This window comes from Monomorium pharaonis, chromosome 4, assembly GCF_013373865.1.
Source record: "Monomorium pharaonis isolate MP-MQ-018 chromosome 4, ASM1337386v2, whole genome shotgun sequence".
In the NCBI taxonomy this organism is placed as follows: domain Eukaryota; kingdom Metazoa; phylum Arthropoda; class Insecta; order Hymenoptera; family Formicidae; genus Monomorium; species Monomorium pharaonis.
Genome location: NC_050470.1, coordinates 15,117,017 through 15,257,139, shown reverse-complemented (window position 1 = coordinate 15,257,139; position 140,123 = coordinate 15,117,017). Strand labels below are relative to the sequence as shown.

The following is a 140,123-nucleotide window of genomic DNA, read 5'->3' as shown; positions in this document are numbered from 1 at the left end:
TTTGAAATTTGAACTTAGAATATTTCCGCAATTTTTGAACATAGATATTTTTCGGAGATTCGGACTTAGGATTTTTCCGCGATTCAAGACTTAGAAGTTTTTCGCAGATTCGGACTTAGAATATTTCTTTTACGAATTCAAGGTGGCAACTTCCCCCTTTTCAATATTAATTCGAGTTTTTTTTAATTTTATTCTAGAATCGGTACTGCGACTGTTGCGAGCGTTGCGCGTACGCAATTACTTTTCAAAGCGAAACCAACACTTATAAAAGTGCGAGTTTCTCGTTATTTAAATAACCTTTTTTTTTCATTATTAAAGATGAAGTAGTAATATTTAACTTAAGTTTTTTTTTTCTTTTCTTTCTTTCTCTTTTTGTTTGCGTCGCGAATCTACATGTGGCTAACATAATCGGTGATGTTTCGATCTTTTTTATCTTCTTTCACAGACGGTGTGGCAGATGAACCAGAGCGTAGAGCTGCGTTTTCGCAAGGAGCGCGGCAGCCCCCGTCCCCCGCTGAGCGAGCGCTTTGCAGCCAAAGGCCCCCCTTGCACCCCCCACCCGTGTGTGTGTGTGTGTGTGTGTGTGTGTGTGTGTGTGCGCGCGCGCGCGCGCGCAAAGCATTCACTGCACCACATGGGTTTGCGACTTTCCACGCTAAACGATTAGCAAGACCCCTACGCAAGGTGGAACTCCTATATATAAATCACATATGTAAAGCTATTAAAAAATCATATGTTGTTACTAGAAATCATATGTTGGGACTGCTCGAATTTGGACATTTAACATAAGAAAAGTTAATAGATTGTTTAATTCAGCATTATATCTTGGCATTTACAATTACATGTAGTGAATGTGGTAATGACATTACCATCAATAAAGTAACATTGATGTATCGATGTCAAAAACAATACTATGTAAAGAATGTGCACAAAAAACTTGTCTTTAAACAGTGCTGGTACTTGGTTCTTCCTGGCTTCTTGGTGTTGTTTGTTCCAGGTTAGTAGATAATGGAGAATATAATTCTCCAATGATATCAAAAAAGGTTTCAATGCGCTCTAAGCGGCTATAAGCCAGAGATGGGTAGCAGCAAATACTTTTGTCTTCAAATTACACATTCAATTACATATTACTTTTATAATTTGTAATTGAAATCCATTTAATTATCCATTATTTTCAGCATTTGTAATTAAGTTCCATTTAATTACTCATTATTTTGAGCATTTGTAATGGATGTCCAAAGTAATTAAATTACACTATTGTAATGTAATTACATTTGTGTGATTTAATTACATTTGCGTGATTTAATTACATTTGTGTAATTTAATTATATTTGTGTAATTTAATTACATTTGTGTAATTTAATTACATCTGTGTAATTTAATTACATTTTAATTTTTATTCGAATTGAGTTAACGACAAAGAAAACGTGAGAGTGTACATACTGTACATACTGCAAAAATAATATATTGTGTATCTAGCGGAGAAAGCGACATTTTTTAGACGATCGTGAAGTTTGCCTTCTGCTTGGGCGGCAATCATACGAGTCTGAAAGAAAAGCTTTCTCCCATGCATAAGATATTTTTCATAAGTTATGAACTTATGTTAACTCAATTCGAATAAAAATTAAAATGTAATTAAATTACACATACAGACGTAATTAAATTACACAAATGTAATTAAATTACACAAATGTAATTAAATTACACAAATGTATAAATAAATTACACAAATGTAATTACATTACAATAGTGTAATTTAATTACTTTGAACATCCATTACAAATGTTCAAACAAATTAGTAATTCAATGGTGTTTAATTACAAATGTTCAAAGTAATGTGTAATTAAATCACATTTAATTATTCATTGTTTTGAGCATTTGTAATTTGGTAATAGTCAATTACAAATTCGCCCATCTCTGCTATAAGCGCGTTTGAAGAGAAATTTGCACGAATATCTAAGAACATCGTCCTCTCTAGTTCCATATCTTAGAATATTGCCTCGAACTTCTCTCCAAACCCGCTCAATATGGCTGCGTGTGCGCTCCTGTAAATTGTAAAATGTATTAGTACAATCAATAATGAAAATATAATAATAATAAATGATAAAACAAACGTACATAACGATTGTATACAATTAAATTTATTTTAATAATTTGAAACATTTCTCACCAATATCAGGATCAACAAGGTTGTAGGAGTGATTAATTATCAGATGTTGAAAGCTCTCATTGTTCAAACAATTATAGGACTTCCAACAATCTGACACGATGATAGTCCCTGGCAGTATCCACTCCTTGATACATGCCAAGAGTGTTTTTTCAGTGCAATCCTCTACTGGAACTATGAAAACCTTTTTTGTATCGCTCTTATATCTTTCAAATATCCAATGACCTTTTATGAGTCGACTACAGTTGTACTTTCTTGTTCCAAGTTTGGCTTCATTAATTTCTACAGTGTGTCCTGGGCCACCAAGTTTCTCACTATTTTTTTCAGTCCAGAATACACAGACTTATAAATAAAAAAGTTACGATTTTATACACTTTATATATTATTACTTTTAAAATACACAATATTTTTATAAAAATATTAAAAAGTAATTACTTCTCTGCAGAAATTGAACCAATCTACAACCGTGGCCGATGCAACACCAGTTTCTGATTGTGTGTCATCTTGATGTGGATGCCTTAGCATTAAAAAATAAGCAACAATTTTGCATGTTGTGGCCACGTCAAGTGGCCACCAACTTTGCATTTTTTTTTAAACTGCACCGTTTTGTGACACGTTTTTTTGTGCACATTCTTTATATAGTATTGTTTTTAACATCGATACATTAATGTTTCTTTATTGATGGTAATATCATTACCACTACACGTAATTGTAGATACCAAGACATGATGCTGGATTAAAAAATCTATTAACTTTTCGTTATCGTGTGTTAAATAACCGAAATCGAGCAGTCCCAACATGTTGCGTTGTGATTTGTAGCAACAATGGTAGTAACAATAACATCCTTGCTCATTTATTTTAGTGGCTGTTTAAATTTTGCGCATTCGAATGTAATAAAAAGTAATTAAAAGACAGAGAAGTCCCATCTTACTAATCTTTTCAGTATTTATTATTTTTAGTATATGTAGACTCATTTATTTAGTAAGACGAAGATTTAACATGTATATTCATTATTAGGTACCATTAGAATACAAGGGAATCATTACAAGTGCACACACATTTGAAATTCGCGCATTTTTTGCATGGCTTGTATTAGACAAAAGTATTGTTCCTTTTGTCCGTTCTGGGTCTATTTTGGAACAAACCCAAGCAGACGTATCTTTGGGTTAAGATAAAGGACCTCCGGAAGTGGATCGTAGAACAGGAAGTTAACTACTCATTGTGCCCTGAGCGACTCTGAAGTGAACTAGAGACCATTTGGATCGTTATAAAAAGAACACGACATTTGTTTCTTGATGTATGTTAATTATATTATGAGTTCTTCATCCTTATCATCATCATCATCATCATCCGATTCATCGGAATCTATCGGTCAGGAAATGTTTTTCGATTCTTTTTCGTCTTTTGAAGACGAAAATAACAGACATTGTATAAAAAATTTTTGAAGCTGTCTGTTACGGAAGAACGTTCAGATTGTGGATGTAAACAAAATAATGTAATTATGCATTGTGAAAGCGTGGGGGAGGGGGCATGAAGTAAAGTCACCGATGAATTATTTTTCTCCTAAATTTCATTATTCTTGATTATGGTAATCACGAAGGAGATTTTGAAAAGTACGCGAGCTACCCGGTGTCTCATGACACGAGTCGCATGGACTCGTGGCCGTCAAGCCCCTTATAATCAACGACCTCGTGAGTAGTATAGGGGAAGCCATGGGGCGTCAAAACAAACCTCCACTCCTCACCCTTACAGCGGGGGGTGTCTTCCCCCCTGTCCTCCCTGACTGGGGCAGCCATGGTGCATCAAAACAAACCCGAACTCCTTCCTCGGACTGATGTCAAACCTAACCCCCACTCTTCCTTCGACTGGTGTCAAACCTTGCAGCCGCCAGCAGGAGCCGACGCTGCACCGATCCGAGACCTCCGAATCAACGTGGCGAGGATAGACGAGGCGCCTAAACAAACGTTGACACCGAAGCCGACGCCGACACCGAGGCCGACACCGACGCCGAGGACAACGCCGACGCCGACGTCGAGGACGACGCCGACGCCGAGTCCGACGCCCGACTCGGACATATCAACACAACCAGCAAGCCAGGCACCGACGGTCGAGCCGTGGGAGGATGACTCACCGGTTCCGCCGACTCAGCCGGCAGCTCAGTTCGATGGAGGGGACGAGGGGGATCCCGACGTACTAGGATCCCAGTATCCTATTACGTCACACTGTGACTCACTAGAAACTAAACTCTGTGCGCGCAAAGACGATAAACCGTGCAGTGTAATTTTAAGTTTAGATACGTAAGATTAATTATTAAGTATAGATATATATATATATATCTATAGTGTGTGTGTTATGATACATAGATTAAGTCACATAAACATATTTTATATTGTATTAAGTATACTCGCAGCGGCGAGACCGCGTAGCATTATTATTGCGTTAAATTCGCGTTAGATTTATTAATAATAGTATATTCATTGATTGTGTTTGCAGCGGCAAAGACCGCATATTATATTTAACGTTAGCAGTAAAGTCACATTATATATTGTGATAATATTTTCAGTATTCATTATATTTACTTTGTTATAGCGGCAAGACCGCATATATGGTTTGTTTAACATTAAATTCACTTTTCTTGTAATAATAGATACTAATCTTAAGCTTGTTCATAACGGCAAGACCGTACCATTTCATATTATATGTATTTAATCATATTCTCTTAATATTTAGTATTAGATATGCGTTAGCGGCAAATCCGCATAAGTTTTGTAAAGATTATTATATTCATACGAAGTTTGTTACTGCAACAGCGAAAACCGCGTCATATATATATATATATTTTATAAAGGTTTATATGCTCATGTTAATTAATGTTCATATTTTTGTATACGACAAGCGTCGTGATAGTAAGCGGCGCATTTCGAGCGCAACAGCGCGTATATTATATTCATTTATTTGTGCGTGCAAATAAACGCGTTAAAGCCCGATTAAAACATTCTATCCGTGATACGCTGAGCCGTGCGAGCATGCGTGAGAGAGAGAGAGAGTGAGCGGCGTGCGTGCATGCATAATTAATTATAAGTTCACATTTGCAGTAAACGGCAATGCCGTAAATAAAGTTTTATTGAATTATATATTATATCTTATTTGTCACGTTCCGAAAAACGTCACTAGTAAACTCCTGTACTCTTCCTAGATAGAGACAGACATAGCCGAGGACCGCGAGCGGCATAAGACCCATGAGGATCAGGCAGCCGGCGTTTTGACAGATTGAGGTTAGGTTGCCCATGGTCATACATACGCGATACGATTATCATGTACGCGAGACGCATAGATCGCGAGATAACGCTCGAGATTCCCCAGACAGTAGTCCTCTACTTTAATATCCGATGGTGGAATACAATTTACCACCTGTTTATAACAATAACAATATCGGAAGGACCGGAGGGAATCGCGACCGTTCTCTGGCAGGTTTACGACGCTACCACAAGCGAACCGGAACGTTTCACGTAACCAACGCATAATTCTGCGTTAATCAATATTATACATTAATTATTAAGTGACGCTTAAGGCGCGTTCACTTCATAAGTGACACAGGTCCCTGGTTTCGTTTAACGCGCATATCGCTTGACGCGAGCGCATGTTCTTTCATTATTTTATGTTGTTTAATGCCAATTTGGGCGATACATTTAATTTAAACGATAATTAATCGTTTTCGGACCTTAAGCCGTAAAGGCAGTCCGTGTGAACGGACCTGTGCCACCAATAGCGTTGCGGCATTACTCGCTCGACGCTGTGGATTTCTAACGCAGTGCGCATGCGGTGCCACAGCATCCGAGCGAGAACGAGAGTGAGTACGAGTGAGATACCATTCGATGCTCACCGATTGGCGACAGACTACAGCCTGACAACAACAAGCCAATCGGGGTGCACCGAGTGGTAGGGATGCATGGGAACAAGCGGCTCAGCGTCCCGACGCTAAAAAAGTCTGCAACGAGACGTCTTGGGAGACGGACGTGCGTGCGTGTTCGTTTTCCCGCGCGTTCTTGTTAACGTATAATTACGTGTCTAGTGCATAGGCAGTAACGGGCGGGACTAATTATTGTACGCGATACCACCCGCGAGCCTTGCCAGCAGATTCTTTCCGCGCTGTAATTAATCGCGAGCGCGTAATAAAATCGCGAGGTCTACGTGCGCTGTGCGAGAGGCGACGCGTGGACAAGTGAATCGCGACACACGCGTGGGCGATTAGAAGCCGCAGTGTGAGTGTGTGCGCGAATGTATCAATAAATCGAGTTGTGTGAAAACCCTGAAGCCTTTAATTATTCGTGCGACCCAAAATTCCCATCCTGGGCGAGCATTCGTTAGTGGCGGGAGATTGCGTCATCCGACGCGCACCACATAGCGAGACGTCCCAGAGGATTCTATCAACGCGGGGGTCCCAGCCAAGTCTGAGCGGACGTAAACAACGAGGACTTCCGCATTCCAAAGCCGTGTAGGCGTATCACATCATCCGGCCGATAAGACGAGAGGGCCGTGACCACACCCTGGCGGCGGGGCTGTACACCGACCTGGCGACCGTGTAAAGTAAGGAATCTTCGGAAATATTAAGATTCTCTAAGAATTTATATATTCTGTGAGCATGTTCGGTCACAACCTAACCCCCCTTTCCCCCGTCTGGATCTGGTGGGGAAGACTAGACGCTGTGACGTCACGAATTTGAACGACGCGTTTTGATTGGCACCCCATGGCTGCCCCGAGCCTTGAATGAGTACCCTGAGTTTGTGTCTTCACGATTTTGAACGGAGGGTTATGATTGGATACTCCATGGCTGCCCCGAGTCTTGATTGGCACTCCATGGCTGCCCCGAGCCTTGATTGGCTGCCCTGAGTATACTACTGGATTTTGAATAGGAAAAGCAGATCTTAGTGCCGAGCGTTTTACCCAGCGGGGGTGCGGTTCGGCCAGGTACGAGTTTTTGTAAACGGATCAATAGGTTTATAGGTCAAGTATACTATGTAAGTGCGAGAGAGAGAACTTTTTGCTATTATGTAGTGATACCTAAGGTAAAAACAGATGTGAGTATAATTTTTGACTCGGATATAGGAAAGAGTTATATATTATAGAGTGGAAGCGAGAAAGAAATAGACATTGCTTAAAATTACAAATAAAATATTTATTAATATAGCTTACTTTCTAGGAATACAAAATTGTACATGGCAGCACGCTTAAGGTTTTACACATTTTTTTATTTCTTTACACGAAAAAATTTTATTAAATATTTTTATTATTTGTCTGTCGTTGAGCTCACAATCGGAAGAAAATAAATTGAGAAACCGATTAAGATTATAACCACGAGACATAAAATATAGAAAAACACAGCAGTATTACCCGCAAATTTGTGAGAGTAATCCTTGTAGAGGCACGGTGTTCCATCGGTACTTCGCTGAGTTTCGTCGCAGTCGTAGGAGGAATCTGGAGTCCAAGGGTGGTAATCCGTAGCTATCGAAATATGTTCCTATTCCGCGTTCATCATAAAATGCGACCCAATGTTCGCCAGGTTGATTGTGATTGTCTGTGTTAGCGACGATTGCTGTCGATCTCGTCCACACCCTTGGTAGTCCGTCTGCAGGATAGACATACTTGGCATTCAGTTGTCGCAACGCACGTAAAATTTCCAGTAAATTCATACGAAGGCAACGACCGGGAGAGTGGAATCGTTTGCGTAATTTCTGGATTCTCTTTAGCCGTGCGTTCGTTTTCTTTCTCTTCATCTGTTGTCGGATCTTCGAGTTTTACTTCTACGTTTTATACGATTTCTTCTTCTTCTTCCTCTTTTTCTTCGTCGACGACGACGTCGTTAGTCGAGAGACTGGCGTGACTCGAGTTTCGGCTGGATGGCTCGTTTAAACAACGTTTTAATTTGTGAGCGTTACGTAACGCACAATGAAATTTTGCGTTAGCTCGAAGTCCGTGATGAGTACAGCGGTGACCGTACTCGTCGACATCAGGCAAATATTTGTATGCCGGAGAATCTGCTTCCAGATTATATATGTTTCTGGAGAGAAGATCACGCAAGTAACTTGCTTTTTCATGGCCTCTGGTAAAGATGCAGCGAGCCCAGCGGGTAATGTCACGTAGTTGGCTTACAAAAAACTTGGGATTAGCTTCACCGTCGAACCACTCGATACCGTGGTAATTCTGTGAAAGCCAATTGTTTTCACGTCTTGAACTTTCGGGTAATTCTTCAAACGAGAAAGGAGGCAGTGTAATCCAATGGCCGATGATTGGTGCGTCGAATGCGACAACTGCGATCTCTTTAGGAATAAATTTTCCCTCGCTATCCCGAAAGCCTTGGATGTTAATAACTATGTCCATGGTTATAGTCAACAGCTTGCTTGCTTCACTCTTTTTGTCGATGTGGCTGTCTTCGTGTCTCGTAGGAAACTGATTTTGAAACTGATCTTCTTGGTATGATTTTAAAAATATCAGCGAAAAAGTGCGTTGTTAGCGTTGGTGGGGTTAATTGATGATAGTACTGCTGAAGGTAGTGGTGGTGGTGGTGGCGAGGTTATAATTTTTTTCACACGATTTTACCGATTATCAGACATAAAGTCTAGCCGGAAAAGTCGACGATAATTTGACGAGAAGAGTCGATTTCTAGAACATTATCAAATTCGGCATAAACGATACAGTTAACAGACGTGAATAATGCCCTTGCGAATCGTACTTCTAATCGTAGACTGCCATGTTTTACGAGATTCCAATGTCCGGCACAATTTGCGGATAAATCGGGAGTGAGATCGAAAGCGAAAAGTGTATATCCATCGGCATAATCGTTTCTACTTATAGAATTACCCTCGTTCAAAAAGTGAATGCCAGTTCCGGAAAAGAGCGTATAATAGGCTTCGACGTAAAGCGGTTCGTCTTTCGAGAAGTTCGGCTGTAGCGGTCTACTAGGAATTTGTACACCGTCGACGTATAGCGAAAAGAAATTTATATCGTAGTTTTTGAAATTAAACGGATTTAATTTTTTATCTCCGTTAAACGCTCTGTTATCTACAAACCGACAATTACGCGTTTCGGTAGTTGACCGAGGATCACGTTATCTATCGATTCTCCTACGAACTCGGAGTGTATCGTGAACGTTTTAACCTCTACTCTCGTTAGAGGATACTTGGCAGTTGTCTTACTCAACATTTTAGCGTGAGCGAGTAATACACCGGGGCTTACTTTTGCTCTTCTTACGAGTAAACTAGCGTCTAAAATACGAATTTTTGACGTGGAACTAGATTCCATTAGACAGAAAGAATCTTTCGAGCGTACGAGCCTCATTCTAACTTCTACTCCGTTAATTAAAAATTTATCCCGATTAAAAACATCGCAGTGAAGATGACCTAAGAGATTTAACTCCTGTTCTGCCTGAATATAACGCGCTCGTCTCACGAGAGCGTTATTTGTTGTCGCGGAATCTACGTGAGTGTCCATGAGACCGGGCGTATCCATGTCCCATAGACACGTTGTCAGATGAGAGGATTTTGCGGGAGAAGCATAGTTTAATAGTGCCTCGATGTATGCACAATACGCGTAAGCGTTGTTTGGAGGTGACAGGAGTTTCTGATTAAAATATACGTCAATTTGATTGAACATGGAATGTAACAAATGATTTACAGGGCCTACTTTGAGTATGAAGTCACTGGGTGTCGTATCTTTCTCCCCACCGGCGAGAGGAGTGGTTTCTACGCGTAGCCGAATACTTAACATGGTATGCGTGAGATCTAAGTAATCTTCCCCGTGACCGGGTATGACAAATTTTATAGGTGCATCGTTGGCGAGTGATGTCACAGGCTTGTAATAAATACATTGCGAACTCTCTATGCTGGTTTGAGTGGGAGGTAATGAGAAGAGATCAAGTTCACTCTTTAAGCACTCGCTGGAATGAGTGTGAAGAAAAGACATGTTTATTTCTCGCGCAGAGTTTTGACGTCAATTAAGAGAATATATCGGATACTCCACGCTTCTTACTAACACGACGACGACGATTCGTAGTGGAAGTCTTTTTATTTTTGCCTCTTACCGAACTTTTTTTTCGTCAATCTTTTAACCGTTTTTTTCTTCCGCCTACTGTTTTTTTGTTTTCTTTTTGCTTGTCCGACGTTTACGCGATGCCGACTTTGTTGCCGCGAAGCGACCAGTGTGACTAACGAAGGGGAACTGAAGCGGCAGCTTTTTCGACGATATTTTATATCCCGATCCCTTCATTAGATTTTTAATTTTTTCTTCTGCTTTTCTTTTGAGATTTCCTCGAGATTCTTTGAATCGATTTCTGAGTGCCTCCTTCAAAGGAGTATTATTTTCAACGTCGTCTATCACGTTAATACCTGCACGTAAAGCTTCTTTACCGATCGCACGTACACCTTTATTCAAGTAAGGAAGTGCCTTTCTGAATAATCCACCGAGAAAACTCCCGATTCCGTGTCCGCGCTAATATGGCGAACCGACGAAAACTCGTGGTATCCCTCCCCCACGACCGTCTGCTGAATTATAATATTCTTCCTCCTCTGGTATTATATTAATGACTTATTAATTTTTACTTTTAACGTTCAAGTTACTGATAACGTCTAAAGTGCAACGTCACCGTTAATTGAAATGGATTACGTTCCGGATTGAAATGGTATACTTTGCGACGTAGCTTTCCTTCGGGAACCATCAGGTCCGAGGGGCTACGTCCAATTAACAATAATAATTTCTTTAACAGTTCGCGGGTAACGCTTCCTCGCGGTAAACGAAATCGGTAACTTTCGAAAACGGTAGCCTGTTTGAACAATAACTCCAAAATGCTCTAATTTTCTGGGCGCCAGGCGCGGATTTCCGCGCCACACAACAATTAACGATAAGTCGGTAGCCAGATAGGAAGCGTTACTAATGCCGATAGCTCTTTTCTCGACGGGGTAGAGGGGCGTGGTTCTTTAGTGTACAGGAGGGGGGGTGGAGAGCTCGTATCGAGGCAGGTCGTAGAAGAGAATCGGTACACAATTGTCAATTAAATATCAAATTTGAAAATATATTTTGTTAAAGATTAAGGAGTATGGTGTCAACGAAAATCGTGGATCTTACTCCACTTAATAAAATTTCGTAAATTCACAGAGATGCGGTTAAGACGGAAGCCGGAAGTCGGCACAAAGAGAATGCGGAAACTTTAGATTTACTTTACGAGGCGGGAGGCCGTCGAGGCTCTCCGCTCGTCAATCACAACAATTATAATATGTTCGAGATCGGTATTCGCGGTAATAAAGAACGCAATTATTAATTGCGTTACAAAATGACTGTCGGTGTCGGCTTTGTCCGAGAGGGATGTACTTAATAACTAAATATTCGGGCCGGTCGGTCCGATCTTTCGTGCGGCCACGAGACTCTACTTTGTATTCCTCAACACTAATAAATAAACAACAGCAAAAACGGTATTGGATTCGGGATCACCGGTAACACGACAAGAAACGATATCCCTTATCCGGTCTCGCACGAAAGTCGACCGCCTTACCGAATCTTACTGAATTCCGCGTGGCTGCCGAGTGATGGCCTTACAAAAATCTCAAAATCCTCGTCCGCCGAAGTCGATAGTACGGAGCTGGTCCTCTGTGATACGCCTTATCGCACTGTCTACCGAACAGTGAGGAGCCCCTGTCCCGCGCCGGCCGGCTCGAGCCGTCGCGCATGCGCGGACGCTCTTCGATTCCCAATAGATGGATCCACGTGACTCGCGTGATCCTCGATCCAGCGCCGCGCTGCTTCATCTCTCGAAATGTCCATGATGAGCGCGTGCTCCATAAGTGCGATCCCTTTTGCCGCGCCGTTTCGGTTGGTCCGGCTGGCCAGGCCGCGACCAATCCGACCTTGGTAGCTGGCGGTTGACATGGCTGTGGCCGCTCTTCCGGTCTGCAGCCCGGTGGCGCGTGCCCACGGCGTGATCCTTGCCGGGAGTCGTCGTGCCTCCGTGCTGTAATTCGGCGCGGTCGGTACTCTTGGCTCAGGGACGGCAACGCGCTGCGGGGCCCGACGCACGGCTCGGCGGGGAAACTCCTTGAGGGGCGCTCCTTCCACTGTCGATTGTTCCCAGCAGAATTCCCACGACGGCTGCTCCTCAGTCGCCCTTGGCACACTCTTTAGATGAGCCCGCACTCGGCGCCCTTACTTTAAATGATTGGCAACAACAATCGGAAAACGGTATCGCGGAAGCTAAAAATCAAAAGAAAATAAAATAACAGAGCCGTATCCCCCTCGGCTCAGCGAGGAGTCGCCCCCGACCGACCCCCTCGGTCAGTCTTATGCCCTTGGGACGCGCGCGCCGGACGCGCCACGTCACAACTTTTACCAAGTGCGTCTTTTATATCTATTTCGATCGTACGAAAATTCGTTTTTCGTAAAGGTATGTAATGAAGGAGAAAAATATGTCGTCTGATTCGCACCGTACGTGTAATTAAACGCCTCCAATGGTATCGGAACTATTCGAAGAAGAAGTGACTTGACATCACCGGTTATGTAAGGTTCGTAAATATCGCAATAAACGAACGTTTTATCGGAGATTCCTCATATCAGACTATGAGGTTCTTTACTCCAGAAAGCCAAATCAGGTTTACTAATGATAAGAAATTTTGCTGTATAGAAATCTTTTGTGGAATTAGGTTTCAATGCCGTGAGCTCTGTGTAAAAATATCCATTCTTGGAAAGCAGCATGTTTCCGCAACCGAATATTTTCAAAAGATTGTCGGAAACGTTTAAATAATGATTTTTTCACATTTGTTTGCACATTGGAGGCTGATAAAAGTTTTAAATCCTTCCTCTGTACAAGCTTTAAAATGAAAATGCGAGCCGGCCTTTCTACACGCGGAATTAATTGTGGAATAAAGTTCGTTGATATCTTTGTAAATACCATTTGGTATTACAGCTTCAGTCGATGTTAACTTAATGTCTTTCTTGTCTTTGTCCTTCGGATCAATATCGACGAATTTGAGGGTGTTTTCCCCGTGATTTATATGGAGGAAAGTATTAGGAAATTGAATCTCACTAAGCCCGACTTCCCATTCGCCATGCAAAGATAAAGTCTGTGGTAATTGTGTGGTGAAAGATGACGTCTTATTATGCGGAAAATGACGCATGCTGCTATTGCTCGGAAGAACGATGTAAAATTGGTCCTCACGCATCTTAAAGAGTGATTAAATTCGAAGCGGGTATCCAACTGTCGAACTTACTGGGATAACCACGCCAGTGAACCAGCACCTGCTTATTTTTCCCGTAGCCTCTACTTTTTATTACTCGATCGACGATAAACTCGTCCTCCCGCAAATTCTTCTGAGTGGCACCCGTTTGGCCACGTCAATATTGGCCACGGTCCCAATTGGCCACGTCAATATTGACCACGTCAATATTGACCACGTCAATATTGGCCACGTCATTATTGACCACAATCCCGATTGACCACGGGGTGGATTGGCCACGTCATTATTGGCCACGCGTCATTATTGACCACGTCAATATTGGCCACGTCATTATTGACCACAATCCCGATTGACCACGGGGTGGATTGGCCACGTCATTATTGGCCACGTCATTATTGGCCACGCGTCATTATTGACCACGTCAATATTAATCAATTTTTTTGCTTAGCGTGGAAAGTTGCAAACCCATGTGGTGGAGAGAAATGCTTTGCACACACACACACACACACACACACACACACACACACACACACACACACACACACACACGGGGGGGGGTTGCAAGGGGGGCCTTCGGCCCCCCCTCCCGCACCCACCCCGTCCAAGTCGCAAACCCATATCCAGTAATGACGTGGGCAATAGTGACGCGTGGTCAATAATGACGCGTGGGCAATAATGACGTGGTCAATATTGACGCGTGGCCAATATTGACGTGGTCATTATTGACGTGGGCAATATTGACGTGGTCAATAATGACGCGTGGCCAATAATGACGTGGCCAATAATAACGCGTGGCCAATAAAGACGCGTGGGCAATAATGACGTGGGCAATAATGACGCGTGGGCAATAATGACGTGGGCAATAATGACGCGTGGGCAATAATGACGTGGGCAATAATGACGCGTGGCCAATATTGACGTGGCCATTATTGACGTGGGCAATATCACGCGTGGCCAATATTGACGTGGCCAATATTGACGTGGTCAATAATGACGCGTGGCCAATAATGACGTGGCCAATCCACCCCGTGGTCAATCGTGATCGTGGTCAATAATGACGTGGCCAATATTGACGTGGTCAATATTGACGTGGCCAATATTGACGTGGCCAATCGGGACCGTGGCCAATATTGACGTGAGCAAACGGGTCGCTCCCATTCTTCTCGACTCGAGCTAATTCCTGTTCATAAAAAATACCGTCTATGACTTCACCCGCTAAATCACTCAGTTCGTATACGCGAGGTTTTCGCCACTCGAGAACACGGTGAATACGAAATATCTTTTTGCTCCAACCTGCCTCGTATCCTTTCTCGAAGGTAGCTTTTGCTCTACTGACGCGAATGAGATCTCCAACGCGGTATTTAGCTTTACGACTTTGATTTTTAACGTTCCATCGACGAAATATTTTTTCATGCGATTCGTGCGTTTTCTCTCGTCACGATCGTCGGTTGCATTTTGATGGAAGAATGACGGGTATGGTTGTACGCACAAACGATATCTTGCAAAACGTCAATGTAACGTCGTGTATTTTTATGCGTAAAGTACTGCCACATTCTCTCCTTCAACGACCTATTAAAACGTTCAACGATCGCGGCCTTGATGTCGGAATTACGCGTTACTCGAAAACGGATATCGTTTTCTTTCAAAAACTTTTGCACTGTTTGCGCGACAAATTCTTTGCCTTTGTCCGTTTGCAGGTATACGAGTGAGCGTCCTTCGCTTCTCGAGAGTACACGTTGAAAAGCTTTTATTATGCTATTGCTCGTTTCGTCCCGCTACGGCTCTACCCAGACAAATTTACTGAGCACATCGATAATCACGAGTAGATAAGAATATCCGTCATTGTAACTTTTGAGATTCCGCAGTTCGATCAAATCGGCTTCCCACACGTCGATATTTGTTACATTGTAATGCAGACGTGGAAACTTTCGCCGCAAAGGTCTGTGTAGCGTGTACACGTCTTGTGATTGGAGCCAGCGCGTGACTTCGTTACGCGAAAAATCTGGTTTAACAGCACGTGTTAGATTATCTACAGCGGAATAACCCGCGTAATGCGTCGGATCGTAATAGATTTTTTCAAGTTCTGACATTATTGCTTCTTCACCGTACTCCAATTGAGTAAGCGCCTTTTTGGAGGCAAACGTGTTATATTAGGCGTGGAACTCGCAAAAGACTGTGATCTCACGTTTATTGAAGATCCGTAGACTGCTTTTAATAATTCTTTATTTCCCACCAGTGCCGTACATGTATTTAAGCTACGCAGTAATCGGACGAACTGATCTCTTCCCGTTGCTTTCACGGTTTTTTTTTCACGCACCGCGTCGTTTATCAGTTCGGTTATATCGGAATCTTTCACGACGTTGCCGTCTATAGTCACGATACTCTTCTCGTTCCAATTTAATCTGTCGGGTACCGCTTCGTCTTGCAAATGACGCATTAGCATACGAGCTTGTGTGCGATAAGTTTTCGGGACCGTTTCCACTATTTTTTCGACACTTTTTAACACATGAATATTACGAATTACTTTTCGGGTTTTTTCCTTTACAGTATCTATGTCACTAGTCCGGGGATGTTTGCCGGAAATTGGCGAAGTTTCGTGAAATACGATTTGTTGAGATTTAACTTGTGACTGCGAACATGAAGTCACGCTTTGTATGCGTGAAAGCGGCTCGCTGTTTCCTTGCAGGGAGGGGAGAATTTGAGAAGGAAGAATTTACCGGTCCCTGAGTAAAATCAGTATAGAACAATTTGTCGAGAACAACGTTAGCCTAGCTGAGCCGCTACTGAACAAATTAATTTAAGTTATTAAGTTGTGAGACGGGAAAAACCCAGTATTAATAATATAAGTTTATAGTAATAATTATAGTGTCATTAACAAATTTTATGTAACTTGACCAGCTTCGCGTGGAGCTTCAGATCGCTACTCGCAGCGCTCTGAATAATGTACACCTAAATAAACCAGCACAATTATCTACAAAGTTAACGTCTAACATAATGGTCCTTCGAGCCGGATAGAGTGCGCGATTGGAAAGGCGGTCGTGATAAATCGCAGGTACGAATATACGCTGGTCAAGCTTACGAAACTCATAAGCAACTGTATTCAACAATCATTAACGATTTTTTACGATTATTCACGAGTAAAATCAGACAATTAACCAATTATCAATTTACAATTTCGAATCGCGCCGTTGGGGTGTTGTTATCGGTTGACTTCCGATCATCGTCGAATGGCGTGATACGCGTTGAGCGGTCTGTCCTTGGCTCCCTTGCGCTCTCAATATAAGCAAGAGAAAAATTACCGAGTGAAGCGAGTGATACAGTACAGTCAACTTCAAACTTCAAAATGAGTATGGAAAAACTCCGGAAGCAGCGAAGTTTGCTGAAGGGAAAAATGACTACCATCAGAAACTTCATCATCAAGGCCACGACTGAGACAGCGCCCGAGGAGGTCACAGCACGTCTTCAGGCTGTGGAAGAAATATACACAAGATTCCAGGGAATATCAGAGCAAATCCTGACCATTGACGAGGCCGATCCTGCTGATCAGGCCGAAGACAATGAATTCGATGAACGATATTACAGCACTAAAGCAGCCTTAGCACAATTATTGGACAAGCTCAAGCCACGGTCGGGGGAACCGTCGGTCAGCGGCACACGCGGTTCAGCAGGCGATACAAAAATAATGCAAATCTTGGAACAACAAGCAAATCTAATACAAAAATTAGCTGAGCGTAATGACAATGAAACGCTGGCGCGCACACTGGAGCATCAAGGTCAATTGCTGGAAAGAGTGAACACGCAGTCAAGCACGTCCGTACGAGAAGCTCATGTAAAATTACCAACAATGAAATTACCAACATTCGATGGAAATATAGAGGAGTGGAAGAGATACTCCGACACATTCAAGACACTGATTCATGACAGCGAGTTATCCGACGTGCAGAAACATCAATATCTTGTCGGATCATTGAGCGGTTCAGCGGCTAAGATTATTGAGTTCATCGAAATCTCTGGAGACAATTATTTCATTGACTGGGAATTATTAAGGGAACGATACGACGACAAAAAGGGTATCAAGAAACGACACATGCAATGCTTACTAAACGAGCTACCTAAAATAAGGCAAGAATCGGCGGACACGATACAGGAATTGGTGGATCACGTGCAAAAACATTTGCGAGTATTGCAAGCAATGAAGCTTCCCACAGACCAATGGGGAGATATAATAATTTTTCTCATCGAGAAGAACTTGGACAGCACGACTAGAAGACGCTGGGAAGAACATATTGAGGATAAGGAAAACATAACGACAAGTACAATGATGGAATTTCTTCGGCGGCATAGCCAGCTGTTGCGACGGGCGGCTGATGATAGCGAGACTGGCACGTCAAGAAACAGTGTCGGCAAGGACAATTCAGACAAACAGCGAACAACAAGCACGAAGGTACGAAACAATGCGGCACTGGCAACAACAACGCGGGAAGGAAGATGTTATCTTTGTCAAGGACAGCATCTCATTTACGGTTGTGCGGGTTTCTTGAATTTGTCTGTCGAGGATCGAATCAAGGAAATCAAGCGGTTGCGACTTTGTCTGAATTGCCTGCGACCGGATCATTTCTCTAGACATTGCAGGTCCAGTTCCTGTAGGGAATGCGGCGAGCGGCACAATACGCTATGTCACATAAAGAGACGACCACTCGGTTCATCGGCGGAGTTGACGAGGAGTTCATCAGAGGATTCGAGCGAGGCATCCGTTGGTGCCACGCTTTGCTCGATGGCGAGTACCGAGGGCAGGTTGAGGACGATCGACCTTAGATCATCTGAAGGTGCATACCATCAGCGTGTTAAGGACCAGCGTAAGCGTATCTTAATGGCAACGGCCATCGTGAATGTTGCAACGGCGAGCGGCGATCTTAAATTGCGAGTACTATTAGATAGCGCGAGCGAGCTCAATTTTGTCACGTCTGCAGCATGCAGGAGATTGAATTTGAATTTAGATAACATTCAAGAACATATCAGTGGGTTGAGCGATATGAAATGTACGATAAATCACGGTTGTAGACTTTCAATCAATTCGCGAATGTCAAATTTCAATTTAAATTTATATTGTTTAGTAGTTCCTCAAGTGACTAAGAATCTGCCGTCGTTCTCAATCCAATCATCAAAGCTATTAATTCCTGAAAATCTTAAATTAGCTGATCCGTTATTTTTCAAGCCGGGTTAGATCGATGCACTTATTGGTGGCGAATTCTTTTTGCAGTTGTTAGACCACGGGAGAATTGAGCTCGGTAACGGTTTGCCGATTTTGCAGAGCACAAAGTTCGGATGGATTATCGCGGGCTCAGTACCATCACATTTGATCGTCAGTCGTGCGACCGATCGTCCGTTGCCGAGCAATCAAGGGTGTTTATTAATTCAGCAGGAATCGATCGAGGATACGATAAAAAGATTTTGGGAATTGGAAGAATACCGCGATAACAAGAAGCGATTATCTAGGGAAGAAGAAAGCTGTGAAAATCATTTCATAAACACAACAAGTCGAGACGCGTTGTCCGGACGGTTTGTCGTGCGACTGCCCTTTCGTGAAAACAAGCGTCTGTTGGGTCGATCGAGAGACATCGCAGTGAAACGATTAGAGTATTTAGAACGTAAATTTCAGAGAAATCCAGAATTTCGCGATCGATATGCCGAGTTTATGCGCGAATACGTTAACTTAAATCACATGTCTATTTGTGAAACCGACAATGCTTCGAACGCAGTATATTTACCGCATCACGGCGTGGTGCGCGAGTCAAGTCTAACAACAAAACTACGAGTGGTATTCGACGCATCCGCAAAAACCACTTCCGGTATTTCGCTAAATGACACATTAATGGTAGGAGCAACCTTACAGGATAGCATAATTGACATTGTTATGCGTTTTCGTCTGCCGGCCGTCGCAATTACCGCAGATTTACAAAAAATGTATCGGCAAATATTGTTACATTCAAATGATCGCGACTATCAAAGAATTTTATGGCGTTTTTCTCCGAGCGACCCGATAGGCGAATACAGACTAAATACAGTTACCTATGGTCAGGCATGCGCGCCATTCTTGGCTGTTCGTTGCGTGCAGCAGTTAGCGAGGGACGAAGGTGCTCAATTCAGCAATGCATCAGGAGTATTATTGAATGATCTATACATTGATGATATCATAACGGGAGTCGATTGCGAAAATCAAGCGGTAGAGCTAGTTGCACAGCTTGAGGCATTGCTGAATAAGGGAGGATTTAGGCCTCACAAATGGCGTACAAATAGCGAAAAATTACTACGAGACTTGCGAGCGAACAATCGAGCGGAGGAGTCGTCAGCGCTAGCGATCGAGTCGGGCACTATAAAGACGTTAGGATTAAATTGGTGTCCGAAGGCGGACATGTTTCAATTTTCAATGGATTTTGTGAAGAGTCCCGTTTCAACTAAGCGTGAGGTTCTCTCAACGATTTCAAGATTGTTTGATCCGCTTGGGATGGTCGGTCCTATATTGACTCGAGCAAAACTAATTATGCAGGAAACGTGGGTGTCGGATTTGGACTGGGACGAACCATTGACAGACAATCTTCGTAAGGCATGGGATGCGTATGTGGAGGATGTGCGTGGGGTCGGTTCGATCCGCGTACCGCGCAGAGTCATTCAATGCCCCAATGCGATGCGCTTCTGTTTACATGCATTTTGCGACGCGTCAATGAAAGCTTATGGAGCTTGCATTTACTTGCAGTCGAGCGATGGCAACGGTGGATCGAGTTCCCTTTTGTTATGTTCAAAATCGCGTGTGGCACCGGTCAAAAGTAAGACCATTACATTACCGAGGCTCGAATTGTGTGGCGCTGTTGTCCTGGTTAGATTGCTTCAGGGCGTGAAACGAGCCATCAAGATCAAGCTCGACGAAGTGCATGCATGGAGCGACTCTACGATAGCTCTTGCGTGGATCGCCGGCGATCCGTCGCGTCAAAAAACATTCGTTTCCAATCGAACAGCCGAAATACAGTCGGTTCTTCGGCCCGAGTATTGGCATCACGTCGACGGAGGTGAAAATCCCGCGGATCTAATTTCAAGAGGTACTGACTTGACGACTTTAAGACAGAGTAAAATTTGGTGGGAGGGCCCGAATTGGCTGTCGCGTTTTGCGGATTGTAAACGGCGAGAAGCACAGTCGCTAAGTCTTACCAATGAGGATGAAGAATTTATCCAGTCGGAACAGAAGTTGGTTAATCGAGTTTTCGTGAGCACCGGCGATGAAACTTCCGTCATGGATTCCTTGCTAAGAGGTCACTCTTCCTTATCTAAGGTCGAACGAGTCTTGGCATGGATAGTTAGATTCGGACGCAACGCGCGATTGAAGCATGATAAACGTAAGTTTGGACACATCTCCACAGCCGAGATTCGTGACGCGCACCTGTTGTTAATTATAGCAATACAAAAAACTCATTTTGCCGACGCGACGGCTAAATTAGTAGCGAGAAAGCCAATTACAACTAGTAGCAATTTACTATCGCTTAGTCCCTTTGTGGATGAAAGGGGAGTCCTCAGGGTGGGCGGTAGGATTCAGAATTCACAGTTACCATTTGAAACTAAACATCCAATTGTTTTACCGTCGAATAATAAATTTACGCAAATGTTATTTGAGAGAGAACACCGAAGATTGATGCATATAGGTCCACAAGCATTGTTATATTCGATTCGAGAGAAGTATTGGCCACTCAAGGGAAAAAACATCGCAAGGGGGATTGTACATAATTGCATAACTTGCTCCCGCAATAAACCAAGGCTGTTATCGCAAGTTATGGGACAATTGCCCGCGGACCGAGTAACGCCAAAACGACCGTTTTTTGTAATCGGAGTAGATTTTGCCGGGCCTATTACAACGCTACTCAATCGCGGCCGTGGAAGAAAAACGAACAAATCTTATATCTCACTATTTGTATGCTTTACAACCAAAGCAATACATCTCGAGGCGGTCAGCGATCTTAGTTCGGCGTCCTTTGTAGCCGCTTTGAGACGTTTTGCCGGACGTCGGGGTTACCCTCAGCGGATCTATTGTGATAACGCAACAAATTTCGTCGGGGCGAAAGGCGAGCTTACCGAGATGTATCAGTTAGTCGAAAAGGAAAATCGTGAAATAATGGATGAATTTTGCATTCCGAATAATGTGGATTGGAATTTTATTCCTCCGTCATCTCCTCACATGGGAGGACTATGGGAGGCCGGCGTGAAGTCGTGCAAATTTCACTTAAAGCGTGTCATCGGAGAAAGTTTATTAACGTTCGAGGAGTTAAGTACAGCATTAACACAGGTTGAGGCATGTTTGAATTCGCGTCCGATTTGCCGGATGCCATCGACAGCCGCGGATCTTCAACCTCTTACACCAGGACATTTTTTGATAGGTGGTCCGCTGGTTGCTCTTCCGGACATCGACGTGACCGATGTGCCAATTAACCGACTCGATCGCTGGCAGGCGGTTCAGAGAATTGCGCAAGATTTTTGGAAACGGTGGAGTAGAGAGTATTTAACCTCTCTGCAGGGTAAGACTAAATGGACTAGCGAGCGAAATAATTTGTTAATCAATGATATTGTTATGATTCAAGATAACAACGCGCCACCATTAAGATGGAAATTAGGAAGGGTTATAGAAACCCATAAGGGAACTGACAATAAAGTGCGTGTCGTAACTCTGAAAACAGCAAATGGAACCTGTAAGCGATCCATCAACAAATTGTGTAAACTTCCTGTATCCGACGCGGCAATGCATCCATGCCTATCATAAAATTGTAAGGATTAATTGTCATTAATGGTGGGCGGGATGTTGAGATTTAACTTGTGACTGCGAACATGAAGTCACGCTTTGTATGCGTGAAAGCGGCTCGCTGTTTCCTTGCAGGGAGGGGAGAATTTGAGAAGGAAGAATTTACCGGTCCCTGAGTAAAATCAGTATAGAACAATTTGTCGAGAACAACGTTAGCCTAGCTGAGCCGCTACTGAACAAATTAATTTAAGTTATTAAGTTGTGAGACGGGAAAAACCCAGTATTAATAATATAAGTTTATAGTAATAATTATAGTGTCATTAACAAATTTTATGTAACTTGACCAGCTTCGCGTGGAGCTTCAGATCGCTACTCGCAGCGCTCTGAATAATGTACACCTAAATAAACCAGCACAATTATCTACAAAGTTAACGTCTAACACGATTGTTGAATCGTCGTCGTCGTCGTAATCATTGTCGTCGTCGTTGTCGTCAGCGTCACCCTCGTCTCCTTCTTCAGCTCGCGTATCGTTGCTAGTGGTTTCATCCGCACTCCGAACGGCTTTTCGCTTGCGCGCTACTCGGATAAGATGAAGATACCGCCAAAGTGCCTCCTTGTACATTTTCCATCTTTTATCCATGTTGCGTGGCCATGACGAATTAAGCACGCGATTCATCTCCGCATCGAGCCGAGTCAACGGAGTTCCAGGGGTTCGTACAGAATTATTATCTCCGGTGATGTTTCCTGAACTTTGCGAATTCTCCATTGGTTCCACTGACAGTTGCTGTTGCTGTTGCTGTTGCATTCTCTTGAGATTTTCCGTAGAAATCAAGACCATTTTTTTGGCTCTTTCCATCGCTCTGTGATTTTACTCTCCGATAAAATGAGATAATAAAGCTGATAATATGGGGACGATAATATAGGGTAAAAATCCTCCTTGTTGTAACAATAGCTTTCTTTTAGACTTCCAGTTACCGCGTTTTTTTGCGATACGTCGTAGAGTCGTTTTATATTTCGATAGTCGTTCTTTTTCGCGTCGTTCGAGTGGGACGTTATCGTTGAAAGTATTAAAAACGCATTCGTGGATACAGCGAATAAATTTTTCGTCCGCGGTTCGAAGAAAAGCTGCCCGTTGGTTTTTGTTCAGATGACACACGGCCTCGAGAAGACAGACGTTTCTCTTTCCGATCGAACGTCTGGCAATTTTCGTTGCACTATTTGTACAAACGTTACGCTTCTCCTTCATCGCGTGCGTGCGTGCGAGTTACACGACTGACACGCGCCAGCACCGTTACGCGGTTTTTATACGCTTCCGTTGGAAAACGTTCTACGCGATACGTATACGTAATGTCGCGTATCGTTGGGAAAGATGCACGTCCGGAATCGATAACTGTCAGGAGTCGATTGTTTCAAATCGAACAGCAAATATCCGTGCGGTTTTGACGTGGCGTCGTAGTATGCCTCTTCAACAAACTTTGGGTCGTTGGGATAAACCTGTCGTGCTAAATGTTGAATTTACGCGCGATCGCGAGGGTTTTTGAAAACCACGATGTAATTAGCGTTGAGAGATATGTCACGTTGTCCGCGTCCCTAATGGAAGAGATTTTGCGAGATGAGAATGACGCTGAGATTTTTGTGATGATTGCTCTTGGTAAAAAGATCTACGATCACGTCACTCAACGACGATTCTCTCATAAGATCGTCAATTATGATCAGTTTCAGGATAAGCGGATCGTTCGAGTAATCCTCCGGGCGTGGTAATCCCTCGCGAAATTCAATTATATTTTTCTTCCTCGCTGCAACGTTGTTTAGCGCGTTCTCTTCTTTTACACTCGTGTCGTATTGTAATTGACGATAAGCCTCTTGCCACTCCGTGTAATAAAACAAAACTCGTTCGAAACGTACGTCTGACATGTGCGACAAATACCGGAGAAAAGTTTTCACAAAAATCGTTTTCCCACAACCAGTGAGACCGCAAACGATCGACGTCCAAAGATGTTTCCAGCGCACGTCCATTTCGCGTAATGAGCGGTTTGATTTTCTTACGTGACTTTAAAAAGAAAAATAAAATGTAGGAATGATAATTTTCTCTTTTTAAAAATAAGTAAATTAAGTTTTTTAAAAGTTAGAGATAATTTCATCAGCGGGGGGGGGGGGCGGCGGCGGCGGCAACACGCTCGTGTCAGCGTACCCCCCGCGTATGCTAGCCGAAACAAAGACACCGCGGCCGACGAAATTAGCTGATTCGGGCCATGGTGCAGCGCGTACGTACATAAGCTTATCCGTGTCGCTATGTTCGCTTTTACGTATGCGCGGCATCGCTGCTAACAAACCGATTGGCGATGACGCTAAAAAGGATAAAGGCAGGGAAAATTTTTATTTATTTATTTATAAGTAAAATTTGTTTATTTTATAAATTTACTTAAAATGAAAAATTAGAAAGTCACAAAATGCTGGAATGTTTTTACAATCTCGGTTTTAGGCAGATTGGCTCGTTGGCCGAATTTCCCCCAGAAAGAATTTAAGCAAAGCTTAGCAACCGAACGAAGACCAGGATTTCGAGCGATGTTATTTTTTTCGAGAACGATACCCTCGGTTTTTTCATACTTCCTCAGGTATCGTTCCTTAGCCACGTCGTCGTCCTGACATTCGCTCGGCCACCCGCTCGCTTCTTGCTTTAATTGTAAAAAACAATTTATATATTCGGCAAACAAGCCACCCTGCCGGTTACCGGGATCGTATTTCGTGACTTTGTATTGCCAAATCTCGCTCACCTCCGTCACGAAATAACCCTTCTCGACAGCCTTGCGCAATTCGCAGGATACCCATGTACCCGCGAATTCACGTTCGGAGGGAGAATCGTGAGTGCAGTGCGTTTTCGAAAAGGTTTCGCAGCAGCTACGGCATAAACCGAATATCAATTTACCGTTAACGCAGAACGGGAGCACCGGATGATAAAGATTGCGCGATGGGAGTACTTTACAGCGGACAAGACCCTCTACATTGTCGAAATTAAAATTTGGTGCTGTCCCGATTAATCTGTCACATTCTTCTCCGATATAAATATCGGCATGACAATCGGGAAAGCACCGGTTTTTAATACGAAAGGGTACAAAGAACATATGTCAACGTAACGCATTTTCTCTGTACCCTTAACTTCGTAAAGGGTCGCGATGTTCTCCGTACGTCCGCCGTAAAACGCGTCACATGGATTGAGAGGTGCGTGTTTCAATATAGCGTGATTTTCTAAAAACGTGTTAATTTCCGAATTTTCTCGCACCTCTCGATCAAAGTCGCACTCCCACTTTTCGGTTACGCGGTACTCTAACCTTTGAAGACGCTACATCCTCGCGAGAATACGTTCGTAACGCGTGTCGATGGTGTCTTCGGGATTCGTGGATAAAAGCGGACGATCGCGATTAACGCGAAAGCAAGTTGGACATCCATGCCAAAAACAGCCGTGAAACTGTAATACGTAACGTCGCGTCTCGTTATCAGTCACTGTTTCGTAATATCCGTCAACTTTCGCGCCTGCAATTTGTTGTTCCTTGTCCCGCGTGAATAATCTGATATCCTAATCCGCGTTCCATCCACACGAGCCATCTCAGAGCTTTCTGCGATGACTTGTCCGCGTTCCTGTATCCCTTCGTCGGAATCACGCCTATTTCACCCTCGCGTAAAAAGTTTTTGCGAAAAACTTTCATACATGTGGATGCGATAGTCGTGCATTCCTCGAAGGGACACACGTTGCCACGTTCTAAAAAGATTTTACGGAATTCCATGCAGGCGCGACGGAGAATGATTACGTCGTTACGGCAGTAGCGAACAATTTCGCGTTGGAAATCAAAGATGTAACCTTCGTTAGTCATCTTTGAATGCCAAGCTAAAAATTGTTCGCGTTCTTCCGGTTTTATTTGGTCGGGACAAAAATATCGAATGTCGGGTAATGGTCCGACATATGTCTGGTTTTCGACTCTATTAAAAAGGTGTGGAAATATGCCTTTATCCGACGTATCCCTTAACCCGAAAGCTTTGGGTAAATCGGATAAGCGCATGGGCATGTAATTTACACTGTCTATAAATTTAATACGCCCAAGTATTATCGCGATTATTTTTGTCCCGTTCAAAATCAACTCGGGTTTTTCAGTCATTTAAGTTCTTTCTATTATGTGTTTTAATATAAATTGCTCGTCGAATGCTTTCGCGTTATGCGCGATACAGATGATCCTTTTGAAACATTTTGTCGGGCGTGTTACGAAATCGACAAATTGTTTCACAAGATCATCCCGAAACACAAATTCACGTATCCCGCATCAACGACATCACGCCTCGTCTTGTCGCGTTTCGAAATCGTAAAACACAAACGCGACGCGACCTTTGTTCGCACGTTCGACATTATTTTTATTACATATATCTTCTAGTCGTTCATCCGTACTCGTCTCCTCGCCAGGATTTTCGATTACGAATTTGCGGCGAAGAGGATGCATGTAACAACGACGGTTTGTCGACTGTAGCGAACAACACGTCTTACAATATGCCTCATCGCATTTGTGCTCAGATCCCGATTTTACAAACCGTCCGCATCCGTCGCAAATCTTAACGGAATCACAGACGGAGGCGCACGATTTGCCGTCATACGAGTTGCTTTTGCGATGACGATTGTAGCAGCTTTCTCCGAAAAAACTGCGTTTACATTTTCCACATTTGACGAGCGCCACATCGAGATTTTCGCAATGCGTCGCTGCGTAGCACCGTGGACATTTTTTCGCGCAACAATGCCCCTTATCCGGACGATAGCCTACGTTACACGCGACGCAATACCCTCCGCGCAAACCGGCTGCAACTTTCAAGCACAATATCGGGTTATAGTGACGCAAACGCTTATAGTACATAATGTTAAGGCGAAACGAGGATTCGCGTCCTAATTCGCCGAGTATCGTGGTGCCGTCGTACAACGGTTTCTCGCCACGTCCGAAAGTACTGAAATTATATATCACGATCGCAATATTTTCAGTGGAAAAACCGTTGGAAGCGATCAATCTCAGGAATTCCGCAACCCTCTTCAGGGACTACGACACCGGCGTTACGTGTTAATTCCATCGCTAATTCCCGCTGTAACGCCGATGTCCTACATCTTACGGAATTCCACAGTCTATGTAAATCTCCCTCGCGCACATTTCCCCGTTGGTAACGTATCCATGATAGCACCAAAGCGCGAGGGAGACACAGATTATCGTTGTTATTAATTTGGAGAATTAATCGCTTCGCGACGTCTTCGCGCGTCAATTTATTTGATGAGCGTCCCTTACCTACCTGGACCGCGACACTAAGGGCGCTCACCGAAAAATTTTGCGCCACGTCCATTCCGCCGGCACTTTGCGCTACCAAACTCACGAGGCGCCATATGTCCTCGGGAGTTAAGTCTCGCGCCGGTCGGAATGATAAGCCGGCCGGTCCATGAGTAAGCTCCGCCGAATAAAATGTTAGACCGACGTAATTGGTTGGAGCACTCGAGCGTATAACGTACGCCTGTACCTCGCGGAACGCGTTTTCTATCCATCGTAACGAGTTCGCGCCGTCAGGAATCGGTCGTATTTTAAAAGACACTTCCCTCCCAAGCGTCCTAAAATTCCTAAAACGCCGAGAATTTTCCGCTTTAACTCTATATACTTAAATTCCGGTTGGCGATGTTGCTGCTGCTGCCGATGTTGTAGTTGTTGTTGCGACGGCTGCACAAGGATATCGTCGGAATCTTCATCCACCTCTTCCTCTGCTTCATTAGCACTTAGAGTGCCCTCGTCTTCGTCGACAGTTTGCACAACACCGCCGCCAGTTTGGACTGAATAATAAAATATTGTAAATTTTTTTATATTAATTTATTTCTTCTAATTTCAAAACTTTTTACTGCTACGCCAGGAAAATATCATACCAAGGTAACGTACCTGTAAGTAAGGTAGCGTGTAGGCTTCTGCGCATCTTCATGTGCACTTACACAAACCGGTGGGAGGCCTACGACTTCCCATCGGTACAAAGAAGGGCAGGCAGCATGACCTCCAACTAGAGACTCATCAATAAGCTCTTCACAACACAATCCATTGTAGTGCATATGTGCAATGATGGGACCTTATTATTAGAAAGTATAAATATATTTAGCAAGCTCAAACCTGTGTGTATCACACCTTGAAAGTGCATTACATAATTTTCTCTGCCTTGACTAAACCTACCCATAGTATCTGTTGAGAATAATATATGTGTCGTGACATTTGCCAAGTTGTTATTTAATGTACTTGTGGGACCCATATGGCTGTCTAATCTGTGTATAGATGTACCTCCTGTAATTCTTCCTGCTACCTTTCTAAGATCAGATTCAAGTACATCAGTTCTAGAACTAATTAAAGCTGATAAGAAAACAGCTAAGCTGCTTTGAGGATCTACACACCAATCTGACAGTATAATTGCTCTTTCAGCTGCTTTAAATGGTCTGGCTGTTGTAGGAACAGAATAGATTTTCCCTGTGACTTTTTCTCTAGTTCTGGACCCAATGTAAGGAGGTAAAGGTCCTCTAGTAGACATGCTTTGTATAGCATCCAGAGTTAATGGAGTAAATAAACAGAACTCCTGCTCTCCAGAGCAGTGCTCATGGGAGTTGCTCATACACATAGACAATTGGAACTGATGACAGGGATGAGGAATAGTAACTCCATCTAAAGATGTTGATCCAATTAGGCCTGCCCAGGAGTTTTGTCTTAGATCTTTTGCTAATAGTGTCGGACACACCAGTTTGGTGTCCATGTCAACTTCTGATCTTACACTGGTATACATGTTTTTTAGGTAAGACAACATACTAATATCTATATCTGATACCTGAATTGACATTCCTCTTCCTGTTGTATAATCTAAAGGATCCCACTCATCTTCTATTGATGTTGTTTTCCTCTGTTCTTCTCTGAGGATAGCATGAATTGTTCTAGTGTTTGAGAACTTGGCTAAAAAGGACAATCTAGAGCAAGTTGGAGTCAATCTAAATATTTCATGTAATAATCTAGGCTGTAATGGTCTAAATTGTAATAAGAAATGAAAGACTTCCTTATCATCATCTTGACTTGTATTAGGGAAAAGTGCTTTCAAGTCAGAGTTCTTGGTATATGATTGTACTAATATTTCTAATTTTCTCCTGTATCTAGATGACACAAGAGGATAGGAGGATATATTTGTAGAGCAAGGATTGGACACAAGAAGCTCAGGATCTGCATCTCCAATTGGGTATTTTCTTGATTGTAGGTAAAGATATATTCTTTTAGCCATAGAGTTAGTCTTGGATAACAGATGGAGGTATGTAGTATAAGTTGTTAGAGAATCAGGATGACCTCTATACAAATAATTCAGTATGTTTTGCATGGGAATACCACCTGTATCACCAGAACCAAGGAGTAAGAATGTTAAAGCATTTTCCCCTTCAATCCAATCCCATAATTCTTTTGGGTTATTCTGTCTTGTTAATAGGGAATATCTTGCACCATTAATGAAATTGAGTAAAGATAACATATTAGCAAGAATGCAAGGTATAACAGGAGAATGAGTTTTCTGAGCTGTGCTGAGTCCTGCAGAGTGCAAAGTTAGGGTATTTGAGAACAATGAAGGGAGTGATGTATTGACTTCTGCTAAAGCCCTAGAGATTTTCTTGCTGCCTTGACTTAGTTGAGCACCATTAAGTGTCATTTCCTTTCCATAAATTGTTAATACTGATGATACCAGAGATTCTTCTTTTTTAAGGACTAATCCAATACTTGATACAACTTCATCTAATGTATCTGTGAATAACTTAATGTGCTGTTTGATTTCCTTTGAGTGTACTTTAATATAATCTGCATTCGACAAATCATCATTCTTTTCTCTTGGAATGAATATCTTACAAATCTGATTATCAGCTTGCCCTACAATTTGTGATTTATCCCAGTCTTGTGCTCAACTAACAATAATAATGCAATGGTTATGATTGTCCACTTTTTTTGTCTTAGACCATCCCATCCTCCAAGATGATCATACCATAGTGTTTCACACTCCTCTGGGAGTCCATGTTGATTTTTAGTTCCTATTATACTTGAGGGAGGCAATAATGATGATGACAATACCATGAGGCACTGACTAAAATATTCATGAGTAAAAGTATATGTTCCTGGAACACCCATTATGGAGTCTAGAAATTTGAAGCCATCAATAGTGGACATTTGGCTCCAATGAATGTTCCATGATTTAAAATCAATCATCACATAAAATGGAATATATAGTACCTCACCTGTTTGCTCTGTAAATTTATACATTCTTTTAGATAGTTCTGATTCAGACATTGTTATTGTTTGTTGAGGGAAGTAAGGAAACACATTTTTAGCTATGTTTTTTTTAGTAACTGCAAAGTACATTCGGATTTCCAATACAAGCATAGCAAATAATCTTGGTTTTATTTTGAGTTTTCTCTCCTTAGAGTGTAGTATTACTATAAACCAACTTGGAGGGATAAGCCTTTTCCTAATTTTAATTATAATTTCTTCAATGTTCATGCTTTCTATTTCTAAGATTGCCCTTAATAATCTCCTGCTTTGTTTAGGTTTCTTAGGAAAATAACCTAGTATAGTAGGATTGAACAGGAACCTAAAGTCATCTCTGTAAGGAGCAATAGCTTTAGCATCAATCAGTTCTGTATAATCTAAATGATAGTCAAATTCCATTTCTTTGCTAAATTCCAAATCAAACCAATCTTGTAGTCCAATACTTGATTGGTACAAATTTAAATGACGTGCATGAGTCTTAGCCATTGTTTTCAATGTCTTGTTTTTAATTTGAGAACAATTAGCTATTGCTGGCCATCTTCCATGCTTCTGAATAAAAGAGATCACATATTGTCTTTTTAAACACCCTATGGATTCTATTATGATGTTGAGGGAGGGTACAGGCCGGAACTTACTTATTAATTTTGTCTTCTCACATGCTCCTTCTTCATCAACAGTTGGATGACCCCAATGTCTATTCAACCCATGAAGTTCTGAATACTGATCAGGAGTCAAGTGTAATGATTTTATATACCTATACATGTCACCTACAAATTGAAATCCTGATGTATCCATATCTTCAAGTACAGGTGTTATATATTCCTTTCCACCATCATAAGGATCATAGTCTTCAACTAAAGAGCCAAGTATAATAGGTTCCCAGTTTTTTATTCCATCATAGATGGCATTGCCGAATGATACAAATTCTTTATCAAAAATCATATAACATTGCTCTATATAGGAGGGTGGTACTTTGCTTGTATAGTTAGTAGGGAGCAAGTGGTGATAAATCAACACGTTAGATCGGGCCCAGATAGTGTCAGATATCATCATTACTTGGTCATAAGAGTAAGAATACCAAACATTTTTGATAAAACATAATAGGAATTTCCCTGATACATAATATTTTGAAATAGTACCAATTGATTTACCATGAGGTTTCCAGACCCCTGGAGTAAGAAGTAATGCTTGCATTTGTGATCGGACATCTTCCCAAACAATTGATATGGAAACCAATCTCATTATATAATTATCACTAACTAAGGAAGGAACATTTAAATCTGGGATTAATTGTCTGAGACATTGTAGAACCACTTTTTGAGACACTTCCAAGGCTGATGGAAGATGTTTTTTAACCCATTCTAATACATGTGTTCTAGGATTATATATTTCTGATAAAATAATTCCATACTGATCTTCAGAATGAATATTAATGATCTCTCTTGGTATAGGGCATGAGTTTAAATAAGGTCTCAAGTAGACGGGACACTTGTTAAAAGATGATCTAAATGCATATTTTCTTTCATCGCCTCGGATAGCTGATTGTAAGTGATCTGTAGGCTTTTGCGCATCTTCATGTGCACTTACACAAACCGGTGGGAAGCCTACGACTTCCCATCGGTACGAAGAAGGGCAGGCAGCAATTAATTTAACACTCACGAGTTGTAACAAAACGATAACTCTTTAATGTAGCGTTACGCGGCAGGAGTACAAAAATTGCGACTATTCTTAATGGCGGGCCGAGCGTAGGCACGGGCGCTGAGCTACACGAGAGAGGAAACTCTCTAGTCGCCACACACTCCCCCCCGAGTGTAAACGATATACAACGACGCAGCGTGTTGAAATCGCTAAGTCCACGGCTTATGCGCCAACAGTCTTAAGCATAAAATCACAATAAGTATTGCGCTGACGGGGGTATACAAAACTTCGTAAACTAACGCTGCTTAGGACTAAAAGTAAATACAGATTAATACTAAATGTAGTACATGAAGAACGGTCGTTGCCGGAACAGTAATTACAATGGTTCACGGGACGTGATCTTAAAAGTTAATGCAAACTGTTTAAATTAAAACAAATAATGCTGAATAAACTTATTTATCTACATTAACTTGTACTTTTTTCTTTGGTCCGGAGTAGGTTTTAAGACATACTTGGGGGTTCGCAGGTAACGAAGGCTTAACTAATTGGTCGTTCGCAGTAGGCTCGCTCGACGTAGGAACTTCATCGGTATCTGCAGGTAGCAGGTGTGCAGGCTTGAGACGCTCTACGGAGACAGAGACCGCTCTGCCGTTCACTTCTACGGAGTAGACTTTGTCAGACGTTCGTTCGAGGACCTTGAAGGGGCCGGTGTAAGGCCGCTCCAAAGGCCTCTTTACGTTGTCCTTACGAATGAAAACGTGCGAGCAAATCGAAAGCTCTTTAAAGCAAAATGCACGCTTCTTATGATGGTGCGCGACCGGAACAGGCTTAACCCGACGCATGTGCTGTCGGAAATCGTTAACAAATTATTCAGGATCCGGTGTGAAATCCTCTTGGAGAAAGAATTCCCCGGGGACTCGCAGAACCGTGCCGTAGAGAAATTCGGCTGGAGAAACCTTGGTGTCTAAACGTACGTGAGTACGCAGACCGAGCAACACAGTAGGTAGAACGTCCGTCCACTGAGGTGAGTCATGGCACATGATGGCCGCTTTCAAGGAACGGTGCCAACGTTCAATGATGCCGTTGGAAGCAGGGTGGTAAGCCGCTGTGCGGATGCGTCTGCAACCAATCAACCTAAGCAAGGATGAGAATAGTTGGGATTCAAATTGAGAACCCTGGTCGGTAGTCAGTATACGGGGTGCGCCAAAACGCGCGATCCAATTCTCATAGAAGACCTTTGCCACGGTCTGGGCGGTAATATCCGCGATGGGAATGGCCTCTGGCCAACGCGAAAACCGGTCGATGATAGTTAAACAGTAACTAAACCCTCTACTTGCTTGCAATGGACCAACAATATCCACATGGACATGGTCGAAACGCCCGTCCGGAGCGGCGAACTGCGCGGGTTCGAGCTTGACGTGTCGAGACACCTTGCACTGCTGACAGTTGTGACGTGACGCGTCGGGTCGCGTTCGTCACAAGGGCGTAAGCCCGACCGAGGGGGTCGATTTGGGGCTCCTCCTCGTTGAGCCAAGGGGGACGCGACTTTGTTTTACGTTTGTTTCTTTCTTTTTTAGTTTCCGCGTTACCGGGTCAGATTGTTTAGAGTATTTAGGACTAAGGCGCCGAGTGAAGGCTTAATCTTATTGTACCACGAACGGAGGAGGAGCAGCCATCGGGGGAAAAGTATCGCGAGCAGTCGATAGTAGGAGAGGTGCCCCGCGCAGAGTTTCCCCGCCGAGCCGTGCACCGAGCCCGGCTGATTATTACCGCCCTGAGCCGCCAGGATACCGCCGCCGTGAGGATACCGTGGCAGAAATGATACCGCATAGCAACAGGAAAGATTCTTGAGAGGAATCACGCCGAGGGCACGCCACCGGCCTGCGGACCGGGGGAGTTACCGCCAAACTGTAAACGGCCCGCCACGCAGATCGATTCGGCCACGGCATGGCCAGCCGGGCCAACCGAAAATGGCAGAGCTATAGCACTCTCCCCGGCGGAAGTCGTCACGCACGGACCACGAGGCAAGTGGATAGGCGATGCGGCGCAGCATGGGATCGAGGCGTGCGGATCGACCGAAAATCGAAGCACGCGCATGCGCGGCGGCTCGAGCCGGCCGGCGTGGGACCGGGGCTCCTCACTGTTCGGCAAGCCGTGACTGCGTGCACTTGGCAGAGGACGAGCCCCAGATACCGCGACAGTTACCGAAGAATTCAGGGACCAGGACTCCGTTCAATATTGTAAGGCCAGCACTCGGCAGCCATCGATAAGTAAGGTTCGGAAAAGGCGGTCAACCCTCGTGCGGGACCGGATACCGGATACCGTTTCCTCGGAGAACATCGGTCATCCGAATCCGATATTATTAGTGATATTAGTGTGTAAAGTAACTCAAAGAAAGAGTAGAGTTTTGTGGCCGCACGAGGGCTCGGACCGACCGGCCCCGAATAATTGATACCGTGAGTACGTCCCTCTCGGACTACGCCGGAGCCGACAGTCATAGGATTAGAATCTTTGTTACCGCGAATCGGTTCCGCAATCATTTATTTTGTCTTTGTTGGAGCGGAGAGCCTCGTCGGCCTCCCGCCGCGTATTATCAATTTTGTCTTTTCCACATTTTTGTGTCCAAAGTTCGTTTCCGTCTTTATCACAATAAAATCCATGAATTAATCGTGTGCAGACGCATTGAGTAAGCTCCTTGCAGCATTGTTACCGTTGTCAATCAGTAAAAAAATATAAAATATTCTTTTATTGTTTAATAAGTGAGTACCGAATCTTTATACGACCTGCCTCGATCCGACATCTCCACGCCTTCCGTCTCAAAAGAACCACGCCACTCTATCGTCTTGCGAGAAAGAGCTGCCGGCATTTGTAACGCTTTCCAGTTGGTTACCGTATTATAGTTGATTATTGTGTGGCGCGAGAAGTCGCGCCTGGCGCCCAACAATTTAGCGTATTGGGAAGTTACCGTTCTTGCAAGCTACCGCTATCGTATCGAGGGCAACCTCGATCGATATTGGGGGATACCGTATACAAGATACCGCTATCGTGTCGAGAGTAATCTCGCCCGATATTTGGGGGATACCGTCTATGAGTTACCGTTCTCGCTTCGAGAGCAAGTCTCGAGCGAGTGGGGGATACCGTATGTAAGCTGCTGATACCGTATCGAGAGCATTCTCGAGAAATATTGAGACTACCGTTCTAATAAACTATCGCATCTAACTGGAAGAGCGTTACTCGTTACCGCGTATACTGAGATTCCCGTTTAATTGAGCGTAGCCCCCTCGGACCTGGCGTTCCCGAGGGCAAGCGACGTTGCACAGTCAATACAATTGTTCGCCCATTGAGCGACGTCACGATGCAGGTAAGGCCAAATGTATCGTTGCCGGATGACGCGATCCGTTACTTTAGCGCTAGGATGCGCGGGGTTATGAAAAAGATCGAAAACCTCTCTCCGAAGAGATACCGGAATGTAGGGACGAATAGCGTTTCCAGACAATTCGCAGTAGAGCTCTGTGTTGGAGGAACCCCAGATGAGTTTCTTTAATTTGAGGGACGAGGAACCGGAATTCAACAGATGCTTGAGTTCGTCGTCGTCTTTCTGCCGGGCAGCCAGGTCGACTAACTCGAATTCAACAGGGAGGCGGAGAGCTTCGATACGCGAAAGGCTATCAGCGACCACGTTGTCTGAACCCGCAAGGTACTCGATGGAGGTAGTGAACTGAGCTATAAAAGATAACTGACGCGCTTGCCTCGGGGAGGCTTTATCTGACCGTTGACTAAAAGCGTAAACTAAAGGCTTGTGATCAGTAAGGACCTTAAACTCTCGAGGGAGTGCCGAAAAAATTTAATGGATTCATAGATCGCGGTAAGCTCGCGGTCGTAAGCGCTATAGTTTCTCTGCGCTGAAGTGAACTTTCTGGAAAAGAAAGCTAGAGGTTTCCACCCAGCTGAAGAACTCTGTTCGAGGACGGCTCCCATAGAAAAATCAGAAGCGTCTGATACTAAACGTGTGTCAGCGGACGCGTCAGGGTGAGCCAATAACGCGGCGTTAGCCAGAGCTGTCTTTGTTGCAACGAACGCGGTTTCGGCCTCAGGAGTCCAAACAATCTCGCGTTTGTCGTTTTTGCGAGAATCGATAAGATAGGTGTGTAGGGGTGCCTGGACGCGAGCTGCGTGCGGTAGGCTACGCCTGTAAAAATTGACGGCGCCCAAAAAACGTCGTAATTCAGCCACCGTTTGGGGCTTAGGGAAATTGCTGATTGCGGCCACTTTCTCCGGAGAAGGCTTGATCCCCTCCTTATCAACAAGATGGCCTAAAAACGTTATCTGTTGGACACCTAAAATACATTTAGAAGGGTTAACAACTAAACCAAACTCTTTAAGTCTTTGAAAAACAATACGTAGATGCTCCCTATGCTCCTCCTCAGAAGAGGAAGCAATAAGAATATCATCGATATATACAAAGGCGAATTCTAAATCCCTCAAAGCGTGATGGATATAACGCTGGAATGTTTGCGCGGCGTTCCGCAACCCGAAAGTCATGCTAACGAATTCGAATAAACCGAACGGCGTTATCACGGCTGTTTTAGGAACGTCGGACTTGGCCACCGGAATCTGATGATAAGCCTTGAACAAATCGAGGGACGAGAAAATGTTCTTTTTGAACAAGTTGGCGGAAAAATCATGCAAATACGGAATAGGGTATTTATCCGGTATGGTCATAGCGTTAAGGCGACGATAGTCACCACAGAGACGCCATTCTCCGCTCTTCTTACGAACTAGATGAGCCGGGCTGGCCCACGGGCTACTGGATGGCCTACAAATGCCTAGTTCCATGAGCCTTTTAATTTCCGTCTTAGCTGCCTTAAGTTTGTCGGGGGGTAGCCGACGAGGACGCTCCGCAGTGGGAGGACCGGAAGTAATAATGTGATGTTCGACATCGCATGCGACGGGTGAAACCGACTGCGCGGAACCGGTGACTTCAGGGAAGTCCGAAAGAATATCCGCGAACCTGGACTGCCTGTCTACCATGGAGATTTTTATCACAGGCACGTTGATCACACGACCGGAAGTCGAGAGAGAGGTGACACCGTCTACAAGCTGACGCCGATGCAAGTCTACTATCAGCTTGTAATGTGTCAACACATCCGCACCAAGGATTGCAAACGGCACGTTAGCGACGCGAAAAGTCCAGACAATGGGCCGACGCAAACCCAAATCCAAGGTGAGACGGCGTTCACCAAACGTGTCGATTTTCGTGTTATTAGCTGCGAACAGCTTGAGCTCGGAAGGAGCCTGTCTATCGCGAGGAGTCGCGGGGAGAATAAATATCTCCGCACCAGTATCGACTAGAAAACGTCGACCGGTAGCTTTATCGTAAACGTGGAGACGGCTCTGCGTCAACCCTTCGTCCCGGACCGTCTCCGCGCGGGAAGGGTGTTTTAGTTTACCGAACTCGACTCGTTTTCCCAAGAGCAGGGTTTACGGCACGATGTTGCCTTCTAGCCGTATTTACGATGTATAAAACAATAGCCTGACCGCTTGTCAGACGTAAGTGAATCATCGCCCTTTTTCTTAAAACTACTACGCTTGCGCGATGTAGAGCGATCTCTACGCAACTTAGCCACCGTGCTGCTCAGAGACTGAAGCTGCTTGGTAAGTTTTTCCAGCTTTTCATCCATGCTAAGTGGGGCGGTAGAATTTCCGCGATTTCGCCCTTTGGGTGGTGCGACCTTGGCGACTGCCATTATGTTGCTTGCTCCTGCTTCAGAAGCCCCTACGAATTTATCGGCCATTACCGCTAATCTATTGAGGTCAGTGACCTCGGAAACCATTAAAACGGCTCGACAAGATGCCGGTAGCTGGTCCAGGAAGACCGTTCGCAAGACCTCCTCTGAGCAACCGGAGTCCAAGGCACGCAGGCGGGTTAAAACTAGCGACGGTTTTCCGCAGGTCGAAACCTGACCTTTAATTAACTGACGCAAGCGCGATTCCGCCGAGCTACCGTATGTAACAATTAATCGAGCTTTCATCAGCTCATAAACATCCACGGGGCGCGGCTCCGCCGTCAACAAATCTTGCACGGTCTGAAGCGCTTCCATATCCAATTTCTCGGCGATAAAATCCGCTTTCGTAATTGAATTTCTAATTCCCGCGTTCCGGAGGGTTATTTCCGCCTGAACGAACCAAATTGCCGGATTATCGCGACAGAAATTCGCTATCTTTGGTTGTCGATATAACGCCGCGACGTTCCCAGGCGCCGCGACGTCGACGGCCCGTTGGACATCTTGCGCGTTCCGAAGACGAGTGATCTCGTCGCGAAGCGAGGCGAGCTCGGCCTGCACCGCTCGCTCTTCGTCGATCGACATTATAATTACGTCGCTGTGATTACTCTACGTGGGGATCGACGCTAACCCTACGATACACGGCAAGCGAGTGTCAAATGACGTATGCGTGAAACGACGCAACGCCGCGCGAATAAAAACAAACGCAGCTGACTTCACCTACCCCAGGACGCACACGGGTGGCACCGCGCCACCGCGCGTGGTGACAAAAACAAACAAAAAAATAATGGACGCGCGAAGAAGAAAAACTGACGCTCGCCGGGCGTGCACCACGCGCGTGGTAACAAGACAATGGCCGCGCGAGAGAAAAGAAAAACTAAATGACGATCGCCGACCGTTGAACCGCGCGCGTGGTAACAAGGATATGGGTATGAAATACCGGGAGGTGACGAAACGGCGTCCAGCGGTGGTCGACGCTGCGAGGATGACGTCTAGCCGGGAAGATGGTCGTAGAGGCAGCGGCCCAGACTGCCTCTGCGCCGCATCGGTCGACGTTGGCGTGGCCAGAGTTCCCACGATGCGAAGACGCGCCTCGCGCGCGACCGTCGGAGGACGGATTTCAGGAGATGCCGAAGACGTGCTTCGCGCACGACCGTCGGAGGACGGATTTCAGGAGATGCCGAAGGCGTGCTTCGCGCACGACCGTCGGTGGACGGCTTTCTCGGGACGCCGAAGACGTGCTTCGCGCACGACCGTCGGAGGACGGATTTCGTAATGATGAGGCGTGCGGTCAACCTGCTGTGGTGGTAGCTCCGCCAACGGCAGGATAGATTTGAGATCCGCTCGGCCGGTGTCGTTTCCCGCGCCGAGATGGACTCGTCCGGCGTCTTAATTTTGCTCCTGATGAAACCGCTGCTGCGCTGCGTCCGTGATCGAGGTGATCACGTCGGGGTCACCAGTGTAGGCTTCTGCGCATCTTCATGTGCACTTACACAAACCGGTGGGAGGCCTACGACTTCCCATTGGTACGAAGAAGGGCAGGCAGCAATTAATTTAACACTCACGAGTTGTAACAAAACGATAACTCTTTAATGTAGCGTTACGCGGCAGGAGTACAATAATTGCGACTATTCGTAATGGCGGGCCGAGCGGATCTGACTGGCGGCGGAAGACTACAGCGCCGCGTAGGCACGGGCGCTGAGCTACACGAGAGAGGAAACTCTCTAGTCGCCACACAGGGGGAAGTGTGTGGCGACTAGAGAGTTTCCTCTCTCGTGTAGCTCAGCGCCCGTGCCTACGCGGCGCTGTAGTCTTCCGCCGCCAGTCAGATCCGCTCGGCCCGCCATTACGAATAGTCGCAATTATTGTACTCCTGCCGCGTAACGCTACATTAAAGAGTTATCGTTTTGTTACAACTCGTGAGTGTTAAATTAATTGCTGCCTGCCCTTCTTCGTACCAATGGGAAGTCGTAGGCCTCCCACCGGTTTGTGTAAGTGCACATGAAGATGCGCAGAAGCCTACACTGGTGACCCCGACGTGATCACCTCGATCACGGACGCAGCGCAGCAGCGGTTTCATCAGGAGCAAAATTAAGACGCCGGACGAGTCCATCTCGGCGCGGGAAACGACACCGGCCGAGCGGATCTCAAATCTATCCTGCCGTTGGCGGAGCTACCACCACAGCAGGTTGACCGCACGCCTCATCATTACGAAATCCGTCCTCCGACGGTCGTGCGCGAAGCACGTCTTCGGCGTCCCGAGAAAGCCGTCCACCGACGGTCGTGCGCGAAGCACGCCTTCGGCATCTCCTGAAATCCGTCCTCCGACGGTCGTGCGCGAAGCACGTCTTCGGCATCTCCTGAAATCCGTCCTCCGACGGTCGCGCGCGAGGCGCGTCTTCGCATCGTGGGAACTCTGGCCACGCCAACGTCGACCGATGCGGCGCAGAGGCAGTCTGGGCCGCTGCCTCTACGACCATCTTCCCGGCTAGACGTCATCCTCGCAGCGTCGACCACCGCTGGACGCCGTTTCGTCACCTCCCGGTATTTCATACCCATATCCTTGTTACCACGCGCGCGGTTCAACGGTCGGCGATCGTCATTTAGTTTTTCTTTTCTCTCGCGCGGCCATTGTCTTGTTACCACGCGCGTGGTGCACGCCCGGCGAGCGTCAGTTTTTCTTCTTCGCGCGTCCATTATTTTTTTGTTTGTTTTTGTCACCACGCGCGGTGGCGCGGTGCCACCCGTGTGCGTCCTGGGGTAGGTGAAGTCAGCTGCGTTTGTTTTTATTCGCGCGGCGTTGCGTCGTTTCACGCATACGTCATTTGACACTCGCTTGCCGTGTATCGTAGGGTTAGCGTCGATCCCCACGTAGAGTAATCACAGCGACGTAATTATAATGTCGATCGACGAAGAGCGAGCGGTGCAGGCCGAGCTCGCCTCGCTTCGCGACGAGATCACTCGTCTTCGGAACGCGCAAGATGTCCAACGGGCCGTCGACGTCGCGGCGCCTGGGAACGTCGCGGCGTTATATCGACAACCAAAGATAGCGAATTTCTGTCGCGATAATCCGGCAATTTGGTTCGTTCAGGCGGAAATAACCCTCCGGAACGCGGGAATTAGAAATTCAATTACGAAAGCGGATTTTATCGCCGAGAAATTGGATATGGAAGCGCTTCAGACCGTGCAAGATTTGTTGACGGCGGAGCCGCGCCCCGTGGATGTTTATGAGCTGATGAAAGCTCGATTAATTGTTACATACGGTAGCTCGGCGGAATCGCGCTTGCGTCAGTTAATTAAAGGTCAGGTTTCGACCTGCGGAAAACCGTCGCTAGTTTTAACCCGCCTGCGTGCCTTGGACTCCGGTTGCTCAGAGGAGGTCTTGCGAACGGTCTTCCTGGACCAGCTACCGGCATCTTGTCGAGCCGTTTTAATGGTTTCCGAGGTCACTGACCTCAATAGATTAGCGGTAATGGCCGATAAATTCGTAGGGGCTTCTGAAGCAGGAGCAAGCAACATAATGGCAGTCGCCAAGGTCGCACCACCCAAAGGGCGAAATCGCGGAAATTCTACCGCCCCACTTAGCATGGATGAAAAGCTGGAAAAACTTACCAAGCAGCTTCAGTCTCTGAGCAGCACGGTGGCTAAGTTGCGTAGAGATCGCTCTACATCGCGCAAGCGTAGTAGTTTTAAGAAAAAGGGCGATGATTCACTTACGTCTGACAAGCGGTCAGGCTATTGTTTTATACATCGTAAATACGGCTAGAAGGCAACATCGTGCCGTAAACCCTGCTCTTGGGAAAACGAGTCGAGTTCGGTAAACTAAAACACCCTTCCCGCGCGGAGACGGTCCGGGACGAAGGGTTGACGCAGAGCCGTCTCCACGTTTACGATAAAGCTACCGGTCGACGTTTTCTAGTCGATACTGGTGCGGAGATATTTATTCTCCCCGCGACTCCTCGCGATAGACAGGCTCCTTCCGAGCTCAAGCTGTTCGCAGCTAATAACACGAAAATCGACACGTTTGGTGAACGCCGTCTCACCTTGGATTTGGGTTTGCGTCGGCCCATTGTCTGGACTTTTCGCGTCGCTAACGTGCCGTTTGCAATCCTTGGTGCGGATGTGTTGACACATTACAAGCTGATAGTAGACTTGCATCGGCGTCAGCTTGTAGACGGTGTCACCTCTCTCTCGACTTCCGGTCGTGTGATCAACGTGCCTGTGATAAAAATCTCCATGGTAGACAGGCAGTCCAGGTTCGCGGATATTCTTTCGGACTTCCCTGAAGTCACCGGTTCCGCGCAGTCGGTTTCACCCGTCGCATGCGATGTCGAACATCACATTATTACTTCCGGTCCTCCCACTGCGGAGCGTCCTCGTCGGCTACCCCCCGACAAACTTAAGGCAGCTAAGACGGAAATTAAAAGGCTCATGGAACTAGGCATTTGTAGGCCATCCAGTAGCCCGTGGGCCAGCCCGGCTCATCTAGTTCGTAAGAAGAGCGGAGAATGGCGTCTCTGTGGTGACTATCGTCGCCTTAACGCTATGACCATACCGGATAAATACCCTATTCCGTATTTGCATGATTTTTCCGCCAACTTGTTCAAAAAGAACATTTTCTCGTCCCTCGATTTGTTCAAGGCTTATCATCAGATTCCGGTGGCCAAGTCCGACGTTCCTAAAACAGCCGTGATAACGCCGTTCGGTTTATTCGAATTCGTTAGCATGACTTTCGGGTTGCGGAACGCCGCGCAAACATTCCAGCGTTATATCCATCACGCTTTGAGGGATTTAGAATTCGCCTTTGTATATATCGATGATATTCTTATTGCTTCCTCTTCTGAGGAGGAGCATAGGGAGCATCTACGTATTGTTTTTCAAAGACTTAAAGAGTTTGGTTTAGTTGTTAACCCTTCTAAATGTATTTTAGGTGTCCAACAGATAACGTTTTTAGGCCATCTTGTTGATAAGGAGGGGATCAAGCCTTCTCCGGAGAAAGTGGCCGCAATCAGCAATTTCCCTAAGCCCCAAACGGTGGCTGAATTACGACGTTTTTTGGGCGCCGTCAATTTTTACAGGCGTAGCCTACCGCACGCAGCTCGCGTCCAGGCACCCCTACACACCTATCTTATCGATTCTCGCAAAAACGACAAACGCGAGATTGTTTGGACTCCTGAGGCCGAAACCGCGTTCGTTGCAACAAAGACAGCTCTGGCTAACGCCGCGTTATTGGCTCACCCTGACGCGTCCGCTGACACACGTTTAGTATCAGACGCTTCTGATTTTTCTATGGGAGCCGTCCTCGAACAGAGTTCTTCAGCTGGGTGGAAACCTCTAGCTTTCTTTTCCAGAAAGTTCACTTCAGCGCAGAGAAACTATAGCGCTTACGACCGCGAGCTTACCGCGATCTATGAATCCATTAAATTTTTTCGGCACTCCCTCGAGAGTTTAAGGTCCTTACTGATCACAAGCCTTTAGTTTACGCTTTTAGTCAACGGTCAGATAAAGCCTCCCCGAGGCAAGCGCGTCAGTTATCTTTTATAGCTCAGTTCACTACCTCCATCGAGTACCTTGCGGGTTCAGACAACGTGGTCGCTGATAGCCTTTCGCGTATCGAAGCTCTCCGCCTCCCTGTTGAATTCGAGTTAGTCGACCTGGCTGCCCGGCAGAAAGACGACGACGAACTCAAGCATCTGTTGAATTCCGGTTCCTCGTCCCTCAAATTAAAGAAACTCATCTGGGGTTCCTCCAACACAGAGCTCTACTGCGAATTGTCTGGAAACGCTATTCGTCCCTACATTCCGGTATCTCTTCGGAGAGAGGTTTTCGATCTTTTTCATAACCCCGCGCATCCTAGCGCTAAAGTAACGGATCGCGTCATCCGGCAACGATACATTTGGCCTTACCTGCATCGTGACGTCGCTCAATGGGCGAACAATTGTATTGACTGTGCAACGTCGCTTGCCCTCGGGAACGCCAGGTCCGAGGGGGCTACGCTCAATTAAACGGGAATCTCAGTATACGCGGTAACGAGTAACGCTCTTCCAGTTAGATGCGATAGTTTATTAGAACGGTAGTCTCAATATTTCTCGAGAATGCTCTCGATACGGTATCAGCAGCTTACATACGGTATCCCCCACTCGCTCGAGACTTGCTCTCGAAGCGAGAACGGTAACTCATAGACGGTATCCCCCAAATATCGGGCGAGATTACTCTCGACACGATAGCGGTATCTTGTATACGGTATCCCCCAATATCGATCGAGGTTGCCCTCGATACGATAGCGGTAGCTTGCAAGAACGGTAACTTCCCAATACGCTAAATTGTTGGGCGCCAGGCGCGACTTCTCGCGCCACACAATAATCAACTATAATACGGTAACCAACTGGAAAGCGTTACAAATGCCGGCAGCTCTTTCTCGCAAGACGATAGAGTGGCGTGGTTCTTTTGAGACGGAAGGCGTGGAGATGTCGGATCGAGGCAGGTCGTATAAAGATTCGGTACTCACTTATTAAACAATAAAAGAATATTTTATATTTTTTTACTGATTGACAACGGTAACAATGCTGCAAGGAGCTTACTCAATGCGTCTGCACACGATTAATTCATGGATTTTATTGTGATAAAGACGGAAACGAACTTTGGACACAAAAATGTGGAAAAGACAAAATTGATAATACGCGGCGGGAGGCCGACGAGGCTCTCCGCTCCAACAAAGACAAAATAAATGATTGCGGAACCGATTCGCGGTAACAAAGATTCTAATCCTATGACTGTCGGCTCCGGCGTAGTCCGAGAGGGACGTACTCACGGTATCAATTATTCGGGGCCGGTCGGTCCGAGCCCTCGTGCGGCCACAAAACTCTACTCTTTCTTTGAGTTACTTTACACACTAATATCACTAATAATATCGGATTCGGATGACCGATGTTCTCCGAGGAAACGGTATCCGGTATCCGGTCCCGCACGAGGGTTGACCGCCTTTTCCGAACCTTACTTATCGATGGCTGCCGAGTGCTGGCCTTACAATATTGAACGGAGTCCTGGTCCCTGAATTCTTCGGTAACTGTCGCGGTATCTGGGGCTCGTCCTCTGCCAAGTGCACGCAGTCACGGCTTGCCGAACAGTGAGGAGCCCCGGTCCCACGCCGGCCGGCTCGAGCCGCCGCGCATGCGCGTGCTTCGATTTTCGGTCGATCCGCACGCCTCGATCCCATGCTGCGCCGCATCGCCTATCCACTTGCCTCGTGGTCCGTGCGTGACGACTTCCGCCGGGGAGAGTGCTATAGCTCTGCCATTTTCGGTTGGCCCGGCTGGCCATGCCGTGGCCGAATCGATCTGCGTGGCGGGCCGTTTACAGTTTGGCGGTAACTCCCCCGGTCCGCAGGCCGGTGGCGTGCCCTCGGCGTGATTCCTCTCAAGAATCTTTCCTGTTGCTATGCGGTATCATTTCTGCCACGGTATCCTCACGGCGGCGGTATCCTGGCGGCTCAGGGCGGTAATAATCAGCCGGGCTCGGTGCACGGCTCGGCGGGGAAACTCTGCGCGGGGCACCTCTCCTACTATCGACTGCTCGCGATACTTTTCCCCCGATGGCTGCTCCTCCTCCGTTCGTGGTACAATAAGATTAAGCCTTCACTCGGCGCCTTAGTCCTAAATACTCTAAACAATCTGACCCGGTAACGCGGAAACTAAAAAAGAAAGAAACAAACGTAAAACAAAGTCGCGTCCCCCTTGGCTCAACGAGGAGGAGCCCTAAATCGACCCCCTCGGTCGGGCTTACGCCCTTGTGACGAACGCGACCCGACGCGTCACGTCACAACTGTCAGCAGTGCAAGGTGTCTCGACACGTCAAGCTCGAACCCGCGCAGTTCGCCGCTCCGGACGGGCGTTTCGACCATGTCCATGTGGATATTGTTGGTCCATTGCAAGCAAGTAGAGGGTTTAGTTACTGTTTAACTATCATCGACCGGTTTTCGCGTTGGCCAGAGGCCATTCCCATCGCGGATATTACCGCCCAGACCGTGGCAAAGGTCTTCTATGAGAATTGGATCGCGCGTTTTGGCGCACCCCGTATACTGACTACCGACCAGGGTTCTCAATTTGAATCCCAACTATTCTCATCCTTGCTTAGGTTGATTGGTTGCAGACGCATCCGCACAGCGGCTTACCACCCTGCTTCCAACGGCATCATTGAACGTTGGCACCGTTCCTTGAAAGCGGCCATCATGTGCCATGACTCACCTCAGTGGACGGACGTTCTACCTACTGTGTTGCTCGGTCTGCGTACTCACGTACGTTTAGACACCAAGGTTTCTCCAGCCGAATTTCTCTACGGCACGGTTCTGCGAGTCCCCGGGGAATTCTTTCTCCAAGAGGATTTCACACCGGATCCTGAATAATTTGTTAACGATTTCCGACAGCACATGCGTCGGGTTAAGCCTGTTCCGGTCGCGCACCATCATAAGAAGCGTGCATTTTGCTTTAAAGAGCTTTCGATTTGCTCGCACGTTTTCATTCGTAAGGACAACGTAAAGAGGCCTTTGGAGCGGCCTTACACCGGCCCCTTCAAGGTCCTCGAACGAACGTCTGACAAAGTCTACTCCGTAGAAGTGAACGGCAGAGCGGTCTCTGTCTCCGTAGAGCGTCTCAAGCCTGCACACCTGCTACCTGCAGATACCGATGAAGTTCCTACGTCGAGCGAGCCTACTGCGAACGACCAATTAGTTAAGCCTTCGTTACCTGCGAACCCCCAAGTATGTCTTAAAACCTACTCCGGACCAAAGAAAAAAGTACAAGTTAATGTAGATAAATAAGTTTATTCAGCATTATTTGTTTTAATTTAAACAGTTTGCATTAACTTTTAAGATCACGTCCCGTGAACCATTGTAATTACTGTTCCGGCAACGACCGTTCTTCATGTACTACATTTAGTATTAATCTGTATTTACTTTTAGTCCTAAGCAGCGTTAGTTTACGAAGTTTTGTATACCCCCGTCAGCGCAATACTTATTGTGATTTTATGCTTAAGACTGTTGGCGCATAAGCCGTGGACTTAGCGATTTCAACACGCTGCGTCGTTGTATATCGTTTACACTCGGGGGGGAGTGTGTGGCGACTAGAGAGTTTCCTCTCTCGTGTAGCTCAGCGCCCGTGCCTACGCGGCGCTGTAGTCTTCCGCCGCCAGTCAGATCCGCTCGGCCCGCCATTACGAATAGTCGCAATTTTTGTACTCCTGCCGCGTAATGCTACATTAAATAGTTATCGTTTTGTTACAACTCGTGAGTGTTAAATTAATTGCTGCCTGCCCTTTTTTGTACCGATGGGAAGTCGTAGGCCTCCCACCGGTTTGTGTAAGTGCACATGAAGATGCGCAGAAGCCTACAAGCGTACCTGTTTTATCCTTGTCTTATTTTATTTTATTTTTCACTGGAACCCCAACGTTAGACGAAATGCGCTAAAGTAATTAATCTAGTTTACTCACTTGATTTAGACAGTTAACGTAAACGATGAGATAATTCTGACGTGTGATTAATTAAATCACGTGTGATTAGTTAATTTTTTAACATATTACTCTGTGCTCGTATAAGAATTAAGTGAAAAATTACACTTTATTCTATTTATTTTAATACAAAAAAGATTAAGTTTATTATATATAATTTTTCAGTGACAAACAATAAGGTATATGACAAAAATTTAAAAAACGGTTAATTAGTCAACACTTCGTCGTGATTTAATTAAAATTTTTTATTTAAGTAATAAATTCGCGTAATAAAATTTATAAAATTTCCTCAAGTTAAATTTAACTGATTAATAATTTAAAAGTTTTTTTTTAATTCAAAGTAGAGACTAATAAAATAATTTTAAATAAATGCGCGGCATTTACATGGGTAAATGAATATGGTAATAACAATTTTAAAATTTATTTTGTTTTTATTTTATGATCTGTACAGTATTTTTTTTTTTTAGTTTTTGTATTGTTATTACTATCACTGTTACTTCTAAAATTGAGAGGTAGAGAAAACCTTAAAAATATTAACCGGAGTAGAGATCCCTGAACAAAATAGTATCCTAGGGTTCCAGTTTTTTACGCCCTATTCCTATGCCCCCCCAAAAATTCCCGTAGTTGAGTGTAAGTAATTTCTAACAAAAAATAATTAAAATTGTATTAAAATTATAATTGAACGAGCTCGGCGCAATATCGGATCCGTTCTGCGTGTCGTCATCTAAAATCATAATTTATTTATTATTAAACAGCATGGTAATAATAATTAACTTTCGAGTAATATCTTGTATTTAAAAATTAATAATTACCAGACACTAAATCCACAACAGGAATGACGCGAGGTGGTAGTGGTGGTGGTAGTGCTGCTGCTGCTACTGCCGGTGCTACGATAGCAACAGGAGCTTCTCCGATTCGACGTCTCCCTAAAAAATTAAAACTTTCAATATGAACTAAACTTCTAACTAAATTTTTAAGAAATTAATTTTATTTCCAACTTACGCGCAGGTACAGCTTCCTCAGCCACCTCTGCCGCGCGCCACCGCCTCAAGCTTAGTCGGCCGTACTGCGTGCGATAAGGGTTCACTTGCGCTACTGGTTTCTCACCTACAAAAATACTCGTAATTAAAATATCAAATACTAACTTTTTCTTGACAACTTTATTAGATATTTTATATTTTTTCTTACCTGACACTCCTCTATTCTGATTTTCCGCCACCCCGTCTCGACATCGTAGAAATTATGCGATGCACCCACTCGCGTCGTAATAGTGTTCATCCGCGTAACGCGCTTTGACGATACGAGATATAATACCGACTAGTCGAGCGTTTCCCTCGAAATATCCCATTTTGTGCAACAAGCACAGCATCGTGCTGGAACATTCCTTTTCCGCGAAACGCTCGAATAATGAGTAATTAATCTCATCGTCGTCGCGAGACAAATTCTTATAATAATCGCGCTTTTTAATATCTTTTGTCTGATTGCATACGATTATAAAAAATCTCGCTATTATCGCGCGCGGTTCCATTTTCGACTTGTTCGTATTATTATAAATCGTATTATAATAAACTATTTTTTCTCGCACACACACACACAACAAACTCGTACAAGCGACTTAAAGAATAAGCCAGCTAACTCGAAAGTACAAGAACTAACACTTGTACTTGTCAGAACACGAAATTTATACTCTGTAAGCCCATTTTAGGCAGAAAATATTGCGAATAGTGGGCGTGATTTTCTACTTACCCTATTGGTAAACTAGTTTCCCACTTTTCTTCGTGTGCCTGAATCTTTTCGAAAAATTCGTTATTTTTCTCATGAAAGAGAATTCTCATGGAACACGAAATTTATACCCAATAATCCCATCTTACGCTGAAAATATTGGGAATAGTGAGCGTGATTTTCTACTTACCTTATTGGTAAACTAGTTTCCCACTTTTCTTCATGTGCCTGAATCTTCTCGAAAAATTCGTTATTTTTCTCATAAAAGAGAATTCGCGCAAAAATTAGTTATTTCCATAGTATAACATTTATATATATATTTTTTTAATAAAACCAAATGTGTAATATATTTTCTATAATTTTTGTTTCAGAAGTAATTTATTTAGCTGAAAGATAAAATACACAAACTAGAGAGAGAGAGAGAGAGAGAGAGAGAGAGAGAGAGAGAGAGAGAGAGAGAGAGAGAGAAAAGCGTTTATTAGCATTCTAGGACAAGCCCTCTAAGAACGTACAATGTATGAAAGAATTGTATAAAGTAGTCGAGATAGACTATAGTAAGTAAAGCTAGAGCGCAATATATACAATGTAACTTTGGGCGAAAAATACAGTATTTGCATTAACAGCAATACAATATATATATACAAACAGCAATAACATACAAAAATAATAAGTAAATATTACTTGAGTTAACATATCGCAACGTAGGTAATAGCGTAAAGTGCAGGTAGATAATCAATAGAGAATTGAGTATGTGAAGAATTTGTGAGTGCAGAGAAAATAGAGCAAGAGTATTAAAGTACATTGAGAGAGACTATAGTATATATAAAGCCAGAGTGCAATATGTGCGATCTAACTTTGGGCGAAAGTTACAGTATATGTATAAGTAGTAATGCGGTATGTGTATATCAGTGCTCGGGATTAGTTGCACATTTCGCCTCGATTCCTGAGGCACCGCCTACTATGCCCCCACTACCGCTCTAGGCTCGACGGTCGAGCCGCCGATCGCGCGCGTGGTCTTGTGTCTCAGGAGCGTCCTGCGATAGATATGCTTGGATCCATTCACGTGATTAAAATTTTTCTTGCGCTGTGAATAATTTTTTTATTTTTACATACAATTAAAGTTATTAATTTTACGTCTATAAACATATTTGTATGTACATATAATGACAATAATATAATATAATGTAATAATTGTAATTTTGTCAATAGCTTTCCACATCATCCAGGAGGTACTATTGTTGACGCGTTTTTTTTTAAGTGGTTTCCCTTATGCCTTATGCCTATTCAACTAAATGATAATAAGAACGATAATAAAGTATGTGACTTGGCAAGAAAATTGTACTCGAAACGTATTAATTTTTATTTGATCTTTTGGGTCGTTTGCACGATTCTACAAGGAATAGTATATCCACAGATAATTTAGAAGAATTAGTTCATATCAACGAGGATAATGATGTATCGCTTTTCTGTGAAAGACGAACGTTTTTCTGTATTTATATTTTTTGTTAACATGGAAAAAATTTGAAGATGAAAGTTTCGGAGACGTGGACAACACGATGCATCTAAAATTTTGAAGAACTCAACTGTCTTTTCTAACCGTGCTTTCAAAGAAAGATTATGTCGCAAATCGCAAATTCTGCCTGAAATTTTAGGCTTTATTTTTCGATTTGCACAGTGAGAGGATTCTCAAAAAGAAATAAATCATTTCTTAGCGTTTCGAAGCGTTCATTGAAACGCGTATCAAATTGATTTATTAGAGAATCGATTATATTTATATACTTTTTAAAATTACATTCTGTGTCATATTTTTCGAAGAGAATCTGGCAGGACGGAAAAAAGTGAAGAATATTGTTTTTAATTGACTTTTGAATAATTGTAACTTTCTGCGAAATAAATTGACATGACTAACTAATTGAGAAATTATTTGATCGGTCTTTTACAGCTTTAAATTCAGAATATTTAAATGGTTTGTCATGTCAGTTATGAGAGCAAGCTTGCAAAGCGAGTTTACATTCTCGAAAAAAGATTTAACTTCATATTTTGCAGCAAAATTTTCTTGCAAGAAAAGAAAGATCTCTTTTCTTATTGCAAAGTACGTTACATTATGTTCTTGAAGAAATTGCTGAAAAAGAATTGTTTTTTATGACTGAGAAATTTTTAACCACTTATAATAATATTAATAATTTTTCACTTAAGGGAATGCTAGCAGCTTCTTCAAGAGTCGATGAATTTCTAAATGACTACTGCTGCGATGAGGCATTTCTTTACAAATTTTTCCTTGTAGAATGACTTGAAATTTTTTGCGATTAAATTTGAAATTGCATATGAGGCTTTAAGAGCTTGTACTGAAGGTGTAGCATTCGATATTCGAACTACACCTTCTTAATAAATCAATTTGAATCCTTCGATTAAATTAAACTTCTCCTCGTCTACATACTTCAAGTACTCGTGCGAATGCTTAATCTTATAATGCCTAAACAGGGCGTATTTTTTAAAATATTGGGTTTATATCCACAAAGAAGACAGATGATTTTATTATCAATACACATGAAAAAAAGCTTTTTTCCCATACCTTGTCGAAATGTTGGTCGTATCTCTGCTCGCTATCAATTTTTTAAAGAAGATTTAGAGTAGGATTTTTTACTCCCAGTTACAAAACAGCAGAAAAATTTGTAAATCAGACTTCCGTGAATCAGACTTAAACACAAGACGTTTATGTATCCTTCTAATTTCGCGGGTTTGTTTTAGGCGCGTACTCCTACCGCGTATTGACAGGCAATTGTTTTATCTCTCCTACGCTGTCTCCTAACGGCCAGCCGAGTCGTGCCGCGTGCGTGATCAGGGTCTCGTGTTAGGTTCTAAAGTCTGAGATTTACGAAATTTTCTGCTGTTTTGTCATTGTGAGTGAAAAGTCCTATCCTAGATCTTCTTTAAAAAATGGATAGCGAGCAGAGATACGACCAACATTTTGACAAGGTATGGGAAGAAAGCTTTTTCACGTGTATCGATAATAAAATCATCTGTCTTCTCTGTGGGTATAAACCCAGTATTGTTAAAAAATATGTCCTGCTTAGGCATTATAAGATTAAACATTCGCACGAGTACTCGAAGTATGTGGACGAGGAGAAATTTAACTTAATCGAAGGATTAAAATTGATTTATCAAGAAGGTTGTAGTTCGAATACCGAAAATGTTACACCTTCAGTTAAAGCTCTTAAAGCCTCTTATGCGATTTCAAATTTAATCGCAAAAAATTCCAAGCCGTTCTGCGAAGGAAAATTTATAAAGGAATGCCTCATCACAGCAGTAGAGTCATTTGGAAATTCATTGACTCTTGAAGAAGCTGCTAGCATTCCTTTAAGTGACAAAACAGTACAATCCCGAATAAGTGATATTGCTTCTTCTTTAGAAAATAAATTAAAATCTCTCTTAACATCTTGTTCCTTTTTTTCATTGTGCCTAGACGAAAGCACCGATAATCGACATGTAAGTCAATTGAGCATTTTTGTTCGAATCGTGCAAAACGATTTTTCACATGTCGAGGAGCTATTAGATTTCGTTCCATTGCATTCAAGAACAACAGGCTTGGATATTTTCAAAGCCGTTGATCAAACTTTAAAAAAGTTTGATACTAATTTTGTAAAATGTTCAGCTATCGTTACCGATGGTGCAAAAGCAATGATTGGCGCAAAGAATGGATTATTCGGTCAAATAAAGCAGCGAGGTTTAAAGTTCCCTGTCATTCATTGCGTAATTCATCAAGAAGCGTTATGTGGAAGTTGTGAAACTATCCACGGCAATGCAAACCGTGACAAAAATTAACAATACTATCAAAGGTGGTCAAAAATTTCTTAGTCATAGAAAGTTTCAGCAATTTCTCCAGGAACGTAACGCAACGTACACAGATATACCTCTATATTGTAAAGTTCGGTGGCTCAGTGCAGGAAGATGCTTAGAAAAATTCTTTGCAATAAGAAAAGAGATCTTCCTTTTCTTGCAAGAAAATTTTGCTGCAAAATATGAAGAATTCAAATCTTTTTTCGAGGATGTAAACTCGCTTTGCGAGCTTGCTCTCATAACTGACATGACAAATCATTTAAATATTCTTAATTTAAAGCTGCAAAAGACCAATCAAGTAATTTCTCAATTAGTTAGTCATGTCGATTCTTTTCGTGGAAAATTAGAATTATTTAAAAGTCAATTAGAAAGCAATATTCTTCACTTTTTTCCGTCCTGCCAGATTCTCTTCGAAGAATACGGCACAGATTGTAATTTTAAAAAATATATAAATATAATCGATTCTCTAATAAATCAATTTGATAGGCGTTTCAATGACTTCGAAACGCTAAGAAATGATTTAATTCTTTTTGAGAATCCTCTCACTGTGCAAATCGAGAAACAAAGCCTAGACTTTCAGGCAGAACTTTGCGATTTGCAATATGATCTCTCTTTAAAAGCACGGTTAGAAAAGGGAGTTGAGTTCTTCAAAATTTTAGACGCATCGTGTTATCCACGTCTCCGAAACTTTGGTCTTCGAATTTTCTCCATGTTTGGGTCTACATATTTATGCGAATGCTCATTTTCTAAAATGAAAAATATAAAAACAGAGAAACGTTCATCTTTAAGCGATGCATCATTGTCCTCATTGATGCGAATTAGTTCTTCGAAATTATCTGTGGATATGCCATCCCTTGTAGAATCGTGCAAACGACCCAGAAGATCAAATGAAAATTAATACATTTCGAGTTCAATTTTCCTGCCAAGTCACATATTTTGTATCGTTTAGTGGAATAGGCCTATAGGAGAAACCACTTAAAAAAAAACGCGTCAACAATAGTACCTCTTGGGTGATGTGGAAAGCTATTGACAAAATTACAATTATTACATTATATTATATTATTGTCATTATATGTACATACAAATATGTTTATAGACATAAAAATAATATTAGTAACTTTAATTGTGTGTAAAAATAAAAAAATTATTCACAGCGCAAGAAAAATTTTAATCACGCGAATGGATCCAGGCATATCTATCGCAGGACGCTCCTGAGACACAAGGCCACGCGCGCGATCGGCGGCTCGGCCGTCGAGCCTAGAGCGGTAGTGGAGTGGGGGCATAGCAGGCGGTGCCTCAGGAATCGAGGCGAAATGTGCAACTAATTCCGAGCACTGGTGTATATAATCAGTAATAATATAACAAGTGTACAAAATAATGAGTGAGTAATATTAGAGTTAGAGTTAAGGTAACGCAACATAATAAACTGCAGGTAGCAAATAATATAGAAATGAGTATATATAAAATAAGTATATGTAAAAGTAAGTATGTGTATAAATAAGTAGCATAAAATGAGTGTATATAAACTTAGTGCACTGTATAAAGCGTAAAGGAATACAAATGCGAAATGTACAAAATAGTGTGTGAGTAAAGTCAGAGTCATGAGCGCAAAAATAGAGACATACTATGGAAAAAAGAGTGGAAGGAAGAGATATCATGGCTACTGAGAATTTTAAGACGCGGATCTGAACAATGAGAGCTGACGCAGGTGGTCGAAGAGTTCCCGCTTAAAGATATTGTGCGAGGGGGATTCTCTTACGACAGCAGGAAGTGTGTTCCAAAAAGTGGAGCCAGCATGGGCGAAGGAGAGTTGATAGATGGTAGTACGGCAAGAAGGAAGAGCAAGGTCAGCGGGGGAGAGGTAAGCGGGGGAGGGAGCGAGGAGGAACATGAGGGCGGAATAGGGAGGCAAGGTAAGATGGAGATTCTGTTCGAATAATGGAGTGGATGAGACAGCCAGTGAGGTACATCCTGCGATCACACGCGGTCAGCCATCCCAGCCTATCATAGAGAGGCGTGACATGGTCGTCTCTGCGGAGGTCGAAAATGAAACGCAAACAGCTATTCATGAGTCGTCGGAGTCTTAGCTTCTGTTGGCCTGTGAGGTCGGTGAAGACCGCAGCACAATAGTCAAAAAAAGGAAGGATGAGTGAGGACACCAGCCTAGCCCGAAGCGAGGTGGCGAGACTATTTTTATAGAGCTTAAGCTTCTAGAGGGCTCCGTTAATCTTTCTGGCTGAGTACGTGATGTGTTCGGACCAGTTTAAGGTGCTGGTGAGCATAATACCAAGGTTAACGGTCTGACTGACTAAAGCAATGGGTTTTCCATTAATCACAAGATTGCAAGCTTTGCAAGAGATTGCAAGAGAGAGAGAGAGAGAGAGAGAGAGAGAGAGAGAGAGAGAGAGAGAGAGAGAGAGAGAGAGAAAGAGTTATCTGTAGCATGTAATTCACCTTCTAAATTTTTTTACTTTTTACTTAAATTTTTAACCAAGCATGCTTTAATTGATGTTAATTAATTTTTATTAAATTTTATATTTCGATTTTTATCAATTTTAGTTTAGTCGATGAAGAATCACATTCTCATTTTTTATTATTCTACAACCAACAGCAAACAATTAGGTTCGAGAAGAAAGAATACATGTTCGTGCAAGTTCGATCTTGTCTCGTCTCTAACAGTTACTTCACATACCGAATTCAAATTTTTACTCGTTACTTTTACATAAATTTTTATTTCAAAATGTTTTATAAATAATACTTAATTTTTATCAATTTTACATTCAATCTTTGTGATTTGAATTTTTATGTAGCTATCGTAGTGTAATTATTTAAAACTAAAAAATTTAAATAAAATTTTACTTTATAAAAATTTTATTTACGATTTCCCACCACTGTCTCATTTGCGTGCGCAACTTTTTATTACCTCACAAACAGAGGTGAGGGCATTTCCCGTGATGTAAACGCGAATTCATTTGATATTCTTCCTTCGAAGCGTCAACCTCGCGAACAAAAAGTTTTCCTCAACCCTCTCGAACTTTTTAATTGCGAGTGTGAGAGTTACGAGCCTTATTTCACTTACTGGTTTCAATCTGTATCTTTATACAACGCTGAAGAAGAAAGAACAATGGCCAACCAGCAACAAAGTGTTAATTATAACTCCTCGAACCAGGCGATTCACGATAATCTCGGAACGCGCAACTTCGACGAAGGAAAAAACGATAGGCTTCATATGCTGCTTACCACTACGTATGGGCTTAATAACTCCCATACGAAGAGAATACAAGTCGGATTACAATCAACGAAGGAGGGAGTCTTCGTTCTATTAATAAAATTAAGCGGTAACAACGCCGACGGTATTAATTTCGACGTCGACTCCTGGCTGCAATTTCAAGATCATACGGGTCTCATGAGTGAGTACTTGCGCGGTGATGGCAAATTAAAGCCGAATCCCGTCGGTATAAAAAACATCAACATCAGCTTCACCTCGGCCTATGGATCAAGATCCATTCTAATATCGTATAAGGAAACTGAAGAGGAACGCTCTTCGAAGGAAACCGTTGAAGATGCTGCAGATTCTTTACCGGTAACGAAGAAACGGAGACACTACTCTGTTGCAATAGTGATGCAGAAAACTACGTTCCAAGGATTGCTGAATGTGATCAAATGTGTCGACGCACATTTAGAACATTTAAAATTGTTAAGTGAAAGCGTCAATGTGTGCGCAACGCTTAATTCAAGAAATTGAACTTAAACTACCACTAAGTTATGTAGATTGCGAAATTATAAAATTAACAGTAAAAGGTAATCAGGAGGATATTGAACGCAATGTACGTACTCAAATTAACGATTTAACTTTCCTCGGCGTATATTTTAATATAATATTTTTGGAACTGATTACACTGCGTTGTAACGAAATTACTAATATAATTTTGTCAAAACGTAGAGCATAATTTTTTGTATAATTTTGGTCAGTCACAATGTATTTTTGTACAAAAAGTTTGCGTATTAAAATAAAACTATTTTTTACTCGTAACTCAGCATATTTCTTTTAGTCCCTTCCATAATGCATAGTTTTGATTTTTATAAAACTCTAAACATACAAGTTCCTGTTTGTGTCTAAAGTATTTCTGCATAATAGCAAAAGAATTTTCTTTTCAAAAGTTAATCCCGTCATATTTCTTTTTTTTTTTCATGATACATAGTTTTTGATTTTTTGAGACAGGAAATGTACAAGTTCCTGTTTATGCCTAAAGTATCTCTACATAATAGCAAAAGAATTTTCTTTCAAAAGTTAATTCTGATATATTTCTTTTACTTCCTTCATAATACATAGTTTTTGATTTTTTAAGACTCGAAATATACAAGCTCCTGTTTGTGCCTAAAGTATCTTTACATAATAGCAAAAAGAATTCTTTTACAAAAGTTAAACTTTCTTATATTTCTTTGTTCAGCTTTCATAATAAAAAGTGTTTGATTTTTATAACTCATGAAAATCACTCTCTCCTGTTTGTTCCTTAAGTATCTATACATAATAGCGAAAGATTTCTCTATCTTACAAAAGCACCTTTGTTCTGTAAGTCTGTTAACAAACCTGTTACAAAACATACACCTGTCCGAAAAGCAACCCCCAGCCGAGCAAGACTCCCGGATCTAAGATCTGACTTCCATCATTTGTCACTTCTGACATTTTTCCGAGGGACCGTTAGTCTCGAAATTTGAAAATCCAGTAGTATACTCATATAACCAATGAAGGCTCGGGGCAGCCATACCCGGGGCCGTTCAGACTACTGAGACGCCGGTGACGCAATAGGAAAACAATGGAAAGGTAGAGAAAATTCGGGGACGTATGCCGAGTAGCTTCCCCCACGCTTACCCCATGACCAATATGTAAGTGTGTGGGCCAAAGAGAGGGAAAAAGGGCTGGCAAGTCGAAACGTGTCCATGCGTAGGACGTTTTTGTTTTTGCGTCTGAAGCTCAGGGACCGCCGTTAGAAAAAGGTGCGCAGTTTTCGAGCGTTGAGTATTATACCCAGCATTTATTAATAGTAGTAAAGTACCGTTTTGAATTTAAACTCATCGTTTTATCACCTTCTCCTTGCCCAATACACTGTCATTTCTGAATACAGCGAAAAAGAATTTGTAATACATTTTAGATTAAGAAGAGCTGTTGTTTTTCGCGATCAGTGCATTACACATCTATTGTAAATGGTTAGTACAATTATATCATTTTTGTTCATCTTATACAATCTTTTTCTAAAAAATAAAAATAGGTGAGAATATACATATGTAACTAGAAAAGTGGTGTTATTTATATTTATAATAAATTTTACACTTTTTTTCTTAGATTTTAGTCGAGATGCTATATTTCCTGAGAAGCATGTGTACACATTCTTGTGGTTTGTTGGCTATGAAGTGTCATCATATAGAGACTGTGCAGACCGCTTCAATCTGTCACTCAGTGTACTCTTTGACATCATTACAAGAGTATCTGATTATTTAGTCGATATTGCACCACAGCATACTCGCTGGCCTGATGAAGAAGAAAGGGAAATAACTAAAACATATTTTCAAAATGTGAAGGATTTTCCAAATGTAATTGGGTGCATTGATGGAACCCACATCCGCATTGATAGGCCAAAAGTAAGTCCTGAAAGTTACTATAATAGAAAAGATTTCTTTTCTATACAAATGCAAATAGTTTGTAACCATGAACGAAAAATTATAGACGTTTTCATCGGGTTTCCAAGGTCTGTACACGATGCAAAAGTTTTCAGAAACTCTCCACTGATTGAAAAATTACTTGATCCAGAATTACGTGAGTACTTACTGTATAATTTCGAATTATTTTTTCGTGGCAGAATGAACTAAAACTTCCAATAAATTTTATTTTTAAAAGGTTCAATATTTGCGGCTTTCCATTTACATTAAAACGCAGATAATTCTCACTTGTGACGTCATAACTCAGTTAAATGCACGTTCCTTTTGTATTCTCACAAGTGAGATTCAACTGAGTTTTTTTCTACAATTTGAGCAATTTCAAGACCGTGTGCTTTACTGAGTCTCGCATACTCACTTTAGAAGTGAGGTTATATATTGAGATAATTTTGTCATCAAAATAAGTGTGATCACTTGCATGTTTCTTTAAATAACTGAGTAATGACATCGCTATCTGAGTATAAAATACTAACATTACTGAATGACTCAGTCTCATTTTCAGATAAATGGAAAGCAGCAATTATTTCCATATATGTATGGAAAAAATGTTACAGGTGGCTGGCTTTTGGGGGACAGTGCATATCCGTGCACTGTCCCCCATTCCGACATTAATGACACCTATAAAGACAGTGGCCACCTGACTGCTGCTGAAACTTCGTATAATGCTAAATTATCGTCATGTCGTGTGCGGGTTGAACATACTATTGCCATTTTGAAGCAACGGTAACGTAAATTATGCTTATGTATAATATGTGTATATGACTGTATAGAAGGCCAATTTAACGTATTCCAACTTTTTAGTCAAGAGTCAAGATATTTTTTGTGCTACGGCATGCAAAAAATTTTGATTGTAGATTAAAGATCTAAATAATTCGTTAATTTGGCCTATTGTACACTTCTTATAATTTATAATAAAGGTTTTGGTTCCTTCTACCACACCAAATTAAAAAGTATCAAAAGAATAAAAGTTATATATACTTGCTGTATATTGCACAATATGTGTGGTACAGACGACCTTGATTTGTTCGATCTACAGCCAGCTGATGAGATTGTCGATAATATTGAAGTAAATGTTGTGACGTGACGTTTTTCGTCAGTCACAAGGGCCGGTTGGCCCGGCCGGGAAAAGGTCATTTGGGGCCGCTCATTACCCCGAGTGGGGGAGGAGCGGCCTCTCCTTTTCTCAATAAGATTTTGTTAGTTCTTAAGACACGTAGGTATCCGCCGAGCGGAAGTCGCGATCCGCGGGAGAGGTGGTGCGCCAAGATGACCTTTTGTGATTAACGGAGCAGCCGTCGAGGGAAGATGAATGAGAAGCATAGACGACCGAGCGGCGGGGCCCCGGACAGCCGGAGGACAGCAAGCAAGGGCAAGTAATTGCATACAGTACTGAGGTACGTTGTAAAGGTCAGGGGACAGACACTGCCGTTATACTGTATTGTAGAGAAAGGAGTAGCAGTCCGGTGCAGCCGGAGGCGACGCCGGGGAGGAAGCATGCGCCCCTACATCCGACAGCCAGGGTGGAGGAAGCCCCAGCCGGCGCGGTAGCCACGGCTCCGAGGAGTAGGCCGGACGGGGCCTGATCAACCCCGAGCCGGCTCAGCGGCAGCCGAGACAGCAAAGGACATCGTGGCGTGCAATCCGCGGCCTTCAAATTACGCGGCGTCATGACCAGAGGCGCCCTCGGACGCTGAGATCCCGCAGGACGGGCGTAGGATCCCCCATCGACTAGCGATCGGTGTGCGCAAATCGAAGCGCGATCGATGCGCGGGCCGCTGCCGGCGTCCGCGGCGCCTCCGACCGCTCACGGTTCGTCACTGTTCGGCGAGATAGCAACGAGAGCGGTTCCACGGCCATCGACGACGCTACCCTGCTTGTAAGGCCACCACTTCGACCACGCGGTAAGAGCGAAGACGGCCGGCCCGGCCTTTAGTGAGAATTAATTACCCTACCGAGCGTTCGGTAGGCAAATCTATTATTCTCGGGATACCGAGAGTCGAGTCACCGCCTAGCAGGGCCGTGTCGATCTTCGCCTCGTATAGAGTAGTTATTGCGCCTATTGTCTCCTCCCTCGGGGAATATGTCGAGCCGACAGTCGATCTTTGTATTTGCGTAAGAAGTAAAGTCTCGCGACGGGATAGCGCGTAAAGTAATATCCGCCGGGATTCATCTGCCGCGTACCGAGAGTGTGAGCCGGTTGCGCAATACCGAGGCGGGCTTCCGCAGATGAGGATTTCTGCACGGAATGCGCAAGTTACGTAGCAGCCTATCCCGTTCATCGCCTATTAAGTATTGTTAACGTCGTGTGCCGTCATATTGAAGTAGATTGTATTCTGTGTAGAGTAAGCTTTGAGCTATTGTGAATGTTGAGTTAAGTACACTATAGCCGTACCGGTCAGTGCGTTATAACGATTAGATTGTAATCGATGGCAACGCAGTTGCCATTCTAACTTCAATACATGCTTATTATATTTATTCAGTCGATCTAGTTATTCACGCGAGACCTCTCCTCTCCTATTCCGCGTACCGAGAAAGAACCTCGCCCCTCTGCCATTTCGTGTGGAGGCGGGCTAGCCGGCATTCGGCCGTCGTGCGAAGTACCGAGAGTATTGCGAGTTTTGTGCGGCGCGAATTACGCGCCTGGCGCCCAACCTTTTGTTGAGAAGCACAGCGAAGTTGCAGACGCGAAGAAAATAACGTTGCAATGTGTACAACGAAAACCATCCAAATAATGATGATTTACCTACTCGATTCGCATTAAGAAATAAATTGCGTGATTATTTATTTCAACATTAATGGGTACATTAGGTAACATAAGATTCTGCATTTCACCTGGATTCTTTGTTTTAATATATACATTTTTACACTCTTTTTTTTAAATTTTCATTTGTCTAACCTCTTTAAAATCGTTTAAATCGTTTCATTAGGAATGGACGACAACGACGATTCGGAGTATTATAAACCGCTGCCAGGTGCTGGAAGTAGCCAAAGATCTGGATTTTTGCATAGCAGAACGCCATTTCGAGAAAGCATACAGTTTATTGGAGAAGGCGAGTTTATTTGAAGGACGCTCAATCAATGCCACTACTGTCAAAGATCCAGACAAAGGTGAACGTTAAAGGCCGTTCCTTGATGAACGTTCCTGATGAGACCACCATTAGATCACTTTAATCTTACTTTCACACATTCCGCTCACATATACTAGTGCACAAAGTCCTTTAATTACATGAGGTGGACCTTGCATAAATAAGCTACAACCTTGTTGGAGTCCGAAATAACAGAAACGTCTACGGGAACGACGACACCGGGGATGGATAGAGCTCGTCGAGTAACTAAAAGATGGACACCTAGACTCCGAAACCTACGAAGCGCAGACCTGGTGAAGCGCGAAAACTTACCAGAAACGTCGTCTACGGGAACGACGACACCGGGGATGGATAGTGCTCGTCGAGTAACTAAAGGATGGACACCTAGGCTCCGGAACCTACGAAGCGCAGACCCTGGTGAAGCGCGGAAACTTACCAGGAACGTCGTCTACGGGAACAACGACACCGGGGATGGATAGCTCTCGTCGAGTAGACTAGAGGAACGACACTTAGACTCCAAAACCTACGAAGCGCAGACCTGGTATCGCGAGAGGAGTATCCCGTTTGGACACGTAACGATTGGACACCGCTCGATTGGACGCGCACGATTGGACACGCACGATTGGACACCGCATGATTGGACACCGCACGATTGGACACCGCATTATTGGACACCGCATTATTGGATACCACACGATTGGACACCGCATTATTGGACACCGCATTATTGGACACCGTACAATTAGACACACACATATTCACGTGTGTGTATGCAGATTTCTAATACAATTTACATGAGTTAGCGACTTGGATGGGGTGGATGCGGGAGGGGGGCCGAAGGCCCCCCTTGCACCCCCCGTGTGTGTGTGTGTGTGTGTGTGTGTGTGTGTGTGTGTGTGTGTGTGTGTGTGTGCGCGTGCGAGCATTTTCTGCATCACATGGGTTTGAAACTTTCCACGCAAAACAAGATGCTCCTAAAAATACGTATATAGACATTTAAAATTCAATTTTTTTTTTGGCAAATCGAAGCTTTTTTCTGTCAGATGTTTCTAAGGTTAGATAATCTGTCATATGATATATAAATGTTATTCACTAAAAGACTGCGGTGTCCAATAATGCGGTGTCCAATCGTGCGGTGTCCAATAATGCGGTGTCCAATCGTGCGGTGTCCAATCGTGCGGTGTCCAATCGAGCCGTGTCCAATCGTGCGTGTCCAATCGTGCGTGTCCAATCGAGCGGTGTCCAATCGTTACGTGTTTAAAAGGAGGTCACCCTATCGCGAGCCACGCGTGTCTAATCGTTTCGCCATATTGATAATTTAGTCGCGAGCAGAAAAGAGGATAGGCGAAATGGTCGGTATCGTCGTCGAGTGAATGCAACTTGACGATACCGCGTTCGTTTGAATCCAACTCGTTTTTCGGACAAACATATGCCTCGCAATTGTATAATCGTATTTATACGAGCGCCCGTGTACGAAATACATGAGTCTGAATTCCGCGCGAATAATTTTTCTTACCAGTGCCGGCGGCGTCCACGGAAACGGTAAGAAGATAGGCTGGTCAGCAATTACGCCGCGCAAAAACTCCACGTCGCGCTTGATGACGTCGTCAAAGTGGCGACTCCATTCGTGGAGACGAATGACGAGTCCCCGACGTAATAGTTCTCGCGTCATACAACATTTCTTCTCGTCGAAGACGCGATACATCTCTAGAGATTGCGACAGGGTGGCGGCCGGCAATCTTAGAGAGTCAAATATGAGAATCTCCTCGATTCGCAGACACTGGGGGCGTCTCACGTAACATTGACTGTACGACACGACGTCAGTTACGTGTTGTCGACAGTCATTGTTCTTGTCTCTCCCTTCCAATTGCTCGTGGGAGCGATAGCCGCGACATATCGCGTAGCTAGCGATGTAGCCGAAGTCGCACGGTCGCGCCATTTTTGCGGCTAAATTATACGTCTGTGCGAACGTAACTACGCGTCCGTGGTCGTCGTTGAGAGTGCGCGGCAAGGCGTGGCGCGCAAAATAACCGTAATCGGTCAGGAAACCCGTCCGATAACGGTTTATCTTGCCGTAGAGATTTATAGAGTCGGAGAAGAGACCGAGGAGGGAATCGTCGCCTCTACCGCTCAATTTTACTACGATCGCGTCGGCAAAGGACAACGTGTCCGCTCTGTGAATTTGAATCACGTCGACGTCGACGACTTCCCTCATTCTTTGTCGAGTCTGAGCCCGTGTTTGCAGATTTGGAATCTCACTTTGTTCATACCGCACGTCGCGGGTATATTCGTTTCTAGTAGTTTGTTGGCGACTCTTCGCACGAACGATTCAAAATCCTGTGGGAAAATCGTATATGTCCGGTCAACGGTGGCGGAGGAAGGCCCATCTCAAGCCGGTTTTGGCGGATTCGCAGTCCATGGGAAACTCTTGCGCCGCGGCCAAAATTATATTTTCAACGAAAGCGGCACACGTCGCCTGCCGCGTCCCTCGGTGGTCGACGTGCTTCTCGACGGTACGTCTTGGAAAAAATTTCCGCTCCTGTCCATCTGATAACACACGCGTACCTCTCGTTCGTCGATTTGGCACACGGTAAACTCGTACCACCGAGCTTGGGAATATAAATCGGTTTCGCCGCCACTCTGAAATTGCGGTTCCGCGAGCAGTTCGAAACGCATTTGTTTATCCATATATCTAGCATATTTTTCGTTTTTAACTAGTAATGGAACGTTTGGTTTCGTACGCAACTGGCAGTTATATTTGACGACGAAAGGCCGCAAAGTTCTGCAACTAATCAGAATCGAGTCCACGTCGCTCTTGGACTCTAGACAACTGCCAAAGGCGTAATCCGTATCGATCGGCGTTGGTTGCAATGGATAGAGCTCGTCGAGAAACTAAAGGTTAGACACTTAGACTTTGGAACCTACAAAGCGCGTATTTTTAAACTTAAAAATTTTTTATCCCGCATGTCGTACATCGTAAATTTTTTCCATCTCTATTTCCAGCTTTCGCGAGTATCCCACGTGTCGCGGTATATCGTTGTTCGCTCGTAACTTTATCATTAGCTTCGGTGAATATCCCCGCGTGTCTCGTGGATTACCGTTCGTCGCTGGGTAAAGGCTCAGAAGTCGTTTTACACACGTGGCTCGGTCCGTCGCAGTTTCTAGATACCGAAAGATGTGTCAACGTATTCGAGTATTAAAGAAAATACATCCTTCTCCCTCTTTTCTCTTTCGTGATAATACCAGGGCGTGCTCTTAGCACCGTGTCTCCAGCGACACGGTGAGCCCCTTCACCTCGTCAAGGTGGCATGCCCACGAAGAGAAATTTTTTTTTTATTCACATCTTATACATTTTTTTATCCTCTACACGACATTATTGCGCATTCGCTTCCTCGTCCGCTTCCTCCTCCTGGGCCTGCTGCTCCCTGTCTTCCGCCTCCTCTCTCTTCCTCTCCTCTCTTCTTTCTCTCTCGCCCTCTTCCGCCGCGCGCTGGCTCTTCGCTCTCCTCTTTCTCTGGTCCGCAAGGTCCCGAAGGACCTCGCGGCACGCGTAGTTTGCGATGGACTCTAGGAATTGCACCGTTTCACCGGACAAGTCCGACTTGTCCGGACTCGTTGCTAACGTCAAAGAAAAAAAAAATTTCGTTATAAAAAAATAAGAAATAAAACACCCGCACGCACGCACGCACGCACGCACACACACACACACACACACGATAAGACACATTGTCCGATTGGCGCTCGACGTCCACGTCATCCTCCTCGTCGGTTGAAACGTCCAGAAGCCAATAGGCCAAGATCTTCTTGACCGAACGACTCAAAGGATTAATAGTCATCTGAAATAAAGAAAACCCAAGAATGTCACGATATACACGCGAAACATTTAAACCTATCAATAATACCTACGATTCCTATCTGCCGGCACCGAAAATAGAGCCTTTCGCTGCTGCTGCTGCTGCCGTGCTGCGTCGCTGCTGTTGCCGCTGCTGTTGCTGTACGAAAAAGGAAAAATTTTCACTTAAAAAGTACCGTAACTCGCAAACGGTCGGAGATACGATTTCGTTCTTGGTTCCGTCCGAAATATCTCATCGAAATCTACGAAAAAGGTCCTTTGCGCGAACCTCGTAGCTCTAACCGTTCGCGAGATACGGGACATGAAAGTTCGTTTCAAGAAGGTCTCCGTTGGAGCGCATTCCAAATATTACTTATTAATGGTACTAATTTTTATCTTATTGAAAATTTTTTTATTACTTGGAGGGAGCAAAGCCCATCTCTGGTTTAAAATTGTTAACTGCTATTTAATGACACATAAAAATGTTTACTCGTAAAAAAATTATTATCGACTTACCGGGTCCGATGCAGAGGAACGTAGGACTCGTTCGAAGCGAGAGGGAGCGTGTCGAACGTACGTTACGCCTTGTTCCTCTCCGACGCGACGGACCACTTTGCCGCGGTGGAGAGGCTCACCCTCGCGATTCCCCCCTCCCCGACGACGTGGCCGTTGGAGCCGCTCGGACGTATTTCAAGGCCGGAGTCCAACGGCCAGGCCCGCATGCACGCCGGTTGCCAGGGCCGCCCCCCCCCCGCCAAGTCTCCCTGAAACTCCTTTTTACTTCCCTTAGATTGTTTCTCCCCTCGCCTCTCTCTCCCCACACGCATATGTATATTTGCCATTTTCTGTAATTGTCTCCAACAAATTATCCCGTTTTTCACTACCTTCTTAACTCATTCCCCCTCTCTCTTGCCCCTCCGAAGATAGTTTTTGAAAATTTAATCTTTCGTATAGCGTGCTTTTTTGTTTGAAACTTTAAATAGAACTTTGTAGGACTTAGAAAAAAATTTTAAATTCCAAAAATTGGACCAAAATTTGTGATGCCAAAACACGTTTCTTGACCTTTTGAATTGACTGGTATATACTTTCCGAGTACCAATTTTTGGTCCCCTTTGTAGGACTTAGAAAAAATTTAAACGACGACACCTTCTAAATTATTAAAGTTAAGTATATAGTGTATAGGACCTTTTTTGTAGCGCTCGAGGAGATCTACGTGACCATGTAGTCAAAGTTGACTTAACTCGAAATTTTTCGATACCTCGAAACTTAAACGACAACACCTTCTAAAATATTACAGTTAACCTTTCGAGGTCACACTTCTTTTTTCTAACCTCGAGGTCACACTGGGTGGTTACCACCCATCGTCATCTTTTAAATGCTATATTTATGTAATTATCAAAGATATGCTAACAAAAAAATTCATGGATAAACTTGAATGTTTGGAAAATGTATTCTGATATTATTTAAGAAAAATCTAAAACCGTTAGTACCTAAAAAAATTTTTTAATTTTCCAACATTAGAAAAAAAGAGTTTTTACAACATAAATTATAACTTTTTTAATTTTCAACATTTTTAACTAAAAATTTAGACTTTTATTGTTCAAGTCTTGTACTTCAAAGAAAAAAATGTCTTTGATTATTTTTTCAAAAAGAGTATTTATTTTGCATACTAAACATCGAGTATTTTAGTATACTAAAAAACAGGTATTTTCATAGAAAAGTCATGTTACGATAGTATTTACTTGAGCGTCACTTTTTTGTATGTCACGCAAAACCATTTTTTCCTCGCAAAATAAATTGCGGTCTACCGCGTGCACCCAATGTTAGAATGCGTTAATCTAACGTTACATTTTCAAGATCACTGTCCATCTCGTCCACAGATTGCTCTGAATTGTTTGAATATGATTTTCCTCGACATCCGAATTAACATTGTTGAAATCATTACATCTATCATTTTGTAAAAATTGTATCTTACATCGGTTGCTGTCGTAAATTATAGGCCATTATGCTGCATATTTTCGAAGAATAAATTAACATAAAGATTTTTTAAAAATTCTAGGCATAAGAATCTGTATTATATCATACTTTTACACTTTTTAGACCACAAAAAACACAAAAATTCGAACCACTAAAAAACACAAAAAATTTACACGGAGGTCACACAGGGGTGGCTACCACCCTTGTCTTTGGACGACTGCCAAAAACAAACCAATGCGACTTTCAGTTACAGAATAGTACTAGAGCATAGATAAAATCTTGAATTACAATTAAATGGCGTTACTAGTATCATTGTTTCGAAAAAATATAATGTGTTGAATTTAAGCGATGGGTGGTAACCACCCAGTGTGACCTCGAAGGGTTAAGTGTATAGTGTATAGGACCTTTTTTGTAGCGCTCGAGGATGAACTGGGTAATAATATGTATTAATTTTAAGTCTTTTATTACTTATTTTATTACTTATTATCACAGCATTGTACTTTGTACTTTATTAATCATTATATGTAAATAAAAAATGTGATAATAAAAAACATAACGCGGCGTGATTTCAGTCATTCTCAAAGTAGGAACAATATTGAGACAATAAAATTATAAATAAATTATAAGTAATCAAAGTATAATTTGCATTAATGGCGCATTTTGCCTTCAACAATCTTAAACCGAAACTATAAAAAATATATATATAATAAGAACGAACTTCATAAGATAGTTTGAAAACATTACATTTCATCACTCTCATCAACGTCATTGTCGATATCGATATTGTTACGTCCGGCTGAATAATTTACGCCGTCCGTCACGAGCAAACGATGCGTCGTGCCGCGAACCGCGTTGCCACGGTAACCGAACGCTGACGGATTCACGCGCTCTTGGTGCCGGGCCCGGTGTATCACGCGCTGCGAGCATGCGGCCCGCTCTGGCGCGCATGCGTCAATTAAAAACACCATTCATTAATGAACCGAATTAGATATCGAAAAATTTCCAAAAGGGGAGTGATCCTCCCCCTAGCCGACTTTCCTCTGAGGCGCCTCGGCTCTAGATTATTGGTAATAATCGCGCAAATCAATTAATTTAATTCATTAATTACTTCTTGGAGAGGAGGTAAACCTATGCTCTCGCTGGCGCCGGTGAATTCGCACTCGCGCGGGACCATTTGGAGTAGAGCAGCAAGGGCCGAATACCCTTATTTAATTAATAAACGGGGTAAATTAATTCCGAACACAAGGAGGAGCACGCTATACCTCCGTGGTACCGGAATCTCCTATCCTCAACTTTATGAAAAACTCAATTGAGGAATGCGAGCGATTAAAAGGAGTAGGCGATAGTTGCGCGCCCCGCGACTAAAAAATACGAATGAGAGGGCAAAATTTCATCTGGCGACCATAAAAAAACGATAATTAATTAGTTATCGAATTAAATGACAGGCGTTAGATGATTTATTGCTCTTCTTTCCACGCTCTTCACTCCCGAACGCCCTAACTTGCGGGTACATAAGCCGCGATTTTCGGGCGAAATTCGAGATTTTGCCTCCTTCTCTCGCGCCGAAAAGCTGTAAGAGTCACTCGTCTTAAATTTGAACTTAGAATATTTCTCTTATTTCACGAGTCGGAACTTAGAATTATTTCGATAAACGTAATTTTGAACTTAGAATATTTCTCTTATTTCACGAATCAGAACTTAGAATTATTTCGATAAAACACAAAATTTGAACTTAGAATAATATCGCGAATCATTTCATTTTTTTTGCATCAATTTAATATAGCCTTATATTTATTGCTATTTTGCAGTTAAGATTGTAGTTAAATTGTAATGATACGTTTATAATTATATTGATTGTTCTTTCATAGCTATTGATAATAAATCTATTTTGCCTATGTTTTAATTAATGTTCTTGGAACATATAATCATGGCCCGGCTTGTAATGAGAAATAAACGTGCGGAAATTTCTCTTACTATTTCTTACGGAAATTTCTCAAGTGTGTTAACTTTGCATGTGACAGCCTATGTTACTTAAAGGCCATAGACCACATTCACAAAAATTTTAATTATCTAGAAAAAGAATCTTCTTGCAGCAGGCCGGGAATAAGTCTCACCACTTCGACTAGTGCGGGCAACTGCCCGTCTGGTAGCTCGCCTAGTAATTCAGACCTCATGCTTCAACGAATCCTGGCAAAGCTTGAGGCTTCTGACAAAAGAATGACTAAGTTCACCAATGCACAGCTAGAAACCAACAAGGATTTGTCTGAAAAATTAAGTTTGTTGCCGGATCTCGTCAGGAGAGTTGAAGAGCATGATACTCTTCTTCACCACCTTACTGAGCTGAGCGCTGGTCTTAGCAGTGAAGTTGATACACTTAAAGACACACTTAAAAACTCTAGATCGTTTACTAAAACTGCACATGTCCCATCGGAATTAGTGGTGGCAGGTATCCCCCACGAAATTATGGATGATCCTCATCAAATTATAAACAAAGTCTTTGAAGCCCTTGGGGTGACTAACCTGTGTTCTGATGTGCTGGACATACGCACTATGACTCGCCGATCGACAGGAGCCTGATCCTATTGCTGAGCCTCTCACTCGGTCGCTTGTCGTCTCTCTCAAGTCGACGCAGATAAAAGATTATATTATTTCTAAAAAGCGTGTCAAACGTAATCTGTCAGTTAGGGAGGTATTCGCATTGTAGCGACATGGTAGTATCTACATTAACGAGTTATTGTCCTCTGAACAGTATAGTCTTCTCCTGCGTACTAAAGACAAGGCAAAAATGATGGGATATAAGTATGTCTGGGTTAAATCTGGACGTATTTTTGTCAGGCGTGGTGACGGCTTGCAAATCATCTCAATTAACTCTGATCCCGACCTAGCACTTCTTGTATGACAGCCTGTTATTTCTAGTTCACATGCTACAACTAATCATGGTTCTCATATAAAAATTACTCATTTTAATGCAAATTCTCTCTTGAGTCACATCGATTTTGTACGCCTTTATTTCGAATCTCGGGTTTATCATATTGTTTCAATTTCTGAAACAAGGTTAAATGAAAACATATCTGATGATCTAGTGCGTATGAAAGATTATTTTATAATACGTAACCCAGGTAGCAAGCCTACGTCATTTTGACGTCCCAAAATGATCATATCTGGTCATATGTCGTCAAAATGACCATTTTTTTACATGACCTAAAATTGACGTCATGATGTGAGGTCATTTCGTAGTCATATTTCAGTCATGATCTGACGATTATTTTCCCAGACAGCATGCATCCAAAATCGGGACATAAAGACGTCATTAAGACGTATTTTAGACACGGTCTAAAGCAGTGTCTACAATGAGATTTAAGGCGTAAGGCATAAGCATATTATATAAGCATATTATATTTAACTTTAAGAGAACTTTTTTAAGAAAACATTAGATATCTTGGAAATGATGTCAAAATGGTAACATTTATCAGAGACGTCTACTAAGAGCGGTCTTTGAGATATCTCATTAAAGAATTTCATTTAAGTTTCTTGAAAATGTTATCCTTTATTATTAAGGTTATGGAAAAAGATAAATTTAACAATGAAATTAATAAGTAAATAAATTAATGCTATTTATTTTTAATATGTTTTGCAAAATTTAATTGCTTTTATAAAAAATAATATAATTGCGTCAGTTTATAACATATAGGTATATGTAGCAATAACAAGTACCCATATCGATGAGTCAAATTGGCGTAGCAGCTAGAGTACAAGGTTCGTAATCCTAAGGTTCCGGGTTCAAACCTACCAGCGGCAAGTAAGAATAAAATAAAATAATATAATTTAAATTTAATTAATTAATAAAAATTTATCCTAAATTTAGTATGTGCTGTTGATAAAAATAATTTAAAAAAAATGAAATTTTTATTTTATTTTATTTTTCTTTAGTTGCAGTTTAAAGATATCCGATTTAAGAAATCTTTTAGATATCAGTTTCATGATATCTTTCTGTTCTCAAAAAACGACGCATTGGTTAACATTCTGACATTATATGTTATCTTTTAAAAGTCTCTTTATGTTATTATTTTCAGAAACAGGATATCTTTTAGAGATCTTTTTGACAGCATATTGTTCACGTCATTCCATGACGTCAAAATACGGTACATTTCATGACGTCAGGAATTTGTGACATTCGACCGTCATTTTAACGTCATAAGGGCGTCATTTCGTGACGTCAAGAATAGTCAGTAAATGACCATTTTGGGACGTCAAATGACGTGAGCTTGCTACCTGGGAATGACCGTCTATGCAAGTTGGGTGGAGGCGTAGCCTGCTATATACATAAGTCTTTGAGAGCTAAAGTATTAATCTCTTCGCCTGGTATTTTTACTAATTCACCTGAATATATTATTTTGGACGTTCGTAGTGAGAGCTCCCCCCTCTACTATTTGCTACAATTTACCGTAGGCCTAAGGGTCTTCTTTTACATGATTTTGCTGAGTCGTTTACCAGATTTTCTCACGCTTATCCTAACATTGTTATTGCAGGAGACTTGAATTGCAATCTTGCACGTGACTATTTCAAGTCTAATTATCTACGTAACTGGCTTTCTTCCCTGTCGCTTCATCTTGTTAGCTCTGAACCGACGTATCATACTGCGCTTACTGACTCGTGCTTGGATATGGTGGCCGTTGATGGCCCGGAGAAGTTACATGAATTTAAAAAATCCGATGGTCCATTCATCGCTGGCCATGACTTGCTAGAACTAACTTATTTAACTACTTATTAAACTAACATTTAATGTTTCTCCGGTAGAGCAGCGGCTACTGCATAGAAGAGATCTCAAAAGATTTGTACCTCCTGAGTTCCTTTCTGCTCTGCGAGATTCTCTTAGTGCTTTGGAGATATCGCGAGCTGTAGCGTTGTCAAGCGATGTTGATGACATGACCTATTCCCTATCGCGACTTGTCTTGCATGAGTTCGATAATTTTGCTCCCATACGATCGTTTGTAGCTGGGAGACCGCCGGTACCTTGGCTGACAGCGGAACTTAGAAATCGTATTCGTAACCGTAACACCTTATACAAGCGTGCAAAGAGATCCGGTGATCTCTTGGGTTATGAAGTTTATTGTGAGGTGCGGAGGAAGCTTGGAGAGGATATTAAGGCAGCAAGGAATGACTATCAGTATTTTTTTCTAGAAGGTATTAACAACCCCAATAAAATGTGGAAGGAGCTCTCTCGACTTGGTCTTGTCAGGAACACCCTCTCCTCTCCTTCGTGGTTTTTCTCCGCAGATGAACTGAACCTTTTTTATGCATTTATTATCAACTCTACTCCTGCGTGCACCATGTCAGAGTTCATATCTGCTACTTCTACCATACCACTAACTCAACCTTCTTTCTCCCTTCGAGAGGTTACCATGGACGAATTGCTTAAAGCCATTGCGACCTTTCCTGGTCGCTTTCTCTCCTCTGGCTCTGACGGCTTGTCTCTTTTTTGCATCAAGAATGCGCTGCCGAGCATTGCAGCTATGCTTTTAATACTGATCAATGGCTCTATTCTACAATCTCACTTTCCCACCGCTTGGAAGCGAGCTCACATCAGACCGCTTTCCAAGATCTCTACTCCGTTCACGCCCTCAGACACCCGTCCGATTGCTAATCTGTCGGAATTGTCTAAGATCCTCGAGAGGTTAGTTCACAGGCAGATTGTGTTGTTCCTTGAAGAGAACCACTTGCTCAATCCGCGACAGTCGGGTTAGCACTCAGTGCGGGTTTAGCACTCAGACCGCGCTACTTCGAATTGGTGACGATGTACGGAGGAGTATTGACGAGAGAAAAATAACGATCTTGATTCTGTTTGATTTCAGTAAAGCCTTTGATATGGTTTCCCATGTTCGACTACTTTGCAAGTTGAAGTTCTTTGGCTTTTCTGATTCTACCTTAAACTGGTTTTTCTCATACCTAACTGGTCGGACTCAGGCTGTCATTAGTGAGAATGGCACTGTCTCAGCTTGGCTGCCTGCTTCGTCGGGAGTTCCTCAGGGATCTGCTTTGGGTCCCCTCCTCTTTTCATTATTTATAAACGATATTAGTGAGTTACTTGAATACTCTGATTATATGATCTTCGCGGATGATACCCAGATCTATTTAAGTTGTCACCCTAGCATGATTACTCGTGGGCTCCAGCGGATTGAGGCCGATGCTACTGCAATTGCCAACTATGCTGCTGTGAATGGCCTCTCACTCAATCTTTCTAAGTCTAAGGTAATGATTCTGGGCAGTAGTGCTTACGTTCGTTCGATTGACACAAATTCTCTACCACCTATCAAGGTGAGTGGTACAATCATCCCATATGTAGGTGAAGCTCGTAATCTGGGGGTTATTATGACTACGAACCTCTCGTGGAATAGCCATATATCTTTAATATTGCGTAAGGTCCACTATGCTTTACATAAATTAAAATTTCACAGACAATCGCTTTCTCAGCGATTGAGACATAAGCTAGTCACGACCTTGATATTTCCACTTGTCGACTACTGTTGTCTGGTATATCACGACTTAACAAATGAACTCGATAACGAGTTACAGAAACTTATTAATTGTGCTATTCGATTCATTTTTGACCTGAGACGAGATGTTCACTCCATTTAGACGTCAATTGCGATGGTTCGTTCCTCTGATCGTTTCCCCTCCTCTGTCATTTTTCATATACCTCCCCATCGAACTGCTTCCCTCCGCAACTCTTTTCACCTTTTGTCTGTCTACTTTTGGCACTCCCTTCCGCTCTTTGTTACCTCCGAATTTTCACTTCCTGCTTTCAAGAGACTTTTATTTTAATATCTTTTCTCATGTGAAAATAGCATGTAAGTCATTTAGCTGATTGTTCCTGTACAATATAACTGCGAGATTACCTAGCTTATTTTATTTTATTTGTTTACTGTCACTGTCGTTTTCTTGCTGCTTGGATATGCTCTCTCAGTGAGTTTGTTTTCCTACTTTTGTCATTTATCACTATTACCTATCGCTGCATAGACAGTAAATGGCAAATGTGTTATTTTTTGTTTTCTATACTGAGCTAGTCATCCTACATCGGATCTATTTTCATCATATTACTAATCTATTATGCTATCTAGAAACATGTGCGATTGTTATGTTTTGTTCGATTTATATTAAGTTTATTGTAGACAATACTATTACTTACATACTGCTTTAGCATCGTTGCATTTTATTATGCTGTACTATTTTGATTACTCTATCTTATGTCATGTGTTTTTCTTGCGCTTGTTTTTATTGCTGCTGTAACATTCCTCATGTACTATTGCTTGTTGCAATTCAATTTGCTGTGTAATTTACTCACTTTAAATTGCCCCATAGGGCATAAATCTCTCTCTCTCTCTCTCTCTCTCTCTCTCTCTCTCTCTCTCTCTCTCTCTCTCTCTCTCTCTCTCTCTCTCTCTCCTCCTCCTCTCTCTTGGTGAGTACAGTGTGTCAGTTCGTCTGTTTCTCGCTCCTGCTTTGTCTGAGCATCTCTCTGCTGTTATCTGCCTTCGGGCACTTTTTGTTGCAGGACTATATATATTTTCGTCGCCTCTCTTGAACGAATACTCATTCTTCTTCTTGCCTGCCGCTTTTATGCTGAAATTCGGTCGCAAAGTTTTTGGCTTTCTAACCTGTCTTTTTGGGGAGGCGGAGTCATCGTCTGGCTGCTTGCGGTTCGGCTGTGTGCGCATGTGCTGACATCGGTTCCTCTTCAAATCGGTTGGTGCTGCTGGATCATAGCATAGTGTTCGCCTCTGGGAACTCTGACGTGCTGTGTTTGGCTATCATTGTCTGCTGTGCCCATGCGTGGGCGTGAGGTGTGACACCTGTGACGATCCGGGCTAACTGTGTCTGTTATCGGCTGTGCTTGCGGTGTTGTTCTGGGTTCTACTCTTTACTTTTGAATGCGATTATTTTAGTATTTAGTAATTATTTTATTGCGTGCGTTCTCTTTGAGTGTCTTTACGTTTTATCTTACATCTTGCTACGTGCCGTGTTTTTTCTGCATGCACTCATGTTGCCTGCGTGCGCTAAGGAAGTCGATTGCGACTGCGTCTGTTGAATGCGATTGTAATAGAGCGTTTCATCCTGGGTGTGTTAAGTCATTTGCAATCATCAAGTACGCCGATTCTTGCTGTAAAACGCTTTTAACGTCTCTGAACTCGCCTTTGGCACCAGTTGCGGAGGGTATGACACAGCAGTCTGACTTTGTTGACATGGCTGCTCCCGCGAGCGCGAACTCCCTGATGCAATCACAAGTGCAGTCGCGGGCGGAGTTGCGGTCGGAGAGCGACATCTCAACAAATGCGCTCTTGCTGAAATTGATTGAGCAGTTGAAAGGGACCGACGCGAGGTTCTCCACTTTTGTTGGAGAGCAGCGGAAAACTAACAATGAGCTTAATGCGGAGCTTAATTAGTTGAATAGCATTGCGAGTGGAGTGGAGAGATACAGTCAGCGAATTGCTTTGTTGGAGCAGCGTTGCGTCGCCCTTGCGGGGGAAGTCAGTGACTTGAGGCAGAATCGTGAGTCTTCCGACCCTGCCTCTCATTCACGGATGAACAACATGCTAATTGTTTTTCGTATCCCATCGGTCTTGTCTATCGCCCCACTGGCTTTTGTTGGCAAAGTGTTTGAGATACTTGGTATCCCCACTCTTTCTTGTCACATCTTGGATGTCAGGACTGTGGTTCGTCGGTCTCAACCAGTAGCGTCCCGTGGGCCTCCATCTCAGTCCCCGTCTGTCTCGACCGCTGGCTCTCTCATCGTCCCTCACTTTGGCCTCTGCGGCTGTTTGTGACGTGGTCATCTCCAAGAAGCGTGCACGACGAGTACTGTTGCTGAAGGAGGTGTGCGTCACTGACTCTGATCGCAATGTCTATGTCAACGAGCTACTTCCTAAAGATGTTTATGAGTTACTTCAGCTCACCAAGCGCAAAACCAAGGAGGATTCTTACCGCTGTGTCTGGGTCAGTGGTTGTCACATTTATGTTAGACATTCTGATGGCGAACTGGTCATTCTCATTACTTCCAAGGCCGACCTTGATACTCTTATTTGACTCGCTCATTCTGTTGGCTCTTCATCTGCTGCCTCTTCCTGCAACTCTAGCTCGGACTTTCCACCCTCTTGTTTCCGTGTGGCTCAATTCAATGCTAACTCGCTGCGGGGTCATATAGATCTTCGGGGTCATAAGACTTCATCTCTGCATGACTTCTCACCATATCATTTCTGTAACCGAGACCTGGCTTCATGAGGGTGTCTCTGACGCTCTTGTTGTCTTAAATGAGTATTTTCTTATTAGAAATGATCGAGTCGGTAGAGTGGGTGGCGGTGTTGCTTGCTTTATACATAAATCACTTAAGGCCACAGTTCTTGCTGCATCTGCTGATGGAGACTTCAATGACCCTGAATTTTTTATTTGTGATATTCGCTTACCGCATGGTGATACGCTGATAGAAGACCTAAGGGCCATCTTCTTCATAATTTTGTTGAGAAGCTAACTAGTTTTTCTCATCTATATAAAAATATTGGTGGTGATTTCAATTGTAATTTGTTAATGAATAACTTTGAAGCCAACTACCTTCGTGAATTTATTCAAAGTCTATCACTTTATATTGTTCCCTCGGAGGCTACTCATCACACTGCTATCTCTGACTCATGGTTGGATATTCTGATCGTTGATGATCCTGATAAAATTCAATCATTCATCAAATTTTCCTGTCCTTTCATAGCTGGCCACGATCTCCTGGAACTCTCTCTGTCCTTTGCTCCTGAGGTGAATATTAAGTGTTCTATCTTACGACGTCGCTATAGAGACATCATCAGCTCTGATTTTATTGAATTCATCCTGGCTAGGATATCACAGGTTCAAACTGAGTTTGATTTTCTGTCTGACGGAGTTGATGTTGACAGATCTTGTCACTTGCTGTCTAGTTCCCTGCTGGCATCTTTAGATGTTTGTGCACCTGCTAGGGCGTTTGTGATTGGAAGGCCCCCTGTTAGGTGGCTTTCAGATCAGCTTAAGATTCGACTAAAAAATCGAAATTTGCTTTACAAACAAGCCAAACGTTCGAAAAGCCTTCTTAGGTATGCTAGATATAGACTCTTCAGGAATCAGCTCAATGCAGACAATAAACGGGCTAAAAGTGAATTTTTCCTTACCTCTTTAAACAATATTTCTAGCTAAATTCTAGAAGGAACTTGCTTGTCTTGGACTGACTAAAAATCTGCGTTTGTTTCTCCTCTTCACTTTTTTATTCGTGATGAGCTGAATTCTTACTGTGCTTCTGTGTCTAGCGCCTTGCCCTTGTCGTACGATAATTTCACCTCTGCTATTTCTCTGTTACTTACCCTTCTTGCCGTCCTCAGTTTTCTTTTTCCTCTGTTTTGCTTAATAATGTATATAAACTTATTGCTTCCAGACCATCTCACTCCTATGCTTTGGGCTCAGATGGCATTCCTCTTCCTATCCTGCGTATAGCTTGGCCTAGCATTGCATCATAGCTCACTGCTCTACTTAATTCCTCTTTAGAATCCTTCGTGTTTCCATCTGAGTGGAAGCGTGCTCTGATTTGTCCTCTCTCCAAGATTCACACTCCTCTATTTCCTTCGGACACGCGACCAATTTCGAACCTACCTGAAATTTCTAAAATCCTTGAAAGGATTGTTGTCGAACAGATTACGTATTACATCGAGGAGCATAACCTTCTGGACCCTAGACAATCCGCTTATCGCTCGAGTTACAACACTCAATCTGCTCTTCTGCGTGTTTGTGATGACGTTAAACTGGGGATTGATGGTGGACTTGCTACAATTATGATTCTGTTCGATTTTAGTAAGGCATTTGATACATCCCTCACCTTCGATTGCTTATTAAGCTCAGAAGCCTTGGTTTTTCTAAATCTTGCTTGGTTTTACTAGTATTTGACTGGCCGAACTCAGGCTGTTGTTGACGATGCGGGTGATCATTCGAGGTGGCTTCCGGTGTCCGTGGGTGTCCCTCAGGGATCCGTCTTAGGCCCATTTTTGTTCGCTCTCTTTATTAATGACATTGGTGATGTTCTGTCCTTCTCCAGCCATATGCTTTTTGCAGATAATCTGCAGATCTATCTTTCTTGTTCACCGGCAGAAATTCTACATGATCTCGAGTTGATATCCGGGGATATCAACTCGAGATCATGTAGAATTTCTGCCGGTGAACAAGAAAGATAGATCTGCAGATTATCTGCAAAAAGCATATGGCTGGAGAAGGACAGAACATCACCAATGTCATTAATAAAGCTGGTGCTATTTTTGAGTATGCAAGTGTGAATGGGCTTAAGCTTAACCTAGCTAAGTCCAAGGTGATTATATTTGCTAGTCATAGTTATTAGTATAGTTATTAGTCTAGAAGTATTAATACTGCTCTTCTACCGCCTGTTACTGTTAACCACACTCAGTTACCTTTTGTGAGTGAGGTGCGCAATCTGGGTGTCATTCTTTCCTCCAACTTCTCTTGGAGGAAGCATGTTGTGCATGTCTCGCAATCTGTTCACCATGCTTAATATTAAAAATTGCTTCCTTATAAACAAGATTATATATTGACACACATACACACACACGCACGCACTCACACATTCAGATGCACGCACAAAAAAAAGAAAGAGAGCTGGCAAATTATTCGGTTTAGCGGCGCCAAGTTTTTGTAGTAAAATTTGTATTAAAATATTTATTTATAATATTTGTACAAATAATTATTTGTAAAAGTGGATGTTTTAGTTCGTATGAACATCCATTTTCATAGTTAGCGCCTTTTCTTCATATCATTACTTTTGTAGAGAAAATAAACTTTTGTTGTTTTTTGGGGAAAAGACAATTTTATTGAAATTTTGTACATTTGTAGTGCCAAATTATTTTGTACATAATTATATTTTATACAAAAATAGATTTTTGAGGGTGTTTCATGCGCGCGCATACTTGGCGCATTTTTATACCTTTTTTTAAAAAGTATGTATATGTTATAACAAATTAAATAAGCATGTTAGTAAACAATAAGTATAACTTATAGTATATAGTATAGAATAATCTACGTATTAAATAGTTCTTCCAACTATATAAATAATGTACAGTCCGTCTTAATAAAAAAATGTTAAATGAACTTTTTAGTGCTGTTGAATTTATTTTTTAAAATTATGTTATTCATACCACGCAAACATTGTTTACGTAACCATAAGTAATAATGAAAACTATTATCATATATATTACTATTCCATGTGTGTAAATTACTATTAGTGTATAATTATTTGTACTTTGCAATTATGATTAATTTAACAATGTTTCTACTAAAGATAACCATATTCATATAATTGCATAAAATGAATATTATTACTTTTCAAATTATGTTTTCACGTTACACCAACATTTTCTATAGTAAGGAGACTATTTTATATGCTTGGCGCCTCAGGATGCTATAAACTATAGTGAAATTATGGTTATTCCCATTATTTTTTTTTATCAGTGCAGGCACTTGCACGTAAGACTTCCGCAGCCAGAGTGTTCGATCCTTGATCCTGCGAGGGCCGCTTGGTGACGCGCCCCATCGTGCCTATGGTAGATAAGCCCTTATTGGTCGCGATTTTCCGGCAATGCGCGCATTTCCCGATGTGCGCGCAACGCGTGACGTACGTTGCCACCACTTGTTCGCTGATCTTAGGCGCGGGAATCGAATTTGTGGGGCTCTGCGCACGCGAATCCTCGCGCTTTCTTGTCGGCAACGGCTCCCTGTTTCTTAAATGAGCATGAACATCCTCCATCTTTGGGATATTGTCCCCACCTCACCATAGGCGGAAAATATGCGGTTAATCTTCATGGCCCTTGCCAGGATTCTTGTTGGAATCTACTCTGAAGCCGCTCCGTCAGGACACTTTTCCTGCGTGCTTTCTCTGGATCTTGCAATCGTAATTCTGCAGCAGTAGGAATTTTTAACGCGACGAAAAACTGTAAGCAAGGTAAAGGGCAGTACAACCTGCGTGCTTCCGCTCGAAAGGGGTCTCCGGGAATCTTTCGGTGACAGTCCGTCCGTCCTTGCCGCTCCATGACTCTCTGGAATATCTTCCGGCGAGACGAGGCGTCAAAATTGTATAAATTGAACTTCCCATTGGCCGACTTTTGCCGCACCCGCGAGACAACGCTAAAAATATTCTAACGATATGAAAAGAGACAACACACGGGACGACATACAAATGAAATACAACGCGTCACGCTTTCGCGTCCGCTCCCGAGCGGGAAGATGCAGAGCCCGCGCGATGGAAACGCAAGGACCACTAAGGCGCTTGTGACGGATGACAGCCCGCAGCTGTCACGTCACAGGTAATAATCTCAATTATTCTGTATTAAATTATATTTATTCTTTATGTTATTATAACACTAACATATTACAGATTAAGTGTATATGAGGTTATATAAATGAAATATTGAAACTATTGTTGTTTTATTTAACATTAGCAATAACATTTACTGTACATTTACAGTACTTGTTTTATTTTGCTTAAACCCCGATGCTAGAAATTTTCACTCATTATATACGCTATTACACTTATATACAAAAATATTACTTGTTTTATTTTGCTTAAACCCCGATGTTAGTAATTTTTACTGATTGTACGCTACTACACTTATAATATATATAAAAATATTACAATTCCAACGACGTAAAGTGCGTTTCACTTAACATTCATAATACTCTTAAAATTTTATTATGTATTGTGTCGAATTAAACTAGAAAAAAATTGAAACGCATTCATATATTGTAATCACAAATCCTCTTCTTTTATCTTCTGTCCCCATCGTTCACACCGCCCATTATGCAAAGCATTAAACCAAAGACCCTGTCCTCTCGAGTCATCTCGCTATCATCATTCACTAAAGAAATTAAAAGGAAAATTGTTAATATTTGTACAAAAAAATAGTTTTGAATTATTTATTATTGCATATGATGTGCTGATTGTAATATTATAAAAGTATCAATTTTGATATATTTATGTAAAATGTCTAATAATAATTAATACAACGATCGTGGATAAGTGGACTAAATTGAATAGAAAATTCCTATATTATTTTACGATTTTTGTAAAAATTTCCTCCCGTTGATTTATTATGTGAATGCTAAAAAAACAACAAATATTGAACTGTCTCTCGTCGCGTGGATGCACACTGATTCACAAATCTTCATAAATTAATTTCAATATATTATTGAAAAATCGAAAAATAAGATATAAGACTTTTCTGTTCAGTTTAATTCTCTCTTATCTTGAGCGTTGTATCATTATTAGATGGACTATGGATAAATTCCTCTCTAGAAAGGAGATGTTATTGATATATTGTTGTCATTTTTCCGAAATGCTAATTGGCTATCTTGCTATCTCGTTGTCGTGCGTGGTGACTTGCTTCACTTCATGTTATTTCCAGCTGTCAAACCATGGGTGTCAAACTATCAATCTTGATAGTTGATTTAAAAACTTTGTTTAAAAAATCAGGATAAAAAAAAGAAGAGACGAATATAGAAAAGTATGTATCCTTTTTTAAAAAAACCGTGTAAGCAATTTTATCGTTGACAGTTTTCCGTGATGCTGATTCTCTTGCTGCGATTATTTCGTGTTGCGAGAGTAACTATCATTGCAATTGAAATTTAACAGCTGTGAATTTTGACATCAAATTTGTATAGATGGTTACCTATACAATTATCGTTATAATTTATTTTTGAAAAGTAAGAAACAAAAAGTTAAATAGCACGCGCAAAGCGCGCGTCTGTAGTGTCTAGTGTATTAAACCTTCCAGATCACACTGGGTGGTTACCACCCATCGCTTAAATTCAACACGTTATATTTTTCTGATAAAAAAATATTAGTAACGCCATTTAGTGGTAATTCAAGGTTTCATCTATCTTCTTGTACTATTCTGTAACTAAAAGTCGTATTAGTTCGCTTTTGGCAGTTCGAAGAGGATACAAGATAGAGTGGTAGCCACCCCATGTGTAAGTGACCTCCGTGTAAGTTTTTTGTGTAAGTTCTTTTTTTGATGGTTCGAATTTTTATGTTTTTTGAGGTCTAAAAAATGTAAGTATATGGTATAATACTAATTCTTATGCCTAAAATTTATTTTTTATTTTTATGTTAATTTATTTTTTGAAAATATGCACCATAATGGTTTATAATTAGGCCATACACTTTAGAGTTAAGAGATCATTCAGTCAATATGAGCATTGTCAATTTGATAAATAAAAGCGATGTGCATTATGTGGTAGTAAAAAAGATCGAAAGATAAAAATGCAGTGTCCGTCGTGTTCAAGGTCTATGTATGACTATCACAGGATATATTTAGGCACTGATTGCGGTGGAAGTGATTAATTTTTTAAATAAACACTATTTATATAATAAATACTCACTTACTTTTAAACTTTTTTAATGATAAAAATATAATATACCTGTTTTTTCTACGAAAATATCAATTTTTTTGTATATTAAAATATCCATGTTCAGTATACAAAATAAATACCCTTTTTTAAAAGAAGGTTAAAAATTTATTTTTTTTCTTAAAGTACAAGACTTAAACAATAAAAGTCTAAATTTTTAGCCAAAAATATTAAAAATAAAAAAGTTATGATTTATTTTGTAAAAACTCTTTTTTTCGAATGTTACAAGATTGAAGAATTTTTTTAGGTACTAACGTTTTTAGATTTTTGCTTTAATAATATCAGAATACATTTTCCAATCATTCAAGTTTATCTGTGAATTTTTTTGTTACCATATCTTTTTGATAATTTTATAAATACACCACTTTAAAAAGACGATGGTGGTAAGCACCCACTCTGACCTCGATGTTAAAAATAAAAGTGTGACCTTGAAGGGTTAAAGTTATGTTGCGATGCGTGAAAGAAAGTATACTATCAGCGTGAAAATTCATCCAGCCACATTCAAGTGTATTGTCAAGTACGAAGAAATTTTGCAGTTATTTATTTATAAGTACTCAATTAACGAATGTAACTAATATTTTTGTTAGAAATACATTATTTTTATTTGTCACCCAAATACTTGCAAATTTTACAAGTAATTTTACAAAAACGGGTCGAATAATCATAATTTTATCGAAATTTGAAGTAAGACTCTTAAATTAAATAATTATTCAATAATGTAATCAACATTAAATTATAACATAAAAATAACTCAAAATCTATAACTTTTCAATGCGTTTTGATTACACAAAATGATCGATAGTTTTCAAATGTTCATATTCAACACAATATTTATCCAACTTCTGGCTTAAATTCTCCAGAGAGCGAATGTTCAAAAGAGAAATTTGTAGAATTACACTATAGCACGTTGTTAGACGCAATACAGACTGTTCTCTATTCCTACACTGTTAACTGATGTAATAAATTAAAGTGAGACACAAGTATATTTTTTCACTTTAACTTATTGCACTAGTTCAGCAGTGCAACAGAGGCCAGACACTTCATATGATAGTAACACCACTGTAATGCAAAAACTTCTGCGCCAAACATTTATTATGTCATGACATTAGTTTTATTATTGTCGAAGTATTATTAAGTATTATTAAGTAAAAATAATTTTTTTTTAATTTAATTAGAAATAGAAAAATATTATGTAAAACTAAATTAAAAGAACCGAATAAATATATCGAAAAAACCATAAATCTAAAGTAATTTAATGGTTTCCGGTTATGGTTCCGGTACTGTAGTAGAACCCGGTTGCGGTTTACGGTTTTGGTCCAGCTAAAAAACCAATTATGAACCGGTTATCGGTTTCGGTTTTGGTCCGGATCCCTCCTCCCCTCCATACTCTATTACGGATCTTCCAAACCCATTCTCTGATTTCCTTTTTACTATTCTTCTATACTTCCGTACCTCATTCGGAATCTCATTTATCCCCATTGCCTTCTCTCCACACTCTCCTTCAATTTTCCTATAATTCTACTACTTTCTCCCCTTCCCAGCTCCGCCACGTTTCCTCTTCTACTCTCTCTCCCTCTCTCTCTCTCTCTCTCTCTCTCTCTCTCTCTCTCTCTCTCTCTCTTAACTTATATAACCCTATTTTCTACACCTCCTATTAAATTTTTTAAGTGGCCCTCTTATTCCTTTATTCTTATACCACAATTAATTTCTTTTTTCTTCCTTTTATCCTTATTGACCACTTCCCAAACCCGTCTGTCTGTTACCGCCTCCTTTACCTCTCTTTCTCGCTTCTCATTTTCCTCTATCCTCTTTCGCTCGCACAACTCTTTATACTCTTTCTTATCTATCCTATACACTTAATCGTCAGTATTGCCTTTCCTCTATTCCTTCAATGCCCCCTTTACTTTTTTCTTTTTTAAACCACTCTCCTCATTCTACTATCTTTTCCCTCTCTTCCCCCCTTCCTTTCCACTTCCAATCGCCCTAATAAATCCTTTATTCTTTCCCTCAATTCCCTATTGCTTCCTGCACGCATTCACCCCTCCATTCTATATTTCTTATTTCTTAACCTCTCTCTTCCAATCTCGTCCCATATCCCTCTATTCAACCTACCCGGTCTTATGTGTTTTATTCTCTCGATGTCTTTCCCTTTATCTAGCCACACCATTAATGGAGAGTGAGTCCTAGATGCGTACAGTAATAAACGGACACAGCAGGCTAAGTGAAACGGACACAGTAACAAACGGACACAAACCAAACGGACACAGTAACAAATGCGCACATTGAGAAACGGACACAGTAACAAATGCGCACAGACCAAATACGCACGGACCAAATGCGTTCGGACCAAATGCGCACAGTCGCAAACCCATGTGATGCAGAGAATCCTTTGCACACACACACACACGCGCGCGCGCACGGGGGGTGCAAAGGAGGCTTCGCCCCCCCTCCCGTCGGGAGTACCCTGAGAAGTCGCAACCCATGTGGTAAGTCTGTTTGTTATTGTGTTTGTTTGATCTGTGCGCATATGGTTCGTGCGCATTTGGTCTGTGTGCATTTGGTCCGTGCGCGTTTGATCTGTGCGCATTTGGTCTTTGCGCATTTGTTATTGTGTCCATTTCGCATTGTGCGCATTTGTTACTGTGTCCGTTTTACTCAGCCTGCTGTGTCCGTTTATTACTGCGCGCATCTGAGACGCTCTCTTAATGGATAGTAATCCGAATTCACATTTTTTCCTATCTCGAGCCGTTTTATGTCTTCTGTTAGCTCTTTCTTTCCCAAGAAGTAATCAATTACAAATTCTCTTCTCGCGCCCGTATAGGCCCACTCTCCTTCTCCATCTTCTTTTACATTACCATTCAGAATAAACCATTCTCTTTCTTTTATGAAATTTAACAATGTCACTCCTTTATTTTTCGTACCTTCCCTTGACCCTCTCATGTTTTTTTTTTCTTCCTTTTTCGTTTCTTCGCCTCCATCTTCTCTTCTTTTCCCGTTCTAGCGTTGAAGTCTCCCCCCAAAATCATCCTCGTCTCCTCCTCCTCCTCCTCCTCCTCCTCCTCCTCCTCCTCCATCCAATCTCTCACTGCTTCTAATTTTCTCTCCATATATCCCCCCCCCTCATGCTTCCTTGTCTGATCCTAATTCCTTCTACTTTTCCTACATCACTCCTGACGACCTTCATAGGGCTTTGGTGAAGTGCCGATCAAACGCCGCTGGCCCGGACGACAACTCGCCGCCTTTTTGACAGTCTTCCCGTCACCTTCTTCATCATCCTAGGCCTTCTTAACCTCTCATTGGACTCCTCCTGCTTCCCCTTCCTTTGGAAACGTTCTCACATTGTCCCTCTTCCCAAGACCAAACAACCCTCGTCCCCCGCTGATTTCCGACCCATTTCCTTACTCTGTTTCCTTTCTAAAATCTTCGAGCGTATTGTATACGACCAGCTATCCGCTCAGCTACATCTCCACTGCTCCCTAGATCCTTACCAGACCGGATTCGACAGCAGCACCCAGACGGCACTCATCAGACTGCTCGATGACATTAGGCTGGCCGCTGATAGAAGGATGGTCACGTTCCTCATCCTATTTGATTTTTCCCAGGCCTTCGATACGGTACAACATGACCTTCTCCTGCGCAAGCTTTCACGCCACGGACTGTCGGGCGCCGCGTTGCGGTGGTTTGACTCATACCTTTCTGGTAGGTCTCAGCGTGTGAGAGGATTTAACGATTTCTCGTCATGGCTGCCCGTTTCCTCAGGCGTGCCTCAGGGCTCGGTTCTAGGCCCGCTCTTATTTTCTATTTTTATCGATGACTTTCGTTTTTCCATCGTGTACAGCAAACACCTTCTATATGCTGATGACCTCCAGATTTATCTCCACTTTTTTCTTCGTGACCTCCATTCCGCCGTGGGAAGAATCGGCGAGGACATCGCCGCCAACGAGCGTTGGGCCACCGCCAATAGCCTCACTCTTAACGCACGGAAAACTAAGGCACTCCTGCTCGGTAGTGCTCGTTTCGTAAATTCCATCCGTGCAAGCACCGTAATCTCACTAAAACTGAATGGCACGCCAATAGCTTGTCGACCAAGCGACGAACCTCGGAGTTCTTTTGTCGAGCACGCTGAGCTGGGGTGAGCAGGTGAGTGCCACTGCCCGCAGGGTTAACGGTGCCCTATGGAGACTGAAGCTCCATCAAGGATGTCACTCGACCACTGTACGCTCGGCTTATGTCCTCACTGATTTTTCCCCTCGTCGATTACTGCTCTGCGGTTTTCACCGATCTAACGGGTCAGCAAAGACTTAAGCTTAGGCACCTGATGAATGCGTGCGTGCGCTTTATATTTAGTCTGTAAAAGGACGAGCACGTCTCCGGCTATTATGATTCCCTGGGATGGCTGTCGGCAGATGGCAGAAGAAATTATCTTGTCGGATGCCTTCTCTTCTTCTTGCTCCGTTCTGGAATACCCGCCTACCTCGCCTGTGACTTTCGATCATGCACCAGATTTCGAGCCGCCTCATGTGCGTTTTTATGTTATCTTTTTATGTTATATTTTTAAGTTATCTTTTTATATTATCTTTCCTTGCGTTATACTTGCTGTCTTACTGTCTTTGCGTGCTCTTTCTCTATACCTATGTACTGTGCTCTTTTTACACTGTCATTCTCCACGTCTTAGCCGTTCTGTTCTATCTACAAATTGCGCTGCAGCTTCACCCATGCACGCACGCGCATGCATGGGCCTTTGTATAGCCTCGTTTTTCTTCTCCGACTCTTATTTGTACTTCGCGACATGCAACTACATCACTTTTATTCTTGCGTTCTACACTGTACGCTATCAAGGCACAATCTTAGAGGGTTTACCCTAATTTGTTAATAAAGCTTTATCTATCTATTTATCTATTTATACGTATTAACGTACATCTTTCCACAATTGGTAAATTGCCTTGCCTCCACCTCACCTTCCTTCCCATAATGCCTTCCCCTCTATTTAACTCCACATCCTCCTTCATTATTAACTCCCTTCTTACCCACAACGATCCCCCTGCCAGCTCTTCTCTTCTTATACGTTCTACTTGCCCCTTGTACACTTCAGTCGTGACTATTCGGTAACGTACTTCTTATTTTCCCCATTTTCTCTCTTCTACCCAAGTCTCCAATAACACCATTATGTCCTATTTTCCTAGTTTTTTTCAGAATTCTAGATCTTTGTTTTTTTAAACCCGCTACTTTCCAAAAAACTACACTTATATCTTATATCGTTATTCTCTGTATCACAATACTCTCCCTTTTCATCACTCTTTATTCATCTGCTTTTCTTCCCTTCCCTCTCAGCTCTTTCACTCCAATTTCTCCTTCTATCTGCCTTACCTCCCCCTCTTCCTTCTATTCTGTCTGTCTTATTTTACCTCTTCTCCCCGTTTTAAATCCTCTCCCATTTTTTCTTCCTTTTATTCCAACTTCTCCCCCCATCCCTCAATTCATCCCTCTCTTCGTTCTATATTCACCATGCGTCTTCTACCCTTCTTCTTCCTTGCCAATTGTTTAAATCTCCATCTGATTTTCCTCTCTTCCCACGTCAAATTGTCATCTATCCAAATCTCTTTTCCTTTTAATTTCTATTCATTTTCCTTACCTTCTTTCTTCCTTCCTCACTATCTATCTTTACCAATACCCATGTCTCCATTCTTTCTGTGTCTATCTTTTTTACTTCTTTTATCCTTATTTCTACTACAATCTTTTTCATTGCTCCCTCTACGGCTTTCTTTCTACTTTGTTTCCCCTTTTTATACCCCTAATTATAACATTCTTTTTTTTTACTTTTTCCTTTATCTCATATTTCCTTTCTAGCTATTAGACTCTTTCTTCTTATTTTCATCTGTTTCCCTGCTTTGTCCCCTTCGTTCCCTTCTTTCTCTCTTTTTCCTTCCTTTCCTCGCCTTCTATGTATTTGCTCTGTCTCTTCTCATTTCTTCTACCACTTGTTCTGGCCTTTTCATCTCATCTCTCATCTCCTTCCTTTCCTTCTGCCAGCCTTCGTCTCTTTTTTTTAACTCATCTTTCATTCTTTCTATCTCTGTTCTCATCATCTCCTTTTGTTCATTTGCCACCTCTCCTATTTTTTTACTTAATTGGCTCATACCTTCTCCTAGCTCTTTTCTCATATTCTTTATCAGCATCTTCCAATCTTCTGTTTTTTCCTGCGGTGATCTAATAATTTCGCTACTCCGTCTGAAGATATCCGCTAACTCTCTCTCACCCTCCAATAAGTCCCTACTTAACATTTTCCTCATCCTTTTTGAGTCCTCTTTCACGCTATCTCTTAATTACTTCTTTTCCCTCTTCTCATTCTCTCCACCACGTTCTCCATCTCTATACTTTCCTACTCGTCGCCTCTATATCCTCTATTAACTTCACGCCTATACCTTTCCTTCACCCGTACTTTCTCCTTCCTCTCTTTCCTATCCTACGACTTGCCTCTCTAACCTTTAAATCTGCTCGCTCTTCTATCCCTTTTCTACACCCTATCCCTATCTTTTCTTTGCTCCCTTCATTCACTCCCTCCCACTCTTATCTCTTCTTCCACCTCCCGTATTCACTCACTCGCACTTCACTCTTTCTTACAAACGTAATGACAAACCTCTTCCTAACCGACCGGAAACGGAAGTCTTTACATGGTGTATATATATATATATATATATATATATATATCCTTTATTAAAAAACTTTGTGTTCTTAATATAATGTTTATAAAAACTATATATATATATATATATATACTACTAAATAAAAAATAGGGAACACTTTTTGTATAACAAAAATTTAGGTTATTTTCAAACTGCTGCAACTCAGCGAAAAATCATCATAGAAACAAAATCCAGAAAGCATTTTAAAGCGTGAAACTTCTTCTTTCAAATGCTTTTTGGCGATTCCAGTTATCTTTTTTTTTTTTACCAACGGCACAATGATGAAGCTTGACCCGTTAAAATAAAAATTTGTGTCCGTTTGTTACTGTGTCCGTTACGCAATATGTCCGTTTGTTACTGTGTCTGATAACCACCACGGTGTGTCCGTTTCTTACTGTGTCCATTTGTTATTGTATCCGTTTTTTACTGTGTCCCTTTGTTATTGAATCCGATTCATACTGTGTCCGTTTCGCACCGTGTCCATTTGTTACTGTGTCCGTTTATTACTGTACGCATCTGGGACTCACTCTATATATACATATATGTATAATCTAATATGAAGTATATTTTTGTGAAATTTTAATATATTCTAAGTATTATTATTATTATCATATCATTTTTAATAGTATTAATTATTATAATAAGTATTAATTGTTATATAAGTATTAATTATTATATAAGTATTAATTATATAATAAGTAATAATTATTATAATCTAATTAGTTTCTTTATAGTCATATTAAGTAAAATTTATTTAGTTAAATTACATTTTTATTAAATTTTAATTAATTAAATATGTTAATAAAGTCTCAATTAATCATTTATACACTGGCACAAAAAAATGAAACAAAAATTTTGACCATTTTGAATTTTTAGGCAATCTTCAAAGTGATGCAACTGCAAGGGAAGGGCCCTCCTCCTGCATTTCCGCATTAATTTTTATTAAGCACGCATTAATTTTTAGTAATTAAGCACATTAATTTTTTTGCGTGCTTAATAAAGCGTGCTTAAAATAAGATCTATTAATTTATGCGTGCTTTATAAAAATTAATTCGAGGATATGGAAGGCGGGCGAAGACCTGCCCTTGCATCCTGCCCTCGCGTTCTCTGCACCACATGGGTTTGCGACTTTGCATAAAAAATTAGGATAATAATAAAGTAAGAGATTTTCTTATTTTAAAACACGCAAAAATAAAGTATTTATTATTCATTGAGTCTGGGTCCTCCTTTTTTAGATTTACCCATATTTCTTTATAGGGTTTAGATTAGGATATTAATAATTAGGTTTAGATTAGAATAATAACAAATTAATAGATTTTTTTATTTTAAGGCACACAAAACTGCGTGTTTTATTTTAATGAATTTATTATTGTACTGGATACATTATCCTATTTTTAAAACTTTTTAACGAATGACGAGCGCCGGCTAAAGTATCTTGAACATCACTCACAAGGGAACGGACAGAACTGTCCCTCACCGATTTTAATGAGCTTTGGATATGTTGTAGAACATAAGAAATTATTAGACCCATATTTTTTTTTATCTGCGTATCTCGACGTTTAGGGGTTGAAACCACCCCTCGAAAATAACGCATTTTTTCGTTTTTTGTGAATATCTTTGAAAATATAAGGTTTATGAAAAAATGTTCTATACAAAAGTTTTATGGTATTTTATACTCTTTACAATAGTATATTTATATTTTTAAAAAATTTTAAATTTTTTAATTTATCCACCCCCACCCCTTTTTTTCAACATTTTAAAAATTTTATAAGAACAGAAATTAAAGAGCATTAAAAGCCGAATCCACCCATATATAATAACATATGGGTTCCATCATTCTCAATTATTAGCAAAACGAGATAGTAATCTCGCGCTGTAGGTGCCGCGCTAGAAGTAGTGTTGCGTTATTTCTTTAGTCGCGTCACACTCAATAACTGCCTCTTTTGCGTATATTTTTATATTAAAACATAAAAATGGATTAATCTTAATTATATAATACGCAACGTATTACACGATATAAAGCATAAATGCATATATATAACAAAAGTAGCATATATATACGTATGTGCCTACGTACATTTTCATTGTTACAAATGCGAATATAAATTAATATAAAGCAAAATATTTTTTAACATTTAAAACTGCAAATACAATATAACGAAATATATAATATCAAGAAAAAAATATAAAACATAAACTGCAATAACTATTTGCATAATTATATTATTTATACTATATGCACGTAGCACGCTCTGATAATAAAGATAATATAAGTATATAAGTATATAATTTAATTTAATTTGAAGTTTGAAAATACATTTATACGGATGTATATATACATTTTGCATATGACACGGACAAATAACTTTAATATCAGTGTTGATAGAGGGACCGGTTGTTTTCGTGCAAGCGCATCACGTGAGGCTTCAATAAAATATCCATTAGTAATAGGAAGGAGATCTTTGATCGTACATCTTGCACACGACACCAACGTATAAATACAGTAACAGTGATAGACGGATCGGTTGTCCTCGCGCAGGCGTGAGGCTTCAATAAAGTATCTATTAGTAATAGGAAGGAGATGTTTGGTCCCCATACAATTTTGCAAAAAATCTTACCAGTATTTATCAAATAAAATACAATATTTATAAATTATTCTATTTAATACGAGAAAATATACATGCGTGTTTAATATGTGAAATGTGTTCACGTTTTTATAAATTTGCAAAAAAATTGTATGGGAATCAAATATTTCCTTCCTATTACTAATAAATACTTTATTGAAGCCTCACGCCTGCGCGAGAACAACCGATCCGTCTATCACTGTTACTATATTTATACGTTGGTGTCGTGTACAAGATGTACGATCAAAGATCTCTTTCCTATTACTAATGGATATTTTATTGAAGCCTCACGTGATGCGCTTGCACGAAAACAACCGGTTCCTCTATCAACACTCATATTAAATTTATTTGTCCGTGTCATATGCAAAATGTATATACACATCCGTATAAATGTATTTTCAAACTTCAAATTAAATTAAATTATATACTTATATACTTATATTATCTTTATTATCAGAGCGTGCTACGTGCATAATGTAAATAATATAATTATGCAAATAGTTATTGCAGTTTATGTTTTATATTTTTCTCTTGATATTATATATTTCGTTATATTGTATTTGCAGTTTTAAATGTTAAAAAATATTTTGCTTTATATTAATTTATATTCGCATTTGTAACAATGAAAATGTACGTAGGCACATACGTATATATATGCTACTTTTGTTATATATATGCATTTATGCTTTATATCGTGTAATACGTTGCGTATTATATAATTAAGATTAATCCATTTTTATGTTTTAATATAAAAATATACGCAGAAGAGGCAGTTATTGAGTGTGACGCGATTAAAGAAATAACGCAACACTACTTCTAGCGCGGCACCTATAGCGCGAGATTACTATTTCGTTTTGCTAATAATTGAGAATGATGGAACCTACATGTTATTATATATGGGTAGATTCGGCTTTTAATGCTCTTTAATTTTTGTCCTTACAAAATTGTTAAAATGTTGAAAAAAAAAGGGGTGAGAGTAGGATAAACTAAAAAATTTGAAATTTTAAAAAAATATAAATATACTATTGTAAAGAGTATAAAATGCCATAAAACTTTTGTATAGAACATTTTTTCATAAACCTTATATTTTCAAAGATATTCGTAAAAAAACGAAAAAATGCGTTATTTTCGAGGAGTGGTTTCAACCCCTAAACGTCGAGATACGCAGATAAAAAAAAATATGGGTGTAATATTTTTTTATGTTCTACAACATATCCAAAGCTCATTAAAATCGGTGAGGGACAGTTCTGTCCATTTCCTTGTCAGTAAGGTGACCTTGACAGCATATGTCAAAATTAAGATCATTGGAGTTGGATTACCTTTTTTAACATTTACCAGTAATTCTTTAATATTATTGGTACATATATATAATGATAACTTTTAATTTTTATTTTTTTATTGAATCTAATTGTAAGTGTAGAAACTAATCAAAATAAAGAATCTGAGCATTTATTGATCTGTTTTTGTTTGTTGAATATATCCATTTATGAGTAAGCTTGGTAGCGTCTCAATGTTTATGCACTTACATACTCATGATTAGTCATCTTTGTTATATATTTGGTGGACAGTCATGCATTACTTATATAAATGTAACAAAATTAGGGGAGGTAAAACTTTTTAAATATTATTTTGAGTTTACTTACGCGCAGTGATGCATTCCGTTAAAACTTCCTTTGGTGGAATTGTTTCCAGATCCTTATCTTTTAGAACACTTTCAACTACTTTGTCTACAACGAATTTTGCGTCGATCATCTAAAATGAAAGAAAAAACAAAGTACTTTATAATTATTCACGCATTGCTTATTGAACCGATATCTAAACATTTATTTATTTTCTGACACACAATTTTACTGACTAATGTATAATATTGGATAATATATTAGCTCATGGAATATATTCTGTGTTTTTTTTAGGATTAAATTGAAACACTTTACTATATTCAATCATTTATTTAATCACACATGTATTGTCCATTTTGGCCAACTATTTTCTGCCAATGTTCTAATAGGATCATTATACCACATTCGCAGAAGCCTTACTCGCTTTAAAAGAAATCATCAGACATTTTTTGATATTGTTTATTCGAATTGTTTGCCATCTAGTTTTGAAGCGAACAGGATACCTAGTTAGCCAGGCCTGCTAAAATCGTAATATATCGTTAAAACTTTACAGTAAGAATTTTTTCAATTTTGACAATTTTATGATAAGTAATTATCTTTTGTTTTGTTTTCTAAAAGTTTTGAGAAAGTTTACGACAAAAGTTTTCACACGACGCTGTAAATAACAGAGAAAGACTTGTACATAAACATTACGTAGAAACATCACAAGGTTTGCTCTGGCACGATAAAACACAAAATTTTCGTACATAATAGAACAAACCTTGCCACACAACATGACAATAAATTTATGGCAGGAACAGGAAAAATCTTGCTAAGCACGGAAAACAGCAAATTAGTAGCAAGAACAAAGTAAAACTTGCCGAGCATATTTTTGCAGCAAAATTGCGACAAGGTGTGTCTGTAAACAGCATAGCTTTTGCTGGCAAGGCTTGTCGCAAATAGTATAACGCATATTTTATACAAATAACAAAGTTGCATGGTCGAGTTTTAACAAAGACCACTTCATTTCAAGGTGACTTCACTACCCGAGATGGTGGATATGCGTTGTCAGAACTCTTTTTATATTGTACACCCCTCCACATACCTCAGTAATAGTAGTGGGAACAAATACCATAGTCTCTATTTGATACATATTTTTTAACGAGCGAGAGATTAAGCGCCGATGTGCAGCTATGATGCAAAAATACGCTTTAGGCATGTACATAAATCATATTTTTTGATGAAATTATTCGAAAAATCATGCATTCGAAGAATGCAAATTTTACAAAAGTCAAACGCCGATGTATGGCAGCTGCGACAAAATACGTTTTAGACACGTACATCATTTGATACCTTCTGATGAAATAAAAAATCGCATGTACATTCGAAAAATCTTGCAAAAGTCAAGCGCCGATGTATGGCTGCTGTGACAAAAATAAGTTTTAGGCACGTACATAAATCATTTGCTACCTTCTGATGAGATCATTCAAAATCGCGCATTCGAAGAACGCAAATTTTGCAAAAGTCAAGCGCAGATGTACTAATGCTGATATGACAATGTTTCGGTTAAAACAAAAAAATGAAGAGAATATATATAACTGATCGGGAAGCACATGGTATTGCATTTGATGCAAAGTTTATGCGATTACGAATCCGGCCTCATCGATTTTGAAACATACTATACCATACCTAATGTAAATTCGTCGAATAACAAATTTTACTACAACAAAAAATTACAATTTCCAAAGAATTATATGAATTACGTGATACAGATAGATATTTGAAACGAGCAATTTTACAATCTTATCCTGATGTTGCAAAGAAAAGGACGTTTCACAAAGAAGAGAGCGAGTATCCGTATCATCCGTATCACCGTTGGTGATTCGTGCCAACAACAATACAGTAAAAAGCGGAACCATATGTGCTTATCGGATAAATTTCATTAAACCTAACAACATTGGATCGCTGTTGGGATTTTTATTGAGCCGTATTCTTGAATCACGACTATAGCATAAATCGGATGCACCTACAAGTATCATAAACGTAAACATTATTCGCATAGAATGTAACGTAACTGCAAGTTTATACAGCAACGACAAGTGTGTACGATACGCGAGTTTTTACCAAAGGTACTTCCAGGATATAAGAGATCGGAAATGCCTGCATAGATCATTTATCTTCCAATCATCGTACAGAGCATTGCTGATTTGACGATTCTCATTGTGGATCACGGTCGATTACTCGATTTTCGCAGAGAAGAGATTACCGTTAGATTACACGTAAGAAGACAATAATGTGAGATGCTCGTGTTGAATGAGCAAGTGCAAGACACTATTTTTACACCAATCAAGAATATTCGGCCGTCTGAAATAAATTTTTCATGAGTTAAAAATATTTGATCGTCTGATAAAAAGAAACTCACCGCATCAAACGTTGAATTTATAAAATTATTGAGATTTGTTGTACGAAATATCTAAAATGTCTAAGATCTTGAACATTGAAGGCGAGCCGATCTTTGACAATAGTATCGTCAAGATTGAGACTCACACGTACAATCCGTACGCCAACATCACGTTTGGATACAGTGATAAAATAAGGATACCCATACAATAGCAAGATTTATACACGTTGGCATGTGAAAGTTTTCTCTACATCGAAGAAAGATTGATGATGAAAAAGAAAGACAATAAGGACAAGAATAAGGATAAAACAAATCTCGGAAATAATTGCGTAGCGTTCATGTTCGATGAAATTCAATACAAACTCAACAGTGTGGAAATTGATCGCAACAGAAATGTTGGAATAACCAGCACCTTCAAGAACTATGCATCGTTATCATATATGACGAAGCAGTAATTATGCAGAATGCAGGATGGAAATTTTTGTATAACCTATCGGAAGGATACTTCAACTTTTGCGTACAGCTTAGTGTTGCGTAAAGCTCATTATTGAGCTTTTGCGAGAATTACTAACGTGTGATAACAATTCTATCGTTGGAAATTTTACGGCTCAACCGGAAATTGAATTATTCAAAGTACAATGGCGAATGCCACATGTTATGTTAAATGAGGTCAATAAATTATCTTTGCTGCGAGATTTGGAGAGTGGACAATGTCTAAGTATGAGTTTTCGCTCCTGGGATCTGTACAGGTACTTCCTGTTGCAGAATACGACGAAACATTCATGGGCTGTCAAAACTGCAATCCAACTCGAGAAACCGCGCTTCGTTATCTTTGCACTGCAGACTAGTCAAAAAAATATGTCTCAAGATGCAACAATCTTTGATAACTGTAATTTGACCAACGTAAAACTTTATCTAAACTCTAAATTTTATTCATACGATGATTTGAATTTAGACTTTCGTAAATCTAGATATGCCATTCTGTATGACATGTATCGACGTTTTGGTAAATCTTATTATGAACATAAGTGTGAAACGCTGCTCATGTAATCACATTCCTAGAAAAAGGACCTTTTGCGGTCATTGACTGTTCGCGACAAAACGAATCAAGTCAAGAGTGCTACCATAGATGTGCGCATAGAATTTGATTGCAAAAAAAATGTTCCCGCGAATACTACCGTTTATTGTCTCATCTTACATGATCGTATAATTGAATATTGTTCGTTGTCCAACGTAATGCGCAAAATCATGTAACATCAAACTGATAGAAACTGAGATATTTGATGTTAAAGTACAGTATTGAAAAGTTACTTATCATGATCGTATTGACATTTGTGGTAGGATCTTCTGCAAAGATTCATTGTCGATAAATAGTTTGTCACAAAAGAAGTGGCGGTACTGAGAAAAAGAGTCGTTCTCACGCATTACATTTTTTGCGAGCCTCATGCCATGGCATGTACTTACAAAATCCGACAAGTCTTGCGCTTCTTGGTTGATTGCTTATTATCACAGATTGTGATGGAAGGACGATATAATCCCGTACAGCATGAAACATCTGATTACATCTGCTGTGTGTAATACAGAAGAGAATAATGACAATACTATCGTATACGTTAAGGGACATCAGAAACGAGAATGGTTGACGGATATGCTCGACACCGATGATGGGATATATATCAAGACATTGCATGCGGATTACAAAGACATTGAATCTTTGAATAATCTAAAATCTAGATTCTAGATGTTAGTAATACTGTACGATGTGGAAAACATGTAAGAATTGCGCTTTACAACATATATTTAAAATATTCAACTTGTGTTCGCAACACCAAAATAATAACAATTTTTTTCAAAAAAAAGGAAATATAAACGTAATAGAATGTTTATTTCTATCCTTTTTCTGTAGAAGTTTGATATAGTTTAATAGGTTCGATAGCGATTTGATAGCTATACAATGCAGTTTGATAGCGGTTTAATACATGTGCAATGCAATTTGATAGATGCACGAAGCGGTTCGATAGCGGTTCAATAATGGATCGATAGCTGTATGATGCGGTTTGATAACGGTTCAATAGTGGTACGATAGCTGTATGATGTAATTCGATAGCGGTTCGACCGTCGTTTGGTAGCTGTATGAAGCAGTTCGATAACGGTTATTTATCTGTATGATGCGGTTTGATAACAATTCAATAGATATACAACACGGTTCGATAGCTGTACGAAAAGAAAAAAATTAATAAAAATAATATTCAGTGCGACGCAGTCAAATTATTAAATGAAATATGTGTAAAAATTTCGCTCGTAGATTGTGAACTAATGGCTTATACATCAGACAATATTGTATACGATGCGTTATGAAATGAATAAATTAAATAATTTATAAATAATTATTCAAATTTATTTTCTCTCTTCTCTATTCCTTTGTGGTATAATGGCGCGTGCAGAACTAACAAGGGAACCTCGCGAACTCGAAAATTCTGATTTTAATGAAACTTGGCATAAATGTAGAGGGGGTAAATACATGAATTTAGAAATTTATCGTAGCTGCCCATAAACGGTTTAGAGGGGTGAAACCACCCTTCAAAGATTGAGACATTTTTCGTTTTCTCGATATATCTCGTAAACTAAACAAAATATTTAAAAATGTCTTACACAAAAGTTTTACAATAAAAGTACTTCTATCTGTAACGGTTCACCTTTCCCGATCGCCTCGGACAGGCTCGCCGGATCCCAGGATTCGGGAGAAGGGGGGGAAACCAACTTGCGTAGACCGATATCAGATTAACAGTCTTTTATTACAATGCTTATCCTATCTTACATAGTCCTTAGGCTACCTTATGTGCTACTTATTCTATGCGTGTATATACAATAATGTACAGCTTAACCTAATGTCGTCGGCTCGGACGGGAGCGCGCTAGTGCGCAGCACCTTGAACGCGGTCGCGAACCGTGTTCGCCGGCAAGAACCGGGCGGGCAGGGCGGCCAAGTAACCGGCCCCGTGGAGGATGCTAGGGATGGCCGAATGCCGGCAAGAACCGGGCAGCAGAACGGCCAGGTGGCCTGCTCCGTCGGCGGATACAAGGAGAGCCGAATGCCGGCAAGAACCGGGCGGCAGAACGGCCAGGTGGCCTGCTCCGTCGGCGGATACAAGGATGGCCAAATGCCGGCGAGAACCAGGCGGCAGAACGGCCAGGTGGCCTGCTCTGTTGGCACAATGAGGATAGCCGAATGCCGGCAAGAACCGGGCGGCAGAACGGCCAGGTGGCCTGCTCCGTCGGCGGACACAAGGATAGTCGAATGCCGGCGAGAACCGGGCGTCAGAGTGGTCCGGAGACCTACTCAGTCGACAGGACGGGACTGGTGCTCGATCCCGATCGAGCTCGGCTTTTATACCCGTCGGGGCGATCCCCACGCGCTCCCAGCAGCGTGGTGGGATCGGTTCCCGACGGGGGATACTAGACTTTCGGGAGGGGCGTCCGTAGACGCCGAGTCCCGTGGTGGGGCGGATGGTCGGCCCGGGACTTAGTGACGAATTGTCACATATCTAACTACAGTAATTAAATTTAAAAAAAAAATTTTTTTAAACAATTGTTTTTTAACTTAAAAAAAAATTTTTTTTTCAAAATTTTATTGATGTAGTTAGATAGAGATATTGTTACCATAAAACTTTTGTATAAAACATTTTTTGATATCTCCAATACTTTTTGAGATATATCGGAAAAAGCAAAAATCTGCTCTACACTATGCACTGATAAAAGCATGAGAGAATGCGATAGCACCGCGACGGAGAGCGTTAAAAAATATTTTAAAGAAATTTTTTATTAAAGTTTATTTATGATATTGAATATAATATAAGATACTAAAAATATAATAAAATAAAGTAATATAAAATAATAATATTTTGTATATATAATAATCATATATAATAATAATATAATAATAATATATAATAATATATAATAATAATATAATATAATAATGTCGCACGTGAATGCATGCTGATGTGAGTGAGAGAAAGCGTAAATAATATTAATATAATATAGTAATATAATATAAAATATTTATATTCAGACTTCTTGGTCCGGATCCATTAGCGGTGACATGCCAAAGAGTCGACGCAAATCGATGACATCTGCCAATCCAAATCGGCCATATGATTTGTCAATTAAGGCATTATTTCGCTCTCTGTCGATCTTGCAAAAGTATCGCGTCCAAAATCTTTTTCTTATATTGATAAATCCATATGGATGTTATAGAGATATATCCATGTCTAGATACAAAATTAACATATTTTAGTGTGGCATTATACATTCATTTTTTCCTAACCTCAAAAAAAAATTTTTTTAGGTTAGGAAATGCGAGCTAACTTTGCAATTCTGACCTTGGATTCGGATTCGGCGGGTTAAAATACATAAGGATTGATTAGTCTGGCCCATCGGACCAATATTAAAAAAAATTTTTTTTAGGTTAGAAAATGCGAGCTAACTTTGCAATTCTGATCTTAGATTCGGATTCAGCGGATCAAAATACATAAGGATTGACTAGTCTAGTCCGCCGGACCAACCACTTTTTTTTGTGTGCCTGTGTAATTAAAAAAGAATTTTTTTTGTGGTTAGAAAATGCGAGCTAACTTTGCAATTCTGACCTTAGATTCGGATTCAGCGGGTCGAAATACATAAGGATTGACTAGTCTAGTCCGCCGGACCAACCACTTTTTTTTTGTGTGCCTGTGTTATTAAACAATAATACGTAATGAAAAAAATCGCATTACTTATTTCAAAAGTAATGCATAATGAAAAATATCGCATTAATTAATTCCAGTGTTGTAATAGATCATTAAATAAATAATCTAAATCAGATCAAGATCTTTATCAAAATATTAAATCTAGATCAGATCACAGATCATTTTTCATACATTTGATCTAGATCATAGATTACATTAAGGGGTTACACCAACCTAGCGGAAAAAAAAATTCGATTTTTTTTTTATTACATTTTCTTGAAGCTTCAAGTTTCGAGAATATATCCTGAAAGTTTTATGTTGATATCTGAAAAAATGCCGGAATTACAGAGAGTTGAGTAAAACGGGATCGAGCGTTCGAGTGCTCGAATTGGAGCAATATCAACATAAATCGCCACTGGACGATGATGTGATTAAAGCCATTCGTCCAATATTTGAAAACAACTTTCTAGTGATAATTTACTGGAGAAATGCGTCGGTGGATTTACGCAAAACGTTAACGAAAGTTTGAACAATCTGATTTGGCGCATAGCGCCAAAAGTGCAGCACAGCGGTGCACACGTTGTGCGAATTGCTGCCAATATTGCTGCATACACATTTAATGAAGATGCTGCCGCATATTTATTAATGATAATAAAAGAATTGTGCTGCATATTGCGAAAATCAAGACCGAGCGCGCATCAATGTGGCCGAAGTACGAGCGCAGAAGGCGATGCGCGAAGAAAAGATTGCTCGCTGTCAACAAAAGTCTTCACAAAGCACTGCTGTTATTGATGTGGAAGGAATCTCATATGGCCCCAGAATTGTCGACTAGAGGTAAAGTGCAAAATTCGGCTATTAACAATAGTAGAACTAAACTTGAAACTTTAAACGCGTTTTTCTCAAAACATGGTTTTCAAAGTCGGTGACCACCAGATCTCAAAAACTAATGGATGGATCGTTTTCAAATTTTTACACAATACTCTCAGAAACATTCTTTTGTCGGTGACGATCTATTTTTTTTTTAATCGGTCTTCATTAAAAAATAAAAAAATGAAAAGGACAAAAATTTTTCGTTTTTTTTTTAATTTTAACTTCAAATCATCGCCATTTTGTAACAAATGATAAAATCGACAATCGGCGATCGTCACCGACAAACCACTACTGTTAACTTAAAAACACCATTTTGTTTTTTTTTCAGATGGATCGTTTAGACGGGACAGTGGTCACCGCAAAATGCGTTTTTCCAAACCTCAATGTGTGTCGGCGGCCATATTTCTGCTTTCCGTCGCCATTGTTTAATAAAAAAATTTTTTTTATATTGTCGAAACATAAGTCAATAATCACCCAAAATTTCATTTAATTCCCACTACCCGTTTAGGAGAAATAAAATATCAAAGTTAGGCCTGTTTTTCGACCGTCTAGGTTAGTGTAACCCCTTAATTTTGATCTAGATCGAAGATCGTTTCTTTTTTTTACTTGACAATTTGGTAGGAGTAGGAATCGAAGTTTTTTAAGCTTCTTTAATAGGCTTTTAGAAATGTCCCAGAAATCTTCTTTAATGGATCTGGACCAAGAAGTCTGGATATAAATATTTTATATTATATTATATTATTATATTACTATATTATATTAATATTATTTACTCTTTCTCTCTCACTCACATCAGCATGCATGCACGTGCGACATTATTATATTATATTATTACATATTATTATATTATACAAAATATTATTATTTTATATTACTTTATTTTATTATATTTTTAGTATCTTATATTATATTCAATATCATAAATAAACCTTAATAAAAAATTTCTTTAAAATATTTTTTAACGCTCTCCGTCGCGGTGCTATCGCATTCTCTTATGCTTTTTTCTGTGCATAGTGTAGAGCAGATTTTTGCTTTTTCCGATATATCTCGAAAATTATTGGAGATATCAAAAAATGTTTTATACAAAAGTTTTATGGTAACAATATCTCTATCTAACTACATTAATAAAATTAAAAAAAAAAAATTTTTTTTAATTATAAAAAACAATTGTTTAAAAAAAATTTTTTTTAAATTTAATTACTGTAGTTAAATAGAAGTACTTTTATTGTAAAACTTTTTTATAAGAAATTTTTTAATATTTTGTTTAGTTTACGAGATATATCGAGAAAACGAAAAATGTCTCAATTTTTAAAGGGTGGTTTCACCCCTTTAAACCGTTTATGGGCAGCTACGATAAATTTCTAAATTCATGTATTTACCCCCTCTACATTTATGCCAAGTTTCATTAAAATCAGAATTTTCGAGTTCGCGAGGTTCCCTTGTAAGTAGGAAGTACAGGGATAAGGTACGATGGGTGGGAACGCATGTATGTGAATGGGAGACTGCGTATGAAAGAGTGAACGCAACGGATGAAAGAGAAAGAGCCGGAATGATAAGACTGTATGGGCGTACGGTTGGAGATATCGCGTATGAGCTAAAGACAGATTCGCAATGGAGGAAGAGCGCGAGCACTCCGATGATGGTTGCAGCAGCGGGCGGCGGCGGCGGGCGCGGAACTTAATTCCCCTCTCTCCGCTTTAAAGAAAGGTTGCGGGCTCGAAAATCCTGTGTTAGCAATTTCCCGCGCTGCGAGACTCCCTGATCCGCGTGACGCCATGCCCTCGCGCGCCTACAAGTTTTCCCCACACCCGCTCCCCCCTGAGAGCTCCCGAGTTAGAACTGGCTTATTCAATTACTCGCACCATCTACGAGACGTACGGTATGCTGACAGTTTCTATTATTTTTTTGACAATTGCAGACAGTTATAAATACATGCACTGATGATGGCCGAAACCAATGCGCCAAAACGTCTGCTGTAATCTGCATAGTAGTCCTCTTACGAAATATATATATTATAATATTACTAGCAAACTCTATCCTGCTCTGGCTCTATTAGCATTTATTTCACCAAACTTATATTAATTTAATATTAAGAGCCTTTCTAGACATATCACTATTTTTTAAATTTATAAATACATAGTTCCAAATATTTCAGTGCATTTTGCAAAGAGGATCAAAAGAGTAAAGTGTTGTATCATAGCGAGCAGATTTTTTAGTGTTTTTTGATAATTCCAACCTGATTAAAAAAAATAAATAGATGGAACTCTTTGTAAAATGCACTGAAATAGTTGGAACAATACGGGAACTATCCAGAATGTAATAGGAACAGTCACCACACCGTACGTCTTGTAGATGGTGCGCTAGGGTCAGCTTAAATAACACAGGCACACACAAAAAAGTGGTTGGTCCGGCAGACTAGACTAGTCAATCCTTATGTATTTCGACCCGCTGAATCCAAATCCAAGGTCAGAATTGCTGCATTGGCTCACTTTTTCCTAATCTCAAAAAAAAAATTTTTGTAATCTTAGTCCGGCGGACCAGACTAGTCTATTTTTATGTATTTTGATCCGCTGAATCCGAATCCAAGGTCAGAATTGCAAAGTTAGCTCGCATTTTCTAACCTCAAAAAAAAATTTTTTTTTAATGTTAGTCCGGCGGACCAAAATAGTCTATCCTTACGTATTTTGACCCGCTGAATATAAATTCAATGTCAGAATTGCTGCATTGGCTTATTTTTTCCTAACTTCAAAAAAAAATTTTTTTTAAATCTTGGTCCGGCGGACCAGACTAATCTATTTTTATGTATTTTTGACCCGCTGAATTCAAATTCAAGGTCAGAATTGCTGAATTGGCTCATTTTTTCCTAACCTTAAAAAACACCTTGTAAAAACAGTTTGGTCACAAATGTATAATCCGGAGCGTGCAAGCTTGCGTAACCACATTACCCGGGGAAAATTCAATACGTATGACATGTTTGAGTTTCTGTGAATGAATAGCGTAGAAAATTCACTCCCTTTTTCTATTATATCTAACTCTTTTATTCACGAAGGTTCTGTGCAATGGCTTTCTCTTACGTTTCTTCCCTTTCACAGAGACATCACGTTTGAGCGTCCAGCAGAAATCAGCCATCATATTTACATCCCACTTGCCTTGATATCGATACTTCATCTCTTTGATGTCCTGATGAAATCTTTCTCCCTGTTCTTCACTATAATTACTTAGATTTCTGGGAAGTCGATATGAGAATCTAAGAAATGCAACTTAAGATTCATTAGGCAACCTAGGTTTCTATAGTTCTCCGTCATTTCCGCCACCTTTTCTCTGTAATCTTGTCTTTTGTGGTTTCCTAGAAAATTTTCTCTGACACCTTTGAAACTCAGCCATGCTGCTCTCTCGTCTTTATTCATTTTGGTGACAAAATTGTCGTCTCTTAACATTTTTCAACGTTTAACAAACGTATTTGAGGTCCATCGATTCCTTCCCACAATTTTGCATCGGAAATGTTGGAAAATTTTTCTTGTAACTACTGGTAGCATTCACCATTTTTATTCAGAGCTTTCACCCATTGTTTCATGAGTCCTAATTTGATATGAAGAGGTGAAAGAAGAACTTTTGAAGGCTCAACTAACGGTTTATTTATGATATTTTTAGACCCAGGTTGCAGAGACGTTCTTGTCGGCCATTCTTTTCTTATGTAATGGTTCGTTCGATCTCTACTATTCCATTCACATAGAAAGCATGGATTCTCATATCGACTACTTTTGTGTAACCTGATTGTTGAACCAATATGGTGAGACTTTTTAGATCCCCACAAATTTGCCATCTATGTATGTTCTGTGTATTTAATTTTTTCAAGAACTGTTTTCAGGTTTGTGTACTCTTCTTTTATCACTACCGAGTGCGTTACAGGAATGGAGGCATATATATCAGTATTGTGCAGCAACACTGCTTCTCTTAGAAAAATCGATGAATAGTCTCTATTCATCAAACTTGTAACATCCAGATTTCAGTTTGTTCATTAATCCAAACTTTCAAGAATAAATGAGTTGTATATAATAGAAAAAGGGAGTGAATTTTCTACGCTATTTACTCACAGAAACTCAGACTTGTTATATATATTGAATTTTCCTCGGCTAATGTAGTTACGCAAGCCTGCACTCTGAATTATGCATTTGGATTCGGATTCAGCGGGTCAAAATACATAAAAATAGACTAGTCTGGTTTGCCGGACCAACATTTAAAAAAAAAATTTTCTTGAGGTTAGAAAATGTGAGCTAACTTTGCAATTCTGACCTTGGATTCGGTTTCAGCGGGTCGAAATACATAAGGATTGACTAGTCCGCCGGACCAACCACTTTGTTTTTGTGTGCCTGTGTAATTAATTCTTAGCTGGTACACTGGTTCGGTTGAGACCCCAACCATTCAAACGCTTGCAACGAGAGAACTTTTGAGTTTTTTTCCTTACCAAAATTCTTAGATACTCTTCAATTATCAACTTAATTGACAAATTATGTTGTTTTCATGAAATATCATATTAAGTACGTTAAAAAAAGGATACAAAAAAGAAACAAAAAATGACCCTTTTTACTTATAAATTCATAACTTTTTCATTTTTCAATGTTAAAAGCTAAAATTTTATCTGGATACTCTCGAAATATAGCACTTTAAAGAAAAAAATAGTAGAATAGTGGTCGTTTCAAAAAAGGTGTTTATTTTAAGAATTGAATTGACGAATTTTGATCAATTAATAAATATCTTTTTTCTCATTATAAATTTATTTATTCATTAAATATAACTAAATATTACGTTTTAAATGAAGAAAAATGGATAAACTAAAATAAGTTGATATTTTTTGAAAAATATATTGAAAAATAACTGTCTGATTTCTGTGAGTTCTGGATTAATATCCAATGTTTCGTTGCGTTGTATTGTAACGTTTTTTGAATATTGCGCGCTTTGACATGCAGTGATGCAAGACTATTGGCGTTATCGACGCGGCGCTTTCTCGCCGATCTGTGATTTTATTTGCATCTGTTGGCACCAGTGCGAGCGTGACCGGATGCGCAGAGAACTAAGATGGTCGTTGTATCGATAGTGTGCAAATAAAAAGGTTCAACATAAATTCACACCACAGTTCGTTCTTCCCGTTTTATCCAGTCAATAAATAAATCGTTCAATAACTATTCATTTACGAGCCAGTACAATATTTAAAACATGACATGATGACCATCACAAATTGGTCGTTAACAAGACGCACACCCTTCCTTAGTTTTCTTGTCTTTTTTTCAAGTGCAAAACCCACACCTGTCTTGTTGGTAACTGCAATCTCTCATATGGTTAATCGGAATTTACATCCCTTTTAATTATCCCCGCTATAGCCAATTTCAAATTTTTATGTATAGTTACTATCTCGTAACGTTTTTTCAAGAACAGCATTACCAAATGCAAGTATAATTTTTTAAGGCAAATAATTGCCGTCCATTTTCCGTTGCTGTTCGCCGCTCTTAGCTTGCATTTCAAGAGTATTCTGGTGTTGACAATCGCTTGGTGTAACATTCCATAGAATATTTGCATCGGCCATTTATTCGTTCTTCGTGTGACCGTGTACGCATGGCAGAGCTGATCGAAACAGTCCGTGCCTCCTTTTGTTTCATTGTAGTGATAAATAACATTTGGCTTGCCATTTATCGTTCCTGTTGTATGTAAATATGAAGAAACAAGTAGTACAATCTTATTTTGGCGAGGGAGACTAGCGTCAAATCGGACGTATGGCAAAACTTGAAATTCGGTGACTCTTTGAAAACAACTTTTATTTCAGCATGAATTTGCCTTTTGTTTTCCCTTGTGCCTGTAATAGTTATTTTGAATGGGTCTAGAAGCATTCGTTACCGTAGTGGTACTGATGTGAACCAATAATCGCACGTGACTGTACGTTTAGATCCATGAATTGGAGCAATGACTTCACGAAAAAAGTATTCTAGAATGGATTTGTCTCTAATTCGAACAGAACCCTTATCTAAATAAGATATCAAGTACGAGGTTTCTGCATCGTTCAAAGTTAATATTTTCAATCTATATTTGTCGACCTTTTATGTACATTCGGAAACCGCAACGTCTACGAAAACTCAGTAGCTGCTCATCAACGGTACACTTGTTACTTATTGTATAGTAACGTTGACAATTTGCAATAAAAATATCCCAAATTTTGCGGATAAGTGCATATCTTTATCATCTCTTGTGTCTTTGTCGTCCAAACGCAGGCATGATGGGAATGTATACCTATGTCTGAAAACATGCATCTATACAGTATTATGCTATTTATTTTGTCATACAGTCTATTATCATCAACGTCAGATGATTTTCGAAGGATAGCAAAATATAATACTCCAATGTAAGCTCTGATCTCGTCAGCGTCAGTATGATAATGATAAGTTTCTAATTTGTTTTCGACTAACAAAAAAGCACAGATTTCTTGAATTTTCTTGTTCGTTTGTTCAACAATAATTTGAATAATTTCTTCAGTAAAAAGAATTTCCCAAAACTGCTCAATCATCTCTAGATTCACTGCGACATCTGCTGAACTAACAATGTGTTTACGCGGAACATTACTTTTTCTATCTGATCTACGCTGCGGGGCTCTTGTATCCCAAGTAAATCCATTTTTAGCCCTTAAGTTTCGAGCTTGGTTGGCCATAAATGCATGACTCCAAAAGACGTTGCTCTAAAGTGGCATTTTCTAAATCAACTTTTCCGTCCATTTCGAATTCTTCTGCAAATTCTGAATAATATCAGAACTCTGTAGATTGAGTTTCATATTGTTTCACTACTGTCTGGATCACTCGTACAATCCTCTTCGAGTAGTTGTTGGCTGAGATATTGTATCGACCGAGACCGTAAATTATGAGCGAGTCCCAGATGCGCACAGCAATAAACGGACACAGCAGGCACAGTAACAAACGGACACAGTGCGAAACTGACACAGTAACAAATGCGCACGATGCGAAACGGACAAATGCGCACGGACTTACCACATGGGTTGCGACTTCTCAGGGCACCCCTACCGACGGGATAGATGCGGAGAGGGGGCAAAGCCTCCTCGCGCGCGCGCGCGCGCGTATGTGTGTATGTGCGTGTGCGTGGTGTGTGTGTGTGTGTGTGTGTGTGTGTGTGCGCGCGTGTGTGTGTGTGTGTGCATGTGTGTGCAAACCATTCTCTACACCACATGGGTTTGCGACTTCGCAAAATTTTGTGGTGTACAATTTTGCGGTGTACAACTTTGCGGTGTACAACTTTGCAGTGTATAAATTTGCGGTGTACAACTTTGCGGTGTACAAGTTTGCGGTGTACAAGTTTGCGGTGTACAACTTTGCGATGTACAACTTTGCGGTGTACAAATTTGCTGTGTACAAATTTGCGGTGTACAAGTTTGCAGTGTACAACTTTGCGGTGTACAAATTTTACGTATCCAATTGCACGGTGTACATTTTTATTGTGTCCAAATTGTAATTTGTCCAGAATTTATTTTCCTGTTTACAAAATTACTGTGTCCAAAATTCCTGTATCGAAATAAACTGTGTCCATTTGAAACGTGTACATTATTTTGTGTTCATTTGCACCGTGTTTGTTTGCACTGTGTCCAAGTGAACCACTCCCTTCTTACATAGAATGTCGAATATAATCATTAATAATTTGATGACTTTACAGTTATTATTGCTTTAGTTCTTCGAAAATGAATTTACCATAGTAATTGATATTTATTGGTTAAATAATCATGATCGACAAGAAATTTTGGCATTAGAAATATAAAAATATTATGTAAAAATGAATTGCAAGAACCCAAAAAATATACCGAAAAAAACTGTAAAACAAAAATAATTAATTTCGATTATCGTTCTGGTGCTGTAAATTTAGTAGAACACGGTTACGGTTTACGGTTTTGGTTCGGTTCAGTCCGCGTCCCTGATTACATTATTAATATATTATAATATCATGAATTATCATAAATTATTACCATTTTATTCTTCTCCAACATACAAGTCAGGAAACTAACGTATTTCATAAGAGATTGTTTAGTCTCTTCATTGACATCATCGTCCTTTACTTCACTCCACTTCTGCAACGAAGTATCTAATTCCTCTAGAAAAGTGTAAAAAGTTTATTAAAATTTAAAAAATTATATATGTAATGCTTTGTTTAAAATTTTTTAATTTATAAATTAAAATACTGTAGTAAGAAAGGTCTTAAAAAATTAAATAAAATAGTTATTTGTAAATCTGTAATTTAAAATAATAATTTTTGAGATATAGAAGTTTAAAGTTAATCAATCAGAAATTATGTTATGCGGTCACTAATATTACCACTTTCCGTGTATAGTTTAGTAACTCATGAACTGTTAAACATAATTCGTAATATTGGCCAACTATAAACCTTAATATACAAAACACTATTATTGTCTCTATTTATATGAAAAAGTTAAAGAAAAAAATATTTTAAAGAAGCGGATATTATAATAAGCAAAAACACTTTTTCTTAAAGTTTAAAAATTTTTTAATTGCCCATTTTTTAAATAAAATTATTTGTATAATTTTTTTACATAATACAATTCTTTTAGTTATTCTTTATTAAAAAAATATTAGAGTTGTAAATGGTCCACAATTAAAGGGATGCTAAAGTTGTCCTGTTTTACCGAATTTTCGAAGTGCGAATCTTTTAATTGCATTTACGGAATTAAAAATCCTTTTCCACAATTAATATATAGATGATAACTGTATGCAGACTTAACAATTTTGTACAAAAGACAAAAAAATTTTTTGTTAGCTTCTAGCGTGGACTCGTAACAAAATGTGCTTGATATAAAAGTTTTGCACTTGGTATGTATAATTCAAACCAAATCCGCACTCGAGTATACATTAAATAACAATACTACGCTTTCAGATTGAGCATAGGCATCTTAATAAAAAAGTTGCATCATTGCAAAAATTGCGTGCCTGGAAAGAGCAATATGAAAACCTTTTTTTTAATTCTCGATATGAAATTCAATTTATAAGTTGATATTAATATATAAACTTTAATTTTAAAAAAGGATTTCCAAATCTGTAAAAGAAATACGTACAAAATTTGGTTAATAATGTGTACGAATGACTACATTATCGACCTCGATCAAGTTTGACGAGCAGTTTAACATCCCCTTAATAGTCCACAAGATAGAAGAAAGTTAATATACACATTGATATAAGCACTCAAAAAATGACTCTTGCAACTACAGGAAAAGTTTTAAGTGTGAAAAATTAATTGATATCTCACGAATTCTTGAATTCTGATTTTAATAAAACTTGGCATAAATGTAGAGGGGATAAATAATACATTTAAGTGAGATTTGGCCTTTTTTAAATAAATAAAGGCTGATACATATTTAAGTCTCGCTTAAAACTAAAATAAAATTGGTGCAATCGGACGTTAACAATACATAATAATGCTTCGAAGCGTTCTACTGCCGATTAATTAATACTCTAGTACGGTATCAGAGTGATTGATTTATTGTCGATTGCAGTTATCGACAGATTTACACTTAATGCTCTTCAAGAAACATTAACCTCTCGTTCTAATGACATGAAGTCTTTGCGTTACGTGCGTTGTGTAAACGCGTTTTCTTCGAATAATTTTTGGTCGTTGAATAATTAACCGGTAGTAATTAATAATAACGAACAGATAGATTTGTTCCCGTGTGTAAATTCGTAAAAGTATGGATACGTGATATATTTTATGAAAGAAAACAATTTTCTGATTGATTTCAGCAATTGCGTAATCTGTGCCCACATAGCACGGAATATTACAGTAATATCGCAGCAAAATTGCAATATATCAACAATATTACATATTATAGTAAATATTATTCACATATTATATATTACAGAAATATTATTCACATATTACACGTTTATAAATAACATTAAAATATTAGGTTATATTGTAGCGAGATTACATTTTAAACAGCAATACGTTAGAATTGATATCACTCACATTAAATTAAGTGTGGGTTTATAATAAGTGTTAGTATGCTTTAAGCCGTAAGAAATTGATAAATCACAGATAAAAAAGAGAAAAAAAATTGATTGTGATTGATTAATTTCTTATGGTTTAGTTTAAAGCTTACTCTAGCTATTTTTAAACTCAACCTAATGTTAAAATGTTATTAATCAGTACATTAATACGTTATATTATAAATTAACTATAAATACAAAATTAAACATAATTTAGAAATGTGACTTCAGGAGCGAAAAAATTACACTATAAATTTATCCATGCTATTTTTAAATAAAAGATATCTGGATGAAAAAACATTTGATAGTTTCAACACTTGTAAAATACTGTAAAACTAAATTTTTTTTCTTGACAATTAATGAATTAATAGCCAGAAACGAATATGATTAGATTCTAATACTATATATTCATTTTTTTTTATTTACTCAATGAAACAGTTGTCAAAATATTTTATAAATGTGTTAAAACTATCTAGTAAAAATATTTTTTTATTTAAATGTTTTTATTTGAAAATGGTGTAGAATTTTTAGTGTAAATTTCTCGTCTTTGAGGTCATATTTTTTATAAATGTCGAATGAGTATCCAGAATACTAAGGTTCGTATTCTGAACTCACACTTATCGCTAAATGCACGTCTAAATGTGCCAATCGACCAATAAGATGTCATCTTATAATAGGCTGATTTAAAGGTACATTTAGTGATAAATGTGAGCTCAGAATATGGACCTAAATATCGCAATATTACAAAAATACTACGTAAATATTACAGTAATACATTCGTGATATATCACCATAATATTACTGTGATCCATTTCAGCGGACATTTTAATATTGTAGTAATATTTTTGTAATATTTCTGCATAATTTATACTATAATATTGTAATGGGAAAACAAAATTTTTGTGATATTCCGTGCTATGTGGGTAATTACTGTAATCTAAAGATACGTGATACTTTTTATGAAAGAAAACAATTTTCTGATTGATTTCAGTCCCACATAGAAATAAAACCTCCAGTAGACGTCTAATGGACGTCTGCCATGGAAGTATAAACTTCCAGTGGACGTCTAATGGACAGTAACAAACGGACACAGACCAAATGAGCACAGAGCCAAACGGACACAGTACAAAACGGACACAGACCAAATGCGCACAGAGCGAAACGGACACAGTGCGAAACGGACACAGACCAAATGCGCACACTGCACATGCGCACAGACCAAATGCATACACGGAAAGTCGCAAACCCATGTGATGCAGTGAATGCTTTGCACGCACACACACACACACACACACGAAGGGGTGCAAGGGGGGCCTTCGGCCCCCCTCCCGCCCCCACCCCGTCCAAGTCGCTAACCTATGTGGACTTTACTCTGCTTGCAATGTACATGGATTGCATTTGGTCCGTACGCACGTGCAGTGTGCGCATGTGCAGTGTGCGCATTTGGTCCGTGTGCATTTGGTCCGTGCGCATTTGGTCTGTGTCTGTTTCGCACTGTATCCGTTTCGCTCTGTGCGCATTTGGTCTGTGTCCGTTTGTTACTGTGTCCGTTTGTTACTGTGTCCGTTTATTACTGTGTCCGTTTGGTCTGTGTCCGTTTGTTACTGTGTCCGTTTCACTCAGCCTGCTGTGTCCGTTTATTACTGTGCGCATCTGGGACGCTCCCAAACCATATTAACGTACTACATCCATCTTAGCATAAGGTTGATGCTTTATTAAAAAAAAAATCTTTTGTGTATATCTCAGTAGCTTCTGAGATTGATCGATTTTACATATATTTGTGGACATAGTTGGATATTTCAGTTTTTTATTATACACTAATAAAAAAAAATGGGGAACACTTTTTATATAGGGAAAATTTAGGCTATTTTCAAACTGCTGTAACTCAGCGAAAAATCATCGTAGAAACTAAATCCAAAAAGCGTTTTAAAGCTTGAAACTTCTTCTTTCAAACGCTTTTTGGCGATTTTAGTTATCTTTTTTTTTCACTAACGTGGCACAATGATGAAGCTTGACGTTAAAATGAAAATTTTTTATGCGAATTTGCTGGGCTGCATCTCGCATGAAAAAAATCATAGAGTATTTTTGTTACTTGCATCTTAGAGCAGGAAATTTTTCCTTTATTTTGAGTGGTTGTTTATTGCTGTACGGTTTTTTTGACCGAGTTATTGAGAGTTTAAGAAAAAATGGTCATTTTGACTTTTTCATCGCTTAGTACTCGTGAACAAATCAACATACAGCGCTCAGCAAAAAAGCGTTGGAAAGCTGAAAGTTTGCACTTTTGAATGCTGTTATTAATATTTTCACAGATTCACGTTTTCTAACAACAAATCGCGTTCAAACTTTACATAAAAAATCACATATTTTACGGTTTTCATTTAGTTTAAGGTAAGGTAAGAAGTTTCAAACTTTAAAACGCTTTTTGGATTTTGTTTCTACAATGATTTTTCGCTGAGTTGCAGCAAGTTGAAAATAGCCTAAATTTTTGGTATACAAAAAGTGTTCCCTATTTTTTTTTTAGTAGTATATATAATATACAATTTATATACAATAAGTGTAATAAATACTTTAATAGTACAAATTTCTAATCGTCGGTCTGTAAATATGATTATAAGAGTGAGCAGAGAGTAACGCGTAACACAATAATTACATGAGAATGAGCGAGAAAGTAATAAAAGCGAGCGAGACGACAACAGAGCCTAAAGAGCGAGCAAAACAGTAATAGAAACGAGCGAGATAAGAATAACAGCACGAGAAGAAGGCTCGAAGCTTGAGCGACTCGAGCTGTACAGCTTGGAAGAGGGAGAGAGAGCTATCTGCACTCTTCCGCTTCCACGAAGCGTGGACAAAGCGTGACGAAGCTGGCCGAGCGCCGGCAGCACACGTACACGGCTTTTTCCGTGTGTGCGTTGTCACCACTACAGCTTTGCGTCACACCGACTAGGTGGCAGAGTATCAAATGTGGCAGAGCTGATTGTCGGATTTTGCACCTCGCGCGCGCGCGCGTGCGCGTATGTGTGTGTGTCACAGCAGAAATAAGGACCCCGCGATTCGTTACTTCCGCAGTATTAAGAAACTCCAAACCTTTGCTGCATGCTGTGTGAGTACATGTGTGTGTGTGTGTGTGTGTGTGTGTGTGTGTGTGTGTGTGTGGTTTGTGTGTATATTTATGTGTGTGTCAGTGTGTGTAATGACAGTGGACGTGTTATGTGCGTGCATGTTCAATATTGTGTGTTACCTTCTTTTTGATCAATTACTGCTTGTAAATGTTCTTGCATGTTTATGCATCTTTTAATAAAGCCCTGCGGAATTTTATACGCTACTCCCAACTCATTTAAATATTATGGCTGTTTCTCGCAACTTCTTAAACGTCTTTTTATCTCGCCCCAAACGTGTTTAATTAGATTTAAGTCTGGACTATTGGCGAGATGATCCAGCAATGTAATATTGTGTCGCTTAAGAAAGCGTCTAGTTATATTTGCCGTATGAGGACGAACGTTGTCCTGCATAAACACAAAATTCAGATGCGATAAACGTAGAGGCAATATATGAGGTCAAAGAATTTCATTTATGTGTCGAACACTTATGATTGCAGGAGGTGACAGGATCACTAATTCAATTCGTTCTGTCTTTGAAATACACCTCCTTTGAAATACGCCATCAGAGAACCATCGTTATGGGCTCGTATTGGTATAAGTGCCGATCATAGTGTTTATTTCGTCGACGCAAAGTACGTGTACGAGCATCATTTCTGGAAAGACAGAAACGCGATTCGTCAGAAAAGTACACATTTTTCCATTTTCTCGTGGTCCAATTTATGTAATCGCGCGCAAATTGAAGACGAATCTAACGATGTCTAAGTGTAAGACTCGGCACTCGCGCACGAGAACGAGAATGAAAATCGGCTTCTTTTAAACGATTACGAGCTCAATATACTGCGAGGATCGTTTGTGTACTAAACATTATTTATTTCAAAGTCTCTTTGTACGTAAACATTACTTGTAAACATTACGGTATGTATGTGGGTAGGTGCGTAATGTTTACGTATAATGGCTTTAAAACAAATGTTTAACACACAGACGATTCTCATAGAGTATTGAGCTCGTATACGAAATTTTTAAAATGCCGCGTAGACATTTAAACACATTTCAAACGACATAAAACGACATTTAAGAAGTTGCAAGAAACAGCCGCGAACGCGCACGTGACGAATCGCGAGGTCCTTACCTTTGCCGTGAAACACATACACACACGCACGCGCGCGATATGCAAAATCCGACCGGCATCTTTGACGTGGTGCACATTGGATACCGCTAATGCCGGCGGTAAGTATCATTAAAAAAAAAGTAAGGTTGACTTTGTAACTTGTTCAAAAGAGTGTAGAAAAATTGTTGAAAAAACGTTGTAAGCAATTCCATGAATGATAAACACGTGGAATAAAAATGTTTTATTCCATAAACGTTAGTGTTTGTTACTATACTTATAGGGGAGTTATTTATACTATAAAACTTTGCTTTAGCGATGTGATTGAATCTTTCTTTACAACAGTACATTGTACTGTGAATTAAACGAAACCCGTGAAATATGCGCTTTTTTACGTAATCTTTAAACGCAATTTGTTGCTAGAAGAAATAAATCTGTGAAAAAATTAATAACTGCATTCAAAAGTGCAAATTTTCAGCTTTCCAACGCTTTTTTGCTGAGCGCTATACGTTGATCTGTTCACGAGTAACAAGCGATTCAAGTCAAAATGACCATTTTTTTCTAAAAATCTCAATAACTCGGTAAAAAAAAATCGTACAGCAATAAACAACCACTCAAAATAAAGGGAAGAGATCCCGCTCTAAGATCCAAGTAACAAAAATTCTCTATAATTTTTTTCACGCGAGATGCAGCGCAGCAAATTCGCATAAAAAATTTTTATTTCAACGGGTCAAGCTTCATTATGCCACGTTGGTGAAAAAAAAGATAACTAAAATCGCCAAGAAGCGTTTGAAAGAAGAAGTTTCAAGTTTCAAAACGCTTTTTGGATTTTTTTTTTACCATGATTTATCGCTGAGTTCCAGCGGTTTGAATATAGCCTAAATTTTCGATATACAAAAAGTGTTTCCTCTTTCTTTTTTGAGTAGTGTAGAATAGCGACCCTGTATGTAAAAATTTTTAAACAAAAATAATATGTTATATTAATACATAAAAATTATTTATTAAATCACGTATAATCTGTGTAACACTAAATTGGAAATATATATTGATGTGTGATAAGTTGCTTGACACATGGAAACGGAGAAGAGAAGGGGAAGGCTGAACACATCTGTAGTATTTGTAAAGAGACAAAACATTTGTTAATTTTTAAAAAATGTAGTTCGTTGTTACGTTCGGCTGGGTTAGAATCGCGTAATTGTGTGTTTTATTTCTTTATCTTATTTTTATTTTATTTGGGTATTAATTCCAATAGTTTCCCTGCCGAGCGATCACAGAGAGATGCCATTTTTTTATTTCTCATAAATTAATGCTAAATGAATATAGTAACGTGGAATAAGAAATTGTCAGTTAATCGAATGACGGCGCGGTCGGAGAGTGTTTCGCGCGGCGGTTGTTATTTTATTCGGAGGACGCTGAATCGCCAGAAGCGTGAATTAGACGGAACAGGAGACGTATACCTCTCACTATACACGGAGGTGGAGGTGTCTGTTTGCTGCAGCACCGAAGTGTCTGCTCCGGTGCTGTCAAGAATGGCGGAACGCTTGGTAGCGCGCCGGATCCCGCGTTTACGCTAAAGTCGTAAGACTTCGTAGGGGCAGTTGACGGGGAAGGATGAACGCTAGTTAGCGCGCACCTACCCGCACCGTTGGCTGGTTCGTCTCCTGTAGGATGGGTTGTGACAGAATGAGAAAGAAAAACGGAAAACGCAATCCTCCCGCGTGCTCCGAGGAAATGATGGGAACGCTCGCTCAGAGGGGACGGGGTTTTACCGCGCTCCTTGCGGAAACGCAGCTCTGCGCTCTGCTTCCCCTCCCACACCGTCTGCGAAGGGAGAGAAAAAGATCGAAGCACTATCGATCGGGTCAGCGCTCTGAGATTCGCGAGACGAAAAGAAAAAGAAAAAAAAAAAGGAAAACAATAATGACTCGATTTTGAGTGTTGATTCAGTTTAATAAAAAAAGATTAAAAGAAACAGATGAGAACTCGCACCTCACAAATTGTTGTATTCGCTTGTATTCGTTTAAATGTGCACGCGCACGCTCGCAACGGTCGCTGTTCCGTTCTAGAATTATAAAAGAAACTAATTAATATAGTAAAGGGGGAAGTTGCCACCTCGAGTCTTCGCGAAAATATCTAAGTTCAATGTCCGAAAAGTATTTTAAGTTTGTTATCCGAAAATATTCTAAGTTCAATCTGAAATAATCGAGAATATTTTAAGTTCAAAAACGCGATAACACGAAATTTTGTAAGTTCGAAAACGGTACAAAATCTAGTCTTACAGCTACTCAGCGCGAGACTAGGCGGCAAAATCCCGTTTTTCGCCCGAAAATTGCGGTTTATACACTCGCAAGTAAGGACGTTCGGGGGTGAAGAGCTAGGAAGATGAGGCAATAAATCATTTACTGCCTGTCATTTAATTTGCTAGTTAATTAATTATTATTCTTTATTCTACAATTAGCTGAAGCCTTACTCCCGTATTCACATTTTATGCTTGCGCGGCGCGCAACTATCGCCAGCGGCTTTTTATCGCGCGCATTTTTTAGTCGAGTTTTTCATCGTGGTTTTGCAGATAGCAGATTTCGACGCCACGGAGGTACCGCGTGCTCCTTCTCGTGTTCGAAATTTTTTAACGCTATTTATTAATTAACTGAGGGTGCTCGACCCTTGCTATTTCGCGGCAAATGGTCCCGCGCGAGTGCAGATGCACCGACGCGCAAAAGGGCGGCGGCTTATCCCCTCTTTACTAAGTTATTAACCATTTTTAATAATTAGTTAATTTATATAATTATTATTAATAGGCCAGAGCCGAGGCGCTTCAGAAAGGTGTCGGTAAGCGGGAGGATCACTCCCCCGGTGCAAGTTTTTCAATAGTTACCGCGGTTCATTAGTAATTAATGCTAATAGTTAATGCATGCGCACCGGAACGGGCCGCACGTTCGTAGCGTGTGATAGACCGGGCCTCGGTAGCAAGTAGTGATGGGCAGTATTTTCGTACCTAGTATTTTGTAACTGTTATTGAAGGGAAACCGTTGTAATGTAGTTATCAATTTCTCCAATAGGAGTCACTTATAACTGTTTATAGCTACGCCGTCGGAGTCAAAGCGACATCTCGACTGCAACCCATTTAGTTCGCCATTTATTATACCACTAGACTATAGCCAATCACAGCTATTTCTCAGAAGGATAGAATGACTGATTAGCTATAATCGAGTCGATTATAACCCAATCATGTTAATTCGTGTGACTAAAAAATCTATAAGTCATTTTAAGTCTATGGTTTGATTGATTTGGGATCAGGCGCTCTATTAGTCTATTCTGATGTTTTGGTCTATTCTGTACCGGCTATCGAAGACCGTCGGTGTCGTTGCGTAGGTTTTTTGCCATATAAAATATTTACGCAACGACACCGATAGTTGTTGATAGCCGGTACAGAAATAAAAATGTGAGAAGCGGGAGAGAACGGAAAGAGAAAAACATTTTTCCTCGGTGTGTTATTTTTCCGAGTTTGCACGTATACACACAAGCACGAACCAGTGCTTCATGCAATACCGCTACTATCGGTCGCGGTCTTCGGCGTCGTGACGTCCCTCTTTCGCCGAAGTGTATGTCGTGATCGTCGCGAGGAAACCGCGCGTAGAATCCTCGGCAACGCCGGGATCTTGATATTGGAGATTTGTTGTGAATAACGGAGACTTGCGCGGAATCTACCACGCAATTTCATCCCGGTCGAACGGTCCTGGTGACGTAATTCACGAATGTTCGAGAGACTGAGGTTGCGTTACATCCGCATCAAGGTCACGAGAAGCTGTTTAGACTCACCTCCTTTTTTTTCGTAGTGACGAAAGCATCGTCACTCATAATACTGAGTATAAGTCTATGTTTCAATTACGAACAAATATCTCAACTATCTCAAGTGCAAACGAATCAAGTCCAAAGTCATCTCACAAAATTGTAAAATGTAATTGTAAATGTAAGTAAAAATTAGGCTATTTCTGGATTTTTCAGTTAATACATTTTTTATTATATTTCTTATACATATGTGACATTCAATACTTTATTCTATTACTTATTCTATTTGTTATGTTTTCAGCAAGATGCCGAAAGAAAGAATAAGAAGAAAAACCAGTGCAATATAGACCTTTTTTACTGTTATTGACACTGAGTTTGCATCTTGCAATATGTACAAACATAAATTATCGTATAAAAGTACGACAAACAATTTAAAAAAACATGTTTTATCAAGACATCCATCAGTAGCCTTAACTTTACAAATAAATCAATTAATTCATCTATATGCAATCAAAATAAGGTAGTAATATCCATTTAATTTTATAATAATTGAATATATATATATATATATATATATATATATAAGTTTAAAATTATTATCAAGAAACTGTAATTAAATGTAATGTAAATAACAATAATGTATATATTAAAATGCGTACTATAATTAAAAATAACCTTTTTCTTTTTTATCTCTACATTTTCCTTTAAATTCTATTTACATATTTTTATTAATATTAAATGAATCAATTATTTTACTTGGTTTCTTCTATAATTTAAACATTTTAAAGTATTTAATATTATATTCAATCAATAACTGAGATTTATCAGCTGAAGTAATTTTACATAAATTTTATATAAATTTGTTTTAGGTTATTTCTTTATCATCACATTTGGAGGAAATAATTGATGACCCTGATCCTGTGCAATCAACAAGCAATGACACAGAAAGTCTAGTTTCATTTAATTCTGAAATGTCTACATTTCAACATCTTCTATTTTATCAAGAAACAATCCAGATAATTTAGAAAATGTATGTACTAATACGTTAACATTAAAAAATAAGTGTACTTTTCAACGCGAAAACATCATTTATGCCAAAAAAACTCTCTAGTAAAGAGAAGAAAAACATTGATAAATTATTACAATTGCTTATTAAAGATTTTCATCCATTTCGTATTGTTGAAGAAAAAGGGTTTATAGATTTTGTTAAAGCACTAAATCCATCTTATCAAATTTCTTCAAGACATTTTATTTCTAAAACGGTAATACCAAGTCGTTATGAAGAATGTCTTACTTATACGAAGGAATTAGTTAATTCTGGTTTGAGTTTTTGTTTAACTACTGACTGTTGGACGTCACGCAATACTGAAAGTTACATTGCCGTAACAGTTCACTTTTTAGATAATAATTTTGAACTAATATCTGTATTGTTAGAATGCTCATCAATGTTTTCAAATCACACGAGTAAAAATTTGGCATTTGAAATAAAAAGAATTGTAACTGAATGGAAAATTGAAAAAAAAATTGTACTAGCAGTATCAGACAGTGCGAGTAATATAAAAAATGCTATAAAAAAAGATTAGGATGGAAGCATTTTAGCTGTTTTGCACATACTTTAAATTTAATTGTGGCTCTATGCATTGATGTAATTACTGAAATTTTGGAAAAAGTCAAAACTATTGTTGGTCATTTCAAAAGAAATTATATCTCAAGTGAAAAATTAATGTCATTCAAAAAAAATAATGATGAACCCTTAAAACTTATTCAAGATGTGCCCACTAGGTGGAACTCAACATATTTTATGTTAGAAAGATTTTGTAAACTTGAGACTGCAATTCGTAGCACTATAGCTGTATTAGACAAAAATCTTCTAATAATTAAAAAATGGAAAATATTAAAAGAATTATGTCAGATATTAAAGCCATTTGAAGCAGTGACAAAAACAATCAGTGGAGAAAAATACTGTTCCGCATCCCTAATTCCATTAACAAATGGTTTAAAAAATATATGTACTGTTGGACGTCACGCAATACTACTCTACCAAAAAAAATTTCTCACCTTTTGCAATGGAAATGATCTCAAAACTTTAAACTGGCATTAATATCAGACTTGGCAATGTAGAAAGTAGTACTACGTTATCAATATGTACATTTTTGGATCCTAGATTCAAAGGAATAGCATTTTCAAACTCGAGTGCTGCTGAACATGCAAAAAAAACAGTGATTTCATCTTTAACAAGTAATATTGAAGTAATGGAACATTCAAAATGTAATTCTGTAAGTGAAACTAGTGAGTCGTTAGATCAACATGACACAAAAGATGAATTATCTGTGTGGTACATGTTTGATAGTATTACTGTTACTAGGCCCAAAAAACGCCTATGTGCAAAGCTTTAATTGAAATTCAACGTTATGTTGATGAAGTAGAAACACTTTCACGGCACAAAAATCCAAATAGTTGGTGAAGAGAAAATAGGCAATATTTTCCATATCTTTCTAATTTAGTAAAAAAATACTTGTGTGCTTTTGGAACATCTGTTCCTTGTGAAAGGCTTTTTTCAAAAGCAGGTTTATTCTTAACAGATCGGAGAAATCGATTAACTAGTCACAAGATGAAATCATTGTTATTTTTGAATACAAATACCAAAAAATAATCTTATGATGTGATCTGTTATTGTTAATTGGATTGATATAATAAAGCGATTTTTAGTGATCGTTTGGTACATGTATCAAACGATCGCCAAAAATCGCCTAAAAATGTGATTAAACAAAACTTATGATAAGGAGAATTAAGTGATATTAAGGGGATGCTAAACTTCTCGTCAAACTTGATCGAGGTCGATAATGTAGAGTCATTTAGGCACGTCATTAACAAAATTTTGTATGTATTTCTTTTATAGATTTAGAAATCCTTTTCCAGAATTAAAGTTTATGTATTCCGCACACTGTTATCGTCTATACTTTAATTGTGGAGAAGGATTTTGGAACAAATTGTACAATTTTGTCGATAAAACAGATTGGATCCCCTTAAACACGGAAAACTTTTTTTCTAAGGTTTCTAGGCTTATTCTAAAAGTACAGTATTGTTCTTTACTAAAATTTCAAGTGCGCCTTATTCTTATTTTATACGTACAAAGTCTAAAATTTTTATACACACCAAATGTTTTCACGAGTCGACTACAGAAGTAATATAATATATACTACACATTACGATAACAAAACTATAATTCTCTAACTTTCTTTCATTTTTCGTATGAAATTGATCGCAACGCACCGCGTTACTATTTGTATTTTAATTTTGGAGAAGGATTTTCAATTCTGTACAATCAATAAAAAGATTTCGGTGTCCAAAAAATTAATGATAAAACAGAACAGTTTAGTATCCCCTTAATGTTAATAACTTTCATCGTAAATTTTTAAAGAAAATTACATTTCTAAATATACTTTATTATGGATGCTTTCCATTTAGTAACACAAGTCGACACACGCATCGTTCTATCTTTTTTTATGTTCAATGAGTAACAAAGATAGAACGATATTTGTGTCGACTTGTGGCACTAAATGGAAAGCACCCTATATTTGTCAGGCGTGATCAATTTTATGTACTAAGCTGTAGTTCTTTTTAATACCAAAAACTCTAGAAGGATTCCATACATGTAGAAAATGATACCGTTCTTTCATTGCAGAGATCCATTCTGTGATATACAAGAATATATATGTGTATATTTCTAAATATGTATATATATATATATATATATATATATACATATATGTATATATTTATATATGTATATATAGAAGAAGTTATCCTTTTTGATATCAGAAATGCGACCTTTTTGGCCAACATTTATGTAAAAAGTTCAATTTAAAAGATATTTGGCAAAACAGGGTTGCAATTGTAAGGATACGATGTAGAATTACCTTCTTCCCGAAATAAGTAAGATGAATGTGTATCAAGATAGTTTCAATGTATGTTTTACAATCTCAGGATGTATCCTGAAGAATCGTTCTCGAGAGTTGTATTTGATGAATTATTGTAATTAACATTAGTATTGTTTGTTTTGTCTGTTTTAGATCTACTCGGAGCAAACCCAAGCAGACCAACATTCTAATAGGTTGACGTCATCAGAATCTACCTATTAGAGTGCGTTGGTCTGCTTGGATTTGCTCCGAGTAAACCTAGAACGGACAAAACGAACAATGCTAATAATGGAATACGCACCCCTATAACCATTTCAGCTGTGACAAATGTTGGCAACAGATTCTGTTGCCAAAAAGGCGACAAATGAGAAACATATCTTGTTATTGCAAACACTATTAGCAGATATTCAGCAAATATTTAGCAACGTTTGTCATCAGAATACATGACAAAATAATAGTGAACTGCGAGCAGATTTATTGAAAGTATTGATAACAGATTGACGACAAACACCAAAGTGCAAATAATGTCAGCAAATTGCCTGTAGAAATGCAACAACATTTGTGTGTCAAAGTACGCGACAGATTGATACCAGAAATGCAGCAGATCTGTCGAAATGTCAAATTGGCAATAAAAAGTGCGGCACCGTCGATAGGCGGCTTACTTTCTCGGGAGTAAAATGCAGTCAACTCGCTACATAAGGACCACTCGCAACGCGACTAAGGTAAGCAAAAATTATCTTCCTTCGCTGCACCTGCGGAGGAGTCTGATGTGACGGAAGACCGCCACATTATACTTTTATGATACAGAACTGGTAGTATTTTTATTTTTTTGGGAGTGAGATTTAACTACAAAGAAATTTAATGAAATTAATTGCACCTAGAATAGATGATATACCTGCGATATAAAGGGAGAAAATAGATAGGTCAATTGAGGCCCCCCTATAGGAAATATTAGATGCTAAGGAGAGGGTTGGGTAAATTATTTAATCTGTTCCTACTCCTGAATTAATAAATCTTCCCAGGAGATTGCTTACATCGATTCTCAAATAAAATTATAACTGTGATGAAAGAAGAAATGAAAAAATTCGACAAATCTGTCGCCAATCTATCATCATTTATGAATACAGATCTGTTGCATATTTGGCGCAAATCTGCTGTGAGTTTACGTTGCAACATCTGTTCTCAATTTGCCGCGTGAATTTGTCATTGTATTGTGACAGTATAGTGACAGGTCTGCTCTGGTGTTGCACCCAATTTGATATCAGGATTTGATAACAATTTTTGCTTGCAATTTGGGCGCACTCGAGGACACAGTAGGCCATGGTTTTGGCAGCCTGATTTCGCAAGAAATTTTTAGCAGTCTGCTGACAATTTGGCAGCAAATGGTTAGCTGGGCAAGTATATAAATGAATAGTGCCTGACGCCATTTGTAGCCCTCCTGTTAGGATGCTTTCCTAAATCGTATATGCACTACAATATGTTAATAAAGTCTTTAAAATAATAAGCTACTTAAGCGATATATACGAGAAATAATACTATCAAACATGTATCACACAGATATATGATGATGTAAGCTTTATAACGTGACTTTGACAAATAGCGTAGGAAGGCAACCTTTATTGTATAATCGAAGGTTGTACAGAGGTATAGCCTTCGATATTTATTTTCTTTGTTAAGGGGATACTAAACTGCTCTGTTTTATCATTAATTTTTGGACACCGAAATCTTTTTATTGATTGCATGGAATTAAAAATCCTTCCCCAAAATTAAAGTACAGATAATAACGCGGTGCGCTGCGATCAATTTCATACGAAAAACGAAAGAAAGTTAGAAAATTATAGTTTTGTTATCGACTTCTGTAGTCGACTCGTGAAAACGAGTGAGTCCCAGATGCGCACAGTAATAAACGGACACAGCAAGCTGAGTGAAACGGACACAGTAACAAACGGACACAGACCAAACGGACACAGTAATAAACAGACACAGTGCGAAACGGACACAGTAACAAACGGACACAGTGCGAAACGGACACAGTAACAAACGGACACAGACCAAATGCGCACAGAGCGAAACGGACACAGACCAAATGCGCACAGAGCGAAACGGACACAGTGCGAAACGGACACAGACCAAATGCGCACACTGCACATGCGCACAGACCAAATGCATACACGGAAAGTCGCAAACCCATGTGATGCAGTGAATGCTTTGCACGCACACACACACACACACACACACACACACGAAGGGGTGCAAGGGGGGCCTTCGGCCCCCCTCCCGCACCCACCCCGTCCAAGTCGCTAACCTATGTGGACTTTACTCTGCTTGCAATGTACATGGATTGCATTTGGTCCGTGCGCACGCGCAGTGTGCGCATGTGCAGTGTGCGCATTTGGTCCGTGTGCATTTGGTCCGTGCGCATTTGGTCTGTGTCCGTTTCGCACTGTGTTCGTTTCGCTCTGTGCGCATTTGGTCTGTGTCCGTTTGTTACTGTGTCCGTTTGTTACTGTGTCCGTTTATTACTGTGTCCGTTTGGTCTGTGTCCGTTTGTTACTGTGTCCGTTTCACTCAGCTTGCTGTGTCCGTTTATTACTGTGCGCATCTGGGACGCTCCCGTGAAAACATTGGCTGCGTATAAAAGTTTTAGACTTTGTACGTATAAAATAAGCATGGGGCGCACTTGGCATTTCAGCAAAGAACAATACTGTGCTTTTAGAATGAGCCTAGGAACCTTAGAAAAAAAGTTTTCAGTGTTTAAGAAGATCCTATCTGTTTTATCGTCAGAATTGTACAATTTGTTCCAATGTACAACTTTTTATTGCATTTACAGAATTAAAAATTCTCCACAATTAATTCCGGAAAAGGATTTCTAAATCTATAAAAGAAATACATACAAAATTTTGTTAATAACGTGCCCAAATGACTCTACATTATCGACCTCGATCAAGTTTGACGAGCAGTTTAGCATCCCCTTAACGCATATTAGAAATATTTTACATGACTGTACGAACAATTGGTATGTGGAATATGAAGGCGTATAATGCGTATTAGTCATTAATCTTAATATCACAAATTTTTAAGATAATCATAAAGTGTAATCTCTTAGCCAACACACTGTTTTATCAAACAAAAAAATATAAAGAAATTATTATTTTTTATAAGAAGTAAACTTTAATATATTAAAGATATATATATGTCTCCACTAGTTATTAAACTTTTCTTATTGACTCGAAATTTATTATATTTAATTGATATTTAATTGCAATCTATTCTACATAATTTCTTTATATTGTTTATAAAGTTAAAAGAGGAACTTTATATTATAAAGTTAAAAGAGAAACTGAAATAAACACATATATATATGTATAATTTTATAATAATATAAGAATAGGTTTATAAACAGAAGTACACATGGCAATATGCGTCCATATAAGTTACAGCTAATATCGTTCCTGATATCGAGCGTCTTACGTTTTCGCGAGTAATCTAATAGTTGCTATGAAATAGCAACTAGATTACTATCCTATTATAGTCTTATCTAGTTGCTACGAAAAGGAGTGAGGATGCCAGTAAACAAAATCGGCCGAAATGGGCAAACCGGCGACAAGCTTGATTTAAAATATTAACTTATGTAAAGGCATGTTATGGTTAAGAAAACGTGTGTGAGCCGGTTGTTCCAACTTCTTGGTAAACTTACGTACCAGGTAAGCAAGTGTTTATCTTTATTTCTTTTTTTAAATAAATAAAGACAAACATATATTTACCTGTTAGGTAAGTTTACCAAGAAGTTGGAACAATTGACCCTGTGTGTTATAAATTAAAGTCTCGCTTTTAAACGCAATTTAATATATTTTTTATAATATAACATATTTTTATCTTAAAAATATTTTTCATATCAAATGCGCATTCAAGTATTTTTTTTGTTATCTTAAATACGTCTCGTACCAAAGAAACATCTATAAATATAAATAAATCGTCATTGCGCACATACAAGATTAGATGGTACTTGATTAATTAATAAGAATTACAAAATTGTAGTTACTAGCTATGTATCTTTTTTTTATTTAATACAGATTTAATTTTCATTATAATAATGTTTAATACAGATGCTTTCTATGAGTCCTACCCCAGATAATACAGAGATGAACAGAAATTCCTAAAGAAGTCATTTTAATGAATACTTGGAAAAGTAGAAAAATGAATACATAAAGAATTCTTGAGGAATTAGCCACAATGAGTTCACATTGAAGTATTCCTTAAGAGTTCATTATAATGAATATCTCGCGATTTATTATTTGAAATATTTAAAGTATTCATAGAGAAGTCATTTTAAAGAATACTTGGCAAAGTAGAAAAATGAATACATAAAGAATTCTTGAGGAATTAGCCACAATGAGTTCACATTGAAGTATTCCTTAAGAGTTCATTGCAATGAATACCTCGCGATTTATTATTTGGAATACTTTAAGTATTCATTAGAAATTACTCGAGTGTTTGGATAATCTCAATTACATTTTTATAATTATATATCGCTTAATAAATGCTAATTTATACTGTTATACACGAAATGCGCTATATATAATTAACAAAACAATATATTAACAAATATGTATGCATAAACAAGAAGTGTTCATGGATCATCACGGGGCGTTAGGATGCGTACGGTCTTCGAAGTCAAGCAACGTTGGCGATGATTAACAATTGGATGGGTGACCGTTTTTTCAGCTACAGAAATTAAACATGCTTTAACAGCTAAAACTACGACTATGGCTTGGCTGAAACATGGTATAATCTTCTTCTTCTTACAAAATTAATCAGAATTTTTTATTTTTTAAATTTTTCTGAGGAACGTTCCAATATTATAAAAATCAGAACATTTATCAAAAATCTTGAAAATAAATTTTTTAATTCAGTTTAAGATATCTACTTGGAGAAGTCCTAATGAATACTTTAAGAAGTTCTAAGGAATTCCAACAAGTAATTCTATATAAATACTTTAAGAAGTTCTGAGGAATTCTAACAAATAATTTTATATGAATACTTTAAGAAGTCCTGAGGAATTCGAATCATGGTGCATGTAACTTCCTACGTTATTCTTAAAGTATTCTTCTATGAATTCCTTCTATGAATTCCAGGAATTACTGTTCAGAAAGGAAGACTACTTTATGAATTCTTTAAGAAAACACTGTGTTATCTGGGTATATAAGCTTTAATTAAATTGTATTATATAATTTTATATTGTGGATTAAATTTTAGTATATAACTATATTTGAATATAACCAAACTTTATTTATAAAGTGAAGGCTGGCAAATGCCTTATTAAGACACATAAAAAATTCGCAAATTCCTTATTAAAATTAAATATATGTAGATTTAAATAATTTCATAAAAATATATTTAATAAGGAGCTTTATATAGTTTAATATAAATATTTATTTCGTCCAATCCTTATAAAGACATTTAATAAGCCTATATAATACCTAATATAGATCTATACATAAATCAAAATTAAATGTTTATAAAGTTTTAATTGAAAACCAAGTTCTTATTAAAATCTTATTAGTATCTTATTTAATTTTAATTTAATTCATATTAATCTATATTAAATTTATATAAAATTTTTTTTCACGGGTATATGACATAAAATTAGCGAGGCGTCACAGCAAGAAACTAGAATTATTCGAAATAAATTTATGCGAAACAATTTTTTAAACATTAAAACATTTATCAAATGTTAAAAAACATTTTTTTTAAGCAAATGTGTATTAAAATTAAAAAAAAATTTGTTTAAATGTTAAAAAAAAGTTTTTTTTTAATGAAAAAAAGGTAGTTATTTTATTATTTTTAGCGTTTTTAAAAACGTTTTTTAAAATATTTTTAAATATTCTGCTGATTGGAATAGTAGACCAATTTATTTCAATCATGTCTGCTAACTCTATCTCTTCTTCCATATTTTATAGATAAATACACGTACTTGCAACGAATAATATTCTCAATAATTTCTGTAATATTACACGCTGTATAATCTTTTACCGTTAAAGGTTAACAGATTCTATAACAATAGATTCTATAACAGTAGATTACTGTCGTAATCAATTTTCAAAAGACGATTTTAAAAATTTATTTATTTATTTGTAACGACTCTAGAATATCATAATAACATTTTCCATTATCATTTCTGCATTTTTAAAAATCTACGATACCTGACAATAAAAAAAATAAGACCAAAGTATGAAAATTTGATTCCAAAGAAAAAGTGATAAAAAAGGAAGAAGGTGATAGCCTGGATTATCACTGTGCCTTAAACGGTTAACTTAGGATAATTGCATTAATATTAATAGTACAAACTAAAATCACATACAATACAGTACCAAATTAATAAATAAAAAGACACAGAGTGATTACACGTTAATTATCTTCTTTATTCTTACCATCTTTTCTGATTTTTGTGGCATAAATACTGGAGTTGCTTTACTAATTGCATGTCTTAAAATGAATAATTTTTTTGAAAAACAATTTTCATATTTTTTTTACACCAATTAAAGATTTAGAAATTCTAGAGTAATAAGTTTTCTCTAGATTGTTAATATTACATTTTACTTACAAAATCTATAATTTTATAATTAAAATATAATATTAAATAAAATTTGCGGTTGTTCTTTACCATAGAAATAATCTTCATATATTCTTGCACAAAACCTTGTGTAATAAAACAATAATAATAAGGCAATAGGAATAATAAAAAATAATAACATATTTTTATACGTAAATATATTTAATAAAATATATAATATATATAAATATATATTCTTATATATATTAAATTTAGTTATATTTTTTATATGACTTACCCATTTTTGTTCCAATATCGTCCAGACATCCTTGTACTGTTATTGCATCAGTGTCGAATTTCCTTGCTATCTCTTCTTTATCATCATTTGCAACTACCTAAAATAGGTATAATGCGATTCTTATGCATTTTAGTAATACTATTTATTAATATATATTATTGCTACTAAATTTTACATTATGCCACAAATATTTGTGAAGTAATTACATTGTATTAAAGATATGTCATACTTAAATGTATACATTATATATTATAAAAAAATATTATAACAAAATATAATAAAACATCCAAAATGTTTACAATATGTCTCTTATTTCTTGCATTTTTTGAACAACAAATTATTCCATAATTTGAAATCAATTTTTTTTTATAAAAATATAGAACAAAAGAAATAGAACAATACACTTTAGTCCGTATTCAGAAGATGCTTATAAAAATGTAGCGTGCTTTTTTATCATTCTATCTTTGTTTTACGTTTAATGAACGATTAAGATAGGATTTTTATCGTTCTTTTTTTATTAATAAATATATTTTGTCATCTTTAACGAATATATATTTTTTAATCGTCTTTTTTTTACATATGAGTGATACATATGATTTTTACATTTTTGTTAAAGTTTCTTGTTCAAATAATTTTTTTCTGAATTTTAATTATAATCTAATAAAGAAAAACAACTTTGATTATTTGTTTTAATACAATTATAATTTTTTAAAGCAATTATTGCTTATTTTTATTAGAGAAATTAAAAAATTTTTAGTTAACTCGATACTTTGGAATGACATACTCCAAGGAAAAAATATATTAAAAAATAGACCTTGAAGAATTTAATATTATTATCTTATATCACTTTTATAAATTAAAAGTTACAAGTAATTAAACTCAACATAGAAATATATAACAACATGGAAGATTACAGACAATTATTTTAAAAATGGAATAAGAAACTCTGCTCTTGCTAATTTTTTATCGTGTCTATCATGATTCACACTTTAGGTTGACTTTTATTGACATGACATTTTTATGTATATACTGCTACATGTGTATGTATTTTTTATTACTTTTATTGATATTTTATTATAATTGTTAATATTTTATGGTTACAAATTAATATATATTAAATACAGCAAAAAGTTATAGTCAAGAGACACGGTAGTGGCTCGCGCCAAGTGAAAGCGTAGCGCGAGCCCGACCGTGTGCTTTTTACGCGAGTACGCAACTTGCGAGCACTTGATATTATCAGATTTCAGAAACGGCTAAACGGATCAAACTCTAATTAGACTCAATCGAAAGCTTGGGGTCGATTTGTATAAGAAAACTATTTTTATTTTTCCTCTACATACTCTATGAGAGGAGATATCACGACGCAAAGTCCAAATATCAAAATTTTTATGTAAGAAACGTCGTCATTGTCGTCGTCGTTGACCTCTCAGATCAGAAAAAGTCACTTTCACACTTTTGATACAAGAGGCGCTTGTGTGCTATGAACGCGCATCAAGTTATTTAAGAATCTGTCATACCGACGAAATATAGCGACATGGGCAGTGGTCACGTTCGCATGCTTCTTAAACGACGTTTCGTTTCACGCGTAATAATGTCTAACGTTAATCATGTGCGTAATAAAACGGAACACAGCCATTCGCATCATTACTACGGTGTTTGCATTGTGTGTAAAGGGTTATGTGGGTCGCCAGGGATTCGCATGAAGTGACGTGCAGTGTGAGGTTATGTTATGACAGTTCGTGAAGTAATAATGCATATTATACCGTTATGTTTAATGTAAGGTCTACACCGTCAGCAGGAGTAATGGAGTAGGAGTAAGAAGTAAGAAATATGAAATGATATTTGCCCATTTCGTTTAATCCTGGTTTTTAATTGATAATAATTGCCTATGCATTAGTGACAAAAGATGCTTCGTATACTTAAACCTTTTAATATTTAACCACATGCACAACTTAACCAATATAAAATTAAATAATTAGTGAGTAAAAAGCTCAGATTTAATGCAAGGTCTACAATGTCAGTAGGAGTAATGGAGTAAGGAGTAAGAGTAACAATTGACCAATTAAAAACCGGGAGTAAACGAAATGGGCAAATCTCGTTTCATATTTCTTACTTCTTACTGCTACTACATTACTTCTGCTGACATTGTAGACCTTGTATTACACTGGTGTCGATGAGATAGATAAGATGTTGTGTGATATAAAATTGTGAATCAGTTAAATATTGCTGCAATTGTCAATCAATATTCACAACTATTAATTAGCTCGAATAAGACTTTAAATAAACGTTTTTAATAATACTGTTACGTCCGGCAGACTCCACGATTTTCCTTCGTTAGAAAAACAAATAATTTACAAAAGAAATTCCGTTTCAACGGTCTCCGATAATTTTTTATGCGTCTAGGATTAGTCTGTTAGAAACGTAATGACAAACATAGATGGACGAAACGACCAAGTTGGTAAATCCGACTCCTTTTGAATATTGAGTCAACAAATAATAAATTCTGAAGATAGAAATTAAAAAACAAACATGGGACCTAAGCAAAGTTTTCTCACAAAAAATGAGCAATAAAGTATCTAAACATAAGCAAAAAATAAAAAACTGTTTCCTCCATGTCTGCAACCCATACCGTAGCATATCTAGCACGATAGAAAAAAATTATTTATCTCTTAAACCCAAAGGGAAGATAACCTACGCGATAGGTCGAATCCCTTCGATAAAATTGAAAGAATGTGGGAGGAAACAGAGAAACTTTCGACAGATTACTCAACGTATGATTGGGCAAAGAGGAAAAACTATTTCTCCAATAAGAAAACTTAGAATTCACCCACCACACAATCCTGAAAAAGAGTCCTACCAGTTAGAATATTTGAACCACCCACATCTGGATCCTCCCTCTGTAAGACTCTGTATATATAATACCAAATCTTGAAGAGTCAGTAGTTAGTTGTGAGTTCAGTTACGTGAGTTAGAGTTTTTAGAGTTACGTCAGTAGTTAGTTAGTTAGTCAATGAGTATCATGAGTAGTCAGTGCAGTACAGTTCAGAGTTCGCAGTTCGATTCGCAGTAACGAGTAAGAGAGTTAGTCAGTTAGTTAATAATCATGTAGAATTAGTGCGCAAGTAAACTTTAGTGCCGTTCCATCCGGTCAAAAAAACCCTTCGATTCCAACGAATTTGTTCGAGAACCAGTAATGAGTAAGTCCCACTATCACAATTTCTTTCTTTGTTTCTACGTTACTCATCTACTCCCTTCGGTTTTAATTCTTTAAGACACCCTTCTATTATTTATAAATAATTCCCTCACACTCATACAAACTTGAGGCTCCCGTGTGCGAATCTCAAGTTCCCGACACCATCTCACAACCCTGAGGAACCCTTGTGTGATCCTCAGATATCCCGTCACCATTTCACAACCTTGAGGAATCTTCATGCGATTGAGTGAGTCCCAGATGCGCACAGTAATAAACGGACACAGCTAGCTGAGTGAAACGGACACAGTAACAAACGGACACAGACCAAACGGACACAGTAATAAACGGACACAGTGCGAAACGGACACAGTAACAAACGGACATAGTGCGAAACGGACACAGTAACAAACGGACAAAGACCAAATGCGCACAGAGCGAAACGGACACAGTGCGAAACGGACACAGACCAAATGCGCACAGAGCGAAACGGACACAGACCAAATGCGCACTCTGCACATGCGCACGGACCAAATGCATACACGGAAAGTCGCAAACCCATGTGATGCTTTGCACGCACACACACACACGGCGGGTGCAAGGGGGGCCTTTGGCCCCCTCCCGCACCCACCTCGTCCAAGTCGCTAACCTATGTGGACTTTACTCTGCTTGCAATGTACATGGATTGCATTTGGTCCGTGCGCACGTGCAGTGTGCGCAAGTGCAGTGTGCGCATTTGGTCCGTGTGCATTTGGTCCGTGCGCATTTGGTCTGTGTCCGTTTCGCACTGTGTCTGTTTTGCTCTGTGCGCATTTGGTCTGTGTCCGTTTGTTACTGTGCCCGTTTTGCTCTGTGCGCATTTGGTCTGTGTCCGTTTGTTACTGTGTCCGTTTGTTACTGTGTCCGTTTATTACTGTGTCCGTTTGGTCTGTGTCCGTTTGTTACTGTGTCCGTTTCACTCAGCCTGCTGTATCCGTTTATTACTGTGCGCATCTGGGACGCTCCCATGCGATCCTCAAGTTATCTTTACGCCATCCCACAATCTCGAGGAACCCCCGTGTGATCCTCGAAACGTCCCCGCTTCTCCTGTTTCTCTTACTTATTCCTAGATCAGTTCTCTAAAACCCGAAGATGTTCCACCCGCACTCTCTCCCACGTTATTCTTTATCCTTTTACAATTTCAAGCATCTCTGTTTTCCCCATGTAACCATTTAATAAACCCTTCGTCTATTTCTTTGCTCCGCGTTTACCGTTAATACTTATTCAATATTTGTACTACTATATACATACTCACTATGCGTTTTAAATTCAATTATACCATTATTACAAAATTGTCAACCACGACTTCAGCGCTTATTTGTATTTTCTTTTTATTTTCATTTTTTGTTATTAGAATAAATAGTTTTGTTAATTTTACACCAACTTCATCATTTATTTAAATTTCACGACCTCTCCTTATCCCGAACAAAGACTGCACCTGGTCCGATCCCGAGTTAAAGCGATTCAATTCGTTGACTCGAAACTTGGACCGACGGACGTACGACTCGAAACGGGTTATAGCGGGCCTATCGGCACGTTGACCTATATTTTTGAGTCATAAAAAGTGCGTTCGACCCGAGGCACATACCCTCTCTTAAACTGTGTGCCTATGGGAATTCTACACGTTTTGTTACGTTCTTCTCTGCCTTACCTGTTCTCCCTGAAATATCCTTCCTACCGAATAAAGAGTAAAATCCCATAAGACTGGACGTAACAATACTAATTTTTATTCTTTGGTATACTAGTAACATATTGTATAATGCCGATATCTCGGTGATAAAAGATGTTTCTTATCTTTACAACGTTATCAATATTTAACTGTCACACAACTCTACGTCACACCTCATCTATTTAATTATCAACATCAATGTAAAATTAATTAAACAGAGAGCAACATAACTCAGATTTTACACTGATGTCGATGAGATGGATGAGATGTTGTGTGATATATAGAATTGTAAATCAGTTAAATATTGCTGTAAATGTCAATCAATATTTACAACTATTAATTAGCTTGAATAAAACTTTAAATAAACGTTTTTGATAATATTAATTTTTATTCTTTGGTTTACTATTAACGTTTATAATGCTGGTATCTTGGTGATAAAAGATGGTTCTTATCTTTACAACGTTTCTTATCTTACAACGTTATCAATATTTAACCAATGTACAACTCTACGCCACACATCATCTAATATTTAATCATCAACATCAATGTAAAATTAATTAATCATAGAGCAACATAACTCAGATTTTACACTGATGTCGATGAGATAGATGAGATGTTGTGTGATATATAGAATTGTGAGTCAGTTAAGTATTGCTGTAAATTATTAATTAGCTTGAATAAAACTTTAAATAAACGTTTTTGATAATATTAATTTTTATTCTTTGGTTTACTATTAACGTATATAATGCTGGTATTTTGGTGGCAAAAGATGGTTCTTATCCTTACAACGTTGTCAATATTTAACTAACTCACAACTCTACGTCACACTTCATCTATTTAATCATCAACATCAATGTAAAATTAATTAATCAGAGAGCAACATAACTCAGATTTTACACTGGTGTCGATGAGACAGATGAAATGTTGTGTAATTTAGAATTGTGGATTAGTTAAATGTTGCTGTAATTGTCAATCAACATTCACAACTATTAATTAGCTTAAATAAAATTTTAAATAAACGTTTTTAATAATACTAATTTTTATTCTTTGGTTTACTAATAATATATATAATTGCCGGTATCTTGGTGACAAAAGATGGTCCTTATCCTTACAATATTCTCAATAATTAACCAATGCCTAACTCTATGTCACACCTCATCTATTTAATTATCAACATCAATGTAAAATTAATTAATCAGTGAGTGACATAACTCAAATTTTACACTGGTGTCCATGAGATAGAAGAGATGTTATGTGATATAGAATTGTGAATCGGTTAAATATTGCTGTAATTGTCAATCAATATTCACAATTATTAGCTTGAATAAAACTTTAAGTAAATGTTTTTAATAATATTAATTTTTATTCTTTACTAGTATTTAATTAACAAGACATGTTCGATTAAACAAATTGCGAAAGTAAACAGAAATTCTGGTTTTATTATAATCAAACATTTTCATATGTGTAACACAAAACATTCAAATATGATAACTATAAAGATAGTTAAAATTTTCCGATTGAATCTATCAAACTTCTAATATATAATAGTATCACTTATTAGTTGCGGCGTTTTATTTCTTTTAACAGAAGAAAAAGATTCCTCTTACAAGTACGCAAAATTGGATTTAAAAACAAAAGCAGATGTATATTTTAACAATATAGTTCTTAAATCTGTATAAAAAGTAATTTAAGAACCTGAAAAACCTCAAGTTATTTTATTGAAATTATGGAGTACTTGATGATTTTTTTTTTAAATCATCAAGTACATCGACTAATGATTTTTTTTAATGTATAGTTTGTATAAAGTTTTTGGATTTTTTATTAGTATTAGGCATCATAGACACATGCCTTACGTACTATTTAGCTTTTTAATTTAAGATAAATTGCAATAATAATTGTATAGATAACCAATAAATTAAAATTTGCTAACTTCGATGACAGTTTTTCATGAAGTTAGCACAGTAAGAAATCCAATCAGCGTCGCGGAAAAGCGGTGATAACATTTCGATAGATTTGACTATCGATTTCATACCTTTTTTAGGAGTGCATTTATTTAAATTTGTTATTACTTTTTTTCTGAACAAAATAAATATATGCATATATAGAAATAAATTGCACTTACGATAACAATGAGTGCTAAAACGAAAAATGCGACTCTTTTCATCTTTCTACGTTTGGTAATAAAAATGAACAACTTGTAAGTTAATCCGACAACTAGACACATTATATTTCTATGGCTCATATTTATATTGTTCGTAGCATTGTGTATGATTTTACATCATCGACGAGAGTAAGAGAGAATTCTGCATTTGTGTGCACGGATTTGCGGAAGCACGATTGGTATAATTGACCAGCATATCAGATTTGCATAAGAGATTTGAATCATAATATTACGCGACTATAATGCCGCAATTGTTTTGTGTGTATGTATGTGTACAAAAGTACACATGCGTCAGTGTACGGCATTGGTTTCAGACAAAAATCATAGCAATACATAACAATACGTACAGCTGCTATTCGATTAAGTTATTAGAAATCAATGTGGTATTATATAAAAAAAAGAAAAAGTAAAAAAAGTAACATAAAGTAAGTTATTTAGCATTTAAATAAATTTTTAAAAAGAGAGAATTAGAAGTAGTTAAGAAATAATAAGAAAAAATTTTTTTTAAGTAACATAAAGTTATTTATTATTAAAATTTCATACATTTGTAGTGGCAAACTAAAATTATTTTGTATAAGAATAGATTTTTGAGGGCGTTTTTGCGCGTGTATACTTGGCTCTTTTTTATACCTTTTTTAAAAAGGTAATTTTGTTGCAATTTTACTCATTTTGTAGTGACAGATATCTCATTTCTTTTTATAATATATATAAAAATTTATAAGACAATTTTGAAGTCAATATCATATCAATTTAAAAGTCGAGACTGAGATTGAATTAAAATGACAAAATAAAGTTATATTCGTTCTTTTTCTGATTATATTTTATTTTATTTTCATAATATGCCTATTACATTGTGGAAAAAAAAACGGCTGTTCTTAATTTGAAGATTAGTATAACATTATACGTTGTACAATCAAATAAGAATATATATTTTTTTATGGAAATAATTATTCTGAGATAAGTTAATATTTGTGTTATAGTTTATTTTTAGTTATTATATTGAAAGAAAGAGAAGAAACACACTTTAATTTGAACTTAAAGTAGAAGGAAAAGAAAAATTAGTGGACAAGTAAGAAGAGAGAGAGAAAGAGAAAGAGAATTACAAATAGTTAAAAAATAATGAGAAAGAAAAGTAAGAAAAGTAACATAAAGTAAGTTATTTAAACATGTAAATAAATTTTTAAAAAGAGAGAGAAAGGGAAAGGAAGAGAGAGAGAGAGAATTAGAAGTACTTAAGAAATAATAAGAAAAAAAATAAGAAAAACATAAAGTAAATTATTTATGTAAATAAATTATAATTATTGTGCTGGAAAGAGTGTTATTATTAAATTGAGAGAGAAAGAGAGAAAAAGAGAGAGAGAGAGAGAGAGAGAGAGAGAGAGAGAGAGAGAATTGAATTGAATTGAATTTATTACTACTATATGGCCTCATCGATACTACAGAGAATCCTTAGTTGCTATCCCATAACAATGAATATGAAACTGATATTACTTATACTATATAGTAATAGACTAATAAATCAAAATTTGTACTGAATCGAGTAAAGTGAATGCGAATGTGAGTACAAGTATGTCTACCCAAATAACAATTCATGCGGGGTCATGTTATCTTCACGGCGTGATCACACCGTGCATGCATGAACGCATCATGCTCATTTCACGAAATGATTTTGGCATACGTACGCGCATAGAATTAAATAAAATAATAAAAATAATGATATAATAAAATAACAATTACAATAAAAATGCTATTTTAACCGCTACGCGGGCATTTTGTTATTAAATATTATAATATCCCAGATTGCAACTCGTGGAGAAATGGCAAATCTACGTTCACTCCATGACGTAAAAAACAACATAATTGATCAATTTTTAATCAAACATGACCTTAAGAAAAGTAAAACTCCATACTAATTCTTAGTTATTGATCAATAAATAAGATCTAAAATCTGAATTATCAATGATCAATTATGGACCCTATAAGCGGACACATCTCGAACAATTATTGCTTTAAAATATAAAGTAACTTTTTTTTCAAATATACACTAATTGTTGTACACGTTAAATTGTCATTTCTAGATCAGTTATAAATCTTTTTATTCAAAAGCTGTTTCTCTATATTTACTCAATATTTGCTCAATTATATAGAATTGTGACCATGCAACTGCGCATAACAATCGTGACGTAATATATACGTGTATCAAATTACACCAATCAAGTGACCGACACCAGTCGCGTAGTGAGGCTAGTTCGTGCCGACAAGTTAAGATGTCAGAGGACGTTTCTTTTTTATTTTATTTTGCTTATCTTAT

At 39.3% G+C, this 140,123-nt stretch overlaps 4 protein-coding genes across 4 annotated transcripts; 2 read left to right on the top strand and 2 right to left on the bottom strand.

The window, feature by feature from the left end:
* Positions 1–9,226: 9,226 nt before the first annotated feature.
* Positions 9,227–10,126, bottom strand: LOC118645346 (uncharacterized protein F54H12.2-like). The gene has a single exon (XM_036286219.1). It carries the CDS (start codon positions 10,124–10,126, stop codon positions 9,227–9,229), a length of 900 nt encoding a protein of 299 aa, XP_036142112.1.
* A 6,600-nt stretch (positions 10,127–16,726) lies between these two features.
* On the top strand, positions 16,727–22,183 carry LOC118645345. The gene is made up of 2 exons (XM_036286218.1): positions 16,727–18,307; positions 18,644–22,183. Exons 1-2 carry the CDS (start codon positions 16,727–16,729, stop codon positions 22,181–22,183), a joined length of 5,121 nt encoding a protein of 1,706 aa, XP_036142111.1.
* A 29,887-nt stretch (positions 22,184–52,070) lies between these two features.
* Positions 52,071–52,955, top strand: LOC118645344 (general transcription factor II-I repeat domain-containing protein 2B-like). The gene has a single exon (XM_036286217.1). The coding sequence runs from the start codon at positions 52,071–52,073 to the stop codon at positions 52,953–52,955; it is 885 nt and encodes a 294-aa protein (XP_036142110.1).
* A 28,099-nt stretch (positions 52,956–81,054) lies between these two features.
* On the bottom strand, positions 81,055–137,892 carry LOC105833365. The gene is made up of 5 exons (XM_012675063.3): positions 137,774–137,892; positions 130,754–130,850; positions 109,962–110,086; positions 94,002–94,110; positions 81,055–81,502 (listed from the first exon to the last, which is right to left on the bottom strand). Exons 1-5 carry the CDS (start codon positions 137,873–137,875, stop codon positions 81,411–81,413), a joined length of 525 nt encoding a protein of 174 aa, XP_012530517.1. The 5' UTR covers positions 137,876–137,892; the 3' UTR covers positions 81,055–81,410.
* Between the last annotated feature and the right edge of the window lie 2,231 nt (positions 137,893–140,123).

Bases quoted from the DNA above. Each gene is read 5' to 3' on its own strand.
- LOC118645345 (XM_036286218.1), top strand. From the start codon at position 16,727: ATGAGTATGGAAAAACTCCGGAAGCAGCGAAGTTTGCTGAAGGGAAAA. The intron at 18,308-18,643 runs GTACTATTAGAT...TTCTTTTTGCAG, and splicing joins GCGGCGATCTTAAATTGCGA to TTGTTAGACCACGGGAGAAT.
- LOC118645346 (XM_036286219.1), bottom strand. From the start codon at position 10,126: ATGTCTTTTCTTCACACTCATTCCAGCGAGTGCTTAAAGAGTGAACTT.
- LOC105833365 (XM_012675063.3), bottom strand. From the start codon at position 137,875: ATGTGTCTAGTTGTCGGATTAACTTACAAGTTGTTCATTTTTATTACC. The intron at 94,111-109,961 runs GTAATAATTTAT...CTTTCATTTTAG, and splicing joins TGTTGGAGAAGAATAAAATG to ATGATCGACGCAAAATTCGT. The intron at 81,503-94,001 runs GTAAGTAAACTC...TAATTTCTTTAG, and splicing joins AACGGAATGCATCACTGCGC to TGAATGATGATAGCGAGATG.
- LOC118645344 (XM_036286217.1), top strand. From the start codon at position 52,071: ATGGATAGCGAGCAGAGATACGACCAACATTTTGACAAGGTATGGGAA.